The 144,179-nt window shown below is 42.0% G+C and overlaps 1 protein-coding gene across 1 annotated transcript; it reads left to right on the forward strand.

The window, feature by feature from the left end:
* The first annotated feature begins 33,994 nt into the window (after positions 1-33,994).
* SLC28A3 (solute carrier family 28 member 3) lies at positions 33,995-92,871 on the forward strand. The gene is made up of 18 exons (XM_060101632.1): positions 33,995-34,072; positions 62,408-62,506; positions 65,959-66,041; positions 69,028-69,119; positions 70,533-70,722; positions 71,768-71,912; positions 73,170-73,283; positions 73,895-73,972; positions 76,782-76,862; positions 78,258-78,338; positions 80,552-80,677; positions 82,261-82,391; positions 84,176-84,344; positions 84,755-84,952; positions 90,731-90,812; positions 91,467-91,565; positions 91,776-91,896; positions 92,751-92,871. The coding sequence occupies exons 1-18, from the start codon at positions 33,995-33,997 to the stop codon at positions 92,869-92,871; spliced, it is 2,088 nt and encodes a 695-aa protein (XP_059957615.1).
* The last annotated feature ends 51,308 nt before the right edge of the window (positions 92,872-144,179 follow it).

Consider the following 144,179-nt stretch of genomic DNA (forward strand, 5'->3'; position numbering starts at 1 on the left):
CTCCAATAAAGATGTAAAAAAAAAAAACAAAGGAAGGTATGCAGGTGAGAACTCCTTTCTTATCCCCACATCATGAAAGAATTGCCCTTTCCCTTACTAGAGACCAAACCTCAGAAGTTTGGTCAAGAACAGAGGGCACAAGTTTCAAACAGACCATGAATCAATCAATTATTCAACCAGAAAGGAGCAAGAGCATGACTAGTACAGCCAGCAGGGCGGATTGAATGACACTGAGGCACTTGGGAAAGTGTTTTTGCTTGAAGTTACAAGCTAACTCAAGGAATAAAAGACCAAGAAGGCAATCCCAGTTTCCTTAGACCAGCCCATTTGCTTTCTTACTACTTCTTTTTTTTTTTTTTTTTTTTTTTTGCGGTACGCAGGCCTCTCACTGTTGTGGCCTCTCCCGTTGCGGATCACAGGCTCCAGACGCGCAGGCTCAGTGGCCATGGCTCACAGGCCCAGCCGCTCCACGGCATGTGGGATCTTCCCGGACCGGGGCACAAACCCATGTCCCCTGCGTCGGCAGGCGGACTCTCAACCACTGCGCCACCAGGGAAGCCCTCTTACTACTTCTTTAGTCCTTCACACCCAGGCGTCTTCCAAATGCTTTGTGTGTCCTCTATGAGATTCAATTTGAATCAGATCACTTGAATACATGGCATATTCTTGAGCATCTACTAAGCCCACCAGTAATGCACTTCCAACACAAAATGGGAATTGAAATTGGATTTCCTACAGTCAGTAGAAATGTTCTACAAGCAAAAGAAAATAGACAAGGGAAAAATTACAACTACTGCCTGGGGTCAAATGAAATAAAACCTTCCTGACGTCCTAGAAAGGAACATTTTCTAAGCCATTTAATGTAAAAAAGTAAAGTTATTCCTTCATATTTATTATACTCACAACGATGCACCAAATTTGTCAGCACATTTTGTAAGCCTCCACCTACTGCCACTGAAAATGTATATTTTTCAATTTAAGGCTCAGTACAGTCAATTCTTTTTATTTGTGATAACTGTGTTCTATAAATTCATGGCAAAAACTAAATTAGCAAATACTGAACCACTGTTCCTAGGGGAAATCCACAGGTCAGCTCCTGAGAAACTCTGGTCACATTTTCATCAACCAACAACACACAACTTTGTTTTATGTGTTTCTGCTTAAAGACCCCTTATTTAATATATACTGTTGATTCGTTAATGCTGAATTTACAGCCAAAAGCACTATAACTCATGCCTGAAAGCAGTTTATCTAAGGCAGCACATCTTTTCTCTGTAAGACATGTCACAGCCTTCTTTGCCCTTGGGAACGCTAGACAGCATTTCAGCACTATGCTTGAGGCCTATATTAAATAGCAAAGTCACCAACAAATATGGGGAAAAAAATTATTTTTGCATAAATATGCAAAAAATGTGGCCCTAAAAAGATTGGAAAAAGAACGCTTGCTCACAGTATGAGAGCTGTGTCATCTTGTCTGACCTCAGCTGAGAATGTGCAGTTGAAATTCTTCTCCAGTTCACACACATCCACAAATGACTGCAAAAGCACAAAGAGTACTGATTTGGGGATTACAAATAATTTTTAGCAAGTAGGTGAACTCGCAAATACAGAATCTGAGTAATGAGAATCAACTGTATTTCTCTCTTTAGCCCCTATTGCATAGATTATCAGAGCTGAGTTTGGGGAGTCCTCCAAATATATACAAACAGAACTTACACCAAATATGAGAACCCCTTCAATTCCATTCTGACTTTCTGCGTGCAGGAATCCAGTCCTCCTCTTGGCAGCCAGTCTTACCTACAATAAAAATCTTCCTCCCGGGACTTCCTTGGTGATGCAGTGGTTAAGATTCCACCTGCTGATGCAGGGGACACAGATTCGATCCCTGGTCTGGGATGATCCCAATGCCATGGAGCAACTAAGCCCGTGTGCCACAACTACCTGAGCCTGCACTCTAGAGCCCATGGGCTGCAACTACTGAGCCCGCATGCTGCAACTACTGAAGCCCGCTCACCTGGAGCCCGTGCTCCGCAACAAGAGAAGCCACCGCAATGAGAAGCCCATGCACCACAACGAAGAGTAGCCCTTGCTTGCCACAACTAGAGAAAGCCTGAACAGCAACAAAGACCCAATGCAGCTAAAAATAAATTAAAAAAAAAAAGACTCCCTCCCCTGGTAGGCCACTGAGCCTAGTGGTTAAAAGAAGTGGACTCTCAAGGCTGCCATCTGATTTTGTACCCCAGGCCCATCATTTATAAGGCTTGTCCTTTGGCAACTCAACCTCACTAATCCCTAATTTCCTTATCTTTAAAATGGGGATGGTAGGAGTATCTATCTACTGGGTTGCTGCAACACTTAAATGATACACTTACGTTTAAAGAGCTTAGCTCCATGCCTGGCATGTTCGATAGTCCTCAATGATCAGTGAGTATTATACTGAGTTGAACAGAACACATTTCCCATCATAGTCACACAGAAGGCCGTGCATGAAACACTACTTTCTTATATTTTTCAAAGCTGTGAGCTTCATTGCCAACACCATGAGAGAGAAAATAAAAGTGTCCTTAAAAGAAGGATTCCCTCTTTAACTCTTCTAGTGGATTTAATCTCAGAAAAGGGAAAAAGCAAAAGTTCCATGGGGGTTCTCCAGCATTTTTCCAGATCACAAGCTTTACCTTAACAAATGATCTGCCTCCCTGTAAAGTGAAGTTTCCTCGGTTTCCTCATCTGTAAGTGGAGGTTTAACCAATGATCTCCAAGGACCAATCCAGAACAGTAAAGTTGCAGCCTAGCCTGACTTAGGACAACTTTTTTCCTTCTCTTACCCCAGCCTCTGTAAGATGCTCCAGTTAAAACAGTCTTCCCAATAACAAAATTAAAAACAAAATTTCATAAGATGATATTGTATGCTGAATTGCCCATGATTTTCAGCCTGGGGCAATTCTGCCTCTGAGGAGACATACGGCAATGTCTGGAGACATTTCTGATTGTCACAAGGTGGGACAGGGGAGGTGCAACTGGCATCTAGAAAGGAGAGGCCAGGGATGCTGCCAACATTCTACAGGCTCAGGACAGCCCTCACACCACAGAATTACCCAGCCCGAAACTCACTAGTGCTAAGGTTGAGAAAGTCTGGTTTCTCTTAAAGCACAATTCCCACGGATGATTTAATTGCCCTTGGCATTGAGATCCAGGGATGTGGGTGTTTTGCATGGTGTTCTGGTCATGACCTGTGATTTCCTGCCAACCCTGAGAGCATATGATCTGCAGCGTTATAGGCTACTTGAAACACCACACACTGCTTAATCCTGCCCTAAATCTATGTTCCAATGGCCTGACTTTTTCCTAATGTATTGATAAGATCTGATTAAGCTATTTTTAGAACTTAAAACTAGAAACACTTTGTGGATTTGGTTAAATTACAGACCTTCGACCTCAGTGGAACTTTTCACATGGGATTACTTTTTCCTGGTAAAGAATTAGCAGCTGCTGGGGGTGGTGGGAGTGTTGGTGGCTGGAGAGGCTTTAAACTATGATTAACAGATTCTCACTCCATCGCACTTACTCTTTCTGACTTTGGAGAAAGCAGAACATACACACCTAATGATGCTTTCAGAATTCTTTTCAGCTGATTGCCTTTTTTCTACTTCCTAAGCCTGCATTCTTCAGGACCTTACCAGAATCACGACGTGCTCTAAAAATATTTCCTGGACTGTTTTTGACCAACTTCCAGGGAACACAGTCCCTTAACGCCCCACACAGAGCAACAACAAAAGACAGAGTTTGTTCTCAGATGTCACTCACTGCTTCAGCAAAGCACTTAAACCCATCAGGAAATCTCTCAAGGGGAAGAGATTTGACACCAAGGGTGTGTGAAATAGTCTTGCTGTTAGGTGAGCTCTTCCAGTCCAGGCAGAGAGAATCTCGTGCAATTAGAAAAAAGGAGAGGCGATTCCAGTGTCCCTCCAGGTGGAATAACTCCATCAATTTCCCAGGAGGGTGTGACAACAGAGCACCTTAATTCCCTTCCTTAGACCTCGGCTAACAGCCCTGGTATCACAATTTTGGACGCTTTCCATTTTTTCATTTTGTACTGATCATCTCATCAGTAGCAGCTGCAGAGGTTATTGCCCTTATCTTACAGAAATGGAAAATTGAAGTAAAAAGTTCAGTACCTTGCCCCAAGAGGTCACGTGATTAGTGTGGCACTAGAGCAAGGTCCCCCTCTCCTGGCTTGGAGATGTAAACTGAGAGAATCTCACAAACTTCCAAGAAAGAATTGTACCTCCTTTTCACTAACAAAAACATTTCTGATGGTATCTAATGGTAATGTCCTGTCTTCAGTGATAATATGGGCAAAGAAGAACTAATTCTTTTACAAGTTATTGAATTCTTAATTTAAGATTTGCTAAACCTTACATATAACCATGAGGGTAGAAGCTATAACACCCATTTTACAAGTGAGAAAACTGAGGTCTGGAGATAGGGTAGTGACCTGTCCAAGTCACATACCCGGGGATTCAGGCCCAGATCTACCTGAGCCCAGAGCCCGGTCTCTTAACCTGTACACTGTATTGCATGCCTCCCATTATTTTTGTAACTGATACATAACATCCATACAGTACACAAATTTTTACAGGTCACCACCACCCAGATCAGGGGACTGAACATTCCCATGACCCCAAAGACCCCTTGGGCTTCCTCCCTGGGTAGGTGCTCTCTTGACACGCTACTGTATTTTTTTTTTTTTTTTTTTTTTTTTTTGCGGTATGCGGGCCTCTCACTGTTGTGGCCTCTCCCGTTGTGGAGCACAGGCTCCGGACGTGCAGGCTCAGCGGCCATGGCTCACGGGCCCAGCCACTCCACGGCATGTGGGATCTTCCCGGACCGGGGCACGAACCCGTGTCCCCTGCATTGGCAGGCGGACTCTCAACCACTGTGCCACCAGGGAAGCCCCTCTACTGTATTTTTTATCACACTTCAGGAGAGCTGGAAGGTGCCTGAGGAGACACAAAGTCTGCTTTAAGACCACATACTCCTTCAAGAAACCTCTACAGAAATGCCATGGCTGATCTTTTTGTCACAGCTATAGATGTGCCTGACTGTGGTCAAAACAACAAAAAATATACCCAGCATATGGTGCTTGAACATCCACATACAAAAAAAAAAGGAATATAGTCTTCACAAAAATTAACTCAAAATAGATCACAGACCTAAATGTAAAACACAATACTATAAAACTCCTGCAAGATAACATAGGAGAAAATCTAGATGACCTTGGGTTTGGCAATGACTTTTTAGATACAACACCAAAGGCATGATCTATGAAAGAAACAATTGATAAGTTGGACTTCATTAAAATTACATTTTTCTGCACTGTGACAGACTCTGTGAAAAGAATGAAAAGATAAGCCACAACAGACTGGAAGGTAATATTTGCAAAAGACACATCCGATAAAGGACTATTATCTAAAATATTCGAAGAACTCAACAATAAGGAAACAACTGATTAAAAAATGGGCCAAAGACCTTAACAGGCAACTCATCAAAGAGGATATATAGATGGCAAATAAGCATATGAAATGATGCTCCATACCATAGGTCATCAGAGAAATGCATATTAAAACAATGAGATATCACTAGACATCTATTAAAATGGTAAAAATTTAGAACACTGAAAACATCAAATATTGGTCAGACGTGGAGCAAGAGGAAATGCAAAATGATACAGCCACTTTGGCGATTTCTTACAATACTAAACATATTCTTACCAAATGATCAAGTAATCACGCTCCTTGGTATTGATTCAGTAGGGCTGCAAACTTATGTTGACATAAAAACCTGCACATGGATGTTTATAGCAGCTTTATTCTTTCTTTCGTCTTTTCTTTTTTTGGTTGCACCAGGACTTGGTTGTGGTAGGCAGGCTCCTTAGTGGCAGCATGCGAACTCTTAGTTGCGGCGTGCCTATGGGATCTAGTTCCCTGACCAGGGATCGAACCCAGGCCCCCTGCATTGGGAGGGCAGAGTCTTATCCACTGTGCCACCAGGGAAGTCCCTATAGCAGCTTTATTCTTAACTGCCAAAACTTGGATACAGCCAAGATGTACTTTACTAGGTGAATGAATAAATTCATTTTAGTACATTCAGAAGATGGAATATTATTCAACACTGAGAAGAAATGAGATATCAAGCCATGAAAAGACATGAAGGAAACTTAAATGTATATTACTAAGTGAAAGAAGCCAATCTGAGAAGACTACATACTGCATGAATACAATTATATGAACTCTAGAAGAGGCAAAACTATGGAGCAGAAAAAGATCAGTGGTTGCCCGGGGCAAGTGGGGAAGAAGGAATGAACAGACAGAGCACAGAGGAATTTGGGGACAGTGAAACTACTCTGTATGATACTATAATGATGGATGCATGTCAATATACATTTGTCCAAGCCCATAGAATGTACATCACCAAGAGTGAACCCTAATGTAAACTGTGGACTCTCTGTGATAATGCTGTGTCAGTGTGGGCTCATCAACTGTAATAAATGCACCACTCTATTGGGGAATGTTGATAATGGGAGAGGCTGTGCATATGTCAAGGCAGGGGGTGTATGAGAAATCTCTGTTATTTTCCACTCAATTTTGCTATGAATGTAAAACCGCTCTAAAATACAAAATCTATTTTTAAAAAAAGTCACCTCCTCCCCAGGATATTCAGAAATTGTTGCCCTAGGGGTTCCCCCACCCCTCAACAAGGGCCCCTGTTACAGCCATGTTTGGAAACCACTGGCTTCTTGTGAACCAGCACCTGCCATTTAATGGCTCTGTGACCCTGTAATCTTAGGCAAATTCTTTCACCTCTGGTTTTAATGTATTACTCATAAATCACTACCTTATGGAATCCTGGGAGGGATTAAATGAGGATTCAATGTAGAGAAAGTTCTTATAATTCCTTTCCCTTTCCCTAAGGAGTTTGGGCTTTGGTCTCAGAACAATGTTAAGAATTTTAAGGAGGGGAGTGATGTGATTAGCTTGGTTTAGAAGTATCACTGATTTAAAAAAATCATTTAGTAGGCAATGTGGATATGGATGGATGGAGGAGGAGAGGGCAGGCTTGAGGCCCCGGGAAGTGAGCTGATAGTGTCTGGTAGCTGCTCAGGGTGAGAGAGAAGATCTGAGATAGCAGGGGACAGCTAGCCTTAATTCTTATCTTCCCTTCACAGCCAACATCTGCTCCAACATCAGGTCTTACCTTCTCCACCACAGAGTAACCAGACCCTCCCCTCTCTAACCTCTGCTGCTCCTACTGCCATCCTACACTGCTCAGTCCCTAGTCCTGGACTTGTTATAATAGGCTCCCAGCACTTTTCCTGCTTCCAACTCTAATCCATTCTCTATAAAGCAGTCATCAATGTAAATCAAATCTCATCCACTCACCACCTTAAAATCCTCTAGTAGGGGCTTCCCTGGTGGCGCAGTGGTTGGGAGTCCGCCTGCCGATGCGGGGGACACGGGTTCGTGCCCCGATCCCGGAGGATCCCACATGCCACGGAGCGGCTGGGCCCGCGAGCCATGGCCGCGGAGCCTGTGTGTCCGGAGCCTGTGCTCCGCAACGGGAGAGGCCACAGCAGTGAGAGGCCCGCGTACAACAAAAAAAAAAAAAAAAAAAAAAAAAAAAAAAAAATCCTCTAGTAGATTCCCATCGCACTGAATACAATAAAATTCTTTACCCTGGCATTAGGATCTGGCCGATTTCCCCTCCCCCGCTGTGCTCCAGCCTTTCTGTCTTCCACCAAGCCGGTCCGCACCTAGCTGTTTCCTCTTCCTACAATGCTCTCCCTGCCCTGGCTAACCTCCACCTCATTCCTTCCCCCACCAGCCCACCCCACACCCTCCACATTTGCCTGAGGACTCAATTCTGATCTGAGCTGCAATGTCACCTACTCAGAGAAGATGTCCCTTCCTATTTTAATTTTATACCTAAAAAGATCACCACCTGCTATTTTTCTTACTCATTTATTGGTTGATCATCGCATTTCTATCTCTTCCTATTAAAATGTTGCCTCTCCAAGACCAGGAACTGCCTGTCATTCCTTACAGTACCTGACCCATAATAGGTGTGAATGAATAAAAGATTGTTGAATGAATAAAATTAAATTATGCGGGCTTCCCTGGTGGTGCAGTGGTTGAGAGTCCGCCTGTCAATGCAGGGGACATGGGTCCGTGCCCCGGTCCGGGAAGATCCCACATGCCGCGGAGCGGCTGGGCCCGTGAGCCATGGCCACTGACCCTGAGCATCCGGAGTCTGTGCTCCGCAACAGGAGAGGCCACAGCAGTGAGAGGCCCGTGTACCGCAAAAAAAATAATAATAATTTTTAAAAAATAAAAGTATGCGAGGGTGGAGGAGGTGTTTGCAAAAATGTCTCTGATGATCCCACTCCAACAACTATTACTTTCATTGCACTGTTAACCATTGTTGTAGCATATAGTGTACTTTATTGGGTATCTTTTTTGTGTATCAGTCTTTCCCATTTTTTTTCGGCAAAGGAACCATTTTCTTATTTATCTTTGCATGCCCAACATCTTGCTCAGTGTCTGACAGCCAGTAAGTGTTCAACAAGCATTTGTATAATGAATGAATGAATGAATGAATACGTCTCAGTTGAGGTTTTACTTCTTATTGAGCCAACTTTTAATTCTCACAAAGTCACTTCCTGAATAATGCCTCCTGGCATTGATTTACATCCTCTCCCTTCTCAAACTTGTAATCAAGACATGCTCAAGGTCGACATTCAACTGTCCTCGTATTGGACGGGAAAGGAGATGCCCTCTAACCTCAGCTCCCCAAACTTCTCTCTTTTTCGCCACATAATTTCTCTGAAGTGGCTCACTTCCTCTCTCCTCCACTCTTGTCCAGTTTTACCTCCCCAGTTCTCCCCTGTACGCCCTCTGAGACAACACTTCTCTAGGAATAGCCAGACCCAAGTTGATCAATTGTTAGAAATACACATTGCTGTGTCCACCTCAGATCTAATAGATTAGACTCTCTGGAGGTGAGGTCTGGAAATATGCATTTTTAGCGTTCCAGATAATTCTGAAGGAAACCAGGTTATGTCACCCTAAAATATCCCTCTTTGACATAAAAATTATTTTGAGCTGATAGCAACTAAGAAATAGTAAATGCAGAAAGGCTTCCCCTTTTCTGCCTAAAGGCAAGAAATAAATTCTCCTTCGACTGGAGACAAACACTTATCAGCCCAGAGACTAACCAGAAGGATCTGCAAACAAACCTTGTTAAACTTTTACCTTCCTAGTTAAGCAAGAGAAGGACTAACTTACCCTAGCTGGACTACTCTCTAGCCCAAACCCCATTGTCTTGACAATTCTTCACAAATTTATTGTTTCCTGTCTAAAAGGTATAAAAGCTTCCTGCTCTGATCACTTCTGTATGTCTTCATTCTTTTATGAACTTGTAAAAATTCAGTAAGATTTGTATGCTTTTCTCCTGTTAATCTTTGTCGGTTTAATTTTCAGACCCAGCTAGGAACCCTAAGAGGCTTGAGGAAAACCTTTTCCTCCCCCACAATTCTCAAGCACATCAACATTTAAGACTGCTAGTAAGCTATTTTTGATTTTTTTAATAGTTAATATTCTTGCAATGCACAAAATTCCAAAAATGCAATAGGATTTTGACAGCTTGTTACAACTAACTGTAGAATTCCTACTAGTTAATAAAATGACTAACAACCCAACAGAAAAAGGGGCAAGAGTCATGAACAGGCATTTTTCAGAATTGCCAACAAGCATATGAAAAGATGCACTATCTTGACGAATTGAACACATATCAGTCTCTTTCCTGAATGTATATACCCTAACAGTTCATGAATCAGGCAGCACCTCATCTAGCAGATAGAGAGGAGCTTCAAAAAGCTCATAAAATGAAAGAGTTTTATAGGCAGAAGGGGGCAGGACAAGGAAGCTACTAGCAAAGAGTAGATTGTTTCAGGCAAGGTCACCTTCATAGAAGGTCATGTGTTTTTCCAGCACTGTGCACTAAGTAAACAAAATTTTCCCCACTGATTTGATATGCCACCTTTTTGTGTAATAAATTCCTCTTTGTATCCGGGTCTGATGAATCCATTCATTCTCATCTTTGGTCAAAGGCAACCTGTAGCTTTGGAACACAAAGCAAAAAAAAATCTGCCCACTTTATTCTTCATTAGCTCCTTCACAGCTTTGCTAAGACAACTAGTTACAACTAGCTAAGACAGCTAGTTTAGAAGTGTTTGTAACATACATGTCCACCTAAAGATGGTCCATGAAGATCAGAAAGCCCTTTTCAGTTTGGGTTTCAATAATGTCCAGCACAGTGTTGGGGCCCAGGGTAGGCCACCCCAAAATATGTCTCAATGACATATTGATTATTTTGAATTAAAGTTACTTACAAGATTGTTATAAATATACAATGGAATACTACTCAATCATAAAAAAGAATGGAATTTTGCCACTTGCAGCAACATGGATGGACTTGGGGGGCATTATGCTAAGTGAAGTAAGTCAGACAAAGACAAATACTGTATGATATCATTTGTATGTGGAATCTAAAAAATACAACAAACTAGTGGATATAACAAAAAAGAAGCAGACTCACAGATATAGAGAACAAACTAGTGGTTACCAGTGGGGAGGGGGAGAGGGGCAATACTGGGGTGGGTTGGGGGTAGTGGGAGGTACAAACTATTGGGACAGGCTCAAGGATGTATTGTACAACACGGGGAATACAGCCAATATTTTGTAATAACTGTAAAAAAAATAAAATAACAAAAATAAAGTTACTTAAGAAACAGCTGATACAAGAGAGACACTTTGACTCTCCTCTCTGCCCCCTGAAAGCAGGAAATAAATCTCCATGTGAAAGGTGTCCTCCCTGCATCTGGAGGTAGAGGACACACTTATCCCCAGAGATGGGAAATTCAGACTGGGAAGCTGTATAAACAAACCAGGCTACTTATTTAATTTACTACCCCAAGCCCAAACTCTGTTTAGATTTTTCACTAACTAAGCACCCAAAGCCAAAGTGTCTTTGTCCTGTCAGTTCCTCGCAAATTTGTTGTTTCTTTGTCTAAAAAGTACAAAAGCTGCCTGCTTTGGCCACTTATTAGGTCCCATATCCATGATACCTCCATGCAAATGAGTTAAGATTTGTTTTCCTCCTGTTAATCTGTCTTGTGCCAATTTTATGATTAGTCCAGCCAGGAGATGACCAGAAGGGGGTGGAGGGGGAAATTTCCCCCTCCCCGTCAGCAGCCTGATGATGGATTAACAAAGCACATCATCTTCAGGCAGCCAATTTGCTGCAGTTTGCCAGCACGAGCAACATTTTCATCTGTAAATGGGGATTTTGATCTCAACTCCATGAGACCAGGACTTCAGGCAGCAAAGAACTTGGCTTTGAACTCAATGTAAGAGGACCCTTTCCTAAGGCACCTCCACCCACGGCAGCATTTCCTTCTTCCCTAACCTCAGAGCCAATCTGAAAACAATTTTCAGATTTTCATGGCAAGTTCTGCTTCCAGTTCACTTCTCCCACAATTCTAATTAAAATGTTCTTCTCTGTTGAAGGATGTGAATAGCCTTGAGAATTCTAAGTGCGAAGGTTAGGCATCCTGAGTATCACTCCACCCAGTTAGTGCACCCCTGCTGTGTAAAAGGGGTTGAGCCAGGAATTATAAAGAATATAAAGACAAATGTGACCCAGCCCCATTCCTAAAGGAGACTATAGCCCACTGGGTAAACAAATAGCAATAGTACAAGTCATAACATGATCAGAACAATTCTTGCAAGGGTGAGGAGCTTGGCTGGTGAGTCTTTCTATATCAACTTGAGCATGAGACTTAGTCTTTCTGGGTCTCCCTTTTCTCATCAGAAAAACAGACTAGAACCCATATCGATCTCATATAAGTATGAGAACATTTCTCTTAATGACAGAAATAAATGAAACATTCATGTAGAGAGTATGCTACAATGCCTGGTGCATGGTGGGCACTCGATACATGAACTTTTCTTATTTCCAAGAGCTATAGGAGTCCACTGAAGGGACCATTCATTACATCTTTGGCCTTTGAGAACAAATAGGTTCCACAAAATTGGAGGCTTAGAACTCAGGTAAAGGCTACAATTGGGGGACAGTACTGAGGCCAGTTAGGGGAATTCCAAGGTATCTAAACGGTGTGCACTGCTTTCTGAGATCAGTCTGCAAAGGCAGTAGAGGACAAGAGAAAACCAAGCAGAATGAAGTTAGTACTGAAAAAAAAATGTTACTTGTCATTCCAGTTCTACAAGGATCAAGCCATTAGCCACTGCAGTCGCCCAGGACAGTGCGCTCTGAGGGGAATTCAGAATGAAAAAAAAAAAAAAAAACTAGGAAGAATTCTGTGCTTTAAATATACTGGTACCTAGATAGTTAAGATGCATATCTAAGGGAAAATTTCAAATGACCCCAGTTTCTTGCATCTTCCCATATATAGAAAAGCACTAAAATGACTAACTTGAGATGTCTGTTTTTTGTAATAAGCAGTAATCTTTTGGTGCTTGACTACATGCTTTTCCTACACAGTAGCCTCTAGCCACCTGTGCCTTACTGACCCTTAAAACGCAGTTAACTTGCCCGAGGAAGTGAGTTTTTAATTCTATTTCACTTTCATTAATTTAAGTGTTTTTTAAAATGTTTATCTATTATTTATTTATTTATTTGTCTGTGCCGGGTCTTAGCTGTGGCATGTGGGATCTAGTTCCCTAACCAGGGATCGAACCCAGGCCCCCGGCATTGGTAGCGCGGAGTCTTAACCACTGGACAACCAGGGAAGTCCCATCATTAATTTAAGTTTAAATCTAAATAGCCACATGTGACTAAAGGCTACCACACTGGACAGCACAGCTCTGGATTATTATCATACCTGCCTTGAGCACACCCTTCATGGAAGATGGTGGTCAGATCACCTAAAAGGAGAGAGCTGGGATCTCATCAAGGTGCGAAAACAGGTTGTATGAACTGTGCTGATGGCAGCTTGCTAACAACTGCTCATTTTATAGATTGAGAGGAAGGGAGAAAAAACAAAAACAAAAAAACTTCAAATGGATCTGTTCAGAGCAGTTTTCTTTCACCTTTTTTAGAAATGGGCTTACTATTTTTTTTCTTTTTTTTAATGGTTGTTGTTTTGTTTTGTTTTTTAGTTTATTCGGCTGCTCCGGGTCTTAGTTGCAGCATGTGGGATCTTCGTTGCTGCGTGCAGGATCTTTAGTTGCAGCATGAGAACTCTTAGTTGTGGAATGTGGGCTGTGGGATCTAGTTCCCCAACCAGGAATCAAACCTGGGCCCCCAGCATTGGGAGCACAGAGTCTTAGCCACTGAACCATCAGGGAAGTCCAGAAATGGGCTTACTATTTTAGCACTTGTTCGTCCAGTCACTCCCCACACCATAATCAGAATCCTGCAGATTGTTCCTTACACACACACACACACACACACACACACAAAATGGAACAAAAGATGAACATAGACTTTTTTGAGATTTGTCAGACCTTTTACTTAGAGATAGACCTAAATCTTGTTTTATCTAGTCTTACAAAAAGTCTGTGCTCCAAAGCAATGAAACTATGATCTAGCCTCTCATCTTTTATCAAAATAATCTTTCAATAATATATTCAAATAATTGTGCCAGACAAACATAGGTATCAAAACAGTGTCTTCGATAAAGATTCTGACTCCTCCAGAGATAGAAACTGATGAATGGGTACATTTCCAGCAATTGTCCTGGAACTTTGAAACAACAAATGATTCTCAGGCAAAGAGGGAAGCAGGCCAATAGAACAATGAATCATGTCTAGACAGGGATTATGACAATCCTCATAACGTGGATGAGACAAAATGAGGTCTAAAAAGGTTACACAACTTGTCCAGAACTGGAAAATCACATCTGTAAAATGGACTTGAACTGGGTCTTCTGACCCCAGACCCAAGGTTGTGGCTGCTTCTATTTTCAGGCATAGGATGGAAATAAGGGAATTTGTCTTTATGATTGGTTTTTTGGAATGTGTGCTTTCCTGCATCCATGATAGCTCAACTGAAATCACAGAAATCTAAAACGAGACATAACATCCAATTATGACATTCTATAAATGGGATTATGGTGACATACAAAGTATGAAAGGAGTACTGTGTTGATTCTATTATAATTAAACCATGAAAAAGTAATTTTTTAAAATCCTGGATGGTGCTAGTTTTCAAACTTTGATCTGTGCCAATCACTTGTGCCATTTACTTATTTATTTTTGCCCAAGCCACGCAGCTTGCGGGATCTTAGTTCCCTGACCCATGCCCTCAGCAGTGAAAACGTGGAGTCCTAACTACTGGACCACCAGGGAATTCCCACTTGTGCCATTTATTTAAAACACGGTGGGGCATGGGTACCCTGACCACCCATTCTGACTCAGAATGTCTGGGGCGGGGCCCAGTCATCTTTTTCTTTCTTCTTAACAAAACACACAATTCTAATGTAGCCCACAGTTTGAGAATTATTATTCATACACAGCATAGGGGACTGAGAAAGACTAGTAAGGTAGGAGGGAATCCAGGAGACTGATGAGTCATCGAATCCAGAAGAAAGTGCTTCAGAAAGTGGAATGGAGGTTGGGAGGTGAAGAAGAGGTACAGAGAAGTAGCCATTGGGAGCTTTCAGGTTGTGGGCATGCTGACAAGAGCAGCTTCAGATAAGTGAGGGCATCAGAATGTGTTTGGCACGGGATGAGGAAGGAGAATGAGGGGAGATGGAGGAAGCAGAGTGACAACAGACAAATTTTGGGGGGAAGCTGAGCTGTGAAAGGGGCAGAGAAATAGGGCTGAAATAGAGATATCTGTACACACCCTCCATCCATGTTCATTTCAGCATTATGCACAATAGTCAAGGCATGAAAACCACCTAAGTGTCATCTCTTCCTTTTGATAAGTTATTTAACCTCTCCTGCCTTGAAGTCATCTACTGAGTAATAACTTTAAAAAAGTTGTTGTGAGAATTAAATTCGTGATACTGAATGCCTGTCATAGAGTAAGTGGTCATTATTTCTGTATTCCCATGCTTAGAAACCTTGCTTAGTATCTTGTTGGTGTTGAAGAAAATGAATGAATGAATGAATGAACAAATGAACAGCGGGAATGGTCCAGTACAGTAGAGAGGAATCTAAACGTTGTACATAGCAAGTCCCTGGAGAGATGATAAGCAGTACAGATCCATGGGTCCTCCCCAAAGACTTTTTCTTCTCTTGGTTTCTTGACTCCGCCCTCTCGGGCTCCTCTCCTACCTCACTGCCTGCACCTTCTCAGTCTCTTGAGCAATGGAGGCTTTGCTCAACCTCTTAAGTTCAGAATATCTCAGCAATTTGTCCTAGGAACCTTTTCTTCTCTGTCTTTATACTAGTTGATTTCACTGCGTTCTGTGGCTTTAAATACCATTCAAAGGATCCATGAACTTGGCTGGGGGAAAATATCCTACTTTCACTAATCGCTAACTGAAATTGAGTATTTCTTTCATGAATAAAGGGGTCTGAGTACAATAGTACTGCAGTATCTGTGGCTTTGTCAACAACAGAAATCAGAAACATTTTCCTATTACATTACAATTTTTCCACATATCTAAAGATATCAATTCCCTTTTTATTACTTTGAGATTATGGTTTTTAATTTCTCAGATCTCAGATAATTAATTTAACAGATTTACCTCCTAGATTGGTTATTTACTGTATTAATACAGGAGCATATTATATTATGCTAGTGGTTTTACCAGACTGTCAAAGGGATGCACGACATGAAAAGTTAATCACACCCAGGACTTCTCTGGTGGTGCAGTGGTTGGGAGTCCACCTGCCAATGCGGGGGACGGGGGTTCGGGTCCTGGTCCGGGAGGATCCCACATGCCGCAGAGCAGCTGAGCCCGTGAGCCACACGGCCCACATGCCCGTGCTCGGCAGCAAGGACAAGCCACCGCGATGAGAAGCCAGGGCACTGCAGCGAGGAGTGGCCCCTGCTCGTCGCAACTGGAGAAAACCTATGCACAGCAATGCAGACCCAACGTAGCCAAAAATAAATAAATAAATTTTAAAAAAAAAAAGTTAATCACACCCGATTTAAATGAAGATAAGTCCTAAATATCTACCTTCACCTTTGACTTTGCTCTAGCTCCAGCCTCATAAATTCAGTTCCACTTGGATGTCAAGTAGGCCTCTCAATATGAACAATACAGAAACAGCTCTGGGGCTTCACACTTGCTCCTCTCCCAGTCTCCTCAGGTCTCCTCCCACTTGTTAAAGTCCCAAGTTTTCTTTCTTTTTTGGCCTTGCGGGATCTCAGTTCCCGACCAGGGATGGAACCCGGCCCCTGGCAATGAAAGCACCGAGTCCTAACCACTAGACTGCCAGGGAATTCCCTTAAAGACCAAATTCTAACACCAAGTTAGTGTACTCTACTTTCACTCACCTTCAGAACAGCATCTGAAATTGTCTAGTCAATAAGCTTTAGTAATACAAAAAGCAGTAATAATCCGGATCTCCCCCAGAAAAAGGCAAATGGACTTTTTTTTTTTCAAATGGACTCATAATTGAATTGAAGAAAGGGGCATAATAGGATTGGAATGGCTAGCATGAGCTTCTTCAGCAAATTTCCAAACCAGAAATTTCCCTTAGTAATTACAAGAGAGATTAATTTTTTTTTCCCCAGAGCTGAAAATTTAGATTCTTCTATTGTCTATCCTTTTGAGGTCTACCCTAGGACCTAGGGTGGGACAGATCAGGGTGGGGCAGAGTGGAAGACAGAAACAGGTCCTTTAAAATGGGTTTATCCACGCCCAGCCAGCAGGACTCACAAGGCATTCTCCTTGGCAAGCTGGGGAGTGAACCTGGAGTCTGGCCCTCCATTCAACACACCAGGGAAGAGGCACCGGAGATCATTTGTGGTTCCCATGGTGGGTACAGAGAACAGAATTTCCTTTCCTGAAATGCTTTTATTTGTGTAACTCAAAAAGTGTGCAATGGCCAGTAATCTGAATTAGCCCTGTGACCCTATTTGCAGGTTTATTCTTTTTTTTTTTTTTTTTGCCCGGCATGCGGGATCTTACTTCCTCAATCAGGGATTGAACCCGAGTCCCCTGAAGTGGAAGCAGAGTCCTAACCACTGGACCGCCAGGGAATTCCCTGCAGGTTTATTCTTAAAGGTCAGTCTTGTTTGGGATTAGTTGTTGACAATCAGCTCATTTAACAACTGTTTCTTGAGAGGAAGGAAACTAACATTTATTGAGTGTCTACTCTGTTCCAGGCACTGTGTTGGGGGTTTTAAGTGTGTCTTCCATTTAATCCTCATAATGATATGTCAGAGCTCTTGGGATTAACCTTGGACCATTTTTATCCTGTTCACTCTACATGTCTATACGTAGTCAACTCACATTTCTATCTCCAGCTTGACTTCTGAGGGCCATGATCTGAACTCACTCAAACTTCCTTCACCGCTTCTCCGCATCCACATGCTTAGATGCCCCATGAAGAATCTCAAATATTTCCAAGTCTCTCCTGCCCATCCCAGCCCCCCCAAACCATTAAACTCTAAGATTGTCTATCCCAGTGAATGACAGCGAAATCATCTTTAAGGCTCTATATTTTTTTCGAATTGCCACTACCCATACCTTCTCCTTTACTGAAAATCTCCCAGTGGCTTCCACAGCTCTTAGAATAGAAGGCAGTGGCCTAAAGGGGACACCTCCAAGACTTTTGCTTTGTTTTCTGCCACTCTAGCTTCAAAGACCTAGCAGTTCTAGATTCCTTCCCAATCTAGGAGCTTTATCTCCTCCCCCACTAGAGATTTAACATGAGATTAGTCTTTAAGTTTTTTGCAATTTAATACATTAAAATGGGGCCTTTTTATTTATGCCTAGGCTCTATTATATGTTGTAGCTTTCAGCTTAGTCCCAAAGACATTTTAATTCAGGTACCCTGGTTTAAACCTTGAATACATGGTTTAAAACATGTATTCATATACATGCTTCCTCCCAAACACACCCCTAAATGGGATAATAGTACAAATATTGTTCTGCAACTCACTTTTTTTTTTTACATACTCTGCAGAATCTTTTATGTCAGTTCTTACAGACGTGGCTTATTCTAACTCCTATTTATTCTCTCATGGTATGAACGTACCATAATTCACCATTTCCCCTATAAGCTGCTTTAATGTTTTTCTTTTATTAATCCACCATGAATATCTTTGACCATATGTCCCTGAGGATTTGTGTATTTCTGTAAGATAGATTCTTACAAGTGGAATGTTGGATCATATGAAAAGTGCCTTTTTAAATGTTTATCTGTTCTATCTGCCTGCTCCAAACCAAAGTCTAGAGCTGGAAGAAGTATTAGAGGGCATGTGGTCCATCATGCTTTGTGACAGGGAAGGAATCTTGAAACCAAAAGGTGACAAATGGAGATCAGAACAGGGTTAGGATGAGAGCACAGGACTAGGGATACTGATCTGGAAAGTGGCTCAAAAGGTGATGGGGGAGGTAGGGAGAGGTGGGGAGTGGGCTGGGAATCCAGAGAGAAAGGTGACATCTAGAGAAGCAGCCACCTCCAACCCGGGGGTGGGAGTGGGACAGGAGCACTTGGAATGAAGACAATCAGGCTAGTGAGAGGGTCAAGGCAAGAGCAGTATCGTTAGCAGAGCCAGCGCCCAGAGAAATTAAGGAGAATGAGACCTAGGGATTTGGCCAGGAGGGTTTTTGGTAGAGGGGTCTGATCTGAATACTTATCAATGATGTGTTTGAGATTTTCAACACAGAAACAAGTACCGTTTATTGCCTGTGTACTCATAAAGCCCCTTAAGCCACCCGAGACAGAGGATGAGCCCCGCGGGTCACACAGCCGGCGAGGCCTTGAAGTCTGTTTCTACCCCGCAGGGTTCCCCTTGCCTCCTGCAACGCAGGAAACTGCATGTCTCTTCTGAACCAGTTCCTATGATCAGAAGTCCAAACGGGTCGGCCCTTGCCTCCTGCAACGCAGGAAACTGCATGTCTCTTCTGAACCAGTTCCTATGATCAGAAGTCCAAACGGGTCGGCAAGTCCTCCGCCCCCCGCTTTGAGCCCCCAAAGCCCTATGGGGAGGCCTCACTTAACACCCAAGCTCCACCCACCCGGCCAGACCACGCCCAGCAGGACACGCCCACCCTGAACCACACCCCCTCTGGACCACACCCACAGCCTCCAGCAGACCTGTGACCTAGAGCCCCTAACTGCTTCACTCTCTTGTGTCTATTGCCTGGTACGCACCCTTCTTACTCAAAGGTGTGATGAATTACCTCTATAAGAATTATTAGAAAATGTCTTTTTTCTGGTTCATTATTTTGCACATTCATTCAAAAAACTCACTGAATTCTTAACAGCAAGAGACAGTACCATCTCCCACTAATGGAGAACTTACGGAGGTCTCTGCCTACTGCTAGGATCTGAGGAGAAACATTTGAAAAGACACAGCCTATGCGTCTAAGGATTTCAGAGACTGGCAAAGGAAATAAGGAAAGTAGATAATCACGACAAAGTGCACTTAGCTCTGGGTAAAATACCACTTTGCTAATCTTGTTTAATCCTCACAGCCACAAATAAATCTCAACATATAACAGAGGAATCAATGATACAAATGAAATTAAGTGGAGTGAACTCCACATGTGAGTTTTAAAATTCTCTATATGGCCCCTTCACTCCCTTTTAGCTTAGAATGATTTGGTTGCCCAGATCTCTGTGTCAAAACTTTCTTTTGCTCCTTCCATTGATCTTGCTTTGGTTCTGTATGCATGGAGCGAGTATGCTGCCTTGTGCAAATCATTTAAGGATGCAGAAACTCAATGCAGTATAAAATGAAAATGCAGTATAAGAGGGGTGTGAAAGTTGGAGGTGTATATCTAGGTAGGTATACCTGGGAGGTAGGTGGATCCCAGGAGCCTGGTCCATGTCACCTGGGGCAGCCAGGAAGGCATCACCAAGGAGGAGGCCCTTGAGGGGAGAGGCTTAAAGGGTGGGGTGAGCTTTGCTTGGTGGATTGCAAGTGGACAATAAAGGGGGAGGTGAGGCTCTGGGGGTGATGTTCTATACAGAGAAATCACATGTGCAAAGCACTGTGGGAAAGTGTAGCCTGATCTCAAGGGATCTTTAGCGTGACCTCAAGGAGTTCAGCATGGTTGATCATACTGTTGTTGGGGGATGAAAGATAATGCCATCTGGTGGGCGAGGACCAAGACTACCTACCTGGCTTAGGTTTTTTTTTTTTTTTTCCGTGAGCAATGGGGAACCACTGAAGAATAGTGAGCAAGGGAGTGACATGATGAAATGTCCACATGTGAAATACTTCTTGGGCAGTCACGTAAAGATAAACTAGAATAAGAACTATAGGTAAGAAGTTGGCAAGAAAACTATGGCTATGGTTTAAGTGAGAGGAGGTGAGTGTCTGAAGTGGGCAGGTATTGAAGGTGATTGAGTGTAAGACATGAGAATAAATTAACAACCTAAACTCTCCCCCAAGTTTCCGACATGGGAAGCAGGGTGAATGGCAATGCCACATACAGATGAAAGAAAACAGGAATGGGAACCTGTTTGGGGGTTGATTTCAAGGTTGGTCACACTGAGTTGGAAGTACCTGTGAGATAGCCAAGTGGAGATGTTTCCAAATATGGGTATGGAGCATCTGCCTTCTGCAAACTTGGACTTCATTGGTATCTTTTCCTCACATCCTCCTACTCTCTCTCTACTGGTTCTTATGGGGTCATGGATCTTTAAGAATGATGATGAAAGCTCAAGACGCTTTCTCCAGAAAAGTACATGTGCATAAGAAAATTCCTTCTGTGTTTCTCCTTGATTCTCACACTAGTACCACACTCATAAGAGTTCTGACACCAGATGTCAGATACCAGCTGTGTGTCCTACAATTTAACTCAATTCTGACACTATCTACCTGGAGATAACATCAAATCCCACAGGTTAAGGTCTCAGTCCCACAAGACCTCCCCCCCTCCCATTTCAGATGCCAATCACAAGTCCAGGTTGTCACCTGTGCTTCTGACCAGCACAGGTTCCCACAGCATTTTCATCAGGTTGGATTAATTTGAAAATCCCAAGATTCTCTATGGTTTGGTCTTTCTTGTGGCCAGCCTCCATCCAGAAGCCATCAAGGAGCCCACCCAGAGTTGCCTCAATAGAACAAAAGACTCTCTTAGTGTTTAGGAATTTACAAGAGTTTCAGGAGCTCTGTGCCAGGAAAGGGGAAGGAAGACCAAACACATATGTCTTGTTATAAATCATGATATCACAACATGCATGCAAAATGCTTGGATGCCTTCAGGAGATTCCATTCATAGACCTTATCTGAGAAACCCTGTAAATCACATCCCTGTGTTAGAGTAGGAGGAAGCCCTAGGGACACTAACAAACACCCCACAGATGGGTGGAGGAAAAGGAGTGACAAAGGCAACTAAGAGGGAGTGACCTAGGGAAGAGGGGTACCGGGAAAGGGCAGCGGAAGTCCAGGGTAACTGCAACCAAGGAGGGCCGAGATTCAGCATCAGAATAAGGACTGCTCAGGGTTTAGGGATTTGCAGCAAGGAGTCGCTAGTGACCTCAGTGCGTGAGGATCCTGTAGTGTGATCAGGCACACGATGCCGAGAAGTGACCTGCAGAGGAAGTGGATTTAGTGAGTGTAGCCCCTTCCCTCATTAAGGGTCTGTTCAGATCTGAGGTCATTATCCACAGATTGGCATTGAGTGCCCTGCACACCTGAAATGCTTTCACCTGTGACAAATAACCAATGTTTATTTAGACAGTTCGAGTCTCTTGAGAAATGAAAGTCAGGTTTAAGAATAGAACACTTTGAAGAAAGAGTGCGGAGATCTGAGAAGGCAGTGAGTGGAGAAGAAAAATAGAATGTACGAAGAGACGTGAGTTACAAAGAGAATTGGTTGAGTTGGTCTATGTGGATTGTTGGAGGATGGAGGGAATGAAAAGTACCCACCCAACTGGGAAGGTATCTTGAGACCATTTAATCAACAGATCAGTTTATTACAGTTTAACTTATTCCCAGGGTGGGATCGGGCAGACAATGATCTGGAAGCATTCACAGATGCACTCCACACCACCAAGGGGCCGCTGGGACAATTTTATAGTTAACCCCAGGTATGGGGGTACGTGCTTGGAAACAGGATGTGCTTTCCTGAGTCAAGATGACTGATTGGGTAACTAGTCTCATGGGCACTGGGAATACGTCCGAGAAGGTCCTCATCATTGTTTGGGGACTAATAGAGCACAGAAGCCACCTGGTCCTGATAATTAGTAAACAATATCTATTATCTACCAAGCCACTGACGACAGAGAAGTGATTTACTGCACAGTACAGGCCTGGGTAGGGTCAGCAGAAGGACAGGAAGAACTGTATGGGCCCAAGATGGGGTCAGTTGTGTTAACAGCCATGGGTTCACAAATTTTTTTCCTTTAAAGACTAAATTTTGAGTTATTTTTCTATTCTACATGCGAAGTCAGAAATTAATAAACTTGGGAAAAGTCATTTCACTTACAGGCAATTTACAAATATGATATAATTTTCTCTCAGCAAAGATAGCAGAAATGTGTTTGGTGTATAAACTAAAGGAGAAAAAACATCATTGCTCAACTTTAAAAATATACATGCATTTAAATAACCCACATCTGCAGTGAGGCTAATCCACTGCACATGTAGGTTATAACTGGAAAATGGATGAAAAGAGCAGCAGGAAACAATTTTTTTTAAAGAAAAAACCTTATTGTATAGAAGGGTGTGAAAACAGCCTTGTGCCTTGCTTCTTGGAACTATTGCTTCCTTAGATAAATTACTAATTCTTCTTGGAACAACATGGAAGGGCTCCTTTTTGCTGGATGTCACTGAGTGGACTCAAGCAAATGCCCTGAGCATCCATACTTCAGAGCTTCTCTCCACTTCTGGGTTCCCTGATGCACTCCACACATCAGGCCCACTTTGTGGAAGTCTTCGGGCCTTAGCAGAACTTCCTGGATCAAGATTGCAAAGTTTCTCTGCATTTAGAAAATCCTATCCATCTTTTTTGTTGATTAATTTACAATTATTTATAACTACATTCTCAGTTATAATAACAGTAACAGCTAATGCTTCGATAGTCCTATTTGCCAACCATTAGTGGAAATGCTTTCCATACCAACTCACTCAGTCTAATGAACATATGAATAAAGAGAGGGTGGCTGAGTCGTTGTCCAGGATCGCACAGTTAATAAGTGACAGAGCTGGAAATGAGCCCAGGTAATCTGCTCTTAACCACTACCATCTTGTTCTAATCAATATAGTCACCGCACAGGAAGCACAAGAGCAGAATAATAAACAAACATGTTCCCACCAGCCAGAATTGACAACTAACTTTCAATCCAATTTGCTCTATGACACTTCTTTGTTAAAGAATCCAAATAGTGCACACAGATAAACAATTCTATCACCAAGGCCCCCGTTGGCCACTGAACCAGGCTTCCTTGTCTTGCTCTGAAGAGGCAATCACTGTCACAAATTTAATTCCTATTCTTCCAATCTGATCTGTAGTGATGTCACAGGCACTATCTGGCAAACCAGTTCCCTCTATTATTACCTGATTGCTCCCCATCTCCTGTTTAAGGAACTCTAGGCTGAAAAACCTCCCACCAAAAACATCCTGCACTTGTTTACTTTTGCTTGAGTTACCATTCTTGAACCAGGGACTGAGATAAAGACTACACAGAACTACAAGGACCGATAAGGCTCCATCTGGAGAAGTTTTAATGCTGAGGCTGGGCTGTGTGCAGAATATTCAGATAGGACAGGAGAGAAGCAAAGGGTGCCTTTACAGAAATTTAAAGAGCTGGCCTTCTGTCTGCCCCCAAGGCAAGAGCTCAAGGCAAAATTCTTGGCTTGGTCTCCAGGTCTTTCTCTTGCCTTCCAAGTCCCATAGAGCAAGACATGGATCTTTGTTTTGTTCACTGATGACTCCCAAGTGCCTAAAATAGTGCCTAGTTCATGACAGGCTCTCAGTAAATATTCGTTTGGGAGCTGAAGATGCCAAAAGCAGAAGGGGAACAGTGGGGAAAACTCAAGTCTTCAAGGCAGACAGCCTAGATTGGGTTGTCTGGCTCCAGCAGGTTCCAGCTGTGTGACCCAGGGCACGGTGTTTGTTTAACTTCTGAGGCTCATCTGCTTTTATGGGTCTGGACAGGGAGGGCGCTCCATCGTGGTTCACTGTGGGGACAAAGCCTTTTACCAGGCAGTTCTGCCTGGGGCACCCCCTTGCCCTGTCTGTGCTGTCTGCCAAGGCTGAGCTAAGTCTCCACTCCCTGATGTCCTCCTCACCCCACTCCGGAAGACCAAGACCTCAGTGCTGACAGGCTCCATCGTGGTCAGCTGCCCTCAGTTAGGAGGAACAAAGAGAGGCAGGGCTTGGAATCTGAATTCCTATTCATTTCCTGTGACTACACAGCACAGGGAGAGTTATGGGGAAAACCCAGACTGCAACGGAGAGTGACACACACTGCATGTACTTACGAAGCTCTTACTCAGCCTTGACGTTTCCCTGACTCAAAACAGTCTTGGATGGAGACAAATGAATATAGCCATTTTACAGGACCTGAGCCCCATATTTTACAAAAACAATCACTATACCAAGCTGATAACTTTGTAAGGATTCTTGAACAATTAAATCACTATTTGCCAAACATTGACAATGTGTGAGGCACTGTTGTAGGTGCTGGGAATGCCTCAATGAACAAAACAAAGGTTTCTGCTGTCATGGAGCTTATGGTCTAACAGGCAAGCAGGCAATCAGTGTAGTCAATAAGTACATTGTACTGTTTTATTAGGGGACAGGGCTATGGAATTTTTATTCTGGACTAAGAATTATGATCATAACAAATTTAAAGGATTTAGTGAACAAGTATTTGGAAGGAGTAGAATCAGGGCAGCCCTCGGTTTTACTTTGGATGATGTTAAGAAAAATAGGCCAGTGTCCTGCCCACTGACTGGGGGAAACATCACATTTTATCTCACATGCATTGTGTCCCAGGTTTTAGAACACAGTCATGCTGAATGACACCTTAATACCCTGTTTTGTATCATCTTTCTTCCCCATATGGCCTTCTGTCTCTGCCCCCAAGGCAAGAGCTCAAGGCAAAATTCTTGGCTTGGTCTCCAGGTCTTTATCTTGCCTTCCAAGTCTTAAATGGCACACATTTAAGGTCCCCTCCACCATGCCCACCTCTCTTCCAGGCTCATAGTGAGGAAACTGGAGGTCAGAGCCCTTGAGTGACTGACACTCAGGGCCTGCAGGTGGCTTAACAATGGGAGAGTCTGGAACCTGGTTCCTGACACCTTGATGGGTTCTCATACTTAGCCTGCTGGAAGTCTAGGATCTCATGGGCTGGACTGGGATGAGGACAGGAGAGGGGAGATTATACACAGCAATTACAGCTGTAGTATTTACTACTACAACAACAATAACAACAACAATAGCTAATTTATTGAGTCTTGAAAGTGCCAGGCCCTGGTCCAACAATTTCACAGATATTCTTATTTGGTCCTCACAAAACCCTAAGAGCTCTAGGAAAATGAGGCTCTGAGAGATTTCATACCCTGCTCAAGAGCCCAACCTTGAAGAGGGGAAATAACGGATTAGAACAGGCAGTCTAACTTCAGAGCTCTTGAGAGGAAAGACACCAAGACTTCCACATGCAAAAACAGAAGTGATGTGTACTTCTCGTTGTCCCACGTCAGACGCTCATAATATCTGGTGGACCCACTGAAAACAAATTGCCCATATGCATTGAAACCGGCCTGATCTCTTTATTCTGCTATTTCACTGTCCCCCATGCCAGCATGTCACCTGTGTGCCGTGACCTTGGTTCCATATGATATCCAGCACCCCACCAACTGTCCACTCAGTTATTTAAGACCAGCTGATCATCTTTGCTCAAGAGGTCTCCAAATCATGCTTTTCAAATCCCATCATTCCTTTTATATTTGCTGTTGGCATTATATAATGCATAGCTTCTCATTAGCTGGAGCTATTTGGTTACCTTGAAATGCAGTTCTTGCTGGATGCTGTAAATGCTTACTTTTCTCCTTAACTTTCACAGTAAGGGATTAAACCTGCTTAAGTGGTGATAAATATGAGGGGGTTTTTCTAGAGTATTCTATTCTAAGAATGGTTATGGACGTATGAATTTTCATAGACTTAATGTATTTCCACTATAAACATTGTACTTTTTGATGTTAAAATCATCTTGACTTTGACTACTTTTGAAGCCCTTTTCAGATTATTCTTTTAGATACAACCTCCGGTTTAAAAATTTCCTTTTTGGAAGAAGTCATAGGTGCACCTGTCTGGTTCCTTTTAGGGGGACGGTATTTAGAAGCTGAGAACCAGGACTTTAGAGCCCCTATATAGCTGTGCTGTCTCTGTGCTGCCTCCAGACCAGGCCCTGTGCTGGCACAGGGGATTCTGTGGCACACAAGACAGTCTGTGCCCTCAACTAGAGGGGGTCTGGCAAGAAGATTGGGTGGTCTAGGGCAGCAACCCTGAGCAGCTGAGAGCTGAACAATGAGAATGAACCAGTCCAGGGGCTACTCCAACTTCAAGTAAAAATGTTCCGAGGCCAGAACAGAGTCCCGAGGTCCTGGAAGATTTGTGAGCAAGAAAGAGAGTAGAACAAAATGAGGGGAAGCCCAGGAGGTCTGCCTGGGTCCTCCTGTAACAGGACAATGACGAACAATATCTCAGTACGTGCAATCCTCACAAGAGGACGCTGGGAATAGGATTTCTTGTTTTGCTTTTAGTAACTAAAATTTGTATTGAGTGAATGAATGGAAGTTACCCAGAATGATTGGTTTTGATGAGTGTGAAATAATGCTAATGAACACTAACAAAGCAAATGATAAGTAACAAACCACACTGAACAGAAAAACTCAGAAACCAAGGTTTTCTTGCTTACTTTTACATAGTTTTGTGTGTTTGTGATTGTGATTGTTACATTGCATAAGTAGGACATAGTCCTTTCCTGCTCAGATTGTTTCCAGCACAGTAGATTGAGTAGAATTCAATATCAATATTTCCCAGCATTCACAAATAATACTGCAACTTCCAGATGTTCTACCAACTGATGTAAGAGCCCTGACACTATCTCAAGCTTCTGCCAATACGTGAACTAACTAGATAGTGATGGGTGAGGCTGAAAATGAGAGCTCAAGATGTGGTTTAAACATTTACTTTTAGACTTAGAGCAACTTTTAAGGACAACTTACAACTTTGGGGGTATGTCCTTAAGTTTTTAAAATTCAATGTCACTGACAATTACTTGGCATCTCTATAATTCTGAGTCACATAGCTTGACCTAGTAATGACAAATCTTACAGTTTTAGGGATATGTTATATAAGAGGAAACCCCTATACCAAAAACCTTAAGCTTTTTAGGTAGCAGAATCTTTGTTGTTGTTATTAATAAATCCATCCCAACTCTGAACATAAATAATAAAATGTGTATAGAATCTGTATTTAACAACATGGGGGGAAATATGTGGGATAATATATAGTTTCAGAGATGTAAAAAATATACATTAGGGTTTCTGGGGAATTCCCTGGCAGTCCAGTGGTTAGGACTCTGTGCTTTCACTGCCGAGGGTGCAGGTTCAATCCTGGTCAAGGAACTAAGATCCCGCAAGCCACGTGGCACAGTCAAATAAAGAAATAAATTAGGGTTTCTGGGGCAGTGAGTGGGCAGGCTGGGGTTGGGGGTGGGTGCTGAGTGTTCTGATGACACCTGGCTCTGTCTGCTGGCCGCAGCCCCACAGCTCTACTTCTTCAAAGGGGGATATGAGACCTTCTAACTGGAATATCCTGAGTGTTGCATGGATATAAAACCCATTTCACAAGAGAAGATTGAAACTAAGAGTGCCCTCATTAGACCGAGTGAGAAACCAGTGCCCACTTCAGCTATAGGCCAGCTTCTGAGCAGAGCAGCCCTGTTGCAATCCTTCTATTCTTCAAGCTTGGTGGCAGGAGATGTCAGGAGGAAAATGGTACCTACTGTATATTCTGGGTCAGTGGCATTGAAAACGGTCATTTTCACAACTTCCTCTCCTTATATGTGCCTGTCTCATCTCTTGTGACACTTGTTTTCTTCCCTGCCCCTGGGAGTAGTCTTCAATATATTGACTTCTGAGGTTCGCAGATTTCACAATTTGATACTATTTTTTCTGTCTATAAGCCATTTCTCCTGGAGAAAAGGAAATTTCTTAAAATCCATACGGATGTGAAGAAAAGCAGTATGCTATTGGTTGTTCTTTTTTACAGTGCAAAATAAAAAGAGAAAAAATATATATATATATATATAAATTAACAATTTCCCTGCCCACACACATAACTGACAAGGAGGTTAAGTTTATAATTTGCATATATGAATAATTCACAAAACGTCTTTCTGTATCTTTTTTACTTTGATATAATTTCAAACTTATAGAAAACTTTCAAGTATAACAGAAACTCTCATCATTTAATCAGATTCACCATTAACATAATGCCTCATTTGCTTTATTTATTCTCTCTCATCTCACATACATTTACATGCTGCTTTGTTTCTGAACCATTTGGGAATAAATACAGACATCATACTCTTTTATTCCTACATACTCCAATGTCTATTTTGTGAGGACGTTCTCTTGCATAACAACAGTAACATTATCAAGATGAGGAAATTTGAGATTGATACATTACTATGACCAAAATTCAAATTTGGTCAATTGTCCCTACACTGTCCTATAAATTATAACAAAGCTTTCCCTTGGTCCAGGACTCATTCCAGGATGATGTGTTGCATTTATCTGTCAAATATCTTTGGTATTCTGTAATCTGGAATGGTCCTCTGGCTTCTTTGTCTTTTATGACCATAACAATTTTGAGGAATACAGGCCATTTATTTTATAAAACGTCCCTCAATTGGCCCTAATGTCTTTCTGATTAGACTCAGGTTATACATTTGGGACAATAATACCACAGAAATGATGTTGTGTCCTGCTCAGTGCATCTTATCAAGAGGCACAGAATGTCACTTTTCCCCATTTTTGCTGACCGTTTGGGTAAGGTGATGTCTTCCAGTTTTCACCATTATAAAGTTCTCGTATTCTTTTTCTTTGATTAATATGTAACTTGTGGGGTGACACTAAGAGACATGTAAATGTCCTTCTCATCAAATTCTGCCAGCCACTAGCTTTAGCATCCATTCATGATTCTTGCCATCATGGTAGCAAAATGGTGAAGAAAACATATTTGAGCTTTCTCTTTCTCATATTTCTCTCTTTCTCATATTTCTCTTTTCCAGAGATTGCAGGAATTTTTTTCCAGTAGCAGCCTTATTTAGCTGACCATTCAAAACCACCCACCATTATCTCACAAACTGTGTCTTGTTTTCTCATCTGTGAAAAGGGACAAAGAATGTTTCCCCTAGGTTGCCTTTTGGGGCAGCTGCTGGCAGGTTTGCCCTGGAATCTTGAGTGTATGCATTCTTCCTACACAGCACCAGGCACTTACCATGTGGTACCGCATCAAACCCACCCAGCAGGCCTGTTATAAGGTAGGCACAACTATGAATCTTGTTTTGCAGGTAACAACAGATGTTTAGAGAGGACACCTGTGAGTAACTTGCCTGAGGTTCCAGCTAGTTAGCTTTAGTAAGAGGCAGAGCCTGGGTTGGCAGCTAGACTGAGTCCAGAGCCTACATGCTTAACTGCTACCTTATACTCATCCAAAACAGACTCATGGCTTGCTCGTGGCAGGGCCAAGAGTAGGATGAGCTGGGCAAGGTGCCTGGGGTGCAAAATTTAAGAAGGCTCTCATTCTCATGTCCTGACCCTGTGCCCGCATTACACTGAGAGTGAGTGTCCCTTAAAATGTGCACCCTAGGCTCACTTCGCCATCCTCCCAGTCCTGGTTCTTGGGGAGGGCTGGCCAGTGGGAATTGGCCTCCGTCACAGTTCATTGTACAGCTCACATATATTCCTGGGATACCTGGGAAGATAGGAATTTTCCAGCTTCTCCCTTTGGTCAATGGACAAGCTATTCAGCCTTGAGCCTGATCTGTTTTAAGCAATGCTAAGCACAGAGACTACGATGAATACCATCCCTGCCCTCCTATAGCTTGCAGGTCCAAACATTCACTTCCAGTGGAATCAATATGACAGGTCAACCCTTGGGCCTTCTTAAGAATCACCTCAATGTGCATTGGCACATTTTTTGAGGATTTCAAAGTACACAAGTGGATTAAACTCTGCTGTCTTGACAACCTCATTGTTTTCCCATTTTATTAACCTTTTTGCATTTATCTTGGTTATCGTTTGCTTTCCCCACTAACAGAATGAATACTTTGGGGTATTAACTCAGTTGTGCTTCCCTTGGGCTTTATTTCCTTTCAGAACTTAGCTCTTGACAGGAACAGGTTTCAGAGGCATGGGCGCAAATTACAACGTTGCCACTTAGTAGTTATGTTCTTGGAAAAGTCAGTTTGTCCCCTGAGACTCAAGTGTTTCATTGGTCCACCAATGTGCCAAGATCATCTTTCCCAGGATTCTAAGTAAAGTGATACAGACGCCAAGTAATCTTAAATCACAGGTGCCATTACTCAGGCAGCAGATGCTGTGCCTGGCCTTTCCTAGTACCAACTGTAGAGTGGGGGGTGTTGAAAAGCAAAATCTAACTACAAATCTAACTACAAAATCTAACTATTTTGTTGGGAAAACATCCCGAAGTATTTTCTATTTCGAATACACATTATTACTTTTTTTCTTTCTTGGATGATCTGAAAAATTCAAGTTGGTTAATCAGATTAAGCTTTGCAGCCGTACCAGGATTACATTTTTGGTTTATTAAACTACTTCAAGATGTATTTTTAAAATGTTATTCTGTAGTACGTGAAATGTCCTTCCACAGAGGACAGTGGGAGCAGAGAAAAATTATGAAACATATAATACATTGTTCTCAACATAGGACAATTTTTTTTTTTTTTTTTTTTTGTGGTACGCGGGCCTCTCACTGTTGTGGCCTCTCCCGTTGCGGAGCACAGGCTCCGGACGCGCAGGCTCAATGGCCGTGGCTCACGGGCCCAGTCGCTCCGCGGCATGTGAGATCTTCCCAGACCGGGGCACGAACCCGTGTCCCCTGCATCAGCAGGCGGACTCTCAACCACTGCACCACCAGGGAAGCCCGGGACAATTTTTTAAAATTCATTTTACTCTTTTTGGAAACACTGTCACCAAAAGGAAAAGAATGACCTCACTATAGAACTACATGTATGAAGCAAGACCTACTGTCATGTATTTATAATTTTTTTACTTTCACAGTTTTAATAAATTTGAAGGGGGTGGGGAGGTTTTTCACTAATGGGTTTGTATATATACAGCCCATGGGTTTTTGGTCTAAAAGCCAACTCTTAGGGAATGGAATAGGACATAGAAATCGTTTGATTAAAAAGTCTAGTGATTCAGTTGCTACTCAATGGTTGCAAAGTTTAAAACTGAGTTTGAGGGACCCTGCAATGAAAATAGCTCAGACACAGAGGAGTTAAGAGACAGTTTCTCAGGCCTTGGCTCAGTTATTCCTTACAAATAACGATTCTGCATGACTAGGGAATGATTTAATATGCAGTCTTGGAAAGTTGAAAGGTGATTTTCTGGTCACAATTTCTATTTCCAAATTGGGTAAAATGAGCCATCGCTTCTACCAAGGTACCATCATTTCTAGTGATAGTCCCATGAATCAAGTTAATTCTTGTGCTGCCAGGAAAGTTGGAATTTTCATTAGTTCTAAAAACTCTTAACCATAGGTTTCAGATAGGTAGCATTTTTATTTTTTTATTTTTATTTTTTGCAGTACGTGGGCCTCTCACTGTTGTGACCTCTCCCGTTGCAGAGCACAGGCTCTGGACGCACAGGCTCAGCAGCCATGGCTCACGGGCCCAGCCGCTCCGTGGCATGTGGGATCTTCCCGGACCGGGGAACAAACCCGTGTCTCCTGCATCAGCAGGCGGACTCCCAACCACTGCGCCACCAGGGAAGCCCAGATAGGTAGCATTTTAAGTTAAAACTTCTCTGGAAATGACCATCTTTTTTTTTTGCATTTTAGCATCCAAGTTGCATGTGCAATTTGCTCTAATTTTTCCTGTTAGCTGTTATTGCTGGAGAATGAAATGGGCAGGTCATTGTGTCTTTTAATCAACGCTGTAGTGTGATCTTGCTTGCACCATGACCTGCTCTCAAACATGCTTGTATCTTTACAAACATACTGTCTGTAGCCTAGGGGCAGAGAAAACATAGGATTGTTGCATTTTAAAAGGTTCATATAACAATATCTGCAAGAATGTCAGACATTTGAGTTACGTTTCTGCAATTACAGCCATAAATACAAGAATGAAGGTTTTTCTTTTTCTCTGGAGAATAAGGATCCTCCCTAACCTTAAACTAGATTGAGTCTTGAGCAGCCATAGACAATACATAAATGAATGGGCATGTTTGTGTTCCCACAAAATTTCATTTATGGACGCTGAAATTTGAATTTCATAGGGTTTACTTGTGTCATGAAATATTCATCCTTTTGATTTTTTTCAACCATTTTAAAAGCTAGAAACCATTCTTAGCTCTGCGGCTGCATAAAAACAGGCAGCAGGCTGGGTTTAGCTCTTAAGCTGAGTTGTAGTTTCCTGTAGTAAGTGGCAGAGTCAGGATTTGAACCCAGGCAGTATGGGTCCAGTGAGCTCTTAACATATATATTATATATTATATTATATGTAATACATATATGTTAACATATATATATTTAATATGATGATAATGATAGTAAATCACGCTCTTTATAGAAAATCTAGCAAAGGATGAAAGAGAAAATAGCAACCACCCACAAAAACACAACCCAGAAATAACCACTAGTAATATTTGATGTTTTCTTTCCATTCTTTTGTCTACTCTATGCAGTATTTAGTTTATAAATTTTAGTTTTTCATTTATAAACATTTTTCACATTTCCACACAGGCCACACAATTATAATAATTAATGGATACGTGAGAGTTCATTTTAAATGTACTAGGGGAAATTGTTATTTTGAAAAAAATCCTACAGCTAATAATTTCATAAAGCAAAGAATCTTTTGATTAAGTTAGTCACTTTTCATTTACCTGCCACATCTTTGCATTTCTAGGAGTTGGATTTTTTAAAAGCAACCTTGATCGCGGACAGTAGTAAAAAGGCTTTGGAATCCACCAGACCTGAATTTGACTTCTCACTGACCCTTTATTGGCCAAATGGCCCTGGGCAAACAGTCAGTTTTTGTTAATCTGAGGTGTCAACTGAGGTGATGGTCAGGGACACCTCAGTTTTCCCTTGTTCCGAAGAGAAACCAAGACCACTATATATAATGTCCCAAGCAGGGACCTAGCACAGAATCCTGGTCACTTGGTAGCAGCCAGTCCTTATGTTCCCTGCCACCAACCATTCCCAGTGCCCAGCACCAGCACAGGAAATAGATTCCCTTCCCTCAAGACTGCAGAGAAAATGTCCTTTTCTGCTTTGAGCAGCACAGGAGTCTTCTTCCTGGAGTGAATATGGGCCCGCAGGAATGAGGATAATGAGAAGGATTAATGAGGTGGGTGGACCTGATCTGGAAGTGCCCACCCCGCCCCTTGCCACTCCTGCCTCACCCCAACCAGGAGACTTTGATCGTAGTTTCCAAACTGAAGCAGTGTCCAGGTTCCTACAATAGCAGGTGGCATCCTGACCTAAGCAGAGGCGGGGTTCTATTTCACAGGTACAGGGGATCTCCAGCCCAAACATCTGAAAAGAATTCGGAGCCCAGCCAAATCCATGAGCGGCAAAAAGTCTTTGGAGCTGCAGAGGACGGCAGGGCTCACAGCCGAGGGCTGCAGCAACACTGGCTTTCAGGTGAGCAGACCTTTCATCTTGTTTAAGTCCAAGTAAATGGAAGTAATGCTCTTTCCTTGCCTTTCTGGCAAGTTTCTTAACTACAGCAGAGAGATTCTTGGAACACAATAAGATTTTTAATGGCACTCTTTAAGCCTATTATTTTTCCTTCTTGGGTTCTTCTCAGGTTGACAAACCTGATAAGTTTCTTAACCGAAACTGTTTTGGTCCCTGCCACTTAAAGACAAGAATGTCCTCTCCTACTTGTGTTTAGGGCTCATACGGCACAGATATAGTTTTTTTTTTTTTTTTAATGTATTTATTTATTTATTTTTGGCTGTGTTGGGTCTTCATTGCGATGCGCAGGCTTCTCCTTACATTGGCTTCTCTTGTTGCAGAGCACGGGCTCTAGAGCACAGGTTCAGTAGTTGTGGCGCAGGGGCTTAGTTGCTCCATGGCATGTGGGATCTTCCCGGACCAGGGCTCGAACCCGTGTCCCCTGCATCGGCAGGCGGATTCTTAACCACTGCGCCACCAGGGAAGTCCATGGATATGGTATTTACCTACAGACATTTTCCCAAAGAACTGGTGAGAGGGGAAGAATGGGGAAGAATCCAGGTCCTGGATGTAGTTAGCACCTCAGGGTCCCTTTCTCTTAAACCAGGTCTCAGAGCCCCTCTCAGATGGTGGCCTGGGTACCTGCGCTGCTGCGGGGGGCAGGTACCCAAATCATCTCATGTCATCATCCAAAACTCACTGAGTGATTAACACTGCTTGGCCCAGGGCTAGGTGCCACAGAAGTCCTGTCACCATAAATCACCAGGCTTTTTTCTGACTGGGTCTGGGATGGGGGTTTTTCAGGGCTGTACCCAAGTATACTTCTTTTTTTTTTTTTTTTAAAGCACTGAAGTAGCTTACTTCCCTGCCTCGAATTAGAATGATATATATATTTATTTATTTATTTATTTATTTATCTATTTATGTCTGTGTTGGGTCTTCGTTTCTGTGCGAGGGCCTTCTCCAGCTGTGGCAAACGGGGGCCACTCTTCATCGTGGTGCGCGGGCCTCTCACTATTGCAGCCTCTCTTGCCGCGGAGCACAGGCTCCAGACGTGCAGGCTCAGTAATTGTGGCTCACGGGCCTAGTTGCTCTGCGGCATGTGGGATCCTCCCAGACCAGGGCTCGAACTCATGTCCCCTGAATTGGTAGGCAGACTCTCAACCACTGCACTACCAGGGAAGCCCCCAAGTATACTTCTTTTCCTAACCTGACACTCAACATGGGAAGCTCACATGAGCAGGTGTCAGCAATCCCCTGGGCTTCAGCTTCAATAAACAGGCAGAACAAATGCTTAGGCACTAACAAAGAAAGGAATAAGGAAGGTAAAAGGGCTTTGTCTGGTTTTTGTATCAGGGTGATGGTGGCCTCATAGAATGAGTTTGGGAGTGTTCCTTCCTCTGGAATTTTTAGGAAAAGTTTGAGCAGGATGGGTGTTAGCTCTTCTCTAAATGTTTGATAGAATTCACCTGTGAAGCCATCTGGTCCTGGACTTATGTTTGTTGGAAGATTTTTTTTTTTTTTTCCGGCACGCAGGCCTCTCACTGTTGTGGCCTCTCCCGTTGTGGAGCACAAGCTCCGGATGCGCAGGCTCAGCGGCCATGGCTCATGGGCCTAGCTGCTCTGCAGCATGTGGGATCCTCCTGGACCAGGGCACGAACCCATGTCCCCTGCATCGGCAGGCAGACTCTCAACCACTGCGCCACCAGGGAAGCCCTTATCTCCTTTTTAAAATAGTATATAAGCCTCTGAGTCTTACTGCTTCTTTGGGATGTTCCCTTCTTTCCTGTGAAGCCTTCTTTTCTGTGACTTTTATGTGTACAAAAAATTAAAAATATTAATAAATATTTTATTAATATGCCTTTGCTCCTGTTTATCTGCCATTTGTCAGTTTAATTCACAGACCTCAGGAACTGAACATTAGAGGGTAGAGGGTAAGATTTTTCCTCCCCTACACTTATAATCTATGAGATGAGCATGACTGTGACACATGCACAGACAACTAAACCAAAGATCAAGGAAGCTACAATAACTTGTGAGTAGAAGACTCAGGACTTGAATCAACTTGAGTCAAAGCCCTTTTACCTTCCTTATTCCTTTCTTTGTTAGTGCCTAAGCATTTGTTCTGCCTATTTATTGAAGCTGAAGCCCAGGGGATTGCTGACACCTGCTCATGTGAGCTTCCCATGTTGAGTGTCAGGTTAGGAAAAGAAGTATACTTGGGGGCTTCCCTGGTAGTGCAGTGGTTGAGAGTCTGCCTACCAATTCAGGGGACATGAGTTCGAGCCCTGGTCTGGGAGGATCCCACATGCCGCAGAGCAACTAGGCCCGTGAGCCACAATTACTGAGCCTGCACGTCTGGAGCCTGTGCTCCGCGGCAAGAGAGGCTGCAATAGTGAGAGGCCCGCGCACCACGATGAAGAGTGGCCCCCGTTTGCCACAGCTGGAGAAGGCCCTCGCACAGAAACGAAGACCCAACACAGACATAAATAGATAAATAAATAAATATATATATCATTCTAATTCGAGGCAGGGAAGTAAGCTACTTCAGTGCTTTAAAAAAAAAAAAAAGAAGTATACTTGGGTACAGCCCTGAAAAACCCCCATCCCAGACCCAGTCAGAAAAAAGCCTGGTGATTTATGGTGACAGGACTTCTGTGGCACCTAGCCCTGGGCCAAGCAGTGTTAATCACTCAGTGAGTTTTGGATGATGACATGAGATGATTTGGGTACCTGCCCCCCGCAGCAGCGCAGGTACCCAGGCCACCATCTGAGAGGGGCTCTGAGACCTGGTTTAAGAGAAAGGGACCCTGAGGTGCTAACTACATCCAGGCAAAAAAAAAAAAGGAGATAAATTGTGGAGAAGTGACTAGACAAAGGAAAGAGTGGTTGGGCTTTTAGGGCAAATAAATTGTGGGAAAGTGATGAGGAAATATATGGAGGTAACTACTGGAAGATAAGGTTTGACCATGAGGTATCTCCTCGCCATCTCTGTCTTCAGTGACAATGGTTGTTCTCTGTCTGTTATGGGGAGGGCAACACTCGCACGAGGGAAAGTTATGCCCTGTTTTTAAGCAGATAGAGAAAGAGCAGAGATATCTTCTAAGAATTATTTTGAACTGAAGGCAAATGAGAAAAGGCAGACACAGAAAGAGCTCTCGGCTCTTCCTCTATCCGCTTAAATATGGCACATTTAAGCCAAAGTGGCATATTTGGAGTGGCATATCCTGATCGCCATCATAAGTGAGAAAAAAGCATAAAGCAGGGAGCCTTTTCTTTTTTTCTTTTTTTTGCAGTACGCGGGCCTCTCACTGTTGTGGCCTCTCCTGTCATGGAGCACAGGCTCCAGACACGCAGGCTCAGTGGCCATGGCTCATGGGCCCAGCCGCTCCGTGGCATGTGGGATCTTCCCAGACCGGGGCATGAACCCGTGTCCCCTGCATCAGCAGGCGGACTCTCAACCACTGCGCCACCAGGGAAGCCCACAGGGAGCCTTTTCTGATTGAAAAGAATGGAAGGGATGGAATGGGATAAAGGGTCAAAGTGAATATGGCAGCAAGAGAAAGGCATCTGCAATGGAGAAGGGTACCTGTTGCCAGCAGTTGGCTGCCCGTGGTCAGTGAGCAAGACACAGAGCCCCCAAAAGCCACCCTGTTTTCTATCCCTCACACTCTTCTCCCACAGCAGAGCATCTCCAGGCCTCAGGGTGCAGAGCAGTGCCTCTCAAACCCAGCAGAGTACCACACACCAGTACCAACAAGCGTTGACCAGGTTATTCGTCCAGTGTTTCTCCTTCAACGAGAATTTCCAGAGACACGTATTTACTCAGCAAGATTGTTAACTGCCCCCTGGATGTGGCCACTGCTAGAGAGGGAGATGAGTTCAAGAAGGAATAATATGCTAATCTTGCATCACAGATGTTCGGAGAACATCAGTTAGGGCTCAAGGGTGGGCAGGGATTTCCCAGTTGAACAGGGAGGGGCATCAGCAGAGCATCACAAATAAAGAGAACTATCTACCCAGGCCCAGGGGCCTGAAAGAGCCTGTGTGCTTGGGGTAGAGAAGATTCGGAGCTGGGGCTGGGGAGTAGGGAAAGGGGGCAGGCTGGCGTCAGATCATGTGGCCTAGGCATTTGAGAAGGAAGCAATCAAAATCTACACTCTCGGGAATTCCCTGGAGGTCCAGTGGTTAGGACTCCACACTTTCACTGCTGAGGGCCCAGGTTCAATCCCTGGTGGAGGAACAAAGATCCCGCAAGCCACGCAGTGCAGCCAAAAAAAAAAAAAAATCTACACTATCAAATCATTAAAGTACTCTACTAGCCCTGTTAAAGATGGACAAAAAATGGAAAGAGATTTGTGTGTGGTTGGGACACCAGTTAGGAGGTTAGTGTGATGATCAGAAGTAGGTTAGAGGCGGTGGAAACTGACGCTGGGGGAAAGTACTTGTGCTCCTAAGAGGCCGCTGCAGTGGAATTGGGCAGAGTCAGAGCTGCTCTGCCTGTGAAAATTTCCACGTCCTCCTCTGTAATATATGCAAAAAATATATGTTTTTAAAAATGCTGTCTTAGTTCACTCAGGCTGCTGTAACAAAATATCTCAGACTGGGTGGCTTATAAACAGAAACATATTTTTCACAGTTCTGGAGGCCGGGAGGTCCAAGATCACGGCATCAGCAAATTCTGTCTGGTGAGAGCCCCATCCTCACGTGGCCACAAATGCAAGGGAGCTCTCTGGGCTTTTGTCTGTCTGTTTGGCCACACTGCACAGCTTTGGATCTTAGTTCCCCAACCAGGAATTAAACCCGTGCCCTCAGCAGTGAAAGCATGGAGTCCTAACCACTGGACCACCAGGGAAGTCCCTCTGGGGTCTTTTTTATAAAGGCACTAAACCCATTTATGAAGGCCCTTCCCTCATGACCTAAGCACCTCCCAAAGGCCCCACCTCCTAATACACCATGCGGGGCATGACATTTTCAAAACAGGAATTTGGCAGGGGGCGTGGTGTGTGGACACAAACATTCAGACCATAGCAAGTGCCTAGCACAGTGTGAACATAGTAGCAGTAGCTCTTGGTGCCAGGACAGATTAAAGTCCACATTTCTAGCTTGAGATATCCACTTGGAAGTGATTCCCTTTACGTAGATAGGAAATCTAGGAATCAGGTTGGAGCAAGGAAAAGAATGACTTCATTTTGAGGCTGCTGGTTGAAATTAAGATGATGCTGAACATCCAGATAGAGATGGAAATGGAGCAGGAAGCTTTAGGCACACCTGCACCTGGAGCCTGGAAGGGGACGTTATACGTTTGGGGGCTGTTAGCACAGAGGTGGCCAGGGTGTGGACGAGACCACGGGGAGGGAAACCTGGGAAGCACCAGTGTTTCAGGAGCAGCAAAGTCAGAGAAGTCAGAGGATGAAACAGAGAAGCCAGAGGGAAAGAGAGGATGGAACCAGAGGAGGAAAGGTCTGGGGAAGCAGAGGGGAAAGAGAACCACAAGGTGAACAGCAAAGACCCCTCCGTGGAATGGAGGAGACACGTTCATCTGATTTGCTAATTAGGATATTACTGGTGACCGGGGCTGAGGGCCGGGACAGTCTGTGTTTTAAGTGGGAGTTAAGAGACTGGAGAAAATGAGAACAGAAAGGACATTCCTCTGGCAGAGAGGAGAGGAGAGAAGAGGGACAGGCTCGGGAGAGGCAAGATGGAAATTGTAGGCAGGGTTTTTCTTATCATTGTAAATGATCACATGCAGAAAAACACATAAAACCAAATAGACAACATATTATAAAGTGCCACCCAGGTCAAGAAATAGGACATTGCCCTCTTTCAGCTCGGACACCCCTGCCCTGAACAGTCTGTTCAACTGCCCCCCTCCCTCAGGGATAATAAGGTTCCCAACTTTGTGGTAATTACTTTGCCGTTTTGCCTTATGCCTTAACTTCTAATTATGAATCCTTAAACACTGCCTTTGCCTGTTTTTGAACTTTATGTAAATAGAAAATTTCAAGAAAAATTATTGCTTCTTTTAAAACATTTATATGGAATTAGGTAAGATGAATCATTTCGTATCTGGCTTCTTTTGCTCAGTTTTATATTTCTAAGATTCAGCCATAGTACTGTGTGTAACCAGAGTTCATCCAATTTCCTTGATACACAGTATTCTCCGTCAATACTACACAATTTATCTATTTTACTGTCAGTGGACTTTGCCTCGTTAAGTTTGGAGCATTGGGGAACTTCAAAATAACAAAGGCAGCTATGAATATTCTTGTACGTGTCTCCTGGTGAATAACACTTTTATTTTGGGATTATACTTAGGAGTGGAATTACTAGGTCATTGGGAATACATATACACTTTCAACTTTGATAATAATTCCAGACTGGTTTCCTAAGTGGTTTTACCAGTTTATACTCCCATCCACAGAGTGTGAGTTCCTATTACTCCATAGGCTCACCAACATTTATTGGGTTTGTTAATTTCAGTGATTCTGGTAGGTGTATAGCCATATATTAGGGAGGTTTGATTTTAATTTTCCTGTGTTATTGGCCATTAGATGCCTACTTTATGAAATAATTGCTCAAGTCTCTTGTCTATTTTCTCTACTGGATTTTGTCTTTTCCCTATTGATTTGAAAGAGTTCTCTTTCAAAATGAAAGTCTTCTATCACTCTGAAACTCTCTTCTGCTCTTTAACATTTTGAGAAACAAAAGTTAATTATACTGAAGCCCCATTTATCAGGTGTTTGTTTTATATATCCTGTTTAAGAAATCACTTTCTACCCTGCAAGATCATGAAGATACCCTCTCATATTTTCTGTAAGCTTGTTCTTGCTTTCTACATTGAGGCCTCTAGTCCCTCTGAAACTGATTTTTATGTATTGTGTAAGATGAGAGTCAAGTTTTCTGTGTTTCTACATGGACATTCAATTATTTCACCATCACTTCAAAAAGAAAAACCTTTTCTTCATCTGACAAATACCGCAAATTCCAAGAGTCTATCTTTGGGGTAAGTTTTTTTAGAATAGGGCAACTGAAAGATTTTTTTCAAACTCAAAGAAGGGGAAAGGATCCAGAGAAAAGGAAGAGATGAAAATTGACAGCAGGAGAGGTGGGATAAAACTCAGAACTTCTAAGGGTGAAAATCCAGACAAGTTTTTGAACGAACCTCTTTCCTGAAGCGTGTCCCTTAGAATCCCAGCACAAGTGTCCTCCTGCCCATGAGTAAACATTGATCTTGCCATGAGTGGCCATTAGAGGCACAGGGCCCATCCTTGCTCTGACGTCGGTTGGGTAGGACCCACTTATGAACGTCCTGAGAGAGCCCTAGACTGGAATTGTGCCTCTACTCTACACATACACGGAGGAAGGCTGCCTCACTCCATGATTCACCTGGTGAGTCAGTCAGGTTTGGAGAGATTGTTAAATGGAGCTCAAAATTTGGGAGGTCATATAAGTGCTGGAAAGTTGGCATAGACTTTGAACCCAGATTCTTTGAATATATAAGTTCTGAGGTTGGAAGAGTACTGTTTCTTCAACACATTAATCAGGGAGGTCAGCATGAATCACACTCAGATAACTGAGTATGTTTACACATAGCTCAGGACAAGCTTGGCTAGAGCTATCTAGATGCTTTTTTTGTCCCCACAAGTAAATTAAGACACGGAAAATGCATGACAATAGAGTTGCCATATGATCCTGCAATCCCACTCCCGGGCATATATCTGGACATGAGTATAATTCAAAAAGATACATGTACCTCTATATTCATAGCAGCACTATTTACAATAGCAAGACAGGGAAGCAGTCTAAATGTCCATCAACAGATGAATGGTAAAAAAGATGTGGTACATATATACAATGGAATATTACTCAGTCATAAAAAAGAAGGGAATAATGCCATGTGTAGCAACATAGATGGACCTAGAGATTATCATCCTAAGTGAAGTAAATCAGACAAAGACAAATATATGATATCACTTATATGTGGAATCTAAAACAAATGATACAAATGAACTTATTTACAAAACAGAAATAGACTCAGACATAAAAAACAAACTAATGAAGAAGTAAAATTGAGTTATTTGTAGTGAGGTGGATGGACCTAGAGTCTGTCATACAGAGTGAAGTAAGTCAGAAAGAGAAAAACAAATACCGTATGCTAACACGTATATATGGAATCTAAAAAAAAAAAAAAAAGATTATGAAGAACCTAGGGGCAGGACAGGAATAAAAAGGCAGACGTAGAGAATGGACTTGAGGACACAGGGAGGGGGAAGGGTAAGCTGGGACAAAGTGAGAGACTGGCATGGACATATATACACTACCAAATGTAAAATAGATAGCTAGTGGGAAACAGCTGCATAGCACAGGGAGATCAGCTCGGTGCTTTGTGACCACCTAGAGGGGTGGGATAGGGAGGGTGGGAGGGAGACAGAGGAGGGAGGAGATATGGGGATATATATATATATGTATAACTGATTCACTTTGTTATAAAGCAGAAACTAACACACCATTGTAAAGCAATTATACTCCAATAAAGATGTTAAAAAAAAAAAAAAACTTATGGTTACCAAAGGGGAAAAGGGCAGGGAGGGAGGGATAAATCAGGAGTTTGGGATTAACAGATACAGACTTCTATATATAAAATAGATAAACAATAAGGACCTACTGTATAGCATGGGGAATTACATTCAATATCTTTTAATTATGTATAACAAAATAATCTGAAAAGGAATATATATATAGAACTGAATCACTTTGCTGTATACCTGAAACTAACAAAACATTGTAAATCAACTATACTTTAATAAAAAAACAAAAAATAATGTGGCTATTCTGGAAAACAGATACATCCCCGTTTCTCCAGGCTTTATTGTTGTTGCTGTTGTCATTATTGTTACTATTTGTTTCTTTAGTGAATTAACTGAAATAATTTTATGTAGACTGTATTTATTGTCATGTGTGGCCACTAAAGTCTCTGCTCAGTTAGTTTAATGATTAGTTAAGGATCTGATATAAATTCCCAAGCAGCTGGAACCAATAAATCCCCCAGGCTTTGCTGAGGGCTCTGTGTGCCTGCTGGGGAGATTGCCTTCAGTGCTCAGGCAAGCTGGCCACAGTTCTATGTTTACTTTACTCCCTGCTTCTGTTGACTTTCAACATCAGCCAGAGATGAGAACTTTGATTTTTCTCAGGTCTTTCTCAAGCATGAACGTGACTCCGGGCATGTCCCTGGGCTTCTAATTTCCCTGGAATATCAGAGCGTTTCAAAGTCCCTTATAGATATCTCATTCCCCAGCTTTTCCTTTAAATTTTTGTCTATCTTGTTGTTTTCTCCAACTGTTATCACCACCTCAGGCAGCTGCCTACCTTAAACCATTGCCCCCAGGAAAATAGCACTGGGTGAACTCTAACTCAGATTAAATAAAGACACGCCTTGTGAGTGGGATTTTCTGAGGAACTGCAAGACAGGTCAAATAATGGCAGTTATCTTGGAATTGGACTTTGGGAGAGTGACAACCCCATTTTGCCTCATTATTTACCCATTAATATGAGACAAGGCTCTCTGTACCATGAAAAAGTGTCACAGTCCAAAAGGGGCCAAGACAGGCATAACAGCTCCCCTTCTGGACCACACAGTTGCCTTATTTTGCTGACCTGCTCAGCTTTGGAAATGTACCAATCATTTTACCCTGTCAGTCATATCACTTTATAACTTTGCTAGCTTTTAAATAATTTTTTGAAGTATTTATTTATTTGGTTGCATCAGGTCTTAGTTGCGGCAGGCAGGCTCCTTAGTTGCAGCTCAAGGGCTCCTTAGTTGCAGCGCACCAGCTCCTTAGTTGCTGCTCGCAACCTCCTTAGTAGTGGCATGCGAAATCTTAGTTGCGGCATGCATGTGGGATCTAATTCCCCGACCAGGGATCGAACCCGGGCCCCCTGCACTGGGAGCACAGAGTCTTAACCACTGCACCACCAGGGAAGCCCCAAGAATGTTTATTTTTCTAATTCTCATTACTGCATTCTGAGTTTCTCATCCACTCAAGTCCATTGGTTCAGGAACACTTACAAGGAGGAAATTGGTTACAGAGCACTGGTCTGACTTGTGCAGCCAGGGAGGTTTGAAACAAAGTAATTGCTTAATTACTTAATTGCTTCATTGAGGACTGGTCAGACCCAGGCAGATGAAGCAGCTGGAGAGCAAAGGTCTAGGCACAGGGTATGTTGGAGCCAGCAAGGCAGGGCATAAGGTCAAGAAAAGATATTTCTAGGAGCCAGCAAATGTGAGGCTTTCTGTTGACCCACACAGCTGCTTCCTTTTTCCCCTGCAGAGCATGAGGTCTTGAGGTCAGGGAAGAGGGAAGAAAGAAGTGGGAAAGGAAGAATTTAGAAAAGCACAGGTGGGAGTAAGAAGTAGTCTGCTGTGCTCCAAGCACTGACCCTATATAGCGTATGTGGTTCTGACCTTGGCTGCAGATGGCAAGGGGCCTCTTGTTAAGGAGGAAGTGGGAGAGGGAGGAAAGGGGTGAGCTCCTGAAAAAAGCCAGACAGTTGGTGGGCGGATGGGAAAGTGAGGGTGACATCAGGGCACAGACACTGAGACTGAAAGCTACATACTAAGTCATTATGAGGAGGGCAAAACCCCTTGGGTTGAGGCTTCAGAGCCAGGCTGCCAGGTCCGCCATTTAGGCAAGTGACCTAACTTCTATGCCTATTTCTTCATCCCAAAATAGGTACTAATACCCTGCATCATAAGACTTTTGGGAGATTAATGTAAAGCACTAGTACCTAGCAAGTGCTCAAGTATCAGCAACTATTATTTAAACCATTTACGTGGGGAGGCTATTTCGGTGCAGGCCAAACCAAATTTTCAACTCCAGGTGTGAAGTCTGTCTCTTCTCATAGCAAATACTGGAATCCACTGATGGAAAAACTGTGAGAGATGCCAACATGCAGATCTGAATTGTTACCACGTCAACTGAACGTAAAACCTCATGTCCCTGAGGTCTCCAGCACACTGGAGAGCTCGGCCCTCAACATCTGTCTCTCTTCAAAGCACTATAGAAAGTTATTTACAGATATTCTCGTTCATTTTGATTCATGTTCTATTTAATCAAATGAATTTCTTTTAAAATTTGTATACACTGTTAAGTTTATTCGATGTGTTTCTAGCACTTAATCACTTAATCAGCACTCCCTGGAAAGAAGTGCTTGATGGCCAAGGTGACTTTAGAAATCACCAAAAAGCAAATTTTTTCCAACTGTGAGCAAATTCAAATGCCTATGACATAATGATGTGCAACTGACTGATATAAAATACTCCAGTTCTAAGTAAGGATAATACTTAGAAAGAAATGACCGTAACTCCCCACAATAACATAAGAATCAGGTAGGTACTACTGACCAAGGCTTTATCCTGCAGGTGATTCAGGCTTTGGCATAAAACACACCTTTCTTCCCCACTCCCGCACCTCGTGGCTTGAGGGATCTTAGTTCCCAGACCAGGGATCGAACCTGGGCCCCCTGTAGTGGAAGCTCGGAGTCCTGGACCATCAGGGGATTCCCTAAAACACTTCTTTACATAAAGAGGGCTGGAGAGTGGCTGAAGCAGGAACCAAAAGTAGACTTGGAGTCGGTTTCACTGAACTTGCAGGAAGGTCCCAAGTTGTAACACCCACTGTATAAACCAATGGTTGCAAACGCAAAGCAGGATTTTGAATAGCTTAGGGGCTACTCAAGATAATACAAGATGAAGTTACAAGATGAAGGTGTCATTAATGATATCTGATGTCACTTGACACCACCTGTATCTCTCCTTCCCTATTTCCCTTTTCTTCCTTCTTATTCTGTCGTACTCCAATAATAGACTTTAATAAAATCTGAAGCCATGTTTTCTGCTCTTAATTTTAGAAATAAAATTAATAAATTTAAATATTAGAAATAAGTCTTTCAGTGATTAATCTGACTAAATTGTTTCACAGACAAGTGTTATTACATCCTTCATAGCTTTTGTATATTATAAATATTAGACAGCATAAATTTCTTAATCTTTCCATCTTTGGCTGATAGTCACGAGCCCTACAGAAAGAAGACCACCACCAGCTTTGTGGCCCATGGTGAAAGCATTTTAATAAACAAAACACAATCTACAGTCACCTCACCATCTGAATTTTGATCCCTTCAGACAGACTGGAGATTTGCTTACTAAAACAAATCAGAGAAGGAAATGAGAGTAAGAAGAATCTTAATTTCGACTGAGAAATTCAAAGGGATTTTACCCTTGTTTATTAATTTTTTTTCTCAACTGTAGGAAGATGTTTTGCTTATAAGAGCACCTCTGGTTCCCCTGTGACTAAATGGGTTGCATCTTTGGAATGTCAGACACAGCCAAGTTTATTCCAGTTAACCCGTAGAAGTAGTACCTTGAACTTTTTAGTAGTCCTTATACTGACTATAATTAATGATCAATTAAATAATTTATGGTTGACAGCTTTTCCTCTAAACTCCCTGAGAACAGGGACTGTAATGCAATGCCGTGTAACTAATACAGTGTCTATGCCATAGTAGGTGCACAGTAAGTATTTATTAAAGGAATGAATGAGAATGCTTGGGATGGAGCCCCAAGGAACTATATGTAACATTAAGGGTTGAGTGAAAAGGCTTATACGGTACAGGAAAAGGAGAAGGAGAAGTACAGATGGTAGGAAAGAACTAGCAAAATGTGATCACAGAAGTCAGGGGCAAGAATATTTTAAGGAGTAAATGGTCCACTATGTATGATGAAAACTGGACTTAGGGAAATGGAAACCATTGATTACTTTAGCAAGAGTGATTTCCATAGCGTGGTAAGAATGAAAGCCATTTTGGCATGGGTTCAAGAGTGAATATGAGGCAAAAAAATGGAACCAGTGTCTTGTCTGATCAGGCTGCTATAACAAAATACTACAGACTCAGTAGCTTAAAGACAACAGAAATTTATTTCTGGAGACTGGAAGTCTAAGATCAAGGTGTTAGCATGGTCAGTGTTCTAGTGTGAGCCCTCTTCCTGGTTTAGAGCCAGCACCTTTGAAATCACCATGTCCTCACATGGTAGAAAGGGCTAGGGATCTCTATGGGCTCACTTTTATAAGGGCACTAATTATTCCCATTCATGAGGGCAACACCCTCAAGACTTAAGCAACTCTCAAAGGCCCTACTTCCTAATACCATCATCTTTGGTGGCTAGAATTTCAACATAATGAATTTTGAGGGGACACAAACATTCAGACCGTAGCAACCAGTAAGTGCAGATAGAAAACTGGTGGGCTTTTTTTGGTTGTTTTGGTTTATTTTATTTTATTTATTTATTGTTTCTGGCTGTGTTGGGTCTTTGTTGCTGTGTGCAGGCTTTTATTTGGTTGCAGTGAGCGGGGGCTACTCTTCATTGCGGTTCACTGGCTTCTCATTGCGGTGGCTTCTCTTGTTGCAGAGCACGGGCTCTAGGTGCGCGGGCCTCAGTAGTTGTGGCACGTGGGCTCAGTGGTTGTGGCTCGCGGGCTCTAGAGTGCAGGCTCTGTAGTTGTGGCACACAGGCTTAGCTGCTCCGTGGCATGTGGGATCTTCCCAGACCAGGGATAGAACCCGTATCCCCTGCACTGGCAGGTGGATTCTCAACCACTGCACCACCAGGGAAGCCCAGAAAACTGGTTTTTAATAGGAGAAGAATTCTTAGCTTCACATATTAAAAAATTGATAAAGATGCAACTATTAGAAAATCAAGGGAAAAGAAGGTTGAGTAAGGTAGTGCATGGGAAAGCACAGAGCACCGTGCCTGGCCCAGAGTAAGAAGTCCAGATGTTGTCATATTATTGCTGTTAGGATTAGCTTATCCATGTGTGTCTTGAGACCTCTCCCTCTCAAATGTATAGTAGAAGTTTTTGTGGGAGGGTCTTCAACTATTCAAACAACAGCTTAAGTCAAAGAAAAGCAAAAGAAACAATAACAGGAAATTGGAACCAGGCTGAAATAATCACACATTATCAAGTACAAATATGAAAAACTAAGATAAGAGTGAAAGACAACCCAGCAGCAGAGAAGGGCAGTGATGTCTCAGGGTGTACAATTCTACATTTATACGACTTTTAGCTAGTTCCAGGCTCTGGAAACCACATGTGAAAAAAGGAAAACATATACATATGTGTTTTTGGAGAAATTTAACTCCACTCTTGGTGATGACTTGGTTAGTGTGGTGACAGGCCGACCATCCCATTATAAAGTTACATTTCTCTCTTTCTAATTAGTAAGTGATCTGAGCAGTGATTCCTCAGGCTGTGTGAATATCCAGTTCCCCAGCACATTTCACCGCATGGTTTTTGCATCCATTGATGACCCTTTCCTGGATCAATTATTATTTTGGGAGTTGCAAAATGGTAACTTTCATTTCTTCAGTATTCCTTACCCCACACTGTTTTGAAAAGAATGAACTTCTCTTTTTTTGTCTTTCTCTCTTTTTGAGTATCGTTGTAGACTAACGTTCCCTTTTATTCAATGTTTTATAATGAATTACCAACATTATTTGTTTCTTCCAACACTTTTTATGAAATTTTTCAAACATACAGAAAAGTTGAAAGAATTTCATAGTGAACATCACCCACATTCTACAATTTACATTTTACTATCCTTTACCACATATTTCTTCATCTATGCTGCCCTCTATCCATCCATCATTCATCGTATTTTTTGACATAAGTTGCAGTTATTATTCACATTTTTTACTTTTTGGTACTCAATTTGTCCCAAATTTGGCCAGTGATCAGAGTATATAAAAATGAGGTCATGTTAATAGTTTTTACCAGGTTCCTGCTTCCAGACTACCAGAATCAGAAGTGGGGCTGAGGGTTGGCCCTCATGGCACCTCTATCTTGCCGCATTAGTGGAATGGCTAAACAAGTGGACATTGCATGCAGCAACCATTCTCCAGCCTACCTGAGCTTGTCTGGTCTGGCACCAGAACTACACTGGAAGCTAATCTGCATTTCATCTTTTAAATATAACCCAGAACTCTGATCATTTCTGATAGAAAAAAACAACCTCTTTTAGAAAAATCGTATGACATCAGCCTCGGGCAATTAAGCAGGAAGCTTAACCATCACTCATTTTCTCTTTATTTCAAGAATCTATATGAACCAGATGCTAAGTCCTTTATTCTTGGGCATTATTTGACTTATCTGACTAGTAGATTTACTGGATGATAATATGGACAGAACCAGAAGTAAAACCAGGACCTCCAATGACAAATAAGAAAAAAAAGGTCCATATTCTCTCAGATGTATCCATTTATGGTGGCTTCATAAATAAGAGCTACATCAGGTGGGGAGTGGGCAGGGAAAGCTTTCCCATGGGCCTGAGGAGAAAGGGGCACATTCCTCTCCACAGACCAAGAGGAGATTGAACTCCATGTTTGAAATGTATGTGACAGATGCAAAAAGACCCTCACTACATTTAGCTACTAAGTACAAGTAGAAAAAAGAATTCATATCTATTGCATAATTTACATCCATGGCATTGAAATTAAAGTGGTTATTGGAACTTGCCACTGGACCTTGCTGGGGTTTTTTTTCCTTGTTTTTTAAAGTGTTAGTAAAGATGCATATATGTTATTCTATCGCAAATTAATTTTAATATTTTAATAACTGTATTTCAATATAATTGGCTTCCTTTTAATCCTATATATTTAATTTTATGTATTTTAAAACACTCTGAAACGAGTGCATCAGCTCCACCAACTGCCCTGCTTTAGGACAGTTCCCAGAAGTTGCACAGAGCTTCCATCACAGTGGCAGAACTTCATCATAACCACTGGGAGTTTAGGAAATATGCCTTTTTCTGGGAAACTGTAGACCCTGCTAAAATTCAGAGCTGTATTTCTAAAGGAAATGGGGAAGAATAGATGTTGGGGACAACTAGCAGTCTTGGCCATAATATTATATTTTTTATTGGAGTCCAAGAGCTGTTAATTAGATTCCTATTTTTTGTTGTCATTTTGGTTTTCTTTTATCCTTACTTTCCCACTTGATTTGTCATAGACTGAAAGAGTTCTCTCAACCTCTTTCTAAATGTGTCTCTAGATTTTTTTCCCAGTTTTCCTTGTTAATCTATGCCACTTGTACATAGATAGCCATCCTTCAGAGAGTGAGATTGGACCCCAACCACTGGCTTCTTTTTGGACATGGTAATGGAATTTTTTGTCCTCTCTTCAGCCTTGATTGATTAAGATGATGACCACTGTGTGTTTTACCTTTCTGAGTATTTTCAGTGTATGGTTGTGTTCTGTTATTCCATCTGACTCAATCAAATAGATTTGCTTGCCCTTAGCTTCTCTCATCATACTTGATGTGATTTTTTTAAAAAAACTTTTCATTGGTTTGGTTTATTTTTGTTTGGTTTCTTCTGAAGACATATTTTGTTTGTTTGTTTGTTTGTTTTAATGGCTCCTTTTATAACCAACCTAAGATTGTGAGTAATCACAAAATTTCTATATTTTCTACTTTCCATTATTTTATTTCATTCTCTTCCATCACTTAATTTTAACTGACTATATACCTTTTAGTGTTTACCTTTCTATCTTAAACACTGCTACTTATAATCTCTTCCAGCTCCCAGAAATTAAAAGTTGAGGAAACTGGCTTATTTATCCTACCATCAAAATTTTTGTTTCCTTCTCCTTCAAGTGGTGCTCTGATAATCTTTTGTACATTATCAGGGGTTGTAATGTTTATAATTTGTTCTGGAAACTTACTCCCTGGAGTTGTTTTGGATTTCGATTCATTAAAAAGATTCAAAACATACTATCACTTCTTTTGCCAAAATTTCTCCATTTATCATTTGTTTGGCTGGTTCTTCCTCAAGGTGTTTCTTCAAGAAAGCTCACAAAAGTCATATTCCATGAGTACTTGCATGTTTAAATGTATTTTTTTCTAAATCCAACAAATATAAACCTTCCTCTAATTTTTCTCCTTCAGGTACAGAACTCTGACTCTTTCCACTTCTCCTTATGTCTCTATCCTTAGAGGTTCCTTTTGCCTCTGGCTCACAAAGATCATGAGGGGAGAATGTCATCAGTGTTCTGTAGCCCTGACTCCTTGCAGCCAACTCAAAGCTCTGTTCAGAGCATTCAGAGGTGACAGAGAATTGTGGCAGGGCAGTGTGACAATGAGTCCCAGGCCGGTCAGATGGTTTCCTCGGCACCCGGTCTGTGAACCCACACAGGCTGGCAAGAAAAACAGGCACATCTCACAGAGGGGCAGTCTAGCCAGTGCCCATCACCTCACATTAAGGATTACGTAAACCCAAGACTTGAGTCAGAGGTTACCTGAACCAAGAGGGTCAGAAGCAATAGGTAAAGATCGGATGTTTCTGGAATACTGCCTTTGAAAATGCAACCGTTCCAAGGTAATGCTCATGAAACTTGAAAGAAAATTTTAGAAAGAACTGGCCTTAAAATATTTGACATTTGTAGAGTTTTAAAATAGATAGATAGATAGACAGACAGATAGATAGATGGATGATAGTTAAGAGGGGGAGAGGAATGATTGCAATTTGAAGAGATTAGATTCACAAAACAGATGTTGACTTTTACATGCCAACTTTCAACAAGAGGACAAAGTGGCGAAGAGGTGCCACCACCTTTGAGCGGCTGGGCCCCTGCTGCAGTAGGTGGGCTGCGTCACGCCACCTCCGGCCCGTAGCTTTGCCTCCCTCTCCTGTTCTGCCGTGGGCCCACAATGCCACAGTACCAGACACAGGAGGAATTCAGTCACACAGCGGAGAAACTCTACCTTGCAGACCCTATGAAGGCACGTGTGGTTCTCAAATATAGGCATTCTGATGGGAGTTTGGGTATTAAAGTAACATGATTTAGTTTGTTTTGTGTATAGAACAGACCAAGTTCAAGATGTAAAGAAGATTGAGAAATTCCACAGTCAACTAATGCGGCTTATGGTGGCCAAGGAATCCCATCAGTGTTGCCATGGAAACGGACTGAATGGTTTGAAATGATGACTGTTTGTCATGTTCTTAGGAAGTAAATATCTTTTGAATTTGAGAAAGTGTTGGGACAGAAAATACTTTATGTAACTAAGTGGGCTATTCAGAAGCCAAGAGATCATTTTTTGTACTTTGTTCTTTAGTGTTTACTTTAGAGGGCTAGGAATGTAAGTGCTTTCAGTTAGAAAGCCTTTATTTAGTTTTGGAAATGGAACAAGGAATGTCTCTATCTTGGAAACTTTGCAGATTGTTTGATGTTAGGCAAAATAAAAACTTACTCTCTGGTAAGTTTGTATCAGTAATTTGAAAATGAGATATCAAGAAAAGCCAATTCTTCCTTAAGTTTAGTTAATCTGTCTTTAAAAGAAAATTAAATGTAACCATTTTGCCGAATTGATATATTTCTTTTGGAGCATAAATTTTGTGCTGTTGATGACTAGCAAATACAAAATATGGTAACTGGAATTAACTGTGCACAGCAGTATAGCTGATTATATATGGTACTGTAGTCTCAATTATATCAAAAAGTAACTATGAAAACAAGTATGCTTCACCTTAAACTTTACAAATTTAAACTACATGTTTTGTTTTATTTTTATAAATTTATTTATTTATTTTTGGCTTCATTGGAACTTCGTTGCTGCATGCAGGCTTTCTCTAGTTGCAGCGAGCAGGGGCTATTCTTCGTTGCCGTGAGAGGGCTTCTCATTGTGGGGGCTTCTCATTGCGGTTGCTTCTCTTGTAGCAGAGCATGGGCTCTAGGCACGTGGGCTTCAGTAGCTGTGGCACGCAGGCTCAGTAGTTGTGGCTCGCGGGCTCTAGAGCGCAGGCTCAGTAGTTGTGGTGTGCGGGCTTAGGTGGTCCACGGCATGTGGGATCTTCCAGGACCAGGGTTCAAACCTGTGTCCCCTGCATTGGTAGGCAGATTCTTAACCACTGCACCACCAGGGAAGTGTTTTTTTTTTAACATCTTTATTGGAGTATAATTGCTTTACAATGGTGTGTTAGTTTCTGCTGTATAACAAAGTGAATCAGCTATACATATACATATATCCCCATATCTCCTCCCTCTTGCATCTCCCTCCCACCCTCCCTATCCTACCCCTCTAGGTGGACACGAAGCACCGAGCTGATCTCCCTGTGCTGTGTGGCTGCTTCCCACTAGCTATCTATTTTACATTTGGTAGTGTATATATGTCCATGCCACTACATCTGCATCTTTATTCCTGTCCTGCCCCTAGGTTCTTCAGAACCATTTTTTTTTTAGATTCCATAAACTCTATTTTTAAATATAAGGGATTCATCGTATCATTAACTTGTTGAGCAAAGACTTACTTTGAATCAAATTTTCAGTGCTCAGAAACATCTGTCATTACTTTAAATGCATGAACAGAATGCTCACTAATGGATTGAAACAACCATATTACAGAAATATATGCCACATATTTGCCATCTACATTTTCTCAGAAGGGTTAAGGATTATTTGAACTGTTAAATTTTTGCATACCTCTACGACACCCCAACCCATTTCTCTCATTACTTAATCAAGGTGTTAAGCATGACTGTCACAACTGTTCTCCATTAAACCAGAAATATGATATTATTTGATATTTATCTTATATTTATAACTTGAATTTTACCACCTAAATATAATGTTCACATGTTGATCCCTACATTAAAATATTTTTTGTTAGGAATTTGTTTGTTAACCAACGTTATAACATGGAAAGTTCCGTTAGCCGTATGAATTTTGGCATGTTTCAGAGAGATCAGTAAATAAAATATTACATGAAAAAAAAAAGAGGACAAATTGACTAAATGCCCCAGAGCAAGCAAGCAAGTAGCAAACTAAACCATAAAATTAACATAAAAGTCAATGAGTACTTACTGTGTGTGGCACCAGACAGATCACACAGCCCCGCTAAGTAGGTAAAGAAAGCTATGTTCCCATGTAATAGGGTATGAGGCCTCAAGAAAGTAAGGCTGGATTTGAACCCAGGTATGACCATGCAACCCAAGATTTTTATCATAATGCAGCACCAATTCATATAGATAATTTACCAATATTCCAAGAAGCAGTCATCTAAGATTTATGTTGTCACTGCCTGTGATCTCTTTATATTGCGTTTTGGAATTTTAAGTTATTATTTGAGGCTGTTGTTCTAGTCTAGTTCCATTCCATGTTCAGAGAAATGGATACAGAAAGGTTAGATCACTTGAAGAAGCTCAGAAAAGCAACAGAAACTGGAGATGTATTACCAACACCTTCTCTCAGACATTTAAGGCTTAGAATATTAAAACATAAGGTAACCTTCTTAAAGAAATAGAGAAAGTAGTTCCGTGCTAGTCCTGTACCACTTGTAGAGACACAGTTCTATCTGTTATTTTAAGTTTGAGAGCTCTTTTTCCATTCATTCAAAAACAGTCATTGAGCACTTCTATGCCTGCACTGTGCTGAGCACATAGTATTCAGCAGAGAACAGAGGACAAAGTATCTGCCTTCTCAGCTTAGAGTCCAGGGGGTAAAATACAGATTTACACAGTCCCAAGTCCAAATGATATCACATTCCCATTTTTGTTGCTGGCCTTGGGACTTTGACATCCATGGCAAAATTTAAGTCATGCCTTGGTCTCAGAATGCACCACATTGATTGCTTCTGTTACTGAATTAAACACAAGGCCTCCGTCTTGGGGTAGCCAAACCAAAGCCCCCTTGGCTCAGTCAGGGAGTTCTTTCCCACCTGGGCTCATGCTGCCAATAATGAAACTGAGTTTGGTGCAAGCCAGACGGACTTTTATTCTATAGCCAGATAATGGAGAAGGGGAACTCATGCTCTAAAGGCACCTTCTCCCCGGAGGGAGGGAGTAAGGGAATTCCAAGGGTTAGGAGGCAGACAGGTCATCAGGCTCTAGGAAAGGGTGGAAATGTCCAAGGGCAGCTGGGGCATGTGCAGTCTTCCACACTCCTTTGCACACGGCACGAATTGTGCCTTGCAGAGTACAAATCCCACCTTCTGGCGGAGATCTTAGCATGGTAATGGAGCAAAGGTAACTCTTGATACCTCCAGGTTTCATCTGTGCAGGCACCTTCCTGTGGTCAAGTCAGAGCCCGCTCTGGGGGGTTGACCACTGCATATCTCTCAAAGCATGTATCTCTCACAGGACAGCTGCAAAGCATCTCTGCCAAACACCAGGTACTTTTGAAACAAACACAGAGATAGATCAGGCAAGTATCCTTCAGCTCTCAGGAGATGGTATAGAAACACAGAGATAAATCAAGGCAAGAAAAGTGGTGACCCTTAGTCTACTTTGTCCACTATCTGGTTTTACTGTGGGCCTTTGTGGCAACCTGTTGATAAAACATAACTAGCCTGCATGGCTAAAAACCAGTTTCTACGCCTGGGGCCTGGGCTGCATAGCATGGATGACACTTCCAGGAAGTTTGCATTAAAGGTTACAAAGATGTGAAAATAGATACACACACATATACATATGTAGAAAATTAAATAAACAACTTTTATCACCAATCTAATCTGTGCTGGCAGTATAAAGCCTTCCACCCAAGGTATATTATCCCCCTAGAACTCGCCATGGAATGCCAAGCCCTAGAACGAATTAAAGAACTTCACAGTGACTTCCCGGAATCCTTGTCAACATCACTTTGCCAGCTGGGAAATGCCCATCTTTCATAAACCTATATGCTCCACGTCCAACCAAAGGTTAGGATCAAAGTCTAGTTTGGTGAAGGTTTCCGTTCTTGCCCCAGGTCTCAAAGCCCAGCTGTGCCCCCTCAGCAAGGTCAGTCAACCAGTCAGAACACACGGGGTCAGAGCAGCTTCTATAAGGAAGGTGGAAAGAAAGGCCCCCCTGGCACAGTGATGCTGAGTATCAGCAGAGAAACCGCGGCCGAGAAATGGAAGCCACATTGTTCAATCAGGGCCACAATGGGAGGGAGAGACCAAGTGAGTGGAGCAGGCACAGTTAGAAGAAGAAAGAATGTCAAACTCATCATGGAGACGTGACCTGCCCACAAATGCAGGAGTGCCCATTCGTGTTATTTAAAGGGCACAGTTGACTTAGAACCAGTCTATGGGGTCAGAAGGCCACCGTGCTGGCATGAGAAGTGACCACCAGAACCTAAATAGAGTTTAAAAGTCGCCACAAGCCTTTCTGGAATCTTCAACACCTCTGTCATTTCTACTCTTGTCTAGAGTCCAAACCAGGCTTTCTTAATTGAAAGGGAATTCAATCTATAGATACATTACTATGACTTTAGACATTCCCAAGGCCAAAGGGTCTTGGCCCAAGGGCCAAACTCTATGAGTATAATATGGCCTGCAGTTGGACAGTCTGAGTTCAGATTCCATCTCATCTACTTCTGGTTGTGCAACCTGAGTCAAGTAATCTTCTCTTTGCCTTAGTTTCCTCATCTATAAAAAGGCATCCTGGTACCCACCTCACAGGACTCTTAGGATCAGATTTCTTTTTTTCTTTTTTTTTTTTTTGGCTGTGAGGGGTCTTTGTTGCTGCATGTGGGCTTTCTCTAGTTGCATCGAGCAGGGGCTACTCTTCGTTGTGGTGCGCGGGCTTCTCATTGTGGTGGCTTCTCTTGTTGTGGAGCACGGGCTCTAGGCTCGCGGGCTTTAGTAGTTGCAGCACTCGGGCCCTAGAGCACATGGGCTTTAGTAGTTGTGGCACGTGGGCTTCAGTAGTTGTGGCACGTGGACTCAGTAGCTGCAGCACACGGACTCTAGGGTGGGCGGGCTCAGTAGCTGTGGCACATAGGCTTAGTTGCTCCACAGCATGTGGGATCTTCCCACGGATTCTTAACCACTGCACCACCAGGGAAGTCCAGGATCAAATACTGATACAAAACGTTGTAAAGGGTTTCAGGATGTGTCTTGTACCTACTAAATATTATGTAAGTTTAGGTGCACATAAAAGCAAAAACCAGAAGTAATAAGGGAGAAGTTTGTTTCCTGCAGGTAAGTCAGGAGGTGGCAGCACAGCTCAAGGTTTTCAGGGGCTCAAACCCCCCGCCCCCCGGTTCACCATTTTGACATCACCAGGATGGGGCCCGTGTGTTCATGTCCCAGCTGGAACCATCCACACACCAGGCAGCAGGACAGAGGAGAAGACAGAAGGGACAAAGAGGACCTGCCAGCCATCTCTTAAGGAGCGACCCCAAGCTGCCCCACTCAGGGCTCCACTTCTATTTACATTTCGTTGGCCAGAACCTAGTTAAAAGGGAAGCCTAGAATCATAGCCTTCATTCTGGGTGGCAATGTGTTCAGCTAAAATTCTATAGAAGGGGACCCCGTCCACAAATAGATGGCGGGGGAGGGTGATTTCAGTTTTCAGAACTTCTATGTTCTAGAAGTTATATGGTTTAGAAACTGAATGAAAGAAAGAAATTAATTAAAAAGGTCTCTGTCCACCTGTACCCCCTGGAACAGCCACTGTAGATCTATAGTTGCTCTAACAGCATGGAAATGCAAGATCAGAAAGACAGGTAGGGGGCTTCCCTGGTGGTGCAGTGGTTAAGAATCTGCCTGCCAGTGCAGGGGACACGGGTTCAAGCCCTGGTCCGGGAAGATCCCACATGCCGCCGAACAACTAAGCCCGTGCGCCACAACTACTGAGCCTGTGCTCTAGAGCCCATGAGCCACAACTATGGAAACCCATGCACTTAGAGCCCCTGCTCCATGACAAGAGAAGCCACCACAATGAGAAGCCCGTGCACCGCAACGAAGAGTAGCCCCCACTCGTCGCAACCAGAGAAAGCCCACACCCAGTAATGAAGACCCAACACAGCCAGAAATAAATACATAAATAAATAAATTTATTAAAAAAAAAAAAAAAAAAAAAGACAGGTAGGGAAAAAAAACAGGCACTGTGTACTCCCGGCTCAAGGATCTGCCTCCAGAGGGAGCCCAGTCCAAGATCATCTCCTTAGGACACTCAGCCACTAACACTAAGTAGAGGAATTAAAAGTGGTGTGCTATTGCTGGTGGGAATGTGAATTGGTACAGCCACTATGGAGAACAGTATGGAGGTTCCTTAAAAAACTACAAATAGAACTACCATACAACCCAGCAATCCCACTACTAGGCATATACCCTGAGAAAACCATAATTCAAAAAGAGACATGTACTAAAATGTTCATTGCAGCTCTATTCACAATAGCCCGGAGATGGAAACAACCTAAGTGTCCATCATCAGATGAATGGATAAAGAAGATGTGGCACATATATACAATGGAATATTACTCAGCCATAAAAAGAAACAAAACTGAGCTATTTGTAATGAGGTGGATAGACCTAGAGTCTGTCATACAGAGTGAAGTAAGTCAGAAAGAGAAAGACAAATACCGTATGCTAACACATATATATGGAATTTAAAAAAATGTCATGAAGAACCTAGGGGTAAAACAGGAATAAAGACACAGACCTACTTGAGAATGGACTTGGGGATATGGGGAGGGGGAAGGGTAAGCTGTGACAAAGCGAGAGGGAGGCATGAACATATATACAGTACCAAACATAAGGTAGGTAGACAGTGGGAAGCAGCCTCATAGCACAGGGAGATCAGCTTGGTGCTTTGTGACCGCCTGGAGGGGTGGGATAGGGAGGGTGGGAGGGAAGGAGACGCAAGAGGGAAGGGATATGGGAACAGATGTATATGTATAACTGATTCACTTTGTTATAAAGCAGAAACTAATAAAAAATAAAAATAAATTTTAAAAAGTGGTGTGCTATAAATTGCTTAGAAATACTCATCCACGACACCCACAATGTTGTTACCCATTCAGTGGACAGGTGTGACCTCAGAATACAGTCATGGTTATAGGAGTCCAGTGTACTAAGGCATCTATTAATCTGAATTGCTAAATAGATGGAAAGAAACAATGGGCTAAGAAGTAATTATGGGCCACCTGTTATATAGCTCCCACGACTCCAGTTTAAAAAGAAGCAGAGATATAGGTGTTTTAAGGGTCGTTTTTCAGGCACCAATTAACACCCCAAAACACCCCAATTTTTTCTATTGGAAATCCTCAGCTGGGAGATATTGTTCTTCTGAAAACACTAAAAAGCCCAAGCATGGGGGCTTCCCTGGTGGCACAGTGGTTAAGAACCCGCCTGCCAATGCAAGGGACAAGGGTTCGAGCCCTGGTCCGGGAAGATCCCACAGGCTGCAGAGCAACTAAGCCCGCGTGCCACAACTACTAAGCCTGTGCTCTAGAGCCCCCGAGCCACAACTACTGAGCCCGTGAGCCGCAACTACTGAAGTCCGCGCGCCTAGAGCCCGTGCTCCGCAACAAGAGAAGCCACCACAATGAGAAACCCACGCACCGCAACGAAGACCCAACGCAGCCAAAAATGAAAATAAATAAAATAAATAAATCAAAAAAAAAAGGGCAAGTCATGTAATCTAGCAGGGGCAAAACAATCCCATTAATGTTACAAATACTTCCAGAGGTGCTCTTGTTGCCGCTTATGCCCACCCCCACGCCAACCCTCCCCCCTTCCTCTTTCATTAACCTTAAAAAGGACAGCTCCACCCTCTTGTTCCACAAGGAAGTCTCAGATTCTGCCACCAGGTGGCAGGAATAATCAGCACCAAGAAGCTGAAGCTCTTGGAACCAGAAAATGTCGGGATTCTGGAAGGGACCATGAGAACACCAAGTCGAAAGTATGTTGTCTAGATGGGTGGACAGAGGGGTAGGAAGATATGACCTGTCCAGGGTCACATGTGTAATTAGGGACCTAAAGGACCAAGCCCCCTCCGTTATCTGTGTCCTGTTTTTCCACCAACTCTTGCTGGGTTTTATTTTTAATTTTTTATTAAGCAAATTTTCAGCACCCGTGAAAATAGGAATAGTAAAAGGAGTCCCTAAGTGCCCATCAGCCAGCTTCAGCAATTAGCAACACTTTGTCATCTTTCCACACTATATGTATTGTCCCCCACATACCGCTATATTTTGGTTTTGGGGGTTTATTTATTTATTTATTTACTTATTTACTTTTGGCTGCATTGGGTCTTCATTGCTTCTCACGGGCTTTCTCTAGTTGCGGCGAGCGGGGGCTACTCTTCGTTTCCATGCACGGGCTTCTCATTGCGGTGACTTCTCTTGTTGTGGAGCACGGGTTCTAGGTGCATGGGCTTCAGTAGTTGTGGCTCGTGGGCTCTAGAGCGCAGGCTCAGTAGTTGTGGCGCACGGGCTTAGCTGCTCCGTGGGAGGTGGGATCTTCCCTGGACAAGGGCTCGAACCCGTACCCCCTGCATTGGTAGGCAGATTCTTAACCACTGCACCACGAGGGAAACCCCATACCACTATATTTTGATACCAAGTATCCAGAGGTACTACACTGCACTAGGTAATGCACCGTTAAAGTCACCTTGGTTCACTAATTCAACAAACAATCGTTAGTATCTGTTATGTGCAAGGAACTGGGCTAAAGTAAGGTATGAGCACTTGTAACACAATCAAGCAGTTTGGCCATAAAACTTTTATGCATAAATCATATGTGTGCAGGAAGTTAGACTTTATTCACGTTTATATACTCTTGTGTTTCAGTAAATGGAACATGTAATACAAGTTGGAATTGCATTTTTTCCCTAGATCTGTGGGGCCAGCCAGAGATCTAAATTTAAAATCAAACTCATATACTTGTTCCTTTTTCAGAGACATGGTCACAGCCGACAGGGCTAGCAGGGAACATGTCCTGAAAAGATACAGGCACCTACCTGACACTGTTTATCTATCTGTTGCCTTACTTGGAATGAAGCACCATATAAAATGTCTAGTTGGGCTGAGATGGGAGAAAGACTGGACCCACCCAAAATAGGTAAAAGATAAATGAACCAGGTATTTGTCACATTTGGAAAAAGTGGTAGGGGGTCAGGATACCCGTCCAAGAGCAAACCCTACTCAGTTTGTTAAAGTAAAATCAAAAAAAGTAAAAATAAAATTGGTCTCACAAAAGAAGCCATTTTTTTCTTCTGCTCATTACTACCAGAGAATGCTTTCAACTGAAAAAACACATTTTAACATCTCATAGATCCAACGTCTAAGAATAAAATTATCTGGCCCATGGTTTACTATATTTTGTTTTGTTTTATAATTTGAAAGTCTGTGTGATGTGTTGGAAAGGAGGTTGGAAACCAACATGCTTATCTCAGCTCTGCTGATTAGAAAGTTACATGGCCTAGACCCAGCAACTTTGTTCCTTTCTGTCTTTCTCAAGTTGGACCACACCAATCTTATCTATCATAACAACACAAACCAAAATCATCCATGTTTCAGATATAAACAATGACCTTCAGTACAACACATGCATTTTTCAGGTCATCACGGTACTGGCTGAACCACGCTTTATCTTTAAATCTTGTCATATAAGGAACTGCTAATATTTTATAATTTTGCAGGATAGCAGAGAGAATATGGCAAGCTCAGGGCAGGAGAACTTAGTCTGGGCTTGGAGAAAGTCACGTATTTCTGTTTGGCTGGGTGTTCCTTCATGGTGCCTGCAAGGGGAGCGGAGTGAGATAAATGAGCAGGATCGTGCAGCCCTGAACCACGCCAAGGAGTGTGCAACTGACTCCACAGGCCAGGAGACTTACTTTATTATGGAGGAAGAGTAACAAAGAAGGAATATAGACAGATCTGGAGGAAAGAAAGATCAGAAGCAGAAAACTGATCAAGAACATGTTTAATCAAAGAAGTGAAATAATGCAAAACATTTAGGCATTTGTTAGTCTTGTACTTAAAGCATTCGTATCTTTAAGGAAAAAAATATAAGTGAAATATGTGATCCAAATTTTCAACTAAAACTTATTTTTAGTATCAGCCACCATATGTACTGTAAGATCATATTAGAAAACGGAAAGATTTAGGGATTTCCCTGGTGGTCTAGTGGTTAGGACTCGTGTTTCTGTTGCAAGGGGCACAGGTTAAATCCCTGGTCAGGGAACTAAGATCTCACAAGCCACGCAGCCAAATAAAAGAAAACAAAAGGATTTACATTTCTAGATTGAGATCATTTTCTTCTTCCTTATGTGGCTTCTACAGACAGTAAATTGTCAAAATTTTAAAAAATCATCTGTGTTTCTTTATGTGCCAAGCTTCCCTGGTTCTTTCTTTAATCAGCTAACTCATCTAAACACCTCATCTTTGCCATCCCATCCCTCAAAAGTCTTTGGGTATCATTCATTGAAAGAACATTTGTTTTGTGTCTCTGAAATGTTATTTTTGCGATCTGTATTTTTTCCTAGTATGATGATGACTGCTTTGAAAACCAGAACACATCAGGAAGTGACAACTCACTAAGGAGTAGAGTTGTGCAAAACAGAGAGCAAGAAAATGGCAAACAGGTACGGCTAGAAAGCAGTGAGTGAATCTATCACCATGTTAACTACTGTGCAACAGCTATGGGGACAGAAAGCAGGGCACTCAGCTGGTACTCAGAGGAATGAGTTAAATGGTAATTTGAGTGTGTAAGGCAGAGTCATGAGGAAAACACACATGCCCAAACAAAGATTTTGTGTTTATACAACTGTGCTCAGAGTTCTCTGATGGGGAGAGTACCCAGGCTTGCTCTGACACTTCACTATTACTATTACTATTAGATTCCAAACTCCATCCCAAGGCTGAAAGTACTGGCTTCAGCAGATAACATCTCAATTTTAAAGTAAATGAGGCAGAAAAGAGTGGTGTTCTAAGACATGGTTCTAAAACTGTGTGCATCACACCCTACGGTTCCTCAGCAACATCTAAGTGTACACAGCAAGCCGAGGTGCTCTGTGACAATGCCACCTCTTATTTCTTTTATATATTGAATTCTGGGCAAGATCTCACTTTTTTTGTTTGTTTGCCTGAAAATATCTTTATTATGTGTTCCCTTTTGATGGATATTTTCACTGAGTATAGATTTATTTTTAATTTAAAAAAATTTTAATGAAGTAGAGTTGGTGTACAATATTACATAAGTTACAGGTGTAAGGATCTCATTTGAAGACAGCCTTCTGCTAAAAAGGGAGCAAATTGCCCATCTATATCACCCTTAAAAAAGTAATTTTGGGTGCATATTCTGGGGGGAGTTTGCTCATGATAAAAGAATAACTTATTTGAAGTAGAAAATTTGAAATATTATTGCAGCAAAATTTGGAAGACAATAAATGACCTAATGACCTGTAGTTCCAGCAAAAAAAAAAAAATCAGTGCCTAACATATTAGAATATAGCTCACTTTAATACAAGTACATATACATCAATAGGCACGTGTCACATATATTAGGATCATGCTTTCATATTATTGGGTCATTGTCTATTTCATTTAATATATTTTTAAAAGTGTTCATATCACTAAGTAGTCTTCAACCAAAAAAAGAGAAAACAATACTTCTTTTCACACAAAAACCTGCACATGGGTGCTTATAGCAGCTTGATTCATAATTACCAAAACCTGGAAGCAACCAAGATGTCCTTCAATAGGTGAATGGATAAATAAACTTTGGTCCATCCAGGCAATGAAATATTATTCAGCACTAAAAACAAAGGAGCTATCAAGACATGAAAAGACATGGGGGAGCATTACATGTGTATTACTAAGTCACAGAAGCAATCTGAAAAGGCTGCATACCATATGGTCCCAGCTATATGACATTCTGGAAAAGGTAAACTGTGGAGACAGTAAAAAGATCACTGGCTGCCAAGATGGGAGGGAGGGGTGAATAGGCACAGAGGAGTTTTAGGGCAGTGAAAACACTCTGTATGATACTATGACAGTTGATACATGTTATTAAATACTTGTCCAAACCCACAGAATATAGGACACCAAGAGTGAGCCCTAATGTAAACTACAGACTTTGTCAGTTCATCATTTGTAACAAATGCACCACTCTGGTGAGGAAGTCAATAATGGGGAAGGCTGCATGGGGTTGGGGGCGGGCGGAGAAGTATGGGAAATCTCTGTACCTTCCTCTCAATTTTGCTATGAACCTAAATAAAACTGCTCTTAAAAGTCTTTTTTTTTAATTGTTTCACCAAAAAAAAGTCAAAAACAAAAAATTAGGTATTATTGTAAACAGAAATATGAAGACTGAGGAGTAGCTACTAGATTTGGCAACAATGGTCCTTAGGTGACCTTGGCAGGTGAACTTAGCAGAAGCCATTTCAATGGACGTCTGGTCACAGTGGCTTGAAAAGTGAGCAGGATGTGAAGGAACGTCACCAAAAGTAAGGGCAATTCTTTCAAGTGGTTTGGCTGTGAAGGGAAGGAGGGAGGGTAGATGTCCCGTGGTTGTAGTGTCAAGAAGGTTTTGTTGTTGTTTTGTTTTGTTTTAAAGATGAGAAAGGGTTAAAAACCAAAAAAGAAAACAATAGGAATGCTAGACATTCCATATAGTAGGCAACTTGGGACAATTTCACTCTAAGAAAATAATAATTATGATCATTTAAATCAAAAATTTACCAAACTTTGACTATTGGCCAAGCTTGGTGTTAGGTGGGAAAAAATGAGAAAGGCTTCTCTGTACTCCTGACCTTTGCAGCTACAGCTTGGACTCCGCTGGTCTCTATTACAATCATCCCATCACCTTCCTTGTACCTGAGGCCCAGCCCACAATAGGAAGGCAGCCTAAGTCAGGAGTACAATGGGAGTTTGGTTTCAAAGGACTATATGATCTTTGAGGATCCTTTCAGCTCAGAGACATGCTAATAACTAATTTCTTTTTTTGGGGCGGGTGGGGGGTGTGTTAAAGTAAAGAGAATTGAAGGTCTCATGGGATCTGACAAAAAGCTAGAGCTGAGATTTGGCATTATACCTCTTAGAGCGTGTTCAAAACTGTTCCACATCTGCCAGCTTCCTCCCAGCCTTCCCTTGCCTTTGCTTACAATAGCTGGACCAGTTTGAGACATTATTGCAAAATGATGAGACGCAGGAAATCCTCTCCACCAGCACAAGAATAGGATGGGTCATGGATATTTCAAAGCTAAACAGTACCTAGAAAGATTGTCCATAAAAGATAGCCCAGGGCTTCCCTAGTGGCGCAGTGGTTGAGAGTCCGCCTGCCAATGCAGGGGACACGGGTTCGTGCCCCGGTCCGGGAAGATCCCACATGCCGCGGAGCGGCTGGGCCCGTGAGCCATGGCCGCTGAGCCTGCGCATCCGGAGACTGTGCTCCGCAACGGGAGAGGCCACAACAGTGAGAGGCCCACGTACCACAAAAAAAAAAAAAAAAAGATAGCCCAGGTATATACTTCACTCAGTCAGTTAGAGCAAGTGCTAGCTGAGTAAGGGAAATACTTCCCTTTACCCCAACTGATAGAAGAACCCTAGTTCCCAAGGGTAGTTTAACAGCTCTTGAAGATGCTGAGCTACTGTTCATATCTGCAGACCAAGCCTTGGGCTTCCAGGAAAATAAAACCAGCCTTAGTTTCAGTCCTTTGGATAGTGGGGCTGGCAGAGTATTAAGGAAGATTTGTGCAGCCTCTGGTATTAACTTTATTTAGCACTTGCCTGAAAACAGAGCGGGAGTTGAATGAAGAGACAGGAACTAAAAGCAGAGATATTAGCCCTCTCCCTGAAGAAATGGAGAAAATAGCAACGGCTCCTTCTGAAGTAAAGGGAGAAATGTATGAACCTGTATGTTTTGTGACAAGGGGGAAAATGTCTGTGCATAGATAATTGGAGCCATCATCTTGCATAATAATTTAAAAGGACCTTTGGAAAAATTTCCTTGCCAAAATTCTGAGCAAAAGAGATCAGAGTCCATTGTGCTCAGGATTCTCATCATTCCACCTCTGTTCCAATGTTTGATTTTGAGGGTGAAGAGCAAGTCACCATTGAGCAGGATTCTCCAAGAAATGATGAAGATGAGGAGGATGACCAAGAGACGCATCAAAAAGGGTACAGGTTTAAACCATAGAAATAACGACACTTACCTCCTAAACACAGTGGTTTTGACACTTTTTAAATTCTCATCTAATTTTTAACATTAATTATGATTTATCAGAGATGGTCACCACCAATCTCCCCTCCCTACCACCCACCCAACACTATTTTCAGAAAAATTAATGGAGCTCTAGAATAATCAACATGGTAAATTCAAACTGCTAATGTCCTGGGAACCCAATATCCAGGACAATCTTCTAATTAAAGCTGTGAATTGCCAACTAATTGCTCCATTCTACACAAAAGTAGTTAATTCATCTTCACAATGTTCAATCAATAAGCAATTGATTTCTCAAAATCCAATTCACTTTAAATCCCAACAAACTTGCTCTTACCTTGTCATATCATAATGTTCCAAGCCCTTATCACCCATTAGCAGGAGAGACAAATTATTATTTTTATTTCTTGGATCAGAAAAATGAAGCTCAGAGAAGTGACTTAGTCAAGGTTAGTGGAACAAAGCTAATTTAAATTTCAGCTTCTGATTCCCAGTCCAAGATTGTCTGGTACTCTATCATAACACGAAAGTATTTGTAAATTTTCTAAATTCCTATTTAAATTTGGTGTAAATTGCTAAGTCTCTGAGGGACTTTATTTTTATGTATCAGAAGATAGACTTGGTCAGAAATAGGATCAAAAACTCTTGTCACATATATGTCATCAAGAGTATTTGCCACCTTGGAAACCTGAACTTAGTTTCATCCTTTGTTTTACTTTATGAATCTCTGATCCTGGGGCCTGAGAGCTTCTCTTGGGTGGTCAGAGGTACTCAGGTTTCATCCGTGTTAATGGATGGAAAACAACCACCAGGAGATTGAGAGTTGTTCAGCCTAGATAACCAAATGGCCAAAGCGACTATTTCTAGCTACAGTACTTCCTTTTATGAAGTGTCAAATTGCACTATACACATTCCTCGCAATTAAAAAATCTGATAAATTCAACTTAAAGTAGATGGATGTGCCCTATTACATGCTGCCCTCCAACGATGCTACTTTATAACACTATATCCACAGCTGAGGATAATGTATCAGCAGCCTTTCCTAAATTAGACCATGAAAAATTTAAGTCTTTACTATACTTATATTCCCTCAATATGTTCTAGAACAGTGTTTCTAATTCTCAGTACACATATTCACACACATACATAAGACAAAATTTTCATGAAATAATGCCTGTCGTCACTATGTATGATACACTCTGAGATGTCCTATGCTTTTGTTTAAGGATGATCATCATACACTGTGTGACTGACTTCGCAACCCACTAATGGGTCCCAACCCACAGCTATAAACTATTGTTCCAGAAAAGCAATACACACTACCACTTTATTCAGCTAAGAATTTGACAAAGGCCTGCCAATCACTCTTAATGTCCACGGTGCTCGTGTTGGGCTCACAGACATCTATTCTCCACGAAGTTACAGTCAGTTAAGGCTTCATAACAAAATACAATCAAAGGAGACAGTAGGAATAAGTCGCAGAGGAATGCCTCTGTTTGACGAAATGCAAGAAGGCTTTGTAGAAGCAAAGGGCTTGAGCTGTGCCCTGAAACGTGAAAGGGGCTGAGATTTGGACACAGGGGCATGACTGCTGGAGGGAAGGGAACTGGAGGTGTTCACCAAGGGGACGGGAGCTCCCAGCGGGGGGCTGAGTCCTTTGAGATCCTGGGGATTGAGACTCTTCTATTTAGGAGACGGGGTTGTTTTAGAAATCCTGTCCAGTGGCCTGGAAGTGGTCATGATTAAATGTGTGAGTTAATTCCTCCCATTTGGCCTCAAGTGGGAGAATGAAGGCACACTGAGCAAAGAGACATGTGCAGGGAAGCCAGGTTTCAGAGCAAGTGGAGGGCCTGGGGGAGCAACCGGGAGCACCCAGGAGAAGGAAGGACAGTTGCTATGGGTACAGGCCTGTGGCCTCTCCAGACTCCCTCACTGGTGGACAACATCCTCCCCAGAAGAAATGATCAGATGCACACGTGGCCCACACACCACACACTGCCCTGTAACAAAGCTCTGGGCAGAAACAAAGACACCAACAATTCCAGAACGTTCTGAAAAAGCTAATGACAACCCATTGGTTGACGACCCTCAAATCCGCGAAATTCTACTTTACAAGTAAGCATCCTGTGAAGTCCGTCAGCCTGCCACTAAACAGGGTGGTGACTGAGGACAGGGAATCTCCAGCTTGCTCACACTTTGGGAACCAGAAGGGAGAACCAGAAGGGATGAGAGTTCATTGGATTTTTGGGGGGGTGCTGCGTTGGGTCTGCGATGCTGCACGCGGGCTTTCTCTAGTTGCAGCGAGCGGGGGCTACTCTTCGTTGCGGTGGCTTCTTTTGCTGCGGAGCATGGGCTCTAGGAGCGAGGGCTTCAGTAGTTGTGGCATGTGGGCTCAGTAGTTGTGGCTCACAGGCTCTAGAGCGCAGGCTCAGTAGCTGTGGTGCACGGACTTAGTTGCTCCGAAGCATGTGGGATCTTCCCGGACTAGGGCTCGAACCCGTGTCCCCTGCATTGGCAGGCAGATTCTTAACCACTGTGCCACCAAGGAAGTCCCCATTGGATTTTTTTTTTAAGTCAACATTTACATGAGAGCTTACAAGCTAATGGAGCCCCTCCTAGCACAGTAAGAAACACTCTCGTCCTATGGTTTATTCTCAGCTTTTCGTTAGTTATCCTGTCCCCTGCTTTATTTCCAGGAGCATGTTTTCTGCATCTCTGTAATTCCTCGGGGCTTTGGCACATCCATTCAGCAAAGGTTAGCAAGCCATGGCTGATTTTAGTCTAAAATGAAATGAGTTTCTTATTTCTATTTTGTAGGACACATACTTCATGAATGTGTTTGCCTGCTTGATTTACAAAGCCTTATCTAGCTTTAGCATGCCAGGTTATGTCATGTATGTGGTATTTACCTCTGTCTGCCTTCTTGCTTTTGTGTTGTTACAGGTGCCTGGAAAGGAAGTATGGTACAGTTTGTGATTTTTGTAGGGAACACCGAACAATCCTTAAGTCCACGACCTGGGGCATTTTAATAGCAGGTAAATAACAAAAGGGGATGGAATACCAATGTCTCTTTTTCAGAATCCCTCAAATATTAGTTTTCTGTAGAAAACAAATAAATCTTTCCCTTCCCCTTGACTTCCCTGAATCATCCAGAGAGGAGAGAATTTAACCAGGATGCCCCTGAGTGGTGGGTCTCAACTTAAGAAGCCCATGTAGATAGCTTCCCTGTCCTGTTTATGCAGCCAGCAGCTGATTTTTTAGGTCACCTACTCTCACCTTGTTATTGTGGTATGGATTTGAGGGCTGTATATTGCAAATTCAGGTAACTGGAAAACATGGTGATAATCGCAAGGCAGAAACCTAATTGAAGGGGTGATATAAGTAATCAATCAATGCTTTATATGAACACAACACAAGAAGGAGCCTAGGGTCATGTAGCCCACTCCTCTTACCTGAAAGCAGGACCAGACTGTCTTCACAGATGAGCAGGTGTCCTGTTTTGACTCCTTCCAAACAAAGGGCTCCAGGGCCCACTTCAAAGAACACTCCTGTCTATAAAATGTGAACCCTCCCACCCAAGCCCACAGACATTTATGCAAGACTGCTGCCCACCCCCGGAGGTCTGTAGTTTCCCGGTGCTCACACAGCTAGAACAGGGAGTAAGCAAGATTGAAAGCTTTCTTTGTACCGGCTCAGAGAGTATTTTGCAGACCATACTCAAAACCACACAGTTATGCCATTGTAGTACAAAGTAAGCAGATGGTGTGGCTGTGTGCCAGGGCGACTTTATTTGTAGAATAAAAATACAAATATACAAATACAACTGTCCTTGCCACCTACAAAAACAAGTGGTAGGCCAAACTTAACTTGGAAACAAAGACTTGTTTGCTGACCTTTGATGGAAAACCGTGTTGTTCTTACCCTAGAATATCATCTTCAAAAGCCATCACTTTGGTCATCGCCCCACCTCTTTCCTTTAGAGATGCTGTGGCACTTAGGGATTGTTGTTGTGACACTCAGAGATTTTCCTACTCAAGCTCAGGCAAATCTGGGCTACAAACTAGAAGACTCAATATCTTTTTGCCAGTAGTTGCTTTAGTGCCTGGCCTTTCTCTGACAGAAGCTCACCTGCTAAGTCTGAATATCAGAAAAAGTAGTACTAAGAAAGAGCCCCAATGATCAAGCAACAAGATTCAAGAATTCAGAAGGTTCTTTGAGAAAAAAAAACCTAGCACCCTGTCCTCCTAGCATTCTTGGTGAGACTTTAAAATTTTTTTAAAAACCTAAAATTTAGTCCTTATAATCAGAGGTGCCTATAGCTATATCAAGAGCACCCCTGCGTTCAATGGTTTCCTGATTGAACCTGCCATTGGCTGAGCCAGATAAATGCTGGCGGCTGGTCTCCAGCTGATTTGGTGATGTTCACTGTCTGCATTTGCTTCTGACAGGTTACCTGGCTCTGGTGATTGCGGCCTGTGTGCTGAACTTTCACAGAGCCCTTCCTCTTTTCGTGATCACGGTGGTTGCCATCTTCTTTGTGATCTGGGATCACTTCATGGCCAAGTATGACTCTCAAGTCGCTCAGTTCCTCTCTCCTGGCCAAAGGCTTCTGGACAGCCACTGGTTCTGGCTGAAGTGGTAAATGCACTTAGTTCTCTTACTGAGGTTGGTTGAGAGTGATGTGAGTCTTTTCCAACACTTCCTCATTTATGGAATATTAAAGCTAAAAACAACCTAGGGAATAATCTGTTAAAAAATACCTTCATTTTACAAGCAGGACATCAAGGCCTAGATAAGGCAAGATGTGCTCAAATGTCCCTACAAAATGTCTTAATTTCAAGTGCCACTAAATGATAAAATGTTGTCCAAAAGTTGGGATGGTTCTGACTTAGACAGGTGGCTTTCTGCTCTGGGCATGAATCTGGACTCTTTGGGAGGAAAGGTCTGTGAATTAGCAAAGCCAACTCTCTCTTATAGAACTCTCTCTTATAGGACCCCCTGTCCTGCAAGTGACCATTCAGGGCTTTTCTTTCAGCCTCTCTCTCTTTGGGACCTCCTCTCTCTCCAGGTGGCCCTACAGGGTAGGACCCAGAACCCATTCTCCCCAGTGTGGCCCACATGGAATCTACCAGGAAAGTTCACACATTTTTTGCCTAATAAACCAGGGTTGTACAATCCCAACAGAGCAACCCTCCCTGGCTCTGCCATCCACTGATTCAGTGCTATCGGATGCCCACTAGATTCCCCAAGGAGTCAGAACCCAGGCTAAAGCCTGACTTAGCTCTCTGAGGCTTGGGTGAGGTCTCCAATGCAGAGGACACATTTCAAGCTCTCCCTTGAAGAGAAGAAGGTAACGCTTCCCCCATCTCCCAAAATGAAGACGCCCAGCAGCTCTCACAAAGAAATCACCAGACTTCCTCTCCAAGCATCGTTTCTCCTCTCTGACTCCTTTACATATCCTTGAACTGGCAAAGGACCCAAGTGTTGTGGACACATTGCTTCATTTTTTGACTATGTGCCTTTATAGCTACACCCCAAAAGTGTCTCTTGCAATTTCTAGAAGCATAGTTTCCTGGTGCCAGGGTGTGTTACTCAATATTTTTTGTTTGTTAGTTGAAGTCTGTTTAAGATTTTAAAGTTAGCACAGCAAATGATGCCAAAGCCTCTTTCTTTGTTCTCTTAGGGTGATTTGGGGCTGCCTGATCCTGGGAGTTATTCTCTGGCTGGTCTTCGACACCGCCAAATTGGGCCAACAGCAGCTGGTGTCCTTCGGTGGACTCGTAATGTACATTACACTGACATTTCTATTTTCCAAGCACCCAACCAAAGTAAGCATGAAATCAATCATTTCTTGGTCTTTTTCCCTCTTTTTTTTCCTCATGTGTAAATTACTCAAAATAATGAGTATGAGAGAGTTGAACTGTTATTCAATATTTTTCTTACCTTGCTATGATATTTAAGTGGCTAAGGTGCCCTTTTCCTGAACGTTAATAGTACCGTTGCTCTCTCATTTTTCATTCTCAGTAATTTTCCAGTTGCTCAACCAGTGAGATACTCTCTCCTGTCAAGTCCGATTTCTACTCATGTACCCCCTTCCCCCTCATCAAACACACATACAAAGAAAACTCATCCTTTTTGATTCAGATTTCCCCAGACCAACAAATAATCTAATATTCTACCATGAGATTCTGCAGTTTATCAAATTTGTATTTGCCATTGAGGCTATTTTACTCCAAAAATTTGTACTTAAGCAGTTTTGTTCACATAGAATTCAATTCTCACCCCTGTTCTGTCAGCCTGTAACCCAATAAATGGGCAAGAATTCTGAGATATCAAAACTTTCACATATGCTTCATAATGGCAAACTCTGGAAGACTTTACTGGCTGAAAGGTTGATCCAAGAAAAGAGCATTAATCAAAACCAAAGCCACCTGATACAATCCAAATTCTTTGCCCTGTGCAGGTGACCATCTCTGCTATTTTCTGTGCCTCCAATCCCATAGTTCTTTGCAGGCCACTCATCTCTACTCCAAAAATGAAAGCACTTGATTGTCCATTACCACTGCACTCCCTGGGTCTGCATTAGAGTTAATTGGTTCCTTTTACTGTGAAATGAGAGCCCCTCAACAGGGTGGAATTTCACTTAATTCACTTACAAATTGTCAAATCAACAAACCTTGGATACACAGAGAAGTCATGTTCGGCCTTTCCATTTTTCCAAATGGGGAAATAATTATACGTATCTAACATTTACAGCATGACCGGGAAGGCCAGATTCTTCCTCTTTTAATGGTCCTTCTAAGACTACCCTTTGTGTCTAAGTGATTTTATCTTGACAAAATGGTTACATACACTCCTGGGACTGAAGGCTTAATCTCAGGTTTATGAAGAGCAAGCACAACCCTGAGATTTTTAGGTATAATTCTATGGAGGGATTTTCTGCTCACACTGCTTTGACCTCTGAAAGAAGGTGGATCATGGGCCACATCTGAGAAGCTTCCAAGGAAATAGTGATCCTCTGGGCATTTATGCTGAGTTCAGCATTCATTTTCTAATAACCTATATCTCTTCCTATTTCTGTATAGGTTTACTGGAGGCCTGTCTTTTGGGGTATTGGGTTACAGTTTCTTCTTGGGCTTTTGATACTAAGGACAGAACCTGGATTTATGGCTTTTGATTGGCTGGGGAAACAAGTTCAGGTAAATTTGGTTCAAAAGAATGCCTTGCTTTTATAGTGCTTTTAACATTTGAATATAACCCTCAAGACATGTCAGTAATAGCTTTATTTGTCTGCATTAGTTGACCCAAATTTTAATTCCATAGCATGAATTAGACAAATAACTTTGTTTATGTTAATCCGTGTAGTTTGTTAATATTCTGGTTGTCTCTTACCCATACCATCCACTACATCACTCCTCAATCCCATTTGACCCCTTCATCCTGCCTGAGGGGTGTCACTCTTCTAAGATGTTTCCCCCAAGAGAGAAACAGGCTTCTTTGCATCTAGTGGTAACCAGTACCTCCCATGTACCATCTGTGGCTTCTGGAGCAAGTTACCACACCCAGCTTATTCTTTAGCACCCTAGAGTCAGAGTGAATGTCAGAAACGCCAGGAAACCTGTATGCAGTTATAGTTCTAAGACATACTTCCAGGCCATCCACTGGAGGGGGAAAGTTGACAAAATTAACTCTCCAAGTCTATCCCACAAGTTTTCTGAGTCCCCACCCTCTGCAGAGCCATAGGTCCTGTGGATGGTAACTACCTCTTTAGTGCTTGTAATGATCTGCTCTTTTCCTTTCATTAACTCAGACGTTCCTGGAGTACACTAATGATGGCGCCTCATTTGTCTTTGGTGAGAAATATGAAGACCACTTTTTTGCATTTAAGGTAAAGCCAAACACTTTTTTTCTATGTAGACATTTCCCTTTCAGTAACTTCTCAGTCTTTGTAGATGTTCAGATAGAACCTAACTGATCAGAACCCAAGCATATACCTGCCAGGCATGTCACAGGGACACAGCCCATCACTGGGCTTTTTCCTTTACCTGAAGTCAGTGGACTGAAAACATTTTATTTTTTTACAGTAACATTAAGGGAAACATCTAGAGGAAGTCAGGAATACTGAAACACAGGCATACCTCAGAGATATTGACGGTTCGGTTCCAGACCACCGGAATAAAATTAATACCGCAGTAAAGCCAGTCAAAAATTTTTTGGTTTCACAGCTCATATAAGTTATGTTTATACTCTACTGTAGTCTAGTAAGTGTGCAATAGCAGTATGTCTAAAAAAAGTACATACCTTAATTAAAAAATACTTTACTGCTAAAAAAATGCCAAAACAATTACAATAGTAACATCAAAGATCACTGATCACCATAACAAATATAATAATGAAGAAGTTTGAAATATTGTGAGAATTACTGAAATGTGACCCAGAGACACAAAGTGAGCAAACGCTGTTGGAAAAATGGCGCCTATAGACTTGCTCAACGAAGGTTTACCAAAATCCTTCAGTTTGTAAAAAACACAACCCCCAAGAAGCGCAATAAAGCAAAGTACAATAAAACAAGGTATGCCTGTACTTTTGGATGTCTTGTAGCATTTGCTGAGATAGTTATGAAAGATCATATGGGGGGGACTTCCCTGGTGGCGCAGTGGTTAAGAATCCGCCTGCCAGTGCAGCAGACACGGGTTCGAGCCCTTGTCCGGGAAGATCCCACATGCCGCAGAGCAACTAAGCCTGTGCGCCACAACTCCTGAAGCCCACACACCTGGAGCCCGTGCTCTGCAACAAGAGAAGCCACCGTAATGAGAAGCCCACACACCGCAACGAAGAGTAGCCCCCTCTCCCTGCAACTAGAGAAAGCCCGTGCACAGCAACAGGACCCAACGCAGCCAAAAATTAATTAATTAATTAATTAATTTAAAAAAGATCACACGGGGTAATAGTATCTGAGATTTCAGGGAAAAGATCATTAGGTCCCTGGCAATGAATAGACATATGGCTGCTAATGCCTCCCCAGTCCAAGCTCAGTGACAGCCCTGCAGTCAGGAAAACCCCTTAATCCCAGACAAACAGGGACAGCTGGTCACTCACATCAAGCTCTGTTCTTCCAGAGCCATCCCCTTGCTTAACCTTTCCCCTCCTTCAGCACAGCCTTCACCTCAGCAGGCCTGCAAGCTGGGCCTCCTCCCAGCCAAAGGAGGGATGTTATTTTACAGGCGAAAGGCAACTTGGCCCCATGCTCAGGCCTAATCGATTCTCTCCCAGGCCTCCCCCAGCCCGAGGAAGCTCACCTTCCTCTGAGAAGTCCCTGCAAATCCTTGTGGATGAGTCAGAAAGATGCCTTTGACTTTTCCTTCAGTTTCTTTTTCGTGGTGTGCTATTGTTCCTACACTTCTCCATTGTTTTCTCACTCGGGGACTCCAAATTTACCTCCAAATTACCTCGGCATTGGTTAGTCCAACTGCTACGCTGAATCTTTTTTTAAACTGCTGATTTGATACTTTGGTGCTGAGATAACTTAGCCATCTCTGAAAGGTCAAATGTTTACAAATTGAGATAGAAATATGCTCCTGTCATGAATTGAATCCAGAATTACAAAAAATAATATCACGGAGAAGGAGGAACTTGCTGCCCAGACTGCACCAGTGTCTTCAGACCTCCCCCCACCTTCTGCCCCCAGGGCAGTAGCCTCCATCCTTTCTGTCAAAGCAGAATCCTGTGGGAACATTGGGGAGATGAGCCCCTTTAACTCCTTGAAGCTTTCAGGAAGGCTCTGCCTGCCCATTAAAGTCAATAAAATCACATAAGTGAGCGAGCTCTGAATAATGGCACAAAACATCTTTTAATATATATTATTAATAGATTTTTCTAAATCAGATCCTGTACAAATTGTCCTTGGCCATTCTGTGTCTTTGGTGGCAGCTTGTCCCTGGCCATTTAGCTGGGAACAGAGGGGAAGGGGAACAGTGGAGTAGGGGTGGGGAGGGACCCAGACCACAGCCCTGTGTGGTCTATGCAGGGAAGAAACTGTTCCCTGTAGACACACAGGCTGCATTGAAGGCATCCAAAGAGCATCAAGAAAATCGGATCTAGAAAAAGACAACCTTTGTTAACACAGAAGTAAACTAGTTTCCAGAGTTTAATCTTTGTATAGTGATTCAAAAATCTATAGGTAAAATAGTTATTATTCTAAAAGCTAAATCCACGAATGCTTACTTTATACAAGGCATTGTTTAAGCACCTACTGTGTCACTACTGTGAATAAGGATCTGAGGTAGCTCACACTTAATCGTGACCCAGGTTACTTTGCTAATAAGTAGTGAAGCCCATGTCTGTTTAATATCAGAACAACCAGTGGCTTTCAGTTTCTTGATCTAATTATTACAAATTCCCCCCAAAATGTCATTCCTTCCCTTAGAAACTAAAATAAGAAAAGCTCATCATAGCAGGATTTTTTTTAAGTTAAGTTTCCTATGAAATAGACTCAAACTTATCAACAAATTAGAGTAAGAGACTGTAGATGGGGAAGTTGCCTGTTAAAAACGTTGTTTAGTTCAAGAGGAGTTTCCAGTATTTTGATGACATTTCAGAGGGGGGAAAGGAGGCAGAAAGGAGACTGATCTGAAAGCTACTAATACTGCTGGGGCCAATGTTAACCCGTGACCGCTCTTACACTCCACCACCCTCAGGTCCTGCCCATCGTGGTTTTCTTCAGCACTGTGATGTCCATGCTGTACTACCTTGGATTGATGCAGTGGATCATTAAAAAGGTACCAGGACTAGAAGGCAGTGGGTAACCGGTGTAGAGCTGATTATCGCAGGGACAAAGTCTTGAATACCTCTTATCTGGGTTTTTCCAAAGTACCTTTCCCTTCATACCAAGATCCACGCCCACCCCAAGTTATTAGATTTAAACCCAAAAATCCTACATGGGTCCACAGAGGGAATTTTATCTCCAGGACTTCTAATAGGTCTGTGACTTGCAACACACTGAGCATCTTCATGAAGCAGTTATTCCGTTAGCCAAAGAATTGACTCCAAGAGATGGGGACCTGATTGTCCCTTCATCTTGGCTATCTGCCCAAGGCTTACACAGTCACTGCTTATCCTCAGGTGATAACAAAAGTGGACCCTCCTGGTCTAGGAGTTACTAGAGAATCAAAGCAAGAAGGGGAAGCTGATCTTTTCTCCTGAGGGATTTTTGTAAGCACACAAATTTTTTTTTTTTAGGTCTGAAAAGTTAACCTCAGTTCTGCTGCCCCAGCAGCTGTCAGTCCTACATCATGTTAGATCACAAAACTCAGAAATTTGTAAGCTAGTTTGAATGCACATGAGAGCAAGGCAGTGTATACAGGGTTTGGGCACAGACACAGCTCTCTTTTGATCCCTGTAAATAAATAAAATTTATTTATTTTAAAAAAGAAAAGGAGAGAGAGAGCCAGAATACCAACAGAATTAAAAGTTTCAGCAAGAGCACCAGAGTACATAGTTTTCTAATTGTCAGTTTAAACATTCAGCATTCCTGTGTCCACACTGAAGCAGGAAGGAAGGAGAGAGGATGCACCAGGAAGTCCCCATTCTGAGGTGGGCACCACAGTCTGTGGTTGGAAGAACCACTACAAATTGGGACCCTCAACCATGTTTGTTTGAGAGTTAAGTAGAAAAGGCCAAACCTCAACTACATCCCATTGCTTATTAGCTGGGCAAACTTTGACAGAACAACTAAACTGCTCTGTGCCTTGGTTTCCTCTTCTGTAAAATGGGCCTAATTATAGGACGTCCCTCAAAGGCTTATTGTGAGGATTAAATGCATTACTCAGAACAATGGCTTAAAACAGTGCCTGGAATGCTGTGAAGACTGCCATGACTTAGCAATTATTACAACTTATTACTTGTATACAATAAACATTCAAAAAACTTTACTGGTATGAAATAGACATTTCAATAGATATTGTATAGTGTTCAAAGTATATACAATGACTCAGACTTACCACTCAAATAGGATTTGATCAGCCTGCACTATGGACTATATAAGGTATACTTAAGTTTAGTACAATTGTTGAAGGCCTCAGTATTTTCCTCCAGTTTAAAGATTTTTATCCCTACTTTGAAGTTCTGTGTATACAAATAGTTCTTTACAGACTTTATCCTTTTTTGCCTTTTAGGTTGGATGGGTAATGCTAGTGACTATGGGAACATCTCCTGTTGAATCTGTAGTTGCTGCTGGCAATATATTTGTTGGACAGGTAAGTTGTAATATCAAAAAACAAAACACTTGCTAAAATGGATACTCTTTCCAGAAAGAGAAATAAAAAAATATGATGGTGTTATTTCTTTTAGTGTAGGGGGAAGGGTGTCAAGATAATGAACCCTCAATATTGGCAATGTCCAGATTCCAAGGAGAGAGAAAGAGAGAGAGAGAGAGAGAGAGAGAGAGAGAGAGAGAGAGTGCCCTTCTAAGAGTGTCAATGCACTAGTGTGGAATTTGGGTCCTTGAAAATTTATGGAGAGGAAGAAAGATTAAATCATTTTATCAAAGCATAGGGCTTCTCATGTATAGATTCTCAATAAGTCCTTTCTGAATTAACTGAATTGTTGAGGTTTCTGGCCCACCCGTCAGAGGCTAGCAGCTCATCCACTCAAATGGAGTTCACCATTTATCTTGAAGCTGCAAACATGTAACAGGCAGCTTCACACTCTGTAGTATAATGCTTGTGGCAATGAAAGAGACCAAAAAGGCTTTCCACCAACACCATGCAGCCATATAAAGCTCATTCTCAACTTATCTGAACAGTCTCTTTGCTGAGCCTGAAGAAAAATGCTGATGAGCAAAAGTATTTTCACCTTCCTTATCCATCACGTGGATAAATGCTCTTTTAAAAAAATATTTATTTATTTACTTATTTATTTGGTTGCACTGGGTCTTAGTTGCTGCAGGAGGCCTCCTTAGTTGCGGCTCACCAGGTCCTTAGTTGTGACACGTGGGCTCCTTAGTTGTGGCATGTAAAATCTTAGTTGCAGCATGCAAACTCTTAGTTGCAATATGCATGTGGGATCTAGTTCCCTGACCAGGGATCGAACCTGGGCCCCCTGCATTGGGAGCATGGAGTCTTATCCACTGCGCCACCAGGGAAGTCCTGATAGACACTCTTTTGCCCGAAGTCCATTTAAGCAAAGAAGTATGTTGCCAAGTTCTGTCCCTCAAGATGGCAGCATTCCTAAGGGGTAGATAAGTAAGAAATGGTAATAATCATCCTCATCATTCAGGATATATGGCTTCAGGCAGAATGGAATCACACACCAAGGAAACCAAGTGTGAATACTTGCTAGCACAGCTGTGCAAAGAAATTGAACTCAAAGCAAAAATCAAGTCACCCAGAAAAACACATGGCTCCAGATCAGTAGGCTTATACAACTGCTCCAGGCAGGCTGAGCCTTCTGATTGGTAAGCCCAGCTTACCAGCCTGGAGCAAAGTCTTTAGAGTGGGGCCCATACTTCTTTGCCCAGGAGTTGAAATTGTTATAATTATAGCCATAAAATCTCTCAGGACTAATTAGGGCACCATCTTGAGTTGATTACTCCTACCTGCAGGGTAAGAGGGCTCATGTACTGAGTTTCTATTTGGTCCATAAATTGAAGCTCAACACACTCAATCTCATAGCATAATTAGAAATAATGAGGGGAAAATAGTAAAATTGCACACATACTTCTGTGGTGCTCAATTTGATACTTAATATTCTAAAAGTACAGCTATTATTTATGGAGAGCCCATGCTGCAGGCCACCTGCCCTCCTTAATGGGACTCAAGCCTTTACAACTACACTCTAATTGATTCCTTTCCATGCAAGGGGAAGAGAGGGGTCTCTAATTCTCAATTAGGAATGGGCCTGTGGGCACCAGTATATGTTATTGCTGGTATTTTTTCATACTTGTGTCTTGTTTCCCTATAGTAACAGCAAAGAGGTTTAGGGTCTGTTGAGATGAAGCTGGAAGATAGGAAGTCACAGAGGTTTGGGAATCACAGTTCCCAAGGCCAGGCCACTGAGCAGTTACTTGGCCCATGGTGCTCCAACCCTAGAAAAGAGTACTAAGCCATCACAGTCCAATCCTAGGCTAGGTGAGAGCCTTATGTGAATTGGCCTTGCAAACTTCACACATGACTCTGTATGCGCACTGCCCTGGAGTCCAAAAGACCCAGACAATGATGGTGTGGGTTCTCAAACATGAGCACACATCGGAACCACCAGGAAGCCTTGTTAAAACACCACTGCTGAACCCAGCCCCAGAGTTTCTGATTCAGTAACTTTGAGAATTTGCATGTCAAACGAGTTCCTGAGTCAAGCTGAAAGAGTTGGTCTGAAGTTCACTCTTAGAAATACTGCTGTAGAGAATGGAATTTTGAGTAAATTAGCATGTCCTCATAAGGGAACGTTTAATCTGATCACTTTTTGTTTCCAGACAGAATCTCCACTGCTGGTCCGACCATATTTACCGTATGTCACCAAGTCTGAACTCCACGCGATCATGAGCGCTGGGTTCTCTACCATTGCTGGAAGTGTCTTAGGTGCATACATTTCTTTTGGGGTAAGAATGTTTGGGGATTAATTTATGAAACCTCTTCTTCCTTTGCTATTGTCATTTCTGCTTTTTCCTTTACTATTGCTGCCAGATAAGGAGGGCAAAAGAGTGTTCTTTTTGCTGTCTAGTTGGTCACAGTTTCTTTGGCATTTGAATGGAGTGACCCCAAGGAGCTTTGGTATTTCACTCTCATATCTCTGCCACCTAAATGTGAACTAATCCAACCATAGCAGAATGAAATCATATTATGAGGTTACTTTGGCTGAAAAGTTGAATAAGTAAAAAAAAAAAAAAAAAAAAATTATTATTGACACTAGTTAAAGGCCATCTAGTTCAGTGGTCAGCAAACTATGGCCCATGGGCCAAATTTAGATCACTTCCTTTTTTTTGTAACTAAAGTTTGATTGGAAACCAGCTATCCTGTTCATTATCTAAGCAGCTTTTATGATACAGACTTGAGTAGTTGTGGCCCTAAAAGCCAAAACTATTCACCCTCTACAGAAAACATTTTCTGACTATTGGCTTACAGCACTGGTTCTCAAAACTTACTTCACGTTAGAATCACCCGGGAGCTTTTAAAAGCCCTAATGCCCAGGCCCCTACCCCAGAGTAATTCAACAGAATCTCTTAGGACGAGACCCAGGCATCATTGTTTCTTTTCAATCCTCAGGTTTCAATGTATAGCCCAGTTTGAGAGCGGGGGGTCTATGGGATGGCGCTGAAGAACGTTATGGTAACTGGTGTACATGTCCTGAGCACAGGGCTTACTTACAACCCCCAGTGGAGAAATGGAATAACACAGCAGCTGTGTGGTCCAGGTGATGAGGAATTCTTACAAGATAGGCAAGTTTCATTCCAGGACTTCATCTGAGCCTCACAGAGCGAATCAGTAGGAAGCGGGAAGAAAAAAAGGGTGAAGGAGACCTCAGGAATACCAGTTTGACTGACTCCCCAGATGGATTGCTGTAGGAATTCTACCTACAAAACTGCGCTGTGTGGAATGGGAGTGGGGAGGCAGGTGCAGATTCTATAATTCTGAAAATACAGGGAAGAGAATCCAGAAACAAGATAAGGATGTGGGAAGGGAAGGGGGAAGAGTTTAAGTAGACCTGCAAAGAGGAAAACAGAAATCGGTTACAGATTAAAGGGACTCTGGATAAACACATATTATGTAGGGGCACAAAGGACATCAGGAAAGCAAAAGGAAAATGGAGAGGGGTGTACCCACGCCTGCACCCCAGATACCCACCATCTAAACTGATGATGTAATGAAATAGCTTTAGGGACTATATGACCATTCAGAGGAACAACAGAGAGGTAGAGTTATCTTCCTTGAAAATTTCTACAACACAGGATTAATTCTCTCCTGAAATGCTCAGATTGTGGTTTTGTGCTTCTCCCTGAGGATGTGGTCAACTGGTATAACTTTCCTCCCTTCTCTCAAGGTGATACCCAGCGTGTGGCTCTTTGAGCTCTTCCAAGCCTCCAAAGAAACATTGATTTCTGGCACGTAAGGCATTTGAGCCATTCATTCGGAGCACAACAGAAAAGCTAAATCTAAGTTGGTCTTCTTTCTCCTGAAATCACAGGTTTCGTCCTCTCACTTGTTAACTGCTTCAGTTATGTCTGCACCTGCGGCATTGGCTATTTCTAAACTTTTTTGGCCTGAGACAGAAACACCTAAAATAACCCTCAAGAAAGCCATGAAAATGGAAAATGGGTAAGTGGGACACGTTCACCTAGTTATTAGTTATTGACTATACAAGCAGGAGGTTGGCGGGAGGGGAGGTTTGCTCCAGTCCAGATTCAAAGTACAGCAAGAATTTGATTATCAGAGAACACAGTGAATTAAAGTGAATTTAATTTCCCATGACCATGTAGACTTCACCCAAAATATCTTGTTTCAGTACTTGAGGAGATCTTTTCTAAATATCAGTACCTAAATGTCAATACATTTCCTTGACTGTTCAGTGTAGATATTTCATTTAAGTAGTTTTTTTAGATTGAAGTATAGTTGATTTTCAATATTATATTAGTTTTAGGTGAAGAGATATTTAATTTTAAATATAGCATAAGGTTCATTGGGCCATGATTTAAGACTGTTAGAAAGCCATAGGATCACTGTCTCTGGAAGTTTCTTATATAATAGGGAAGATAAGTGTGATATCGGTATTCCTTTTTATTAAAATTTATTTATTTATTAAAATATTTCTTTCTTTATTTGGCTGCATGAAGTCTTAGTTACGGTGCAAGAGCTCTTCGTTGCAGCAGGCGGGCTTCTCTCTAGTTGTGGTGTGCGGGCTCAGTAGTTGAGGCACACAGGCTCTCTAGTTGCAGCACACAGTCTCTCTAGTTGTGATGCGTGGGCTCTAGAGCCCACAAGCTTAGTTGTCCCACGGCATGTGGGATCTTAGTTCCCCAACCAGAGATCGAACCCACGTCTCCTGCATTGGAAGGCAGATTCTTAACCATTGGACCACCAGGGAAGTCCCGATATAGGTATTTCTAACCCCTCTTAGGTTCATTTACTTTTTGCCCTGTTCAAAAGAAAGAGAAGAGGGTGGAAAAAACTAAGGGCTTTAGGGTATTCAAAAGTATGTCATGGGCTTCCCTGGTGGCGCAGTGGTTGAGAGTCCGCCTGCCGATGCAGGGGACGCGGGTTCGTGCCCCGGTCCGGGAAGATCCCACATGACGCGGAGCAGCTGGGCCCGTGAGCCATGGGTGCTGAGCCTGCGCGTCCGGAGCCTGTGCTCCGCAACAGGAGAGGCCACAGTAGTGAGAGGCCCGCGTACTGCAAAAAAAAAAAAAAAAAAAAAAAGTATGTCATTAAGTAACAGAATTCATCAACCAATATGTTTCTGAGATTCATCCCTTGTTTGTATGTAGAGAGAGTCATAACCATGAGTGAAAAAGCAAGTTGCCAAAGAATATATATGGAATATGTGGATTTCACTTATATAGTTAGCAACTATGTAAACTGACACAATGTATTATGTAGGGATAAAGAAAATTGAAAAGAAAAGGAATCATAAGAAAATTCCAGTGGGCCAAGTACCTCTGATATTAGAGAGAAGAAGATGAGATGAAGTAGGGGGTGCTCAAAGCTGATGTGACTCTCCATTTCTTAAATGAGGTGGTGGATACACAGGCCTTCCTTGAATTGCTAGTTCTTTTACTGTGAATATTTTATAAATATTCTCTGGAAGCTACTTTTAATTAAATATCATTGTTAAAACCTGTAATATTTTTATCCCAATATTTTTTTATAAACGCCTCCAAATTAAAAGAGTAGTATAACATTTAGACACTCATATGCCCATCACCTACACTCAACAATTATAAATCCCATCATGATTTCATGGAATTCAGGTATTTCAGCCAGGACATGGGTCTGAGAGTTAGTCTCTCCATTTGAATGAGCTCTGATTATGCCATTTCTACACCTGTGATGTCCATCCACTGATAACCCCTTGGTAATTCTGGAATTGCTATTTTTTGATAAAGTGATTCAAAGAATCTCCTAGAAGCTGCAACACAGGGAGCATCCTCATCCATTCCCCTGGTGGCAAACATCGCTGTGAATTTGATTGCCTTCCTGGCCCTGTTGTCTTTTGTGAATTCAGCCTTGTCCTGGTTTGGAAACATGTTTGACTACCCACAACTGAGTTTCGAGGTATGATTCTATCATGCTTTTCCTCCTTTTTGTTTCTGCCAGTCTTTGTTTAAAAATAAAATAGGTTTGTGAACAGCCTTTCCTAATGCGTATAGTGCACTCTTATACAATGTACAAACTTTTCATGAATCCCGCTCTCCCCACACCCCTTTTGCTGTCTCCTATCACCCTCCTTACCCCAACACAGAACCATTCTGTCCTGACCCCGTTCCCCAAAATCCAGGTTACTTCATATGACCCAATTTCAACCTTGACTCCTAATGGATATAGACAGGCTAGAGAATGCACAGGGATATCTGTGCCTAAAAGACACACAGAGGGGGCAGGAACAATCTGGTCATGAGGGTGAGGCTGAAGAACCAGAAGCAAATCACTACTCTAATAAAGTATCCATTTTTGGTTTTTTATAGTTAATATGCTCCTACACCTTCATGCCCCTTTCCTTCATGATGGGAGTGGACTGGCAAGACAGCTTTATGGTTGCCAAACTCATAGGTTATAAGACATTCTTCAATGAATTTGTGGCTTATCAGAAACTCTCAGACTTGATCCATTTAAGGCAAGAGGGTGGACCCAAATTTGTGGACGGTGTGCAGCAATATATGTCGGTGAGTAAATTTTTCCCCCCAATATACATCTTCGTCACACACATACATTCAGCTATTTAGCTGCTGGTGCCTCTGCGTGTCAGGCACCATGCCAGGCATTTGGGGTACATCAGAAGGAAACAGGCCAAAAATCTCTGACATCATAATGTACATAGTGACTCATAATTGTCAGTTGTGCTGAGTTAATCACAGTGTCAGTGCACGTGTGTGTGTGTGTGTGTGTGTGTGTGTACAGAAAGAAACGCAGCTAATCCTTACCACTGTGATCATTTACCTTTGAGCACTACCAATACAAACCCAGAGTCATATGAGCTGGGATTGGAGTCAATCAACAGATATTTATGGAATGTCTTCTGTGAGCACTGTGCTATGTACGGAGGCCACGGTGTTGAATGAGTGATAAGGCCTCTGCTCTCATGGGGCTCATAGTCTAATGACCAGGAAGGACTCTTCCTTCCTACTTAAGAAATTTTTTGAACTCTGAGAAACTGCCTAAGTGCCGCATAGCGCCTGGACATCAAAAGAAACAGTGAGACACAGTAACTACTCTCCAAGTGAATGACGGAAGAGAAAAAGTTCAGGGCCTTTCAGACAAGCACCCTATAATTATGTCAGGATTTCGGGTCCATAGCCTGCAAAGAGATGCTCATGTCTCTTGGCCTTGAATGGGATGAGGGAACTTGGAGGAGGCCATTATTTAAGCCATATTTGCAGCTGAGTCTCTAACTTCTACTTTCCAGAAGAACAGAATTGTCACACGTGGAAACTCTTAGGGAAATGGTGAACATCTCCGACCACCACCATGACTCATTAAAACAATCCATTTGGAATGAATGTCCTGGGCAGGTATTTGGCTTTAAAAGGAACAGGGAGGGAAAGCATGCTGCCCAAGGTTCTAACTGAGACTGCCCCGCCTCTGACCACCACCACCATCTCACTCAGCCTCCCAAACACCAAACATGCAAATTTTCCTCCCACCTGTCACACAAATATCACAGCAAACTCCAGGAGAGTACTGATTTGTATTTTACGGTCAGCGGCATTTTGACCCACACATCTGATATGAACAAGAGCTCTAGGACAGTAGGTCTCCTGCGTCTCAAATGTTCATTCTTCAACTGACCACGCAATGGAGCTTGGCCAAATGTCCTCATTGTTTGGATGCCACCACAAACTAGCTTGCTTCCCTGCCAAAAGTAAAGAATAGGCTAAATTAAGTGAAATGTTTTCTATCCCCAAGTGGCAGTTGCCTGGAGAACGTAGTTTTGCTAAAAGGAAGCTCTCAGTTCTGGTTGTGCTAAGCAGGTTTGTGAACAGGTTATTAAGAGGACAGAAATAGAACAGTAGAGCTGATTTAGGTTGGGAGTGAGCCCAACCAGAGGCAGACCCACAGAAGATATTTGGAGATATGAGTTCAATGGCTTCCGCTATTGTTGAGTCACAATGGGGAAAACATTTTGTTTTTCCCAATTTGCTATTTCCAATCAACCAAATGGGGATGAGTTCCTACAATTTCTGTTTACCAACCAACAAGTGGTGGGAGTGTCCCACTATCTACTGGAAAAAGTACCACATGACTAAAACATTTGATCTGGGCCCATGAGGCAAAAACCCAGTGTAATCCATTGCATTATGCCCACTGACGACCTCCATCTAAGCGGTCAGAATGTGTAGGTGCAGATGGCCAACAGGCACATGGAAAGATGCTCAACATCACTAATTATTAGAGAAATGCAAATCAAAACTATGAGGTATCACCTCACACCGGTCAGAATGGCCATCAAAAAGTCTACAAATAATAAATGCTGGAGAGGGTGTGTAGAAAAGGTAACCCTCCTACACTGTTGGTGGGAATGTACATTAGTGCAGCCCTATGGAAAACAGTACGGAGGTTCCTCAAAAAACTAAAAATAGGGTTTCCACATGATCCAGCAATCCCACTCCTGGGCATATATCTGGACAAAACTATAATATGAAAAATACATGCACCCCAGTGTTCATAGCAGCACTATTTACAATAGCCAAGACATGGATGCAACCTAAATATCCATTGACAGATGAATGGATAAAGAAGATATGGTCTGTATACATAATGGAATACAACTCAGCCATAAAAAAGAATGAAATGATGCCATTTGCAGTGACATGGGTGGACCTAGAGATTATCATACCAAGTGAAGTAAGTCAGAAAGAGAAAGACAAATACCATATGATATCTCTTATATCTAAGTGGAATCTAAAATATGACACAGATGAACTTATTTATGAAACAGAAACAGACTCACAGACATAGAAAACAAACTTATGGTTACCAACAGGGAAAGGAGGGGGGGAAGGGATAAATTAGGAGTTTGGAATTAGCAGATACACACTACTATATATAAAATTGATAAACAACAAGGTCCTACTGTATAGCACAGGGAACTATATTTAATACCCTGTAATAAACCATAATGGAAAAGAATATATATATATATATATATATATATATATATATATATATGTGTGTGTGTGTGTATATATATGTATGTATATATAAATATATATATATATATATATATAACTGAATCACTTTGCTGTACAGCAGAAACTAACACAACGTTGTAAATCAACTATACTTCAATTAAAAGAATAAGAGAGGGCTTCCCTGGTGGCACAGTGGTTGAGAGTCCACCTGCCGATGCAGGGGACACGGGTTCGTGCCCCGGTCCGGGAAGATCCCACATACCGCGGAGCGGCTGGGCCTGTGAGCCATGGCCGCTGGGCCTGCGCATCCGGAGCCTGTGCTCCACAACGGGAGAGGCCACAACAGTAAGAGGCCCGCTTACCACAAAAAAAAAAAGAATAAGAGTAATGTGTATGTGGCACGTTATCCCCAGAATGAGCTCTTTATCACTCCATCATTTTCATCATTTTCTCCTTCTTAAAGATAATACTTTGCATGTTTGTTTGTTTACACATAAAACATACCATGGTACAGAATTCAAAATGTACAAGAGGTGTGGAGGGAAAAGGAAGTCATCCTCCCTATTTCTCTGCCATTCACCTCCTCTCCCTGTTCCACGTTATGCTCACTGTTGTTAGTGTTGCTCTTTGCTCTTGGTAACATATCTTGGATGCCATGCCATATCAATGCCTGTGACACAGTATGAGCACATCATAACTTATTTTAACCAGTCCCTTGTTGATGAACACAATTACCAATTTTTTGCTATTAGAAGAAATGCTACAATGACTGTCCTTGTGGCACCTTTGCTCCTGTGCAAGGAGAGCTGGAAGATGTATTATGGATGGATTAGATTCCACTTAGATATAAGTGATATCATATGGTATTTGTCTTTCCATCACATAATCCTGCACATTTATGGGCAAAGGCAAAGTGGAATCATCCCAGCCTCCTTTTCCTCTTATCATAAAACCCTACATGGCCACATCTGTGTATCCCTTTCCCACAGATCCCCAGAAGGAGAAAGAGGAATCTCAAGCACTTTATGCCATCTCCCTCCTCACAGTCTCTTAATAAGCTTGCCTATTTTTGAAGCCAACTGAATTAAATGAAAAGCACTAGACAGAGCAGGGGACAAAGATGATGAGCTTTTCCAGAAACAGCAGACTGCTCAAATACTTGAAATATTTTTTTCCTGCCCACTATATGCACACTGATTGAGAATATCAACAAAGGAGTTCTCCGAAATTATGAAAGAAAAGAGGAGCCTTATAATCAACAAAAAACTCATCATGAAAAAAAAAAACCAAAAAAAAAAAACTTACCATGAGCACTTGAGTCTTGAATGTGAGCTTTTAAAAATCCAGTTAGTGAAAGAAAAAAGAAAAGGTTTGTTCTTTGAACCAAATCATAGATTTTTCTCAGGATTTTGGAAAAGAAAATTATTGCCTCGGTTGTGTGGGTGCCTTTGCCAGATTGGCTGTGCCTCTGGTGAACAACCGAGCCTATTGAATCTTCCAGGCCTCCCATAATCAGCCCCTCAACCTGAGGAAGATTGTCTGGCCTGAGCAGCACCTCTTGCCTATTGGAATAGAGAAGGAGGGTCATGCTCATGCTTCCAAGAATTCACCTGCCATTTTCTTACTGCCCTGTGAAAGGACTATTCACTCTCCCACTACCTAACATTCCTATGGTCTGGTCAGAGCTGAGGAACAAAGAAAGGCAAGCACACACCACAGTCAGCTGAAAGGAGCCCCTCTGGTATCTGTGAGCTTCATTTTTACTAAGATAATTCCTTTTCACTGAAGTATAATTTGCATACAAAAAAGGCCTATTTTTGGTGTACGTATGTTTTGATAAATCTGTCACCTGTGTAACCACGACCACAAACAATCAAGATATCACACATTTCCACCACACCTAGAAAACTTCCTTCATGGCCAATTGTCAACAATACCCCATCCCACCCCAACCCAGTCCCAGGAAACCAGTGATATTTCTCTTACTATAGATCACTTTTGCTTGTTCTAGAATTTCATATAAATGGACTCACTTAGGATTCATGTTGTTGCATGTATTAGTTTTTTCCTTTCTACTGCAGAGTAGTATTCTTTTTTAATGCATATCCACACCTTATTTATCCATTCACCAATTGAACGGCATTTGAGTTGTTTCCAGCTTGGAGCTATTGTGAATAGAGCTGTTACAAATATTCACGTACAGTCTTCTTGAAGACACATGTTTTTATTTCTCCTGGGAACATTCCTAGGAGTGGCATTACTGGGTCACTGTTAATTTGATAAGAAACTGCCAAGTATGTTTGTATTTTACAAACAGGCTGTGTCAGTTTACATTCCCACCAACAATGTACAAGAGTTCCAATTGCTCAACATCCTTGCCAACACTGGGTGTTGTCCATCTTTTTTAGCCATTTTAGTGGATGTGTAGTGAGTTCATTGTTTTAATTTAATTTGCATTTTCCTGGTGATTAATGATGTCAAACATCTTCTCATGTGCTTATTTTGGCCATTTGTGTATCTTTTGTGAAATCTCTTTATGTTTTTTATTGGATGCTTGTCTTCTTAATGAGTTATAACAGTTCTTTATACATTCTGAATAAGTCCTTTGTCAAATAAATGTAATGTGAGTATTTTCTGGGACCAATTTTGTATTGTCAGCAGCTAGTACTGTGCCTGACACAATATAGCAAGTGGTCAGGTTATACTGAATATTAGAAGTTATCATCAAGCAGAAAATAGCATTTGTAGAGGCCAAGAGTACCAACTCCAAGAACTTCATGGAGAGTCTCTGAATCCACACAGCCCCTTTCCCTCCCTGAAAATTCAAGGGGAGGACTTCCCTGGTGGTGCAGTGGTTAAGAATCTGCCTGCCAGTGCAGGGAACACAGGTTCAATCCCTGGTCCAGGAAGATCCCACATGCCTCAGAGCAACTAAGCCCATGCACCACAACTACTGAGCCTGCGTGCCGCAACTACTGAAGCCTGCGTGCCTAGAGCCCATGCTCCACGACAAGAGAAGCCACCACAATGAGAAGCCCACACACTGCAACGAAGAGTAGCCCCCACTTGCTACAACTAGAGAAAGCCCACAGGCAGCAACGAAGACCCCTCACAGCCAAAAAAAAAAGAAAAAAAAATTCAAGGGGAGATGGAAAAAAGAGACCAGGAAGCAACAGGTGTTTGACACCATACACTGTACATTTATTTGTCAATATTGATTCTATAGTCGGAATAGGAAGCCCAGTTAGGATATCAGATATACTCAGCTGGGTCACATCATGTATACATCTGTGTGTTTATGCTTATTTCTAGATTCGTGCTGAGACAATTGCCACTTATGCTCTCTGTGGCTTTGCCAATTTTGGGTCCCTAGGAATAGTGATCGGCGGACTCAGTAAGTGAAAAGGATGTTCTCCAACAACAGATATGATATAAACATGCTTCCAATCTCCATGTTGCTCTGTAACATTATTTGTGTCCGAAAAAAAAGAGCCCTGCAACAGCAATAAATTCTTTCGGGTCTATTTTTTATCCCTGCTCTGCAATGTAGTTTTTCCCATGTCTATTCAAGCTAATATCGGGAAAAATTTGCTCAAATGTACAGGTGTTACTCCACTCAAAGATGACAAATAGATTACACTTTGCCTGCCAATTCCAATAGATTTATAATGACCAGCTAGAGAAGGATTCTGAGGGCCGGTGGAAATTCAATGGGAAAATGCTGTGATTAATTAATTCTATGCCACCATGGGCAAAGAAGTAGATGGTGACAGATGAGTTGCAGATATTTGGAATCCTTCCTTGAAACCCATTTGCCTTGTCATGCCCTCATGAACATACTGTGAGTTCTCCTGCACCAGAGAGATTTCTCTGGATGTGGAGCTCATCACTAAGCTCTTGAATCTTGAATTCTCCAGCCCAGTTTAAAAAAAGAAAAGTCAACGGACCTGAGAGTCCAGCCCCAGAACAATTCTCAAAGGCTGGGAATTTGGAATTCTAATCAATAGGCTCAACATTAATCTGCCATGCTTGCTTCCACATTTCCCAGCATCCATAGCTCCTTCCAGAAAGCGTGACATCGCCGCAGGAGCAGTGAGAGCTCTGATTGCAGGGACCATCGCCTGCTTCATGACAGCCTGCATCGCAGGTATTGCATTGCATCCTCTGTGTCTGGCCTCCCTGTGCTCAGAGGATGGCAGCTTTGGGGGGATGGTGCCTCTGCAGAGAGCTGAGAGGCACAGCTGCCGCTAAGCAGATTGTGAAGTGAAATGTGTGGAGCATGGTGGAGAAGCCAAGAATAGAAGGAGAGTTCAGTGACTTCATTAATTGAATAAACAGAACTCTGTTCCACTTCCAGGCATACTTAGCAGCACTCCTGTGGACAACAACTGTCATCACATTTTGGAGAATGCCTTCAACTCCAGCTCGGTTAGAAACACAACCGATGTAGTATCTTGTTGCCAGAGTCTATTGAACAGGTATTGTATTCTTGATGATAACTTCTTTATATCCATCATTAATAATAAAAATAGTAAAAATAGACCGAAAGACCCCAACCACTTATTTTTGTAACTTCATAACTCTTAATATAAGAACTTTTCTGGCAGTTCTAACCGCCTTTCATCTTGACTAACTAAGACGAGAAACCATAGCATTAACCAGTGCTGCTCAAACATTTTAATATGCCCCCAGCTGTGTATTAGGTGCTTTGTATGAATTAGCTCACTTAAACCTTGCAGCCGCTGTATAAGTTAGGCACTACTGCTTTTTTAAGCATTAGATAAAATCTGGGCTTGGGGAGGCAACGTCACTTACCCAAGCAAAATGAGTGCAAGCAAGATCAAGATAGAAAGACCCAAGAAAATTTGGGTCTTTCTGCCCATAGAGCCCATGCCCTAGTAGTTACTAGGTACTGCCTCCCTTTCAAGGGTATCAAGCAATGCAGGCTTCCCTGACAACATGATGATGGTGATACTACAGTGGATGAGGGGCCATCAGTGACTCACGCCAGCCACCCCCATTCTGTACAGTCTCTATCTTCAAAAGCAGTATCACCACTCCATCTGCCCTTCTTAATGTGCACGTGTTTTTATAAGGATTGCTTCTATTCTTTATTCTTTTACTCTAGAGGAAATAAGGTGAGTCTTTCAGGCCAAACAGGATTTAAGGGTCAAAACTACTTCTCTGGTGCCTCTGTCCTTAACCCACCCTAACTGGAATGTGAGGCAGGATATCGGCTTCTCACCCTATGCAATCTCTAATGTGTCATCTGCTCATCTACTGTTTCTGTTTTCTAAGGTTCAACTAACTGTTTTATTCTACTTTTCACCAGCACTGTTGTCAACGGTTCTGGTGAGGTCATCCCAGCAGGAAACCATAGCCTGTATTCTTTGAAACACTGCTGCAATTTGTTGAATCCACCAACACTAAACTGCAGTTGGATTCCTTTTTGAGTTCAGCCACTTCTCCAACAGAAAAAATGTGAAAAAAGAAAAAACGTGAAAAAGGTTTTGGAATACCTTGAGTAATTTATCTGTGTTTTCATTTTTGTTCATGCACAAGAGTAATTTTTTTTAATCCATGATTAAATAGTTGACTTGTGTTTGTGTGTGTGTGTGTGTGTGTGTGTGGTGATGGTGGTGATGATGAAGTAGGGACCTAAATGCCCAAAGGACATTTATCTCTGAAGTACAATATACTAGGATATTTCTAATTATTGATCATTTGTATCATATTTTTCTTGGAACTTACTGTGCCCTTTCAGTATTTAGACTTTATTTTAGAAAAAATATATTTACGTGTCTTTTCCCTCTGTTCTCTGTTCTGGTGTCAGCCTTCATAAAAGCCTATGGAATAGTGTGTCAGGGATGCCAATTATTCATATGCTGGTTCTCCTTTGTTTGCTATGGCTATTATTTTTCTTTCTCACTCTTTTTTCTCTTTGTAACTGTTTGCACTTTTCTATTCTATTTTATTCCTGAGAGTTAATTAAGTTTCTTCCTTTTCAAATTCAAAAATTAATATTCACTTCTAATAAAAGTGGCAATTTTACACACACACACACAACTTTCTCTCCACCCTGTTCACCCCAGCTCTCTTTCCAGTACCACATCCTGAGATTATTGTTAATGGTCTAGTACATGCATCTTTCTCTAAACATATAAAAATGTGGCAGATGTGTTGTTTCTACACGAGTAGAATGAATCTATTTACATATCACCTTCATCTTCTTTTCACTTGGAGTGTGTGTGATTTTACATAAAAGAGATAATATACACTCTGGGGGAGGGAGGGAGTTAGAGGTTTTATTTTCTTTCTACTTGCTTCCTTCTTCCTCTCCCCTGCCCCATCGTATACAGGTAACCCAAGTTAAATAACCTGATGCATCATTTTCTGTACCTTTTTTATGTTCTGGTCATATCTTACAAACATATCCATCTATTGAGGATTGGAATGGTAGTTTTACAATACTGGTATTACTCACATTTTTATGTGGTTTACTTTTCTTCTATAACAATACTTTGTAGATACTCTAGTCCACTGACAAACTTTAACTATTCTTTTCAAACACTTCATAATAGCCCATGACATATTATATATATGTATACTAGTCACTACCCTATGGACAAGCACTCACTTTGTTTTCAGTTTTTTGTTTTTGTTTGGTGTTTTCTGGTTTGATTTGGTTTGGTTTTTTTGTTTTGTTTTGTTTTTGTTTGTTTGTTTGGCTACTTTGAACTGTGCTTGTCAGTTTATATACCAGTGCTTTCATTTTCTATAGCAGTGTTATCTGATCAAAATATAATGCAAGTTGCATGTAATTTGACATTTTTTAGTAACCACATTGAAAAAGTAAAAAGAAACTGGTAAAATTAACTTTAACAATATATTATTATTATTATTATATGTTAGTAATACATTTTTCCAATGAGATTTTAGATTCTTTTTACTGCATTAAATCTTTTAAAAATCTAGTGTATATTTTATACTTAGAGCTTATCTTGAGAAGCTAAATTTTCATTGGCAAGACAATCTGTAATTATATCTCATAAAATTTACAATTGAAAAATAAATTTACATACCCAGGTTGTTCTAGATAATACCTAAAAGTTTTCCAATAACTGAAATTAGTATCAGTTTTTAAATTTTAGATCCTCAGTTCCATATATGAAATAGCTCCATGTTTCAAATATTCATGATTAACATAACGGACAATGAAATTTTACAGGATGATTTCCTACATGAATTGAAGTGTGTGTATATATTTGGTATTAATATATGTTGCCAGACTGCTTCTTAGAGAAATACGTTGTCTTAATTTTCACCTGCTTTGCAATATAAATTTTCTGATGTGTTTTATTCATCTACTTCTGTGAGCATGTGTGATATTTCCTTTTAAATACACTATGTTCACATAAGTTGCATGCTGATTTCTTTTTTAATGTTGTTTCTTTTTTAATGTTTGAGGGAGGGAGATATTATTCCTGAGCCATATTATGAGAAAGGATAGTAAGGGTAGGATCAGGCAAATCAGCTGGTGAGCACTTGAGGCTCTTTGCCTCCAGAAACCTTATCAATCCCCTGTGAACATTGTGAGTGGCTCTGGGCTGGCTGGAAGTTTCCCTTTTCCCAGTGAAGCCAGTCGATGGAGGGTTTTGGTGGACGGTGATGTCTTCACTCTTCTTTGGAAGACATAGAAGCTGGAGGGCTCTTTGTTCCTCACAGTTTATCCTTCACCCAGCCATAGTCTTCTAAGATGTCAAAGATGGAGGGTCTGTGTATTTCTTGTGTGTTTCCTAGGTTGTCGCCTGAGGTCACTTAGTGTTGACAGCATGTTGCTGTCAGTCTGTGCATCCTGACCTTGTTTCAAGCCAAGGCTGTGAAATCTACTTAGAAGAATTCTGCACTGTCTTGTCTGTCCATGAAATCCGAAGTCCCTAGCTGTCTTTCTGAGTCTATCTTTCACACTGACACAGTTTTCACTAATCTGAAAGCCCTTTTTTATTTTATTTTATTTTTTAAACATCTTTATTGCAGTATAATTGCTGTACAATGGTGTGTTAATTTCTGCTTTATAACAAAGTGAATCAGCTATACATATACATATATCCCCAATATCTCCTCCCTCTTGCGTCTCCCTCCCACCCTCCCTATCCCACCCCTCTATGTGTCACAAAGCACCGAGCTGATCTCCCTGTGCTATGTGGCTGCTTCCCACTAGCTATCTATTTTACATTTGGTAGTATATATTAGTCCATGCCACTCTCTCACTTCGTCCCAGCTTACCCTTCCCCCTCCCCATGTCCTCAAGTCCATTCTCTACATCTGCATCTTTATTCCTGTCCTGTCCCTAGGTTCTTCAGCACCATTTCTTGAAAGCCCTTTTTAAAAATACAGTTATGAGTCTAGTTATTAATGTTTCCTAAGTTCAATAAAGATGGAAGTTTGCTTTCCGGCTTTTTATTCTCCTTGTTATTTTCCATTGGTTTGCAAAAGGGGAGGGGGTCAGAAATGGCATTTCTCTCTCCAATCCAGAAGCTATATTTATAAACAAATTCTCTGACCTTATAGAAGACTTAGGGTCTCAGCCAAAAATAGTTGGAGTCATGGAATATGGAAATTTTTTTTGATTTTTCTTTCCACTGGTAAAATAGAACATCCAAGCATTTAGGTCTGAGTGAGAAGGTCTCTGTAACTACGCAGATTACTAACACGCATCATTTTGAAAATGCTCCCACCTAATTGCTTTCATGTTTCTGTGGTTTAGTTAGGCTGGTAGGCCATTGTGAAGAGCTTAAGATGTGCACCTGCCCAGTGAGGCTGACTTCCAATTACAGAACAATTCCAAAATCGGACATGCTTATAAAGAAGGTTTTGAAGGACACAGTGTGCCAGGAAGGATTAAACTACTCTGAATGTACTGGAGCAGGGGAAGCGGAGGCGATCATTCACATTTTAAACAGGCAGGAGCACAGGATTAAAGAAATCCTTGGTACATGTGCACCATATGGGGCTAATGAACCACATGGTCCTAAGAAAAGCTACCTTTTTACAACCTGTTACTTAATAAAAGCAACTTTGTTTTAAGCTGAAGCAGGAAGAAAAGTGTACACTTGTCCATTCTTTTTCTGGATCACAAGCTTTTGATGATGAATATGTTTTCCTTTTTATTACAAAGGCAATGTGATTGCCTCTGGATGTAGAGGGAGTTCTTTCTACTCTGGTCTTTAGTAGACTACTTGGCATTTCTATTTCAAGAGACTCTAGAAAGTAAATGATGGATCTGCACCAAGCCAGTTCCTCTACTCACTATGCCTTTTGCAAAATAGGAAGACAGTGACTGATACAAGGGGTACAGCCTATAGCCATGGAATAGAAAAAAGCACTCAAATGACAATCTTGAAATTTAGTCCTCTGGCAACTGAAAACTAACCACTTTCTTTCTTTCTTTTTTCTTTTCTTTTTTATTTTTTTTTTTTCTTTTTTTGGCCGCTTCCGGAGTCCTAACCACTGGAACGCCAAGGAATTTCTCAATCACTTTAGTATGACAAACCAAGATTAGGAAAAAAACTGATGCCTTACAAGTCATGTTTACATGAAGAATCAGATCCATATCTTCCATGTACTGGGCATGCTTCCAGTAACACTCATAAAATAAGAGGACTGTAGAATCCTAAGTCACTCAGAAATGCCTCATCTCCTTCCACACTCCCCCCAACCCACTTTAAGTCATGTAAAGCCACCAAATCTATAGATTACTATAGCTAAAAGGAGAATTAGGGCAATATTCTCTGGTCTAATCTGAGTTCCTTCAACTGCAGAGTACCTACCTCATTTCATAACTGTTAACTCATATGTCTGTCTGACCCACCAGACAGACTACTAATTCCTATGTATCTCCAGTACTAGTGCCTGACATCTAGTAGACATTCAGTAAATGTTTATTCAATGAATGAATGAATGAATATTGCAAAATGACTAACCTTCACATAAGCAATAGTTAACTGGATCACTGTTAAAAACTTTTTAAAAATATCATCCAAAAATGCATACTCAGAATAAAAATTGCAAATGATATGCCAGTGTGTATAATGGAGAAATTGGAAATCTTCCTCCCACCTCAATCTCATTCCCCATAGTTATCCACAGTGAACACTGGTATCACTGTTAACTTTTCTCAGTATATAATAAACTATACAGTAAGTTACAACTGTCAAACTGGAGTGAATGAATCTTCTTTCAAGCCCAATGCCAGAATTACTTGCACCTTCTATTTCTTGGCAACATCATGCACATGATTTTGCTTGTCTTACAGCATTAACTGTCCTGAACAATGATTAGCAAATGAAGTTCAAGCAACTAGTCTTCTTGATAATCTCTGCAAGACCACTTGGCAATTCAGTAGTGTTATCTACCTTGAAGCTAAATGGAATCATTAAAAGCATCTCAATACCCAACATAAACAGGTGTACTTAAGTAACCAGATTCTTTCTGCTTGTATGAGCAATTGTTCTGCTATCATATTTGGAAAAGCTCTTACAGGAAATGGGAAACCACAAGCTGGTTGCCACTGCTGGCAGGTATGAAATATGATTCAGCAGCTAAGCGTCCATCTCTGGACCTGAACTGTCAGTGTTCAAATCCTGGCCCCAGCCACTAGCTCCATTACCTTACATATTTATGTAACCACTCTGTGCCTCAGTTTCCCCATCTGTAAAGTGCAAACGAACACATCTCCTCCCTCATATTTTTGTGAGAATTAAGTAAGTTAAATCATATAAAGCACTTAGAAAAATGCCTCACAGAGAAAGGCTATAAAAGACACTTTTTCTTCATTGAGGTATCACTTATATACAATAAATGTACAGATTTTAAGTGTACTTTTTGATGAGTTTTGACAAATACATACATACATGTGACCATCGCCCCAATCAGGACGGAGCACACTTCCATCATTTCAGAAAGCTCCCCAGTACCCCTCCCCAGTCAATCTCTCCCCCACGCTCCCATACTCCCAGGCAAGCCTGATTGATTTTCTTTCCCCTAGAGATTAGTTCAAATAAACGATTCAGCTAGAATGTCATGTAAATGGATTCTGACAGCATATGCTTTTTTGTCTCTTGCTTTTCTCATTCAGCATAATGAATTTAAGTTTTATCCAGTAGGTCATTCTGTTTTTATTGCCGAGTATTATTCCATTGTATGACTACACCACCATTTATATATCACTTCTACTCTTGATTGACATTTAGGTTGTCTTTAGTTTTTGTAGAATATTTGCTTTTGAGAGAGATTTCTATTTGCCACACACTCTTTAGGAGTTTTGGAATATCTTAAGCTTCAGAAATACAAATTGGAATGTCAAGAAGGCATCATTTACCACATGGGGGTTGCTCCTTATCACCCTTCCTCTGCCTCATAATCTCGCTGAATCTTTTTACTGTATGTTGTTCTTCATAGGGATTTTCAAGATGGCAGGCTTCAGGCCACAAACTGGAAGACCAGTAATGACTGAGCCTCAGTGGGGAATAACTGAGAGACTAGAGCACCATGAGGTCACTCTTGGTTGAATAGAATGTTGATTAGCCTGCTCCTACATACCGCATGATGGCACTTTCACTGTACTGCATTCTGAGAAAAATCACGGGGCTTTTCTAAGTCTCCAGTAAAAGTAAATTACCTTAACATTAACTGTAGTACAAGAACATGAGTTAAAAATAGATAAGAAATGTAAAAAACATTTTGTAGTTTGCAAGTATTGTAGGAAAGCCCAACACATATTTGAGGTGAGCTTTGATCATACCATGACAGATTTTGGCTCCAATAGCTTGCAAAGTACAGAAGCATCCATCAACTAAAAATTTTGTTACTTAGGAGCCATGATAAACTTAATCCCATTTGTGGGAAAGATTGGCCAGTTCTTAAAAGCACTTGCAGGGCTTCCCTGGTGGCGCAGTGGTTGGGAGTCCGCCTGCCGATGCAGGGGACACGGGTTTGTGCCCTGGTCCGGGAAGATCCCACATGCCGCGGAGCGGCTGTGCTCCGCAATGGGAGAGGCCACAACAGTGAGAGGCCCGCGTACCGCAAAAAAAAAAAAAGCACTTGCGCAAAACAAAGACTCAAATTCTCATCAGAATTCACCCATCAAAATTCAACGTGCATTTCTGAGATGGACATCTCAAACAGTTGAGAATTATTTGCTCTCTTTGACCATCCATTCATCAATGTCTGGTCATGTAAAACAGGTTATCCAGAAAGTGAGGGTTTCTGGGTATACTTAAACCAAAAAGAACCAAACAGAAGGAAACAATATGTTCTTGGGGACTCACGAGAGGTCCTCCTGTTGCAGTCTGACTTGAGTACTGTTTCCATAGCAACGGACTCCAGCGTTCTCAAACAAGGGTCAGGTGCTCACAGGAGGCTGCAGCTGGACACTGAAGAAAGTTTCTTTTCTCAGAAGTTACAGAAGTATTCAAAAAAATTCAATCAAAATTCCATCTAAAATTGGCAGGAGGGTGGTCTTCTAGATGACCTGAAAATAAAATTAATTTCTTAAATACTCTCTCCTCCCTCTTCCCATTGTTACCAGGAAAATGTATGGGGAGAATTTTATTCAGGTTACAGTTTTTTACAAGTGCCTCTGGTCAGATAGGACAGACACTCTCCAGACATCAATAGCGAGGAATGGGTCAGAGATCCAGAGAATTTCCCCAGCAGCTGGCCAGAGCCTGGGGGGTCCTGAGAGGATAAGGTAGAGATCTGGGGCTCCAGAGGTGGCTCCCTATGTTGGCCTGCTACAACTGTATAAGGGAGAGGTGCTCAGAGGTGTTTTTGTCCCTACCCCTTCTCATAATACCTTTTATAAGATGTTTTATTGCAAAAGTAATCAGCCTTATTTTTGTAGAAAAATATTCAAAATCTGAAGAAGAAAATAAAAACATTATCCATATCCCATCACAAAATATAACAAGTGCTAATAATCTGTGGTATATAGTCATTCAATGTGTGTGTTTGCTTAAGACTTTCAAAATGAGATCACTGTTGTGATTTACTTTGAGGCCAGCGTTTCCCTCTTAATATATCATGAACACGTTTGCATGTTGTTAAATATTCTCCTACATCATCATTTGTAAATGGCTGTTGTGCATCCCACTGTATCACTGTACCAGAATATACCCAATTTCTTATGGTTGGCTATTACAGATGTTTCCCATTTTTCATGATTATCAACACATCGACAATACATATTCTTGTAGTCAAATCTTTGCACAAATTCATGATTAGTTCCCTGTAAGACATACAAAAACGCTAGAGACACATAGAGATTTTATCTCCCAACATAACGTTTCCTATCTTATGCTAAGTCTCAGGGCAAAGCCAAATGATCAAACTTTGAATGGACAACATATTTACAGTATAAAGCTTGTCCACCTGCTAGATTCTGCTGGCAATCAAGAAGGTAAATGAAACATGACAGCGAGCTTGGGCTTGTGTGGGATTTTATACACTAAACAGTGACATCAGCTTTGTAAAAACCCTGGGCAGATGACACACCAGGTTATCTTCATCTGATTAAAGATGAATTTTCTAGTTCCATACTTGAAACTGAAAGTGATTTCTCTATGTCTTGAGTGGGCTTTTGTACTGCCAACACAGATTAACTGGGTATGAATAAAACAAAAGTAAGTTTGAATGCCAACTCCCAACCCCACTTAGACCCAGACCAGCAAGAAAAAAGTCCTAGTCCATGGAAAATCAAAAAGTATGGTTCCTGGGCTTCCCTTGTGGTGCAGTGGTTGAGAGTCCGCCTGCCAATGCAGGGGACATGGGTTCATGCCCCGGTCCGGGAAGATCCCACATGCCGCGGAGCAGCTGGGCCCGTGAGCTATGGCCGCTGAGCCTGTGCATCCGGAGCCTGTGCTCCACAACAGGAGAGGCCACAACAGTGAGAGGCCCCTGTAGCGCAAAAAAAAAAAAAAAAAAAAAAAAGGAAATTAAAAAAAAAGTATGGTTCCTGCCAGTTCCGCTGGATATAGGGCAAGCTGATGGCAGGGGATGGGAGAGCACCGCATAGGTCCTTGGGCCTGGGTCTGCTCACCCAGTTAGGGGAGGGCCAGCAATTTCCAGCAAAAGTAGGATCCGGAATTGTGTGTCCTATCTCCTCACGTTGCCCAGGAGAGCGGCCATGGGTTCTCCTTTGCAGGGAGACGGAGTAGAGTCAACTTCCTGTACCTACCGATGGTCACAAATAGCCGCATACTATACACCTGTTCTGTACCTAGCTCTTTGTCACTTAATGATATATCCTAGGACTCCTTCTAAATCACTATATAAAAACTTCATTCGTTTGTACATATCATATGGATCTACTATGATTTATTTAGTAGTTTTCTATTTATGTTATATCCCATATTTTGCACCCCCAAAATGCTGTAGTAAATAGCCTCCACGTATGTTGCTTCACTTATGTGTGAGTATACTTGTAGGAGAAATTTCTAGAAATGGAATTGCTGAAACTTAGGTCATGTACATTTGTAATTTTCAAAGACATTGACAAATTACCTTCCATAAAGATTTGACTGATTGATATTCTCACCAGCCAAACACAGCGCAGTGCTTTAGTGAACTTACGAATTTTTGCAAAATGCAAAGAAAATGGTACCTCAGTGTTTTTTAATGTATATTTCTCTTGCTTAATGAAGTTGAGAATCTTTCTGTATGTTTAGGAGCCATTTGCATTTCTTCTGTGAATACTTTATTCCTACCCTTTATTAGTTTCTCTATTGGGTAAGTTGTCTCTTCTTCAGACATTTGTAGGTGTTATTTATCTATGAGGGAGAATAAGCCTTTATCTGCAATAAGAAATGTAAATATTTCCCCCATATTGTCATTTGTATTTTTACTTTTTTATGGTGCTTTTTTGCCATGCATACATTTTTCCCCTCCATGTTTAAATGTATTGATTTCTTTAATTATGACTTCTGGGTTTTGTGTCATAAAAAAATCCATCTTCATTTCAAAGTCAAAAAGTAATTTCCTGGGAATTCCCTGGTAGTCCAGTGGTTAGGACTCAGTGCTTTCACTGCTGAGGGCCTGGGTTCAATCCCTGGTTGGAGAACTAAGATCCCACAAGCCATGCTGTGTGGTTTAAAAAAAAGTAATTTCCTTGTAAAAATTTTATGGTTTCACTTTGCATATTTAAATCTTTGATCCTGTTGAATTTTGTCCTGGTAAGTGGTATGATATATGGCTCTAACTTCATTTTTGCTAGATGGTTGTCCCAACTTCATTTATTGAATACTGGTAGTTTCTATTTTTGCCTTTTATTTAAGATATCACTTTTAACACATTATAACATTCCATGTATTGGGGTTTATATAGACTCCGTTCTATTCCTTTGATCTATCTCCAGTAAGGATCAATTGTTTGATTTTGAAGGGGATCAAGGTATGCTACCCTAAAGGATGCCACTTTTGTGTAAGGATTGTTTTGAGCTAAAAGCAATTAGCTCTCTGCCCTCCCCTTTTCTGTCTAAAAGCAAGGCATAAATTTCCATTTGTAAAAGTGTCTCCTCCTACATCAGGAAGATGATGACAACCCTTAATCACTGGAGACAACTCTTATCAATGGAGAAAACACCAACTTGAGTTTGCATGATAAATCTATAATTCTTCTCTTCCACTAGTTTCCCCTATATATTTACCTTCCCACAATTTACTGCCCTGGGAAGCACAATTTATTGCTAATTTACTTCCTACAATTTACTCCACTTCCTTTGTCTAGTAACTTCACAGTTTATCACTCTTTGTTTAGATGGTATACATGCCCCCGGGTCTAACCACTTCTTTGGGTTTCTTCTTCTTCATTTTCAAGCCCCCATATATATGCAAAGTAAATTTCTTCTTCTGTTAACCTGTCTTTTATGTGTTTAATTCATGGCCCCCAGCCACAGAACCCAAGAAGATAGAAGAAAGGATCCTTTCCTTCCCCTACCATCTCTAAAATGGAGGTTATAATATCTACCCCGAAGAATTAGATTAGAGAATCAAAAGAATGTGGGGTGTTTGGCCCATAGAGGAATTCAATAAATTTCAGCAATGATGATGAAGAGAAGAAAATATTGCCTACCTCACTCCTGTGCAAAGAAATGCAGATACCCAGAGGGTTCACAGATAATCCTGGTTCCCAGATTAGCCTTTTCATTATACTCTGAACTAAAGACTTCTCTATATGCAAAAAGTGACATTTGCAATGATCTTGATAGTAATTTTAGTGAATTTCTCACTAACCCAGTTTGAAAGGGAATCTCTAGGACTGTTATTCTCCTGAAACTGGACTGCCAAGGCAAAAATGGCCGGTAAGACCAGGTTCGAATTCTAGTTTAGCCACTCATCTCTGAGAATCTGTTTCCTTATCATTAGAAGAGAGATAACAATACTTCCTTCTCATTCTGACAAATGAGATAGTAAGATAAGAAAAGTGGCTAGCACTGTGTTTGTCATTTAGCATATGTTCAATCCCATGGTGGCTATTTTTGTTTTATCATCATAATGTTCTTTGTCATAATCATTAAAGATTATGGCTTTGGGTGAATGAGGATAAAAAAAAGGAGGGTAATAAACACCAGAATTGGAAGGAAAGAAAGGACATAATAATCAGAATATTTAAAAATTTTTTAAGTAGGATGTATTGATGGAGAATAGAGGGATATGTGTGAATAATATGTGATTAAATTAGGTAAAATAAAATGTTAATAGTAGAATCTAAGTAGTGCAAAATTATTTCAAGTTTACTGTATGTTTAAAAAAAAATTTATAGTAAAATGTTTGGAAAAATTCAAGGCTACCATCCCTCTCTCCTTCCCATCCTAATTTTACTGTAACCTCCCACAAACACTCAAAGGCAAGGATGATTGATTTTCCTTGTGTCTTGATATTTTACATAGAGTGAAGAACTTGCAATTCACCTCCTGGCCTAAATTACAAGCTGTTGTTATGTATGTGATTCCCTCCCTTCCCCTAAAATTCATACTTTTTATTTCCTGCTGGTTCAGCTGACAGCTCCAATTTGACAGCTGTCCAATTTTGACAGCTCCACATCAGCAATCAGTATCACTCACATCCCAGAATCCCCCCTCCCACCCTGTTGCTCTCAGGCACCCAAGTCCTGGAGTCAAACAGTTTCTCACTAGGAAACTACAAAGAGGAAGAAGTTGGGACCTGGGATTGAAATGCTGTATCCAGAGCATTTGAAATGCCAAAGTCAGCTGCAGCTTTCTCCTGTTGCTATGGCACAGGTGACCCTGTAGAGTCAACAGCCTGGAAACTGACAGACATAGATCAGTGTGCACTGGTTGCCATGGTGAGGAAGAACCTAAGGATGCTTTCTCCATGCCCATTGGTGCCCGGCATGTCAGGTGTCCAGAGCTGCAAGAGAGTGCTAAAAGCCCTCATCAAATCATTAACTTTTAGGCAGGAATTCAATTGTGCTCAATTGGTCTGAGGGTCAAGCTTCACAAAAGAGATTGTCACAGGAAGGAGAAACGCTGGACCCTTCAGAAACCTGGAAAATAAAGTATTCAAAGCAAATTCTGTGGGGTTTTTTAGTGACTTGTTCATGTTCTTTTTCAAAGGAAAGTTTAATTAACTACATTTAGAAATGTTTAACCTTGGGCAATTAACATCCTTTAGTCCAATATTTGTCAAAATGCTGTCCCCAAGGTAACAAATCAGAATCTCTGGGGGTGGGGCCCAGGTACCAGCAGTTTTAACGATGTCCCTAAGGTACTAGGCACACTGAAGTTTTAAAAATACTGCCCTAGTGTACCTATATAACTTTAAAGTCTCAAGACAAAAACAATTCCAGTCAGTAGCACCAAAACATTTCACCATTCTGGTTCCTTTTTGTCATGTTCTTACACCACCGTGGCTTCCTAAGAGCCGCACTCTTTGAAAGATATTTGTCTACCAAACAAATTGCATGTACAGTCAGCCCTCCGTATCCTGGGATTCCGCATCCACGGATTCAACCAATGCCAGTCGCAGGCTGTTGAATCTGCGGATGCAGAACCCACGGATACGCTGCCAACAGTACCAGTCATTTTCTATAAGGGACTTGCGCATCCGCAGATTTGGGTATCCGCTGGGGGTCCTGGAACCAATCTCTGCGGATACCAAGGGATAACTATATTGAATAATGATTTTCGCCCTTTTAATCAAAAACGTATATAGTCCCCCTCAGCTCAGGTGAAATGTATATAGCTCATTAGGCTTTCAGAGATTAAAAACAATAGCTCAAGTTCCCCAGTCCTACCTTTGCCAACACTTAGTGATCTGAGCATCCCAAGTTGGGATTACAGAAACTATTGAAGAACTCCACGGCATCGAAGACCGCTTCTGAGACTGTGACTCATGTTAAACAGAAGCAGTAACAAGATCCATCCTCCTTCTAAGAAATGTAAACTTATTTATTCCTTCATTACTTATAACTACCCCTGTCCCAGTATGGATAGAATTTAAAGTAATTCACAAAGATTCATAAAATAATTTAAATTAGCACAGCCTTCTACTTGTTTCCTAATAGCCCATCTCCCTTTCCTTTGCAGTATTAATAGTCCTCATTTTTAGCTAAAACACATGGCTACCCACATTTCCCAGCTGTCCTTATAGTTAGGTGTACCCATATGACTAAGGTCTGCTCAATGGGATGTACATGGAAGTTGTTTATGCAACTTCTAGGAAGTATCCTCAAAAGGGAGGGTTGGTTGTGTCCCTTCCTGCTGACTGGCCACAGACATAATGGGGAGAGTAGTCATCTTGGACCATGAGTTGGAAGCTGTGTGTTGAGAATGACAGAGCAGCACATTAGAAGTTTGGCCTCCTGATGATGGTGGAGCTGCCATTCCAAACTTGGACAACCTACCCAAACCTTTTCCTGAGAAAACTGAAGCTTCTTTCTTGTTTAAGTCACTGGTGTTTGGGGTTTTTCATTCCACACAGCCAAACCTAATCCTTACTACTAACATAAATGAGGGGGGGAAAGATAAAAACATACTATAAAGCCAGAAATAAACTTAGCACAAAAATACATACCATATAGTCTTATATATTTGCTGTGAATAAGTTGCAACTTTAGCTTCACGCTTTCTAATGGTCAGTGTGACAATAAGTCTTTGAAGGACACATCTCAGTGTCATAACGATTATTTTTTTAATCGCTCAGAATGCTCCTGATGCTAAGAACAAATTAATTCATCCTAAGAGTCTCCATAAAGAGGGCATCCATCATGTAATATAATAACAACAACTGCCACAACTTCCTTACGGTAGAAACAATTGTTTCATGATGTTCTTCAATACAGGCCAGGAGAATCCAAGTGTAGGTGATTTGAAATTGCCCTGTCTACTCATTTATGTAGTATGCTAGATTGAATGCTCTCTTTCCCATCCCTCACAAACACTCTCTAGGTAGGACTTAGAGAGATAACAGGTGGGAGGATAAGAAGGTGGTTTAAAAAACCAAACTCTACCCATATCGAAGTTGTCTACCACCAGCATCACCATCACCTATGAGAAATGGGCAGGATTGATATGTCCTCCCTTCCATGTACCCCAACCTTTCTTGTTATGATATTTTCTCCTTAAAACACCCTTGAAGTTATTTTAACTTAAATTTTATAGATTATTTCAAATCTGTTAAAATGTTTGTGTGTCTGTCTGTGTGTCTGTGTGCACGGGAGGAGGAACTCAGTATGTGATTTTTCCATCTCTAGTCCCTACATATCTCTGAATTGCATAATACAAGTAGATAATGAATAAAATACAGCCAAGTAAAGCAGTCATTTACTAAAAAAAAACCACAAGGACAAAAAATGTAAATATTTAACTTATGGGGCATGTGTCTCAACTGTGAATACAAAGTGGCGAATGTCAGCAGTTTGTATCCCGTAAAGGAAACTAAAATGGTTTCCAACACAACATTCTTTTGCTAGGGGCAGCAGGGCAGACACCGCCAAAGTCACAGAGACACGTTTTCAAAATTTCTAGTGAGATGCTTCCTGATGGAGCCTCATGCCTGCTCCATTGATTCTACAACATTTCAAGCAGGATCTTGCTCTCCAACCTGGGTTTCTTTCTGGCTCTATCCTGTTGAAGGAATGATTTGTGAGACAGTGTGGGAAATGAGTAGTGAACATGTGCTACTTGAACCAGATGGTTACATACTTCACATCCAATGGGGTACCTTTATACTTTCTGGCTAGGTTTTGTTAAGGTATGCTTTCCTATTACCCAACATTGGATTTGAGAATAGAAGGATACGTTGTTTTTTGTTTGGTGGTTTTTACCCTGATCATTACTTGTTTTCATGATGCAAATACTGCACTTAAATTGGTAAAGTAGAGATATGAGAGTATATCTGCGGTCATTGCAAGTAACACAAGTCCCACAGAAACAGAACACAAAATGAATTCCTTTTGATCCCTCAGAGAGGATGATGGAACATCTATTTTCCCCCGTTTAATTAACTGTCCAACTCCCTTAGGCAGCTACAGGCCAACATCTCAAAACTTTATCACACCAGTCTAGTTATCCTCCAGCGGCCCAAAGCCACCTTTTCACTTATATATGGAATTCACAAATAAATTCATTTCCCACAAACGGAATCCGTAATTAGGATCAACTTCATTTGAAACTGTGCAGCAAACAGGAAAATGAGAGCATGACAGAACATCATTAATAGCAACTGCAAATAACTTTTTAATCGATCTAGGTATTCCTCTCCAAGAAGTTACTCTTCTCTTCCATTGAGGAAACAGACAATTTTTGCTTGCCATTAGCAACAATCTCAACATCATGCACAATCGTAGTAAAAATGATCATCTTTTAAAATGCCAGCCAACAACTGGGTAGATCTTTCCCATTTAAAAAAGCTTCCAGGAGACTGCCCTGGTGGTCCAGTGGTTGAGACTCCACGCTCCCAATGCAGGGGGCAGAGGTTGGGTCCTGGGTCAGGGAGCTAGGATCCTGCATGCCGCACATCACGGCCAAAATAAATAAATGAATAAAAATAAAAAAGCTTTCATTTGCATTATCATCTCACTTGATCTTACATCTGCTTTGTGTACACTAAAGTAGGTGTTTTTACTTCATTTCACAGGCATAAGGCTGAGGGGTTCACTGTGGGGACTCGTGTTACTAAGGTTTGTCTGATCGACCTTGGACAAGTTACTCAATGTTTCTGAACCTCAGTAAATCTATAAAATGAGGATAGAACTAGTACCTACCACAGACTGGTGCTGTGATGTGCAGTAACAGACATGCGGCAACCCTGGTAAAGCCTTGTAACTGTTGGTTGAGCACGGAGGGGTGAGTTGGTCTTCCCAAGGATGAACAGCTTTTAATCTGCAGAACCAGGAAGAACCTGGCCTCTCAACTCCAGACTTGGGGCTTCCTTGAAGCAAGAATCTATTTAGCGGGGGGGCTTCCCTGGTGGCGCAGTGGTTGGGAGTCCACCTGCCGATGCAGGGGATACTGGTTCCTGTCCCAGTCCGGGAGGATCCCACATGCCGCGGAGTGGCTGGGCCCATGAGCCATGGCCACTGAGACTGCGCGTCCGGAGCCTGTGCTCCGTAGCGGAAGAGGCCGCAGCAGTGAGAGGCCCGCGTACCGCAAAAAAAAAAAAAAAAAAAAAAAAAAAGAATCTATTTAGGGGCGAAACTAAGATCAGATCAGACATTTCCAACACTTAAACCTCTCTTTATTTCTGCCATCCCATCAGCTATGTGAGCTGATGTAAGCTTGAAGAGTGAAAGGATTACTGACTCTCCTTTGGGGCTGGGATGAAACACAAACATTTGATGATCAATAGAAGAGTCTGTAAATAATGAACAGAACTCACAGAATTGTGCTTGGAATCCCAAAGGCTAGAAACACCTGTCACATATTGCTTCTCTGCCCTGGCACACTTTGGGGACAAAGCACAATGCTGAAGTCCACTGCTGGCCACAAGGTGGCAGGATGTCACCAGCAAGGACGCTCAAGCCCAAACTTCACGCTGGAGCAAATCAGGGCAGGTCGCTGTTTGATGTCTGACACCCAAGACGACAAATGAAATAATCCAGTTAACATCAGTCCTAAACCTAAGTGACAAATATTCTGCAAATGCCATTCTTCTGCCTAAATGCTCAGTTCTTATTCCAGACAGTAAAATAGGCACCTCATCGATCTTCACCTACAAAAAGGAACCTCAAGGTGACCATGAACTTATTCCAACATATATGACTACTCCTATTTACATGAATCCCAATTCTCAAACATATAAAATAATTGAGAAACTTTAGGTGTTGGAAGCCATCCTCCAGAATCATCAGAGCTCTCTTATATAATATTTTCTTATAAAGATGAAAATATCTTAAAAATTAAATTATTTCCATATTATGCAATTAGCATAAACATTTTAAAACCTGGATTTTCCTACTAACCTGCCTATTTCTGAGCTATCTTCCCTTTTACTTTCTACAAAAGTGAATGTGTAAGGACTATGGAATAATTTAATAGCTTAACAATATACAAGGTTTTACACAGACTTGGATTGTTTTAGAGTTGGATGGTAACTGGGAGATTATTTAATGCCGTTATCCTCCCAGTAAAGAAAGTAGTACTGCCAGAAGTTAATTAACTTGCCTAAGATAACACAGAAAGTCAGTTCAGAACTGAGACCTGAACTTTTGTCATCTGACTTTCAGGATAGTTTGGACTAATTTAGATCTTTCATTTAATTGTGTCAGAATTCATGATTGTCCTTTACCCCATAGAATTGAAAAATGACTTGCAAGAGGAGAAAGTACCAGTCCAGTATCATGCTGTGTGATTCCAGCACGTCAGCTGGATCCATATTAGAAATTCAGCAGCGGTTAAGACAAAAACTGAGAAGCATCATGATCACAATGGTAATCCCCCCACCCTCCAAAAATTAAAACCCTAACAGATGATCCAGGGGTGAGTCTTTCTAGAACTTGAAAAAGAACCTGCCAGGTCACCGCCACTCCACTGGGATATGAGATCACATAAAATTCAGGCAGAAGGAGCAAAATGCCTCTCCGGGGACTCCGGAGGCCCTGAGCCTGTCTCAGGAGGTGTGACTATAAAGTAATAGGTCTGATTTTAAAAGAAGCACAACCAGCGCTTACACATTTAAGTGAGCAGTCACTTTGGGAAGCTGCATATTTGTGCCAGAGATGCTGCAGTGGTTCCAACGTTAACTCTTCTTTGGGACTTGCCTTCAGAGCTTCACCATGTTCTGCCAGATATCTACCATGGGCATAAATCTTGGTTGTGTGAGGGTGGACTTGTTTCTGGAAAACCTCCAGAGTCAGCTCTTGGGAGTAAGGTGGGTGGTCAAGGCAGATAATAATATTTTGGGATAAAACTGAGTTGCATATAGTCATTGGGTCGATTTCCCCTGTGGCTTATAAATTCGACCAGCTGGCTCATCTAGGAAAAGATTCACCTATTGGAGGCAGTCAGGAAAAACTTTAAGGTATTACTAATGTGTACGTTACTGATTTCAAAATAAAGCCTTCTTAATTCCAGTTCTTAATCATTTTGCATCCACTGGTAAGTTACTCTTCTGTCTCGCAACTCATGTCTCAGCTCCTCTAAGGGAAAAGGCCAATTATTAGATTAAATTACATGAAATTGCTGCCATTCAGAGCTCTTTGACCTACAAAAATCATATAATTCAAGCTAATACATTTGAAGTCGTAATATTTAGCCCAGTGGCAAAAAGGAGTTCAACAGCATTAAGAGATGTCACCGTGCTGAGATGGGCAATCCTGAGCGTCAACACTGAATCGCCAGAAAACGATGCCGAACAACCCCACAAGAGGTAAACATCAGTTTTCTCCCTCCATAGTTCTACTTTTTATGCATGTAGGTTTCTTTTCATTATCTAATTTAAACTGCACATCTTGAGGGTGAAAAAGCCAGCCACGCACACCAGCAAACAGCCTTTCACAAACAGGGCTATTCTGTAAGAAACATCAGTCTCACCCTAAGTCATAGCCTGCACATAATGGACATCCATATTCCACACATTTGGAAGCAAATTTGCCAACTTGGTCCCTCTAGGTGCCGGGACTCCGCTAGATAGGCCAGATGATCCGATTTTAACTTAACTGATTTCACTAAGGAACGGAGTGTACACTTGGCCTTTCTACCTCCCTCCCTCAGGGCGGATGTGACCTTGCAAATTATGATTGAAGTCATTGTTCTGTGAGTTATCTTTCCCTTCTGGTTCATTTTTTTCTTTAAGGTAATTTATTGCAAGAGTAATTTTTTTTTTTTTTTTTTTTTTAGGTATTTGGCTTCATTTTAAGAGTAAATTTTTTGCCCCAGTTTTATTGAGATATAATCCTCTGGTTCTTCTTCACTTCATTTTTAGTTTTGTTTTTCCTTGTCCTGTATTTACCATCAAAACAGGATTAAAGAAGCTGTTCCACCATCCCTTCATTTGAATATTCAGAAAGTGTAATTTAATATCACTAACCTGCCTGGGAGAAAAGACTCATTAGGTAAAGAAGAGAACTTCTGGATGTTATTTCAGCTAATATGTCATTTACTGTTTGGGTGGAAAACTGTGTCATCCATCTGCCTCCTACATAATTCTCTCAGGAAAAGCTTTGACGAGGGAAAGTGTCACTGATAAAAGCTGGCCTTGAGGAATTAACCAGATGATACGCAAAGCTATAAAGATTGCATGTTGAAGAGATGCTTCCCATCAAGATCAAGGCATGGCCTGCGAACACAGGCTGGCGTCACAGCCCAGCCCCTCCCATGAGGCTCCCGCCCTGCGCCTCTATCCCAACAGTCCCCAGCCCTCAAAAATCATCGTCAGTGGGAAGTCACTCGGCACGTTCAATTATATTGTGACAAATTTTAAATTGTTCACCTGCGCCTCAAAGTGGGAAAAGTGGGGCTACATGACTGTAGAGTTATGATCTCTGCTGGGGACTTCCTGATAAACCCCAGGCTGGCCGGGACGTATTCGCACATCCTTTGTGTTAGCCCACAAGCAGCTTGGCTGACCCGGCTTCCCCGACCCGACCCTTTTTATTATCACTGCCCAGAAATGCAGTTCTTGGTTTGTTTTCTTTTTAACAACCTTTTGTGATTACAAAAGCAATATATTTTCACTATTAAAAAATTAGATCATTTTGCAACATATATATGTATGAGTCATCACATTGTACATCTTAAACTTACACAATATTATGTCAATTATACCTCAATGAAGCTGGAAAAAATGAAAAATGTCAATAAGGAAAAAATGGGAAAATTAAAACATCATATTCTTATTCCCCAAGGTTACCACAGTTAACACCTATATGTATATTGTGCCACAGTTTCTTTCTATGCATATATATAATAATTCATCTTTCCATGTTCATAAATTTTATTCTAAGCTAATACCTTTCAACCACCTCCCTCCACCACCACACTGTACCCAAAATGCATTCCTGCTAGTTTAGCTAACCAAGCATCCAATCCAGGACCATGCATTATATCAGATTATTATGCTCTTTAATTTTCTTTTAAACTAGGACACTCATCTCTTGTTACACATCACTGAGTCCTTGAAGACAGCAGGCCAGTTATCCAGCTGAAGTCCTATCCTTTGGATTTATTTGCCTTGTTGCTTCCTTAGGCCATCTACCATTAAGCTTGTTCTCCCATCTCCATACTCCCTGTAAACTGGAAATTAGATCCAAAGGATTAGATACAAACACTTCCTGGCTAGAATCCATCAGAGGACCTATGATATATTGCATATTGCACATCAGGGGACAGGTAACACTTAGTTGCCTACCATTAGTGTTGCTGGGATTGCCCTCTGCATTAAGGGAGACAAGAACTTAATTCATCCAACCGGGAAGTAATCTGTGGGGTGTTACACTGGCAAATTATTTTTGAGACTCTAAACCTTTGTAGCTAATAACCTGATCCCAAAACCATACCATAAGCAAATAGGGAAGAACAGACTGCACAAGTCTGAGACTAGAGCAGGGTTAGAGTGAGTGGGGAAGGTAATGCCAAGACTTTTGATTAGTGATCGAAGCTGGAAGAAGTGAATATTAGGGCATTCATAGTGCCCTCCACTTGCCAAAGTAATTGATGGACATTAATGCAGCTTGCTGTAAACCCACGAGCCCCAGGGACTTGGGTGAGACTAAACAACTGATAAAGTCAGCAGCGGTATCGCATAATTTTTTTTCCAGAAGAGCTCTCACAGGAGATCGAGGACTCTGATTTCTCTTTTAACACTCATTAGTCAAAGCTACAACGCCAGGCTCACACGCACAAGTTCTTCAGAAACAAGAACTGGATTTAATCCTCCCCAGAGGAGTCTGATCTAAGTACCTGCTTCAGCTGCAATCCTGTGAGCTGGGAACCATCACAGCAACTAGGCAATGGCAGGATAGGATCCCATCTCCCCACCTACCCACTTTAGTCCCACTCTCCATCGTGGGGGCCATAATTTTATGACAGTGACCCCGTGCACTGAGGTTGTTTGTTGATCCATGGTTGCTGAGTTCACTGCTAGACAGGGGACATCAAATGGGGCCCTCTCAGGTACAGGTAGCGTCAGGCACCCCCCTCCACCAGGAACAGGGATGACCTGGTACTCTTGTTAGCCCTGTACGGTACAGGTTGTACTGCCTTGCTGCTTGCTTTTTCAAGATGAGAGTGGCACAATATTTAAGGCAGCAGGAAAAACCAGAATTTGTCAATCCTTTAAGCAAGTACAACTGGAAAGCCTCAGAAGGAAGATGGCTCTGAATATGTTTACCTCTGTGCCCCTGAGCAAAACATTCACGTGATGACTCAGAGCTGAGGTGGCTCTGTCTGACTGCCAGCATGGCCTATTTCCAGAATAATAACGAAGATGTGCAATTAACCTGGATAAGGCAAATTAACCCAGGATGTAAGAGGGAGAGAAAATAAATACCACATACCACAACACCCCCCCACACACACAACACAGACTACCAGAATTTGGCCTCAAGCAAATATAATAGATTTAGACTAGTTCAAGTGAAACTCTTGGGGCAGCTCCAATAAGTCTTCCTGTCTTTCCTACTATGTAGAAAGAAAATCTGAAAGGGCTCCTGGGACCACTGCAGTGGTCTTCTGAGTGCTCAGAGTTAAAAGGGGGGCTCTTGCCTGGCTGGTAGATATACAGCCTTTGGCCAAGTGGAAGCTCAATAACTTCTGACTAAATGATCCAACCAGGTAAATTTCCTCCTAATGGACATCAAGTTGAAAAATAAAAGGAAAAAGAAGAACACAGTATTTAGAAAAATGGGTCCTAGAGGCTGTTCTACCTGCTGCTTCAACTCCAAGAAGGCGCCTCTGGTCTCTGCTTTTAGTACAAGAAGCATGTACAACCAGTTCAGCTGGAAGCGTGCCATCCGCCCTGCCAGCAGCCCCTCGTTAGCTACCTCTGACCTGTTGAAAAGCTGAAATTGAACCTTGAGCCATTCTCTCTGCAGCTCAACTCCTATAATTCTCTTTCTAAATATTAGCAGCAGCCCCGTTATGCCATAGTTTTAAAAGTACTTGTCCCTTTTTTGCCTTCTTTGACCACATCAAGCACCACACTACTTTTCTTCAGGAAAAAGCTTTTTATGTAAAGAGTGAATTGCCTTTTTATTTGCTTTTCTCCTTATGTAGCTAGGCGTGCTACATTTTTTCTTGATGGCTTTTATACTTGGTTAAAATCACCTGGAAAAAAATCAGTAGGGAAGAGTAGAGTATTTCCTTAGTTACCCATTGGTCATAGTAAATGAAGTCCACAGAAATTCATTTCCCATTTCCTATTAAAATTTTATAAGCATTTAAAATATTCACTTGGGTGCATTGTGTTTTCTTTTGCATCCCAACTGAGTTTCTTTTCCAGCCTGAGGTCTAAAGTCTGGCTGATTTTCCTCAGTGGCTTTACTCACTTAAAATAATTTTTTTCCCAATAAGTAAACACCCAATTCTGTTCATTAAACCAGTGACCTTTGAGTTTTCTAACACAGTTCTCCAAAGCTGGAGCCAACTGTTGACAACGCTTTGGTTGGTAGGCACACACAGATTAAACTGTCTGCCCCGAGATATATTTTTCTCCCCAACTTAGAAGGATTCCCTGCTTTAGATGCTGGGTTCCCTACAAATCATAACCAAAAGTCACTGCAGCTTGCCTTTCCCAGCTTAAAAGCCAATACAAATGCCCTCTCTGGCACATGAGTGGAATAGAACTTTACTAGCCCCCCAGCCCTCACTCTCTAGATCCTTATTTTAGGGGACCTAGACCCAACCAGGCTGAACATACCTTGTAACTCCCTAGAGGCTCTCAAAGATCAGACTTCTCAAAGATCTTACTTAAAACTCAGATGCCCAGGCATCACCTCCCACAGACTCTGATTCAGTAGGTCTTAGTGGGGTCCATGAATATGCATTTTTCAACAAACTCCTGTCCCCACCTCAAGTAAATGGTCCTTGGCACTCACTTTGACAAACACTGCTCCAAGAGAGCTCATCTCAATGGCTTTTGATCAATGCTGTGTTCATTCATTTACCCAGCAAACAGTGACCTGTCACTCAAGGGGCAGATAAATTTCACTTGGGCCCTACCCTCAAGAAACTTATGGTCTAGCAGGAAAAACTGAGACATGAACATAAGTATCTACTCAAAGGGAGTGAGAGATTTGTCATGAAAAAGGAACAGAGTTCAGAAGAGGAAGAGTAACTTTGAGCTGGAGAGGGATGGGGCATGGCTTTATGGAGAGGTGACATAGGCATTAAGTCTGAAAGAATGTGTAGTATTTGGGCACATGGAGGTAAAAAAGAGGAGGCATTCTGAAACACAATAGGCGGAAGCAACGGCACTGTGTGGGGAAGTGTGAGGACCTATGTGGGGAAGAAGGAGTCATTTAACGGTCTTGGAGCACAGGGTGCAGGAAGAAGGGGCATAGAAGCAATCCAGTCGAGTTTATAGAAGAGAGTTGTGGCCAATCCTGAAGGGCTTTGAATGCCAAGTACAATGACTTGGTTACAAGTAAGATCTTGAGGTATACCTGGCAAAGGAGTGAACTGCAAGCAGCTTTGCAAGTAGTCCCAAGCTGCCCCAAGCATGTAGTAACATGGCGGCCCTGGGCATTTGCCCAAGGAGGTGGGAAGAAAGTCTACTAAGCTCTTCTCTGCAAGGATCCCTCAGCCCTGCAGTTCAGCCAGGAGCCTCATACACTATACCTCAGAATACGATGTCCAGTGTCAGCTCATACCTTGCCTTGCAGCAACCCACTAATGTTAGAAAAGGACTAGAGCTTTCAGCAGTGGATTTTACTGCCATTGAACCTATAAATTCTCCTTGAGTTGGAAGGATGAGAAAAAATGTAGAGCTAGAGTGCTCCATGCTCTCACACTTTTACCCTCTTGAGAACACTGCTACATCTCTATCATCATGTTCCACCACCACACACACACACACACACACGCACGCACACACACTTAAAACTGAAGGGAGACAGAGCTATAATCTGTTGGCAGGTTAAAAATAAGAACACAGCGCTTCCCTGGTGGCGCAGTGGTTGAGAGTCCGCTTGCCGATGCAGGAGACACGGATTCGTGCCCTGGTCCAGGAAGATCCCACATGCCGCGGAGCGGCTGGGCCCGTGAGCCATGGCCGCTGAGCCTGCGCGTCCGGAGCCTGTGCTCCACAACGGGAGAGGCCCGCATACCGCAAAAAAAAAAAAAAAAAAAAAAAAAAAAAAGAACACAGTGCTATTAAGACTAGGCTTTCCCTGGCAAAATTTCCCATATCCAGTTTAATGAATAATTTGTATTTGTGTGTATAACACTTTGTAGGCTTGCCGGGGGTTGCAACTTCCCTATCTAGAACATAACTATGAAATGAATCATTCTTTCTAGTCATAACAGTTCCATCCCACACCACACCACCAACCCCCTCAGATACAGGTTCCCCCAACTCAGGGGCTGACTGTCCATCTGCATATCACAGGATCCTGTGAAAATCCTTAATTAGAAGGCCAGTTCCTCTGCATGAACTTCAGAATCACCAACAGCATAGATTACATGAGCAAATTGTACCCATAAATTCAGCTCCCACCCTATTTTTCACCTTAGTCTAATCAGAAATACAAACAACATGTGCCAGAGAGAAATGAATTACAATCAGAAGCAGGGACCCAGAAGAAGCAGAGGGATGTTACGATTATTTGCCCAGGTGATGGGTCATTTCTGCAGGAAATCTAATCAGAGGCGATAATAACATGTACTTTCTCAGGGAAGGAGGGTTTTTTCTGCTTGCTTTGCGACAGCAGCACAATCTTTAGCAAGTGCAATATGTCCCTTGAGACCTTTTTGCACATGTACTATTATAAAGAGCCATTGCATGGGGAGTTAGGGATACAGCGCCTACTGCTCTCTGCCGGTTTTACTGACAGGCTATGCCAACAAATTAAAGAGAGTAGCTGCCTAGTCCTGCAGCCAGGCTGGCCCATTCCTGTGTGACCTGCTCACTGTGGATCATGCTTTAGAAGAGGCCAGGAGGAACGATCTGAATGCTTGTGCTCCCCTTTGCATGAATGTGCACTAACATATCTTCAATCAGAGCCTCCTGGCAACCATCTCTGTCTGCTCCAATGCAGGTGCACGTGAAAGCAGATCAAAATGGAATATGGGACTGGAGTTAACACTACTGTACTGTACGCTTGAAAAGTTGCTATGAGAGTAGAGCATTAATGTTCTCACCATAACAACAGCAACAACAATAAAAGGGTGAGATGAAACATGTGGTAAGTAACCTTATTGTGGTAAACATTCCACAACATATGAGTCTATCAGATCATTGTGTGCCTTAAACTTACACAATGTTATACGTCAATTATATCTCAACAAAGCTAGAATAAAAAATTTTTGATTAAAAATTATGGAATGTGTATATGTATACGTATAGCTGATTCACTTTGTTATACAGCAGAAACTAACACACCATTGTAAAGCAATTAGACTCCAATAAAGATGTTTTAAAAAAAAAAGTATGGAATGCGGACCTTCCGTGAGTCAACGCTGGCCTCTGTGGAGACCCCGGCAATAGCTGCTGGCCAAGGCTGGCAGGGCTGGGAGCAGTGATAAAGGATCTTTAGCAGGAGATCAGTTTGCAAGCTGGTTCCTGCTGGGAGGACAACTAGGACCTGTAAAACCTGTCCCTTTTTTTCCCCCCCGGGGTATCTGGGATGTCTGCCAAGGTTGCTGGCCCTGCCCCGCTGCCCACAGGCACAGCCTAAATGCTCACGGAGGTAACACACACACGTAAACTTCCACCAGCTAGAAGGATGCTGGCAGATGTTTCAAGCTGGGATAAATCAATGCTGGGAAACTTAGATTTCAGAATCCTGGAGCTAAGGGTCTAGAACTGTGCTTCTCGGTATGGTAGCCACTAGTCATGTGTGGCCACTAGCGCTTGAAATGAGGAAAGCCTGTATTGAGATCTGAGCTGTGCTTTAAAGTATAAAATACACGTGAGACTTTGAAGACTTAGCATGAAATAAAGAATGCAAAATATCTTGTTACTTTCTATATGATCGAATTTTGAAATGAAATATGTTGGATTATACTAGATTCTTATTGCTAGTGTAACAAATCACTACCAAATTTCGTGGTTAAAACACCGATTTTTTAGATTACAGTCATGGAGGTCAGAAATCCAAAATCGGTCTCACTGATCTAAAATGCAGGTGTGTTCCTCTGTAGGCTGTAGGAAAGAATCTATTTCCTTGCTTTTTCCAGTTTCTGGAGGCCGCCCACAGTCCTTAACTCATGGCCCCCTTCCTCCATCTTCAAAGCTTGCACTATTCCACCTGTCTAACCATTCTTCTCTGACCGCAGCCAGAAAAGAATTTCAGCTTTTAACAATCCATGTGATTAGAACAGGCCCAGATAATCCAGAATAGTCCAGATTTATCTCCCCATCTCAAGGCCCTTAACTTAATCACATCTGCTAAATCCCTTGTGTCCTATAGGGTGACATACCACAGGTGGCAAAATTAGAATGTGGACATCTTTGGAGGCCATTACTCTGCCTACCACATGGATATGTTGGATGAAATACAATATATTATTAAGATTAATTTCACCAGTTTCTTTTTTACTTTTTTAATGGGTCTACTAGAAAAAACTGTAATTGCATATGTGGCTGTCGCGTTACATTTCTATCAGACATTGCTAGTCTAGGGCTTTTTAATCACCAAGATTCACTACATGGACCACTTTAGGGTGCCCAGACCCTCTCTAGGGCACAGGGGTACAGCCCTGAGGTGACCTCCAGTCCTAGAACACAGCCACGTGGCATATACCCTATGCTCAGGGTGACCATATGCCCCTGTTTGCCAGGGGCAGTCCTGGTTTACAATGAGGTCCCAGCAGAATTAGTATCAGTGTTCCCACTCACTCTCAAAATGCCCTGGTTTGGACGATGCATTAAATGTTTGTCCTGCTCATGTGTACTGTGTGAATATGAAGCTGCTCACCCATCATCAACCAGCGCCTCCAATCAATTTGCTCGTGAAGGTAATGGGTTTGCACTGGTCTTCATGTCCCACCCCGCTGGACTTTCCAGGTCTTCTTCATGAGCAACGGTTCCCACAGCAAGTACAGCTGACACATCAAACTAGTTGGCTGTAAGCTAATCAACTTTTGAGTTTTTAAATTATACTTTGTTGTCATTTTATAAAAATAGCACTATAATTATAAAAATAAATCATTATAATAATCCACAATGTAGAAAACATTATGTGTCCTGTAATTCTCCACACACATCCCCATAAATAACCAGTGTCAACAGTTTGCTGAATATTCCTTCAGGTATTCTCTTCTCTGTGCAACAAGTTTGGCTGAAGAGTCTCAGTTCAGTGAAACAAGTGTGAAGCTGGTTTCACTGTTCTTTGACCAGCATCAGGAAGACTAAATTTAGCTCAGTCTGTTAAACTCAATCATCCAGTAATGATTAAATCCAGTTTGAACTTAATCTCTTTCTCTAGTTAACACTCAGTGAAACTCAGGAAGTATAATTATTAGTGCTCAGTTCAAAGTCTCAGCCCAGAGGTTTGTTTGAAGATGCTTAAAGTAAAGAAGGGAATGCCAGACCCACCTTCTCACACCCTCTATTCTTTGTTCTAGCACAGCTTTTAATGGTGTGTGCGCGTGCGTGTGTGTGTGTGTGTGTGCATTTGAAGGGTACAGTCCCCTTTCCGCTGGCCATTGCTGGCTCTCTGTGCAGAGGTGGACATGGAAAGGTGGTGCTGTCTATTGGATGATTGGTCCCACAGTGAAGACTTCTGCCTAGCATGTCCTTATTTAGGCAATAAGGGCTACCAGGCACTCACAGCCAGGACATGGCAGCATTGCTTTTCCTCTCCTTTCTGCACAACCCCAAGTGGTAGGTGCTCTACCCCTTGAAGTGTGTACATCTTTCACTTGACCAGGTGTGTGTCCTTCACCCAACATCCTCAGTCCCTAGCTTCCACAATGGAATCTCCCACCTGCTCTGCTGTGCTCCCGTGGGTACTGGGTGGGTGAGCTGAGGGTCTACCCAGCACCTCCAACTGCACAATTCTTTAAGGGCTTTTCCTTCTTGATAAAACTCCACAAATTCCAGGAGCAATCTGGGTCTGCTGGCCAGGTTCCAGGGTTACCCTCAAACCCCAGAAGCAATTTTTGCATGCCCTCTCAGAGGAGTTCAGGTCTTTTGAACATTAGCTGCCCATATTCTTTGCTTGACCTTGCAATAAACACTAAACTTTCCTTTACCACAACCCAGTGTCAGTAGATTGACTTTACTGCACAAGGCGAGCTGACCCAAGTTTGATTCAGTAGCAGGAATATTACTATCCCAAGAATCCTCCTGCCCCTTGTCTGCCTCCCTCTCCAGCCATCTTTGTAAATGGAAGGGGTGGTAATATTAAGTTCTTCTGGAACCCACTTCAAAAACCCTGTGTAGTTGCTAGATGCTGAGCAGCCCTCATTGACAGCTGGGGCTGACTCCTCAGGTATCAGGTAAACCTAGAAGGAACAGAAAAGTTTTTCCACAGGTATTTACACTCTCCTACACATCCTAACAGATTTTGCTTCTAAGGTGCCCCTCAGGAGAAATTCTCCCAAGTCCTAGCACTGAAACGAATTCTACACAATTACTTCAACTGTTAAGTAAAACACACATATGATTTTCAATATTTATGTAATTGCAACTTAAAGGCAAAACAAAAGAATAGTGACAGAAGAAATGAAACTGGGCAAATCTTGCACAGATTATCCCCATCATAAACAAGGAAGTCATAAGTAGTCTGAGGGGGAAGTGATGCCCCAGGCCACTCAATGGCTGCCTTTGCAGCACTCAGCTGCTGGCAAAACCAAAACATAAAATAAAACTCATCAGAAATGTTATAAGATGGAGTCACGAAAATTGACCAGAAAGAACCAGAAAGAAAAACAAAAAGATGAACTATAAGAGGGGAAAGATAAGGGTTCCAGAGAGTCAGTTCAGGAAGTCCAAAATCCAATGAAGAGAAGTTCTAAAAGAGAATGAAAAAAGTGGAGAAGCAGAAGTTATGAATAATCATGACAATAATGGTAATACATTTCAGCTTGAAAATTCTCTGCATAATGAATGAATAAAGAGTCATGAAAATTGAATTTCCAAATGAACTTTAAGAGAAAAACAATGACTTGTACAAAGAATTGGCCATCAAATTAACATCAGCTTGAAGATGGAAGAAGGCACGATACCTTCAAAATTCTAAATGAAAGTTATTCTCAACCTATAACTCTATCAAGTCAAATGATCCATCAAAGAAAATGGAGTAAATACTATTTTTAGACAGGTTCTCAAAAATTTACTTCCCATGCACCCTTTTTAAGGAAGTTAATGGAGGAGATGTCCTAACAAAATAATAACGGATACATATCTGGCACTTTCTGTACCAGGTACTATTGGAGGTGCTTTACATATATTAATTGGTTTACTCCTCACCACACTCTTACGAGGTGGGTGCCATTATTATCTACATTTTTTTCAAGGAGGAAATTAGGCTCAGAGAATTTAGGTGATTTGTTCAAAATCTCACAGCTCATAAATACTAGAGAAAATAGGAACTGAAATAAGAAAGAAGACAAGGGATCCAGGAAAAAGAAATTCAACCAGGAAAATGGCACAGAAAAACTCAGGATGATGCAAAGTGTAACCCCTAGAAGCTCACGGGTCAGCAGATGTTGAGTATCATCGTCCAATTTGGAACTGAAGGATGGAGGACTCTGGAAGCAACATGTGCAAGGGGGAGGAATCAATTGATGAATTATCTGATATTTTTGACTATCCGGAAAATGAAATTGATCAGTGGGGGACAGATCTGGTGGGGCGTAATTATAGCACACTATTTGGCCCTATAGCTAAGACATAATAATGTGAACACTGCTTATCGATTTTGTAAAAAAATGTTTTGATACAAAATAAAATAGGAAGAAGGGATAAACTGTGTGATGAGGAGCAGGGGAGTGAGACTGTGTAAGAAATTTAAATCCTCATTAGCCAAACAAAGAGACAATGTCTAAAATCAATAAATCCAGAAATGGCAGCACAAGCATATACTTTAAATGGCAGCAAATGCCGAAATAAATGGTTAAAAACATTTTTAAGTATTTGCCTTTGGGAAGTGGGACACAGGGTAAAAAGGGATGGAAAATTTTAGTACTACCTAATCTTTTAATTAGTCTTTTAAAATATACATTAGTTACCAAATTCTATTATTTTTTTCAATTATATAAAAAAGAATAAGGTGACTAACAAGAAGTATGAAAAAAGACTATTGACTCAAATATATGGGTCTGACCTGTTCCAGATTTCCAGTATTCAGAAATGTTAATGATTTTTTGCATATATGGTATAATATGGAATATTAAATATGTGAAGACATTTTTAAAAGTTTAAAATATATAGTCATTAAAACCCTTTTATTTAATAAATATATATCATGCAAATAAATTGTTCAACCATAACCATGTAGCCTATGGCTTTGATGTTTCTTATATTTAAAATTAGAGGTGAAGTTATCATTTGGATGTTATAAGAAGCACGTTAGGTTTACATTTTTTCCTTTAGACCTTTTTGCATTTTTCTAAATTTTCTTCAATTAAAATACACTGCTTTTCTACAGAAAAAAAGTTTAAAGGAGAGATTTTTTAAAAGACGATGTATTTGAATTTTAAAACTAGATTCATATGCTACTTTGATAAATCCAAAAATTTAATTAGAAAGAAAAGAATTTAAAAGAGGAAAACATTTTTCTTTTTAAAGAAAGAGAATGGAAAGGAAAAATGTCCCTGTATCAAACAAGAACATTTGGTTTTTCTAAATGACTCAAACCTAACATAACACATTCCAAAAGAATTTATTTCACATGTTTTGTTGTATGAGACTCTCAACAACGTTACTCAAAATCCCAGGCCATGGGCTGAGGCTTGGAAACCCTCCATTACCTAGAGACTGCTCAGTGTGATGGTAAATGTTGTAACATAAAATGGAAAGAAACACTGGGCTGCCCCCCTCCCTGATGTAGAATCCCAAGCAGGAGGGAAAGAGAAGAGAGTGAAATGACGACAAAACTCCCTTCCCTCCAAAACTGTTGCCTGTGTATAGATGATAAATCTAAGAAAAGCTGCTAAGAAAAGCTGCCAAGAGGCCCCACAAATGCACGGCTCTTCTTTGCTAAGCCTGAGGCACGGCTGTTACACAGAGGACTGCTGGGAGTTTTATGTCAAAAGGTGACTTGATGGAACCCTTTTCCCTCACTCGTAATTTATTTAAATGCCAAGAATCTTAATGCAGACTGTCAACAGCTCCATGTAACATTTAACACGTGTGACCTCACTTGAGTCCCTATCTCTCTTTAAGTACTTTAAAAACACATTATCACCTCATCTCAGTTTACAGCAGGATCTTAAAGAAATGCCATTTCTTGAAATGAAATGTTACATAAATCACAGCTGCAAAGGTCTGTGACATAGCCAGCCTGATTGCCCAACACCCCACAGCACACACGAAGGCAGGAAATCTGCTCTGAAAACAAAGAGAAGACATGTCTGTCTGCTACAGAATTCCCAGCATCAAGGAATGCCCTCCAAGTGTTTCAAAAAATTCCTGTTCAAAAATAAAATGCAGATTTCTGGGGCATCCTGGTATGTTCTCTAAGTCACCACACAACCACCTGGTCCAAGTGTGGGAGAAACTTTGAGAATGGCCCTGGTATCTGGGGTGTCTTCAGGGCCTTGAGACTGCCTGGAATGGAGGGATGTGGCTTAACTGTCCCTAGAATGTCTGGCCCAATACCCAAGAGCACTGATGCCAGAGCACCTTGGATAAAGGTCTGAAAGATGGCTGAACTGAGCCTGAAGGAGATCCTCTGGTACCTTCAGGCAAAACTTTTCCCAGGGGGTCTTCAGTGATGACCTGAAGGCTCCCAAGAAGAGCGTAGGCTCTGAGGAACCCCCAAAAGGCACTGAAAGTGCCAGAATAGAGCAGCATCAGCTCCCATGGAATAAAGCCACACGGGATGTTTTATGGCATAAATTATAATTACGCACCCCTAAATAACCTGGTGCTTCCCGGAGGCCGTGCCCAGCTCCCTAACCTGTTTTCCCCAGCCTCTGCATTCCCACAGGCATGAACCAGAACCTCTCCCTGAGTCCTGGACGAAACTCAAGTGTCTGCCCAAGGGCTTAACTTGCCCCCCCCAACCCCGCACTCTACCTCCATCCCTGTTTCCCATCATACCCCCCAGGGGTGTCCAATGCTCCAACTCGCCACCAACCAGACTCCTCCACCACCTCTGAGATTGCCTCCCAAGCTGTAGTTCGCCAAACTACAAGGCAGCTTCCAACTAGCCTCCCCTGATTAAGTAGGAAGTGCTCACCTTTCCCTCTGTCCCCGTACTCCACACAGGAGGGATGTGAATGGTGTCACAAGCCTTTGACTGCCTCTTTCAAATGCCACCTTTCTCAGGTATCCACTCTCCTGACCTGGCGGGAAGGCCAATGTCAGTCCCGTTTCCAGTCCAGCTGCGCTTCCCTTCCCTCCCATCATCAGGGGCTTACAGAATCCAGAGGCCGGCGGGGAATCTCTCAGCATCTGCTTCCCGGGCTGCCCTTGCTCCTTGCAGAGAGCTAGTGGGTCTGCCGTGTGGCCACCCTCATTGTTCTTCCAGGGATGGGCTTCCCAAGCAGGCAGGCCTCGTGAAGCTTCCCGCAGGCTCCCCGGCCCAGCCCACTGCACAACACCGGCAGTGCCCCCAGATCCTGCCCCCTCAGGAGCCAGGCTGGGACTCTTTAGGCCCTGCCACTCAGGCCTGAGCTCTGGTCCTCTTTAGGCTCTGAAATCCAACCCCACCCTGGGGCCAGCCTGCTTTTTTGGAAAATACAAAGCCTTTATTCGCTTGCTTTTCCTTAATAAAGGGGCTTAATTGCCAGTGAGGAGTTATTGGATGGTCCCAGGGGCCAGATCCCAGATCCTAGAATAGGAAAAAAGTTGTTTATATTTAAGGAAGGGAAGGAGAATAGAAAATAAGGTTGGTGTAGATGGTTTTTAGACACCACTTCTATAAAACGGGACTGTTTTTTAATATATGTGTTTATTCATCAAATATTTAGGGAGTGGCTACAGGCCCTTTAAAATGCTAGACAATGGGAGCCACGGAACCTGCCCCCAGGTAGGTATCTGGAAGCATCCTGTGAACAGCCATCAAAGAGACTCCTCCTATCAGCCATCAAAGAGACTCCTCCTATCAACCAGGAGGAAACGCTATTTATTATCTCTTAAAACCACTCATTATTACTTGTCTGTAGGCGCAGAGCGTAAATTTCCATATCTTAAATTACTCATTGGTTACTTTGCTTTTTAGAGAGAGGGCTGTAGATTGGATTTCCTTAGGGTAGAGCCCTCTAGGACCTCAATACCAAAAATCACAGGAGTTTTCCTGGATTTGGGGCTATGAAACGTAAAACTCCTTCACTCACATCACTTGATCCCTCTTACAGAAGAATTACAGGTGGCAAGCCTGCAAGTCCTCTGATTACATTTATAAAGAAAGAAAGCAGGGCCTCCCTGGTGGCGCAAGTGGTTGAGAGTCCGCCTGCCGATGCAGGGGATACGGGTTCGTGCCCCGGTCTGGGAGGATCCCATATGCCGCGGAGCGGCTGGGCCCGTGAGCCATGGCCGCTGAGCCTGCGCGTCCGGAGCCTGCGCGTCCGGAGCCTGTGCTCCGCAACGGGGGAGGCCACAACAGTGAGAGGCCCGCATACCGCAAAAAAAAAAAAAAAAAAAAAAAAAAAAAAGAAAGAAAGCAAAGCTCAGAGAAGTTAATTTCCAAAGAGGGGGCTAATCCACGGGGAAAGGGCCAGGTTCTAAGCAATGACCCATCTACATACGTAAGCAACTCACGAACCCCAATTCACAAAACCTTGTGTTCCTAACTGGAAGCGGAAAGAAAGCTGGAAGCATTGAACTCCTGAGGGAGGGGGGTTGAGAGGTGGGGATGCTGTGGTCATCGGAGTGGGATTTACCACAAAGCTGATAAAGCTTAAGTTTCAGGGTCCTACACTTACATAAGCTCCTTTGGAGGCTCATAATATGCAACAGTAACTCTTCATACACATTTCACCCAGGAGACTGTAATTTCTCACTTGTTTCAAGTTTGTAATTTGTTGGATTCTGTTTTCTCACTTTAAATAAATATTTGTTGTTCAAAAATAAAAATTTGCGGAAATTAAAAAAAAAATCTTTTCCTTAAATAGGCTCCCCCAAGATCGTATAAGTTCCCAGCAACCTGGTTCACCACTGTTCTACTTTTGTTTGGCAACACGAGAGTGGTCACAGGGTACTGAGGCATAGAGAAGGGAATTGCCAACCCCGACAGACACCATCCCTCACCTTACCAAACAGAGACACCCATATGTAAATAGCATGTAAAGTTAATTTTTAAAAAGCCTCCTTTTAATTGACTTCCTACATATCAAAGGAGAAAACAAAGATGATCAGTGCCTGGGGGAAAAGTTGCCAGGCAAGGAAATAACCACTAGCGAGTAAATTAACTGAGAACTCACAAAGGGGGAAAAGCCAGGAATTTTTAAGTGTAATGAAGGAGGTTTCATGGAGGTTATGCTAACTAAGGATTGAGAACTCTTCAAAGGAGGCCATAGGTCTGTACCCGGTTGGTTAAAACAGCCCCATCGTTTATTGGTCAGGAAAGTCTTCAGTTAGGCCCAGAGAGGGTCTGGTGTCCCCCAGGCCACTGAAGGCTCGTGGTCATTTATCAGCTTTCAGCAGGTCAGAACCAGCTATGATGAAGCATGGCATTCCATTTTGATATCTCCTGGGCAAGTGCTGCTGGAAGTGGAAAATTTTCTTTGAGCGTACAATAAGCCAGGAACAATAAGGTACTCAGCTTAGGGCTAATCAACCTGACAACCATGAATGATATATATTATTAAATGATTAAGTAAACTGAAAGTGCTTAGAACAGTGTCTGGCACATAGCCAGTGCTACATCATTATTTGCTAATATTATTATAAGCATGTATATACACTTTCTAGTCTGAGAAACTGGGATCCAAAGTGGTCAAGTAACTTTCTCGAGACTACCCAACTAGTGGTGATGGAGCTGGATTCCCAATCCAGTACTCTCTGACTTCTTTCTTTAGCCAAAACTGCCCCTTTACACAGAAATCCCTGGATAAATGTCCCAGTTTCCTGGATTCCTTTGAAAATTATACTAGAAAGAGAACTCTGAGCATGCACGTATTCACCCTCATAGGGCTCAGGATGCAGTTGTAGTCTTTGGATGAGAATTTGGAAGTGAGAGGACCTCAATCCCATGGAACACAGCCCTTCTTCCTTCAGGTCTATGACTGGAGCACGGCTGCAGGACAGGACAAATTCTAAGACTCTGTTCAGAGAATGGATGGCCTGGAACATACAGGCCCCCAGTGAGGAAGATTATGTTTTCCAAAAATGGCCATGATGATATCTCCCACCCCATTTACTCTTCTTACAATGCATGAGATATGATTTTTTTTTTTTTACAAATTTAATCAGTTATACATATACATATGTTCCCATATCCCCTCCCTTTTTTTTTTTTTTTTTTTTGCGGTATGCGGGCCTCTCACTGTTGTGGCCTCCCCCGTCGCGGAGCACAGGCTCCGGACGCGCAGGCTCCGGACGCGCAGGCTCAGTGGCCATGGCTCACGGGCCCAGCCGCTCCGCGGCATATGGGATCCTCCCAGACCGGGGCACGAACCCGTATCCCCTGCATCGGCAGGCGGACTCTCAACCACTTGCGCCACCAGGGAGGCCCCTCCCCTCCCTTTTGCGTCTCCCTCCCACCCTCCCTATCCCACCCCTCCAGGCGGTCACAAAGAACCGAGCTGATCTCCCTGTGCTATGCGGCTGCTTTCCACTAGCTATCTACCTTACGTTTGGTAGTGTATATATGTCCATGCCGCTCTTTCACTTTGTCACAGCTTACCCTTCCCCCTCCCCATATCCTCAAGTCCATGCTCTAGTAGGTCTGTGTCTTTATTCCTGTCTTACCCCTATGTTCTTGATGACATTTTTTTCTTAAATTCCATATATATGTGTCAGCATACAGTATTTGTCTTTCTCTTTCTGACTTACTTCACTCTGTATGACAGACTCTAGGTCCATCCACCTCATTACAAATAGCTCAATTTCATTTCTTTTTATGGCTGAGTAATATTCCATTGTATATATGTGCCACATCTTCTTTATCCATTCATCCGATGATGGACACTTAGGTTGTTTCCATCTCCAGGCTATTGTAAATAGGGCTGCTATGAACATTTTGGTACATGTCTCTTTTTGAATTATGGTTTTCTCAGGGTATATGCCCAGTAGTGGGATTGCTGGGTCATATGGTAGTTCTATTTGTAGTTTTTTAAGGAACCTCCATACCGTTCTCCATAGTGGCTGTACCAATTCACATTCCCACCAGCAGTGCAAGAGTGTTCCCTTTTTTCCACACCCTCTCCAGCATTTATTGTTTCTAGATTTTTTGATGATGGCCATTCTGACTGGTGTGAGATGATATCTCATTGTAGTTTTGATTTGCATTTCTCTAATGAGTAAAGATGTTGAGCATCCTTTCATGTGTTTGTTGGCTGTCTGTATATCTTCTGTGGAGAAATGTCTATTTAGGTCTTCTGCCCATTTTTGGATTGGGTTGTTTGGTTTTTTGCTATTGAGCTGCATGAGCTGCTTATAAATTTTGGAGATTAATCCTTTGTCAGTTGCTTCATTTGCAAATATTTTCTCCCATTCTGAGGGTTGTCTTTTCGTCTTGTTTATGGTTTCCTTTGCTGTGCAAAAGCTTTGAAGTTTCATTAGGTCCCATGTGTTTATTTTTGTCTTTATTTCCATTTCTCTAGGAGGTGGGTCAAAAAGGATCTTGCTGTGATTTATGTCATAGAGTGTTCTGCCTATGTTTTCCTCTAGGAGAGATATGATTTTTTTAATAGACTTTTTTATTTTTATTTTTTGGCTGCACTGTGCAGCTTGTGGGATTTTAGTTCCCTGACCAGGGATTGAACCCGGGCCCTCAGCACTGAGAGCGTGGAGTCCTAACCACTGGACCACCAGGGAATTCCCTAATAGACTTTATTTTTTTAGAGCAGTTTTAGGTATACAGAAAAATCTCACAGATTTTCTGGGGGCCCTCACACCTTCGACCTTTCCAAGGACCTGGCAAGAGCTCCAACAATGTGTTCACATGGTCATGTGTTACGTAAAGTTTGCAAAAATAAGATTTTTAACCTTAATTGGTCTGTTCCACTGCTCTTTCCACTCTCTTTTCCTCTATCATACTTCCCTTTATGTAGGGTGATTCTGGAGTGGCCACAGGTATTTCAGGATACAGTTGAAGGAGAGTTGGTGATACACGTAGCTTGAGTTTAGCTTGGGACGTGTTTACACATTTCACAGTCACATTTGTGTGTGGTTTAGCCATCCCTTTGTAGGGATGGCTTCCAGAAATACTCCTGCTGCCCACTGTGCCAACACCAAATATCATGGCATGAAGACCCCAGGCCAGAGACTGCATCAGGAAACAAAAGGGCCCCATGGCACTTGCTACTGCAAGGATGAGGATAATGGAGGAAAAACAAGGACTGAATTGTGTGCAGCCATAAGCTAGTCTGTGGGAAATTCTTCCAATCGTCAGAGGTGTAATATTGTAAGCAGAGGACCCCTGGTCAAAACTCCTCTTCTTAAGAATACTCAATACGGTTGATACAATAATAAACCTATCATACAATTTTTTCATCTTTGTTGGAAATTATGCAAAATGGAATGTATCAGAATTCCTGTGTATATAGGGTACAAACAGTAATACAAACAGTTGCTGTGTGATGTCCCATGTTTCATGCACCCCAGGGTGTCAGATTGGGGCTTAGCATATCTGACGCATCTTTTCCTGCCGAAGTCTAACAATGTCTGATGAGATGGCATGCGAAATTGCCACCAATGCTCAGAAATGGAAGAAAAAGAAAACAGTGCTCCAGTGACAAAACTCCTATACATAGTCATCAATCGGTCAACAGGTGCAGTTATAAGTGTAATTTGATTACCCGACTATATAACATGATTCAACTTGGTGGGAATTTCAAAATGTATCTGAATTGCTCATATGGACCTTATTTTCATATTAATTTTATATATTGTCTTCAGAGTTACTGATCCTACTAAAATAAATATGACAGGAGGGAAATATCCTGGTGGAAGCTGATAATGTAAATCAAAAAGTAAAAATTAGCACAGCTTTAAAGTGTCAAAAAAAAAACTCTCTTGCTTTTAGAAGATAATGGAAACTAAAACCTTTGATGATCAAAATCATGAAGATAAGGGAAAAAGATTCACAACAGCCAATAAAAGGTAAATGAAAATGAAAATATTGGGTTGGCCAAAAAGTTACGGAAAACCCCGAACGAACTTTTGGGCCAACTCAACAGAAAAGATAAAGGTGATTAGGAGAATCAGGACACTAATACAGGAAACAAAAGGAAAGAAGCCGGATGGCGTTTTAAAGGAAAATACAGCTGGCGCAGACAACGGAGCAAGCTTGAGACACACAGCTTCTTTATTTTAATATATTTGGTGACTTTGCTACATGTCCTTTACTTTGCTACGTGTCCTTTACATGTCCTCTCTTATCTAGCCAAGAACAGAGGGGGATAAAAGTATCTTAGAGATTTGTCAGGCACAAAATTGAGTCTATTATGTTGTTTTCTGCAGTTTGTGAAATTTCAGATATTTGTCTGCTTTGTAAAATGTGTAGTTTGTTTGACTTCTTTTCCAATTCTAAGCATTCCTTTTGATAACTAATTTTCTAATTGTGATTTTGTACTATTTTTCTTAAAGAAAGTCCCTGAATTATCTGAGCTTCAGGCCCTACTAACCACAGATCTGACTCCAGAGACTGGTTGTGCAGTTTGAACCCCTGTCAATCAGTGTCAAACAATATTCAGACATTATTCTCTGCCCAAAGGAGAGGATCCGGAAGAGGAAGAGACAGATCCAGATGGCCCCACAGGTTTGGTTTTCTCTCTGATTTTGGGAGTTTAGTGAAAGGTGCCAACCAGGGTTCTAGTTCTGGGAAGAAATAGAGTATGTTGGCAAGTGTTGGCTGCTTTTTGTACCTTTTAAGAAGACTCAACAAACAGTGGATTCAGGCGAGGTAACCAGTTTGAAAGCAGAGAGGGAGAGAAATAGCACTATGCCAAGGCAGAAGGGTGCTTTCTGCTGAGACCCTTAAATCTAAGTTGACTCTCAGAGCTGAAAAAGGCAACTGCTAAATAATTACCACCTGTAATATAAATGAATGAATAAATAAATAAATGAGGAAATAAATAAATAAATAAAAATTTTAAAAGGACACCTGCTCCTCTACATAGATTCTAGTGCCAATATCTGTAAAGTCATAGTCTTTAAGCATCCACCTTAATTAGCTTAAACACAAAGAGATTGTTAAGGATATAAAGAGCTCATACAGGGCAGGTCATACACATTGCTGGCCTGCGGGCTCATCTTGTTAGCTTGCGGCAGCAGCAGGCTGTGCAGCTACTTCAGCTCCTGCCCCGACTCTTCAGTCAGCTCCGCCTAGCCCTTGGCCAGGCACATGGCTTCAAAGCGAAACGCACTCACTTTTCCACAGGTCAGCGACATCACCAGAGTTAGATGCAGTGAGAGACAGATACAGTTTGCCTTCACACATTCCAACCTGTTTATTTTCCTCTGCTTCACATCCAGCTTTTCTTCCCCACTGTCTGCCCTGCTGGCCTACAGCAACTTCAGGCCAATGACCAAACAGTTCCCCTTCATGGGCTTTCAAAGTCACTAGCTGGTGACTTTTCTCTGATCCTCCAACCAGTGTCCTTCCAGAACTCGACTGCCTTAGCTCTGCCACAGTTGTGTAAAGTCTAATCCCTATAACAAATCCCATTTCCATACCACTCACAGTGGTTCTGCTCCCCTGGTTGAACTCTGACTGATGTGCTGCTGCTGAGGATGCTTATGGAGAATAGAGTGACAGAAGGACTCAAGAAATGCAGCTCCAAATCTCAGCTTGTTAATTACTGCAGTCAAACCAAGAGTCGCTCAGGACCACTGGCAGAAAGCAAATCAACGCACCTCACTCCTAATGGTCATCAAAAGTCTTCACATTTTTTAAGCTCTCTGATAAAGCCATTCCACCCCTAAGAATTTTTCTCAATGAAATTGTTACAGATTGTGTAATACTTTGATAAATCATTTGGTGAAACATTTTGGTTAAAACAGATGATCCATGAAATGCTGTCTCAAGATGGTTAGTTTGGCTGACTGCAGAAATTTTTGCTTTGCTGAGTGGGCAGAGATGAATAAGTCTGAATTCTGGACATCACGAGGAACGTTTGGAAACTGTGTCTGGGAAAGAGAAAGTAGAGAGAAGAGGCTACTGTCTGGAAAGAAGAAAGGAGGGTAGAAAACACAAATATCATATGGCTAAATAATCTTGAGTTTCCAAGATTGTGTTGTGTGCTGTGTGTTTCCCCATGAAACAGTCCCATCTGCTAATTCACAGTGGGACTGGCTCTATTTGGAGACAAGTCAAAGTGCTGAGTCAGTCTTCAAAATGAGCATATGGCAAAAATAGAAAAAAAATAGGGAAATATTGGAAACTAAGCATTAGAAATTGGGAATTATTTAAATGAATTATGTCATTTCTAGACAACAAAATACCAAGCCACCATCAAAAACTATATCGTAGGGCTTCCCTGGTGGCGCAGTGGTTGGGAGTCTGCCTGCCGATGCAGGGGACACGGGTTCATGCCCCGGTCCGGGAAGATCCCACATGCCGCGGAGCGGCTGGGCCCGTGAGCCATGGCCGCTGAGCCTGAGGGTCCGGAGCCTGTGCTCCGCAACGGGAGAGGTCGCAGCAGTGAGAGGCCCGCGTACCGCAAAAAAAAAAAAAAAAAAAAAAAAACTATATCGTAAAAGAATGTTTAATAATATGAAAAATCACCTAAAGTGAAGAAAGCACATTTCAACTAGAACGTAGAATATTCGCAAAGAAAAGAGAGAGTAAACACCAAATGCTGACAGCTGTGGTAGGTTAGGCTGATTTTTATTTTCTTCCTTTTATTTATTTGTAATGTTTTAAATTTCTATAATGAATATACTTTTCTTTCGTAACAGATCAAAAACAGTAGATATATGTAGATTTGTGTAAATTCTGTGAGTCTTATACCTAAAACAAGGGCTCAAAGGTAGGAAAGCAAATAGTAGGTAGACTTAGGCAAGTACTCATGTTCCAGAAATTGCTATTCTCATCTAGCTGCATCCTATCATATTTCTGTCACCTTCAGGAGAAGGGACATCGATCAGCACATGCCCCCTCTCCTCCTCCTCACCCAGGACCTTGAAGGTGCTGACAGAGATGAGACTCACTGTCCTCAAAGTGAGGCAACCTGAATTCTTACCTTGTCTCTGTTGAAGATTGCCATTGATTCTGAGGAACGACTTGGCACTAACCAGTTGAGCTGAAGCTGCACTTCTAAATTTATACCCTGAAGAAACTCTCACATGTGCCTAAGGAGTTATGCACTAGCATGTTTATTTCAGTATGGCATTTTTTTCCTATGGAAAATTTCAAACATATACAAAAGCTAACAGAGAAGTTTAATAAACCCCCATATACCTGTTCCTCAGCTTCAATAATAATCAACTCATGGCCAATCTCAACTCATCTAAACCCCACCCACTCACCACCACTCCTAGATTATTATCTCAAGACACATTCCAGACATCATAGCATCTAATCCATAAACATTTCAGTATAGCTATATCACACATACTGACTATATATGAATATAATATATATAATAAAGACTTTAAAAATAACCAAAAATAATAACCACAATAGCTTAATACATCAAAGACAAAATAAGAATCATTTCTTAATATCCTTAATTATCAGGTCAAAGTTCAACTTTTTAATTTTTTCATAAATGTGATCATTCTTGAGACAATTAGGACTGAAAATGATGGGATATTTAAAACTATTGTTAAGTTTTATAGATGTGATAATGATTTTGTGTTTTGAAGTCTTATGCTGAAATACTTATGGATAAAGTGATATGTTATCTGGGATTTGCTTCCAAATGAGGGTAATGAGGAGAGTGATAAAGCAAGACTGGCTGTGAGTTCATCATTGTTGAAGTTGAGAGATGGGTACATGAGTGTTTATTATACCATTCCCTCTGTTTTTTATATATTTAAAATTTTTCATAGTAAAAAGTAAAAAAACCAGAAGATCCAAACAAGATATTGTTTATGCATAGAAAGAAAGATAGGAAGACAGAACAAAAGTGGGGAAAAAAAGAAAGGAAAGATAAAGACAAAACTAAGAAAATAGTTACCTGGGGAGGGAGAGGCAGAGGGTAGTCAACATTATTGGAAATGTTCTCGTTCTTGGTTGCAAGTGACCTTTATGTTATTTTAAATGTTATGTTGCTTTATTTTATTTTATTTAATAAATTTATTTTTTTATTTATTTATTTTTCGCTGCGTTAGGTCTTTGTTGCTGCACATGGGCTTTCTCTAGTTGCGGTGAGTGGAGGCTACTCTTCGTTGCGGTGTGCAGGATTCTTATTGCGGTGGCTTCTCTTGTTGCGGAGCACAGGCTCTAGGCGCACGGGCTTCAGTAGTTGTGGCTCGCGGCCTCTAGAGCACAGGCTCAGTAGTTGTGGCGCACAGGCTTAGTTGCTCTGCGGCATGTGGGATCTTCCCAGACCAGGGCTCGAACCCGTGTCCCCTGTATTAGCAGGTGGATTCTTAACCACTGTGCCACCAGGGAAGCCCTGTTTTGTTGCTTTAAACTAAAATATTAAATGGTAGATAAAATAAAAGAGTGCTATTCAAGCACCAATGCTGATATGTGGTGTCACAAACCAAGGATTAGAATTAGTCCAATTCAGTGCAGTTGAGTACCAAAGGAAAAGAGAAAAAAATTTACATTGTGACCTACACACAGACACACACACACAAACACACACACTCACACACACACACAATGGAAACAGTAGCTTCAGAAACAGTGCTTATCCTTACTACAGGCAACACTCTGAGGTCTTCTATTATAACTCACTTTCTAAAATATGCAGGTCAGGATGCAATAAACTGATTTCCTGACCCTCAATAATCCACACTGTGGAAAACACAGGACCATGTAATGATTAAGGTCTCTTCAGATTCTCAAACTTTAAAAGGCTAAAGTTGGTTGAATCTATTCTATAGGCATTAGCCCTGATTACAAACACCAGCCATAAAAAGGGGCTACTATTGTATTTCTATTTAAGAAAACAGGGAATTCCTCGGTGGTCCAGTGGTTAAGGCTCTGTGCTTCCAATGCGGGGGGTGTGGGTTCTAATCCCTGGCTGGGGAACTAAGATCCCACAGGTTGTGTGTTGTGGCCAAAAGAAAAAAGAGAGAGAACATAGGTAAGTGCTCTGTTTTGCTGGATTCTCCTCCTCTTTCTGATCTCTAAATGGTGGGTAGCACTGAGGCTCAGTCCTCAAACTCTTTCCCCCTCTCTAGACACCCAAGCCCAAATGATATCATCCAGTTCCTGTATTTTATATAGCATTTCCTTGCCAGTTACTTCCAAAGTTGTATTTCCAGCCCTGACCTTCCCTCTGAATTCCAGATTCCCTTATCTAACTGCCTACATGACGTCTCTATCAGGCTATCCGATACTCCTCTTAAACCACACTCTGGATTCTACCCCATGTCTTCTCAGTCCCAGTAAATAACTATCATTGATCCAGACACACAGACCAAAAGCCCTGCCATCACCCTTGACTCCTCTCTTTCTTCCACAGCCCACATGCAATCCATCAGCGAATTCTCCTGTGACCTTCAAGGAAAATTCCAGATCTGTCCACTACTGATCCCTTCCTACTGACCACTTCCACCACCTCAGTCCACCCTATCAATGCTCACAGTTCCCAGAACGAACTTCTCCTCCTATGTCTTCCTTTCACAACCAGAATGTTTCCAGGCCTTCCTGATCTCATTTTGTGCCACTCACCACCCCAGAACAGTGGCATGTGCCTCTGTGCCCTCTCAGAGCACAAGTAGACACCCTCTAATTTTCCAAAAGCTTCTCTTTTCTCCCTACCTTTACTCCTCATCCTACCCCCACCCTAAGCCTGATGAGAGCCCTGACCCTTATGACTCAGGCCAATGATATTTTCTCTACTGTCCTTCTTTTTCTTAATTCTTTCTACTCATCAAAGAGCTAATTCCCTCCATTATGAGCGCTACATCCCTTACACCCATCCTCCTTCCCTCCTCCAACCCCTGGCTTAGTTTTCATGGTGGACAGGGTGCAGAGGGTTTACCAGTAAGAGAAGTACTTATCTGGATGGATGTCAAAAATATTTATGCCCACAGCACTACTCTTAACACTCCCACACCTGGTAATTTTCATCACAGATCAGATTTGTGAAGGGTGCATGATTATCAGGTTTCTGTCAGAGGACTTCATTTTCCTGCCGAACTATCCTTAAATAAGAGAGACTGCATGTAAAATGTATAAAAAGGAGCCCACCAGACACTCCTCCTTTCATCCTTCCAGAATCTTAAAAGAATGTTCATACAGCATTAGAAAAAGCTTTAGCCTCAGAAAAACCTTTCCTACCTCTCTTCCTCAAACCTCTACTATACCTTCCATCTCTCCTACTGCAGTGTCCCTCACCCCAAGGTACCAACACCCTCTCCCGGCCCTCTCTGTGAATGACTCTTGCCTGGAACATTGCATGCCCTGCAGCTCTCTGATGCCATAGCTGCCCTATAGCTCTCCTCAAAGGTCCACAGCACCCACGTGCCCAACAGCTTCCTCTGCCCTCACCCCTGGCCTTGCTTTCTGTAGAAGTCTCCACCAGCTCTTTCAGAGGCAGCCGCCATTATGGTTTAGGACATTCTAGTGATATTTTCTCCACTTCTGAATGGCGACCTGAAAAACAGGGCTGAAAAGACCACAAGGTCTGGGGCCACCTGGATTTCACACCCATACTTTCTAATTCACAGGCCATTCCTTTGCTCACCACCTTCCCGGTTGACTCAAGGCACATGTGTCTGGGCTCCTTAACCCCTGGCTACCACAAGCACTTGGGCCTACACCAGGAACCCAAAGCAGATGCACTTCTCCATTAGTAGGAATCAGCTACCTCATGTAAGTTGAGACACTTCAGGCAGTTTGATGAGACTGTCTCAAAGGACATAAGTCCTAGCCACAGGCCTCCAGGGAATGCATTGATTAATCTTGATTTCTTATTTTATTTTACAAATGCATAGTATTTTCTATGTTCTAGGAACTATTCTAAGCATTTTGCAAATATTTACCCACTTAGTCCTCAAAAGTACCCAAGAGGTACTACTATTCCCATTTTCCGAATGGTCAAACTGAGGCACAGATCAATTATGTAACTTATCCAAGGTTATACAGCTAACACGATTCAAATCCTAGCTAATAGAATTGAAACCCATGCAATCCGTTATTTTACCCTAATTATCACTGCTTATCAACCTAATTATAATAGTCCTCTCAGGTTTGGTCCATGATGGAGACAATTTGTCATGGGTCTCTCATGTTTCTGCACCACTTTGAGCAGAGGTACAACTCTTTTTGTTCCTATCTATTATTTCAAAGATGTCCACGTAGTAAAGAGCCTTTGGAAGACAGAGTTATTGTCTCCCTGTGGAGCAAAAGGCGGACATACTACCCATTATAAAAGATTCAAGCTCCCTGAGCTCAGGGCTCCTCTCCTGAAATGCAATCAACATCTGGCCTTCTTCAAATCTCCCGGTAGGAATTGGGGCTCAGGGAACAAATCTGACACTCTGGCTACTGCTATTACAAATGAAGACCTTTGTCTCTGATTCAAGAGTCTCCTGTCTTCTGCCAGGATCCATGCAACCATGCTAGGCTGTTAACTGGCAAGTAGTGTAAAATCTCAGACCCTTCACAGTCTTGATAACCTATATCTCCATTGTGAAGACGGATCTGTTTCACAGATGACTTTCTGGAGGAGGCAGTGTTCGAGCCGGGATGTGATGGAGATGAGGGGCCTCCAGGTAGGAGAATGACATGTAAGGTCAGGCAAAAGGAGTATGCATAATACTGCAGGCGGTATTGCAGTGGGCCTTGTGCCTCCAAGTTTCAGTCTCTCTTAAAGCTCTCCATTGGGAAACTGACTTATTTTTAGATAAGTCCCCTTTTGTATCTCCCAGCTTCTCTTTAGAAGCTGCAACATGATTTTCTTTTTCCACTTTATCAAACTGGCCACGAACGAGCTGAGAAAACTACATGATGAAAGTTCCTTCTCCCTCAAACATTTCTGATTGCCTTGGCTTCTGGGAATCAAGCTTATTGAAGGTAAGCATCCAGGTTTAGCCAGAGCTGATGAAGTCAGTGACAGCTTGGGTCCAGGGTGAAATCCTGTTTATCTGGAGTGCTAACTTTCTCTTCACATCACACATGTGCCTGCCATTGGACTGATGTTTATATCCTTTGTTAAAGTTTTACCCTATGGGCTTCCCTGGTGGCGCAGTGGTTGAGAGTCCGCCTGCCGATGCAGGGAACACGGGTTCATGCCCCAGTCCGGGAAGATCCCACATGCCGCGGAGCAGCTGGGCCCATGAGCCATGGCCGCTGGGCCTGCGTGTCTGGAGCCTGCGCTCTGCGGTGGAAGAGGCCACAACAGTAAGAGGCCCGCGTACCGCAAAAAAAAAAAAAAGTTTTACCCTAAACATTTGTTGCAATAAAACTTCTTAGGCTTCACTGATGTCAATGCTTGATGATAATGCCTACATATAGTATATTATTTCCAACTCAAATGTATAAAAAAGCATCTTAAAGATTGAAATGGAAGACTTAGTTTACTCCAGCAATATGTGAATTTCTGACATTGGGTTGCCCCCATAAGAGCCTGAGACAAGGATTCAAATGTGAAGAGTTTGATCCTGCTAAGAAAAGCCTGGGCATCAGTGTAGTGTACATACTTCAGAGTTCTCCCTCCTGGGAGTGAAGGAACTGGAGTACTTGTATACCAGCTCCCATCAATATTTGGTTGAAGTCTGTGGGTGGGGTGGGAGGACTCGGGGGGAGAGAACAGTCAATTCCCCAGCCCTGCTGCTCTCCACGTAGCAGATGATGTGGACACTGGCAGGCTCATGTCAGCCAGCACCCATGGCAGTGGTGAGGCTTCAGGGATACGAGCAGGAAGCTACTCTAGACTGGAAGGTCTCTGCTGCTGAGCAAAGGACACTGGCCCACCTGTCCTTAGAAAACAAAGTTACAAGGGAAAAAAGAGCACTGTAAAACCTTATCCTCTCATGGAATACCTGAAAAAAACAGGCCTCAAAATATATATATAGGGGCTTCCCTGGTGGCGCAGTGGTTGAGAGTCTGCTTGCCAATGCAGGATACACAGGTTCGAGCCCTGATCTGGGAAGATCCCACATGCCACGGAGCAGCTGGCCCCGTGAGCCACAATTACTGAGCCTGCGCGTCTGGAAGCTGTGCTCCACAACAAGAGAGGCTGCGATAGTGAGAGGCCCGCGCACCGTGATGAGGAGTGGCCCCCACTTGCCACAACTAGAGAAAGCCCTCGTACAGAAACGAAGACCCAACACAGCCATAAATAAATAAATAAAATTAAAAAAAAAAAATATATATATATATAAAGTATTCTGTAAGGATCTTTGCTGCATAAGCTGTGAAAAGGAAAGATGACCCTGGCCAGTCATCTGCCCCAAAGCAGCTGCTTGAGCAGCACGTCCACCTGTGGAGGGGGAGAAGGAGGGGCTGGAGAAGTCCATGTCCTTGTTCTGCCCGGGATGGCTCTCCAGTGCCTTTAACTTGTGTCTGAAGCAGGTGTGGCCACATGAGTGATTATCCTTCTATCAGAGAATTAACCAAGCCCTGAAAGACTGGGGGCCAAAAATGTTGTGTCACCTATAAGTGAGGTCATTCCTGGGGTCTGCGTCTCAGTCATGCCTCACTGGGAGAGCAGACCCTGGATGAGCAAGAGAGGATACACAGGTTGGCACTCAAGACCAGCTCCAGAACTGGCTTAAAAGGCTCTAGGTCGCAGATTTGTGGTGGCCACCTGGGGCAGAAGAAGTTTGTGCCTAAATTGGCATGATGTTTTCAGTAAAATGGTCCAGAGGATCTCTCACTTTCTCTGGTAAGTAAATAGAGCACGCATAAGCCCAAGATGATTAGCAAGAAGCAGGAAACAAAGGGGAAACACAGAGACACTCTAGGGTCTTCAAAACAAACTCTGGGAGAGGAGGGTTCCATGGAAGAATCACTATCCTCTGCCTGCTGAAGGCTCTCAGCATCCAAGAAATGCAGACGTTATCTTTGTGGGCACAATAGCAGCAATCACCTCCCCCCACGCTGCCCGACTCCCTTCACCAGCTGTCCATCTGCTCAGTTCTAGTCACATCTGCAGAGCCCTTCCTACAACCAGCTTCATGATCTGGGCCATGTACAGCACCATCACCCGAACAATTGATTATTAAATATCATTCTTCAAATTGAGTCACTTGTTTTACACACATACATTTTTTAATAAAGGAAATATGGCCTTATTATGATAAATGAAAATGCAGTAGCACTGACCACCAATGAAAACAAAACAATGCTATCAAATTCTAGCCAGATTTTCTTGCCCACCATAGGCTGTGGTCCTGAGGACCTCTCTCTCTCAGAGGCAAGTTTTGCTCTTTGCTCTTTGATGAATCAGAAGGACTGAAATAGACACCTAGAAAATGTGCAGCAGAAGTAGGTCAGCACCCAGACCTGGAATTGGCAATGAAGTCCTCCCAAACCCCCAGCGAGGACATGCAGACTCTGCACTCTCCACAGGACACTGAGGAGATAGGTTTCCAGTCTCCCTCCCCCAATGAGGAGAAGAGGAGAGCGCTACCAACGAAAGGAAAGCAAAATGGAAAGAGAAAGAGGGTAAAGAGAGGGACAGAATGAACAAGACAGGATGGCGGAAAGGAAAGCACACAGCGCTCAGCACCACCGATCTGAGTCCGAAGCTATAGCAAGTATCATTCACTAGCAGGAACTTCCCTCTCATTAAAGCAAAAGGAACGTTCAACCCTATTCAGCCTTCCTGTGTGCTAATTACTGCAGGATTGACTGCAGCGGGATCCCTTCAACAAAGCCATTTGGATTCACAATTTAACCTGCAAAAAAGATTCACTCAATTAAAAACAATGCTGACCTTTTGGAAGACTTTTTTCTGGAAGAAAAGAACTGACTTTTTAAGATTAATAAATCCTAATAAGTTCCATAACCACAAGGCCAATGGGTATGTGCACTTGAGTATCTGATGGTGTTTATGATAAGGATGTCATACAAGCCCATGTCATGTCTTCCTGAGCCCCAAACGGAAGATGGACAGATGTTCCACAGAGGGCAACTCAATGAGCGCCCCTCAGAAATGGGACTAGCTCTTGGGAACAGGGAGTGGCAAATGGTTTCTGTCCCAAGAACCCACACGAAGGACTGTGCAATGCAAGATGCTGAAGTACAGTGGGGATGGGGCTAGCAGGGTAACCACAGAGTGAGCCTGAGAGTGGAGGGCTATCAAGAGCTCTTGGGATCTCTTCCCACACACATAGAGCTCTACTTGATGTATTTGTAAGAAAGCACAGAACTTCCAGAGAGAAAAGATGGTTTAAACTTGTGTAAATCTGAATCTCATCTTCACCTTTGAGATAGGACTGAAAAAAGGTGGGTGATAGGCAAAAATAGAAACAAATAGATCTTGGAGATGCAAGTGGAATTAAGGGTTTCGTGTTCAGTGTATCTGACCAGGGATCAGAAGGATTTGATTCTGCATCCTGCCCCTGAGGGTGGTTGCCAGTATCAATTAACCTCTGTGGATTAAAGTCTTTACTCGAAAAGGAACAATGCCCTCCCTCTATAGATTGACTTATTAATTGTTCTCACACATTATATTCGATGCTCACAATAACTCAGTTGGCACAGATACCAGAGAGATATCATTGCCCTCATTTTAGCAGTAAGCCCTCCCCAAGACTTGACTGGATATGGGGGTAACCATCCCAGTTCCACTATTTGCTGGCCGTGTGACTTTGGACAGGTTAATTAACCTCCTCTGTGCCTCAGTTTCTCCATCTTTTAAGTAGGAATAAGATAGTACTTACTTCATAGGGTTGGTATAAGGATTAAATAAAGTAATATATACAAAATGCTTAATAAAGTCCTAGCACTTAATAAAATAAACTCTTGATAAATGTTAGTTCTTCTTGACTAAGGTGTCAAACCTGGAATTCTAATCCAGGTCTTCCAACACCAGGATAGCTCAATGATTGAGAACATGGGCTTTAAAGTCTAAGCTCTACATTTAGTAGTTGTTATCCTCATCTTTGTTATTATTCGCTGCTTTCTACTCACTCACAAAGACACTGACAAAACAAACTGGATAGATAAGTATGCTATAAAATTCTGAGGTAATATGATATAGTTAACCTTCAGTAGGACAACTTTTTAAATAGATCATTTAGGAACTTCCTGCTAAAGATGGAAAATTAAACACACTCATCCACTTTTACTCCCTCCTGAAAGCCCATTAAAATGACACTAGGGGATTTTTTTTTAATTTTATAAACTCACAAGGATAAAGAGAAAGAAGAGGACACATCAGCAACTGAATTTTGGAAGCTAAGAACCAGAGGGACAAGAATGACTGATACAAAAAATAAAGAATCCTAATGCTAATTAACACAGAGAAAACCAAGAAGCAACCCCAAAAGGCTCAGGAATTGGCAGTACCAGGCACTTCTAGACGTGAGTGTGAAGGTGAGGCTGAAAACAGGATGTTGAAAACTCATACCCTGAGATGCCATCCCCTGCTCAGCCCAACTGGATGACTACTCTTCCCAACACTGGAGAAAGATGAAAGGGTTTCTCTTCTGAAAAGAACATCAGATATAGTTGAAGATAGAAGTATTGTACTGAAAAGAGGGGAATTAAATGAATATTTACATGTAGTGCC

Source organism: Mesoplodon densirostris, chromosome 6, assembly GCF_025265405.1.
Source record: "Mesoplodon densirostris isolate mMesDen1 chromosome 6, mMesDen1 primary haplotype, whole genome shotgun sequence".
NCBI lineage: Eukaryota > Metazoa > Chordata > Mammalia > Artiodactyla > Ziphiidae > Mesoplodon > Mesoplodon densirostris.

Excerpts from the sequence above, each read along its gene's own strand:
- SLC28A3 (XM_060101632.1), top strand. The coding sequence starts at position 33,995 with ATGAGCGGCAAAAAGTCTTTGGAGCTGCAGAGGACGGCAGGGCTCACA. Across the intron at positions 34,073-62,407 it reads GCAGCAACACTGGCTTTCAG|TATGATGATGACTGCTTTGA; the intron begins GTGAGCAGACCT and ends ATTTTTTCCTAG. Across the intron at positions 69,120-70,532 it reads CTGGGGCATTTTAATAGCAG|GTTACCTGGCTCTGGTGATT; the intron begins GTAAATAACAAA and ends TGCTTCTGACAG.